Below are 144,179 nucleotides of genomic sequence, written 5' to 3' on the forward strand. Positions count from 1 at the left end.
TGCCCGCTCTGTAAGTCCTACACTACTTGAAGATTTTCTTTAAAACTTGGCTCAAATTTCCTCAACCAGGGGATGTGCAGAACCCGTGTTGCCCATGCCAGTCAAGGTCAAAGGGTCAATTGAAGGTCAAATATCAAATATTAACAGTATGTTGTGTCCGCTCTGTGTCCTACACTAATTGAATGATTTTCTTCAACTTGCTCAAATATTCAACTCAACAAGGGGATTGCAGAACCCCATGTTCCCATGTGTAGCTAAAGGTCAAGGTCAAATTGTAAGGTCAATCATTTTCGTGTCCTCTCTAACTCCTATACCATTGAAGGATTTTCTTAAATTGGTCAAAATGTTTACCCAAAAGGGGATGTGCAGAACCCATTTGCCAATGTTCGCTCAAAGGTCAGGTACAATTGAAGGGTCAAATATCAAAAATATCAATATTACACAGTATGTAGTGTCCGCTCTGTAAGTCCTACACTTCTTGAAAAGATTTTCTTAAATCTTGGCTCAAATGGTTCACCCTCAACCAGGGGATGTGCAGAACCCATGTCGCCCATGTGTCAGCTCAAGGTCAAGTCACAATTGAAGGTCAAATATCAAAAATTAAATAATTTTTACAGTATGTCGTGTCCGCTCTGTAAGTCCTACACTTCTTGAAAGATTTTCTTCAAACTTGGCTCAAGTATTCACCTCAACAAGGGGATGTGCAGAACCCATGTTGCGCCATGTGTCAGCTCAAGGTCAAGGTCACAATTGAAGGTCCAAATATCAAAACACTATCAATATTACACAGTATGTCGTGTCCGCTCTGTAAGTCCTACACTACTTGAAAAGATTTTCTTCAAACTTGGCTCAAATTGTTCACCTCAACCAGGGGATGTGCAGAAACCCATGTTGCCCCATGTGCCAGCTCAAGTGTCAAGGTCACAATTGAAGGTCAAATATCAAATATTACAGCATTGTTTGTCCGCTCTGTAAGTCTACACTAATTGAAGAGATTTTCTTCAAACTTTGGCTCAATATTCAACTCAACAAGGGATGTGCGGAACCCATGTTGCCCATGTGTCAGCTCAAGGTCAATGGTCACAATTGAAGGTCAAATATCTAAACACTATCAAATATTACACAGTATGTCGTGTCCGCTTGTAAGTCCTACACTACTTGAAAGATTTTCTTCAAACTTGGCTCAAATGTTTAACTCAACAAGGGGATGTGCAGAACCCATGTGCCCATGTGCCAGGTCAAGGGCACAATTGAAGGTCAAATATCAAACAATCAAATATTACACAGGTATGTCGTGTCCACTCTGTAAGTCCTACACTAATTGAAAGATTTTCTTCAAACTTGACATAAATATTCACCTCAACCAGGGGGATATGCATGAACCTATGTTGCCCATATGTCAGCTCAAGGTCAAGGTCACAATTGAAGATCAAAATATCAAACAATCTAATATTCACAGTATGTCATGTCCGCTCAGTATGCCCTACACTATATTGAAGATTTTCTTCAATCTTGGCTCAAATGTTCATCTCAACCAGGGGATGTGCAGAACTTATGTCACTTTTGCTGGCTTATAGGTCAAGGTCACACTTGAAGGGTTTTTATTTCAAAAATTGAAAATATTCTTTAAATTTAACATTTATTTGAATATTTCTAAATCTAGAAAAGGTATTTGCTTTGAAAACTTAAAATATTTTTGAAGGGTCACAATTCCGATATGCTGTTCGTTCAAGTTTCATAACTCTGTATTGCATTTTTTAACAAAGTTATGCCCCTTTTTAAGTCTTCAAAATTTACATTACAATCGAATATTAGACAATATGTTGTTCCGCTCTATAAATCCTATACTAATGGAAGAATTTTCTTTCAAACTTTACTCATATTTTCACCTCAACAAGGTTTATGTGCAGAATCCTTGTCACCTTTTGTGCCGGCTAAAGGTCAGGTCACACTTGAAAGTCAAAATTGACTTTAGACAAAAATGTTCTTAAAATTTTAACATGTACTTGAATAATTCTGAAAACTAGCGCAAGGCTTTGCTTGAATTTTTAAAAGATATATGAAGGTGTGGCAAATAAGATTATGCAGGTAAAGTTTCATTACTCTGTATTGCATTTTGTCAAAGTTATGCCCCTTGTTTTAGTCTTCAAATTTACATACAACCAATACTAGACAGTATATTGGGTCTACTCTATAAATTCTTACTAATGGAAGGATTTTCTTCAAACTTTACTCAAATGTTCAAACCAAACTGGGTGATGTGCAAAACCCCATTTCCATTGTGCCAGTTAGGTGCAATGGGGCCCCCCCCCCACTTGAGGTCAAAAATTGATTTTAAAAATAAAGTTTTTAATACTTGGGAAAATGAAAGGTTTTTAATTTTTGTACTTTTTCAAACATATTTGTAATATATTTTTATATTTACCTGTTACAATTAAATCCTTTTTTTCACCAGAGATAATTTCTTTTTATGTATTTGTGCCACATAAGTTATTCCCTTTACCACCTTTCAAAGTGGTCTTCTGTCAAGGACATTGGTGGGGGTATGAATCGCATTCAGCGATAGTTCTAGTTTTTTTTGGATTTCTTCACGTGAGAACAGGATGCTATGAAGATGTAGTTACATTATGTATTTACTATCTGTTACATAAACTGTCTGAGTAAACTACTTAAGTTTGTTTCAAAACCGTCCCCATTAATTCTTGTTTTCAAACAGTTTAATTCTATTGACTAGCTATATACATATTTGGTGCGTGGTAAATGTAAGAAATCAACATGGTTTAGTATGCATATGTCACCGGGACCACTCATTCGGGGAAATAATTAACAACAATGGGTCGACAGATTTTCAATGGGTTTATATTGTCACATGGAAACATGGAAAGATACGCTCCTGTAACAAAGGACAATAAAATACAATTGTCAAAATAGGGGATTAGCAATACATATTCATAATATCAAAGCAATGCACGACAAACATTACATATTATAGTTTCAAATACACATGATACTTGTATCAACATTATATATTTCAAAATTAAAGCTTGAAGCATATGAATAAAACATTTTAGTATACAATAAAATTGTTCAAGATTGATAAAAAACAATAAAAAAATAAATTAAATATTTTATTAAAGGATGACAATCATTGTTATAATGTCTAAAACAGTAATGATTAATAATGTGAGAATGTTTAAAATTTTAATCATTTTTTTTAACAAATCTAAATAAAAATTCATCAGATGAAATTAACGGTTGCTGTTTTGAAATTACATTAAATTAATCAATGATAAATGAAATGAAAAGAAGAATTTTGAACAATAACTTAGGCTGACCAGCAGCTTATAGAGACATTAAGGACCAGTATTGAAGAAGACGAACGATTGAAGAAGAAACTTCCAGAATTAGTGAATGAATGTTGCGAACTTCTTGGAAAACTAGATATATTCTACATCAATAACATAATGAAGTTTGACTACGAACTGTCCGAGTTAGAATGGAAAGATAAAAAGGAGCTTGGTAGCGGAGCATATGCCGAAGTTTACAAATCCAAACTGAAGAAAAAAGACAGACCAGTTGCACTGAAGGTAATTGTTATCAATTTAGACAATAACGAAGTAAAGTTTTTGATGTTTCTGCAAATGTATAAAGCAAATTACAGCTGTATGATTGTTTTGTATGATAAAGTCATACCGACACTTGAAAGATCATATAACGACTTGACAGTATTACTGGTGGAGAAAGGCATCAGTTACCACTACGTGCATAATATCTAAAACTAGGCGGCACCTTTGTTAGATATCTGGAAAAACTGATCTCTCGGAAGCATTAAAAACAGCAAAATTACATGAAAATTGCAGACTCGGTTTGATATAGTATGTACAGACCTTCCCTTCGCTAACTGGATAGCCTCATCACAAGAAAATATCCAAAGTCATGACGGGATTGAAAAACGCCCAAAGGGCAAAATGCTTTTTAAAACGGGGGCCACATGGTTTGCAGCTCAACTCTGGTACCTTAACTGCCTTTGGGAAAATATTTTTTTCTTAATGATCTCCTTTGGTTTTAACAATAAGTATTGAAAAATAATATTGAATATCACCTTTATAATATATTTGGATATCACATTGATATTTGTGATAATGAAAAGGATAAGCTTCTTAGCCTATATATTGAATAAATTAAGAATTTCAATTGTGTTAACATATATTATTTTTAGGGAATGTAATGTAATATATTAGATTTAAACAATCATGATCTTGTATAACTTAGTTAATATGCGAAATTAACATCGGAGATATGTTTTGTTCCCTTGACCAGTATTGATTAAAGTGATCAGTTTTTTTTTTCAGGTGACCAGTGATGAAGTCAACGAATCAAATGTTACAGAAATTCTGAGTGAAGACAGGACATTGAGGTGCTCTTTTCTATGTACTTTCACGATTACCTTTCTTTGTTCATATCGCATGATATGAGTGACATAAATATATAAATGTTTTCAGAATATAACGAGGACATAATTCGGCATAATTTCCCAGATTTTTTATACTCACAACACTAGGCTTGGAAATCTATGTGGCAGTTGTTAAAAGTTTGCCAGTTACTTCAAGACAGTGTTGATCTTTTGTGATATTTCTGGGTGCTTGATTTTAATACGATTATTGTGGGAGAATGCATACTCCTTTCGCTGTAGACCTCTCCATTTGTAGAGTTTTATATAAAAACATGACTATTATTATATATCAAACATGTGCCTGAAACATTTAACACATTCCTATGCCAACTACATTTATTACAATACCTTTATCCAAAGGCAAACTAAGAAACTGGCGTATTATCAATGATATTAAAATTAAATGAACATTGACTTTTTGCCGACGGTCCTGTGTTGATGGGTTTCATCGGGGAATGCCACCCTTCCTTGTTGATCTTTGTTTACATAAATAAACACTATACAGGTTAAATGTTAACATTCAAATGACAGAATTTCTATCTGACAAAATATCTCCTGTATATAAACATCCATGTATATTTGTAATATCTACAAACATACATGTAATAGATATACCATTGCTGCGTTGACGATTTCTGGGTTTGCGTAAATTATACCATAATCACGTGACCTTTCTTATGCCTTAACCTCACGAGACGAAGTCGAGTGAGGTTGCATAAGAAAGGTCACGTGATTTTGGTATAATTTACGCAAACCCAGAAATCGTCAACGCACCAATGGTGTATCTGTTTTAACCTATAGCTCCGCCCAGAAACACTTACTCCTTCGATCTTCAAAACTGAAAATTATACCATAGTCTGGGTATGGTATTATTTACGGTTATTGGAAATTATACTTGGAAGAATTTTACATAAGAAGCGCTGAAAAGCTATAGGTTAATTCATAATAAACAATAGTGAACAAATACAATATCGGAACAAAGATTAGCATGGAAGTGTGGCATTCAATGAACGCTGCCCTGACTAACTCCAGTAAACCAAACCCACCGACACAAAACAGATCATCGGACCGAACAAGGAGGAAACAGGCATACATAATACTGTATTTGGAAAATATTTATTTCAGGGATCTTAGACATGATAATGTTGTCAGATATTACGGTGCCTCGTATGAGAAAACATCAAAAGGTCTACACTGGATAATGGTCCTAGAGTTATGTCGGACAACCCTCAAACAGATCTATACTGGTATTGTTTTTAGAATTTATTTTCTTTCCCCGTGTAATTAAGGTTGACAAATACATCTGTATTATTGTAATTATTAGGCTCAGAATACCTTTCTGTCTCAACATTAGGCTTAAGTTAGTAGATTTTGAAATGTTTCTGGAGGTAAGATAAATCGAATTATGTTTACTGGAAGGAGTCCTAAACTCTCAGCCAAACGAGTTTTCTCAAATCATTTGATATCATTACACATCACGTATTATAAAGCCTTATGTGACATCACATGGTGCTATTTCGGTCTATCATATCTATCAAATGAATATCACCATGGCAATATTCCCCAGGGGCGAGTAATCTATATATACCTCAGAAAACGTAATGATCCTGTTAACTCCCCTGATAAAAATCAATGATGTAAAAAAATAACACATCTCTCTCTGAATAACCCTCGGCTACCATCCAGTTTAACTGTACTAGATATATATCATTTAAGTTCAGATAAGAAAGCTGTTGCAGTAGTTTACGAAAGGTCGGTGGTTCGATTATGGTGCCAGCTCATGCCTGAAACAATGCACTTAGAGGTGCATGCGGCCTCTCGCCATCAGTAAAGCTGGAAAGTCGCCATGTGACAGTCACAGTGTCATTGTGACTTTAAATCTCATATTTAGCATTACCATATCTCTTTTTCTATAAGGGAGTGAAAGAAATGAACGGAAGATACCTGGTTGTCTTGGGAACGATCATCCTCGTTATGCTGATGCAGCGAAGTTTGTGCTCGACCATGCCCACCAAATATGTCTTGGCCTAGAATACATTCATGAAAAAGGATACACACATAGGGACATGAAACTAGAAAATGTGCTGGTAAATATCTGTGCTTTTTATTTTACCTTTTGAGATATGAGTTTTGTGTTGATGGACATCAAGTGATTGGTTATTAATTATATAATGGGGTATGGCTTCTGTGAATTATTATTTCTACATAAGTATTTTTTAAATATCTTTTATATCGTTAAGGCATATCGATAACTGATATATGTATTAAAATGTCGCGGTTAAAATTGAATTAAAAATTGTATTTTGTGCTGTTCTAAAAAATCATAGCAACCCTTTTCAGTTTTTGGTCGTTTTATTCACAACGAGAATAACTATTCTGGAAAAACGGAGTGAGCAAATGAATTAAAATTTTGCACACAAGTGTGTAGTCTAGATATGCACAAATGGAACATAAATTTCGAAAAGTTATTTCCAGACCTGTCATTACTGTCATAAAACCTCAGTGAAGTCCCATATAGACATGACAATTTTCAGTCTATAAACATGTGTAATAAATTAATTGCAGGTAACAGACGATAATGTCATCAAGATTACAGATGTTGGCGTGACCAAAGTTACAAAAATGCTTTCGCAGACTGAAAGGGGGTCTCCAGCGTATATGGCACCGGAAGTCCTCCTCTCAGATAGGGCCCAAACAAACAAGCTGGACATCTACAGTTTCTCAATCATGTTCTGGGAAATGTGGTTTGGAAAAGACATAGCAGACGAGATAGCGACTAAATGTTTCGCCTACGGTATCAACGGCAATGCAATGGACGAGCTAAAATATCATATTGCCAAACCTGACGGCTGGAGGCCCTCACTCAGTTCACCTAAATGTCCACCAGATTTGATACTAGATGTTTTGAAAAGGGGATGGTCCTTTAATCCCGAGATGAGACCAAGTGCGAAAGACTTTGGAAACACAATTAATCATGTACTTAAAAACGTTCTATAGACAAAATGTTTAATTACCATAGTGATCAGTGGGTGAGAGTTTAGTATGAATATTTTATCACAAAAGTAACAAAATTGTATTGCCTGTTGTATTATTATTCAGTAATTCGAAAATATCTTTATAACTGTTAAAACATAACACTATTTCTAGTGTTTAGAATTATTCAGAATTATTTCTTATAAACAATATTGTAAATGATATTAGCTTTAACATAACGATAGACAATCTATGTTTAAACAATTAAACAATTTATTTACTTGGTGTCGTATAAAACATTATCAGTTACTATACACAAAGTTATGATAGACTTAGTGTATTTAGTAACAAGTAGAAATCGCTGAAAAATAACCACGAGTAGGAAGGGAATAAAACAGATATGTTTGACTGTTTGAAATTCAAAAGGCACGAGATGTAGTTAAAAATGTGTAAAAAGAAGAAGAAGAAGAAGAAGAAGAAGAAGAAGAAAGAAAGAAAGAAAGAAAGAAAGAAAGAAAGAAAGAAAGAAAGAAAGAAAGGAAAGAAAGAAAGAAAATGATTGTAATGATGAAAAATGTCCAAATCAGACTCTGAAATTTAGAATACAAACACTCGTTGTTAATCATTATATATGTAGTGCCCGGAAAAGGAAATATTCTGTATATCTACAGAAGTATTGGTAATATTGCCGCCAGCAGAGACCAATGAAAATTTACGTAAAAAACTTTCAGTGTTATAACACGTTAAAGACATTTGTAATTATCCTGTATTTGATAATTCATTTTGGCAAAACCACCTTTACATATAATAATCTCATTGGTCCTATGCATACATAAAAAGTCGACTTAAGTACATTTAAGTGTCATTCAGTGAATTAATTCAAAATTTATAGGTCACCTTTTGGCAAATTATATCCTTAATGGGCACGGATAGTGGCAATGATGACCGGTGTCCGTATGCTATAGCTAAATGCCTCAAAGGGCGTGTTGACCCTTATTAATTTAACCTATAATACATCTATAGATCACGCTTTTTAATAAATAAGAAACAAAGGCATGTTTTTTATCCATGTATAGCAATCTATTTTATATATCATTGATTTCGATCTTGTACATGATAATTTCAGTGCAATTTGATTGGCTGAATAAAAATTATTCATACATTCATTTGAAATACTCAGATATCAAAAATACAAGCAAAAGTCTAACCGTGTAGTCCTTTTATTATTGCATGGAAAACTGTTTGCATAGTTTTTTTTAGTATTGTGTTCGTCGGACATTTCTTTACAATAAATTATATACGGTTCTAAACATTGGTTTGATAGACGTTATCTTTTAAGCCTGCTTTGTTCGCTACTAATGCTTTAAACATGGTGCCAAAGATACTTTCAAAGAGAAGATGAACAATAAATAGCAATTAACCTGTACTGTATAGATTAAGAAATAAAGCAAAAATGACCTCGAAATCACGCTGACCAACTTTAATCTATGGAAATGAACTCTTGCATGTTATGAAATATCAAAACGGGGTTGAATGATACAAAAACTAATTTTTGTAAAATAATTAAAAAAATACTTTCCAGATTTTCAGGATTTGTCTAAATTTCATTTAAAGGCAAATTTTGATTTATCTACCACAATGTAAGTCTCTGTTGTTTATTTTTCGTTTATTTTTCGAAGTCAAGCCGAAATGAAGGTTTGTTACGAATATCTCTTTTGTTTTCCAACTAACTTAGAAAAAAAAAGATTGATAAAAATAGACCATATTTTTTTTGGTAACAAAATATTTTATCTTACGAAGCCCATGTATAACGTTATCAAATTTATTTGATTATTTTTTCGGATTCAAAGACAAGGGTATCGTGGTGGCTGCGTTCAGCGAACATTGCTCTTTCCTTTGTTAAAGTAACATTATGCTCATTATTTCGCTGTCAAGTTGAGTTGAATTTCGGTATTACAATTCAAAAGATTGAATATTATAACGATGAGTGATCAATAATTGATAATGAAAAAACGACCTTAATTATAAAAAGACTGCCCCACTCTTTAATGTTACCGATACAATCTGGACAATATTAATACAAATTTCTGTTGCTCACGTCGTTTATTAACTCATTTTTTCATATGAAAATATTAAATTGTGTTATTATATGTTATTTTAGCAAAACTTCAAGTTATTATGTTCGTGAAGTTGGCTGCCTTACAGTCTGAAGTTGACAGCCTAGCAGCCTAAAAACTAAGAATAGTACAAACATTAAAACCGTCGGAAATGCATTCGTAGCACTTCCTTATATCAAACCACGCGTTTTTTTTTAAACAAAACATTGTGATCTTTATTTTCAAGATGTTTAACTTTATTTTTTTTTGTATTCAGACGTTTTGAAGTAGAGCACAAACATGAAAACCGTTGGAAATGAATCGGTACCACTTACTTGTAAACGGTGCGTCAGTAACAATCAAAGCACAGAAGGCACTGAATTTGTTTGTGTCTCAGAATGTCAGAAAGGTGAAGGTTGTGAGATTATAAAACAAGTTGTTTTTGTATAGTGCCGCAAATGCTTTCCAGGGTTTTAATTGTAGTAGATTGCCTATAAGACAAATTGCAACACTGATATAAGATCCAATGTTTATTTGACTTAAACAATTTGAAAGAAAAAATGAGTTGCCTTTACTGGGATTTGAACTCCAGACCCCTCGCTTCCTAAGCGAGCGCAAACCCCTCAGCCATGGTGGATTGACATGTTAATGGCCTGAAGAAAACTGTATTATTCTAGTTCGGGTTTGTAACGACGCTAACTGTTGTTTAACACTTGTGTAAATAATCATGGCGCTTACTATAAGCATGTATATCTATAAAGAATAAAACAATATTAGAAATCTTCGACCATCGGGAATTATTTTGCTTGAAAATTAATCCGCCTGTCATGTGACCATATTTACGCAGTGATCTCCCCTAAATTTTTCGGCCTAAGTGTTACATATAAAGAGAAGTAACCGCTTCAAAAAAGCTGACTACTTTCGGCACTTACAATTAACAGCATTAGGGTCTGAAAATTCGCTACCATTATTTGTTTGGTCTGACGACCCAAACAAATAACGGCACTTGCAATTAACAGCATTAGAGTCTGAAAATTCGCTACCATTATTTGCTTGGTCTGACGACCCAAACCAATAAAAATGATTATTTTCACTGTACAATAAAGACACTGTACAATAGAGAGTAATTTGAAGCATAGTTTGGGAACCTTTCTGTTGAAAATGTGTCCGAGTTAAATCGTATACATATACATGCTCCGTGCGTTAACTGAAGTGCAGGTATTAGTTACCCGCACTCCAAATTAAGTTGGCTCATTTTTGCTGGGTTTTACTTATTGTGACGGAAGAGAAAGGGAAAGCGACAGAAATGTCATATTTAGATGCTCGTTCATTTGTTACTTTTCTCCGGGGTTTCATACTGTGACAACAAGGAATGTGTTTTTATGTTTGACTATGATACAAAAGAGAAAGAACATCAAAAAACTCGGCAATCTGTGATTAATACTCGGGGCTACGCCCCTCGTATAAATCAGATAGCCTCGTGTCTATTACTTTTTAGGTATGTGATAAACAGAATATTATATTCGAGGAGATTCACATCTTAAGCCTCGGTCTCACTTACTCCCGGCAGAGCCCAGGACCATCCCGGTAAGTTACCGGGATGATCCGGGACGATCCGGGATGAAATTATTGTTGCGGTCACACTTACCCCGGCAGCACTACGGTAGTTCCCTACTAACCACCCAGGATGCGCTCCGGATCGTCCAGGCAGAGCCCAGGTGAAGCTACGGTTCATGCCGGTGCTTCCCCGGTCGTTCCCGGATGACGCCGGAAGAGCCACGGTTGACCCAGGCAGAGCCCTGGTCGATCCAGGCAGAGTCCCGGCAGAGCCCAGGACGATACAGGCAGAGCCCCGGTAGAACCCCGGTGGATTGAAAACGCCCGAAAATGATAACATTGATACATAATTTTTATTTAATATAAAATCTGTTAGTAATTCGTGATGATTTTCTGAAAAATCCTTATGCCATACTGGATAGAAGGGAAATGGGAAGGGTTTTAATACAAACAAGTAAAATCATCGCAAATTGTCGGGATTCTTTTGAAATGATCCGGGCTTTGCCGGGGCTCTACCGGGATCAACCGTAGCTCTACCTTTATCCTCCGGGGCTCTGCCTGTATTTACCGGGGCTCTGCCGGCATATACCGGGGCTCTACCGTAGCTCTACCGTAGCTCTACCGGCTATATCATACCCCGGATCATCCCCGGTTTGTGCCGGCAGAGCTACGGTGCTTTCCCGGTATAACCCCGGTCGTTCCCGGCAGAGCTAAGGATGAAGCCGGCAAAGCTATACCTTCCCGGATCATCCCGGACCACCCCGGTGATATTAAATATTTTATTCCATCCGGGGTCGAATGCCGGATGTTCCCGGATCATCCCGGATCATCCAGGACGTTGCCGGCAGAGTTACGGATGTACCCCGGATGTTCCCGGTCGTACCCCGGTCGTTCCCGGATCACCCCGGACGTCTACCGGGGCTCTGCCGGGATGTAAGTGAGACTGTAGCTTTATTTTTATTTAAATTCATGAGTCTTATACCATCAAAGTATATTATATACAACTCGTTCAATAAAATTAGTAGTGAATCTATTTACACTCATTTATTATCCTGTGGCATGCGAGTATATAGTTCCCGTTCAAAACCAGTCCTTGTATTTGTCACACTAAATTTATACTTGCATTCTTTAAAAACGGATATCAAATTACGCAGATGTAATTTAAGTGTTAATATTAGTTTTGCAGCAGGTACAAAAAGTTTTCATTTGAAAACATTTTCACCTGTGTATTGTCGAAACATGTACGTCCTTGAGCGCACGCGCAAAAATTCTGCCATATATCGTCCTGTCAGTATTATCTATTGTACAGATAAGTTTGCAATACGATAAAAAAACTTACTTAAATACGAAAATTTGTCCTTCGATATCACCATAGTAATTAAATGTATGACTTTAATGAGCAAATGCATAATTAGCGCAGTTCAATACGTTTGGAAATCCAAGCTGTAAATTTCTTGAATTTACTTTTTTCTTGTCTATTTTTGATACTTGTAGTAAAAAGGCCTCTTCTACGATTATAATGAAAAATATGACCGATGCTACAAGACTTTATAATTATTATGGGTTATATTTTATGTACGGGAACTAATTCTCTTCATATAAAATACTGGGTTATTTCCGCCTCGTAACTAAAAGATGCTCTACATTACAAGACCATTATGTGTGTGACGAGCCGACAATAAATTATTTGGTGAATGAGCTTTTTAAAATATATTTTTTAAGCGGGAACTGCACGCATATTTGTGCGTGTGCGACAATAACGGATTGTTAATAATTAGTACTTGTGCTGATACAATGTATCACTGAATCACTACGTGTACACCATAGTTACACGCTCTTATCTATTGTTCTAAAAATAGAACAGATTGAATTCGCTGCAGTACAAAACATTGACACTCGTTTGAACTGTAACGATAAATCGGTTTATTGTTTGATGATATCTACGGATAAATACAGTAGTGGACATTACACATCAACATCTCACGAAGGTAAGTTACTTTTCGTTCTTTAGTTTACTGATATAACGAAAGTAGAAATGCTACTCAATTAAATCACTCGTTAATTTGTCAGAAGTTATGTCTTATGAACAATCTTTCATTTTCCATCGTTTAATGATGTCAGATCAGACTTTGTATTACATTTGAAATCGCGTGACATTATCTGTTTTATGAGTGCTTTTAGATAAATGGTTAAACAAAGCCCTGCTATGTTATAAATCGATTTATGCTTCAGCACGTTGCTTGCATGTATACATGTTACGTTTGTATGGTGTTTTGTAAGCGCCACCGTAAGTTACAGTGGGCAAAAATGCAAACATTAGATAGACACATTCAACTATAAAGTTATATTGTTTCCTTTTTTGCATATATATCATTTGGATTTATTGTAAGTTTTCTTGCGTATATTTTTGTTATATATCGTGATTTATGCTTGATATTTAAAAAAAATGAAATGAAATGGTATGCCATCGATCAAGATGGGAAGACAAGACAAAATTGTTTTTTATGACGTCAGGCACATGACATCTTTGAAATACTTATTACGTTTAAACGCGGGGGAAAAACACCAGGCATATGCATGGTTGGCATGCGTAATCAAACCTTACGCATCATAACTTCAATTTAAATTGCAATAGACACTGCGTAGACCGATATCATACCCTATAATTGCGTGATTCCTGTACTATTTTCACATTCCTAAGGTGATGAAATATAAAATTGAAACATTTTTGATAATTACATCAGTCAAAAAAAAAATGATAATGAATACACAAAAACTTGGTTAAATGCGTAGGCCTAATGAAGACTATGTCCTTGTTTAATTAAATGTTACTTTAACACCTTAACAGTATGTTGTTGGAAAAGGTCGCTTTTTTACCTATATGTATATATTATCTACATACATGTACTACACCTTGATTTTCGATTTTTGTCTTTGCGTTGTTTTCCACATAATTTACAGCCCATCCTTTTCTTTATTTGAAAAAAGAAAGATTTACTTGAGTTATTTATAATGAAATGTTTACAAAGATCTTATTCATCAGGCTGTATATAACTTGGATTTGTATTTTAGGGTCTTTAAAGGTGACACTTCTAAATGTACTTAGACATTTTGTTATAAGTAGCGCAAGTGGCATTTCTTTCAGTTGTTGAGCTCATACATTGGAGCGCAGACTGTTATGGGGCCCATATAAGGCCTTTGCTATATAGTGAGAGAGAAAAAAACCCTGGCATATTACCGACACCAGTGATTTATTTCAAATTTGAGATATTCTAAATAAAAACAACCATTTTTACGGATATTTACGAAGCTATCGCTCAAGATATTTCATGAAATGGGGAAACTAGCTCTAGTCCAAAATTAAATTAATGGACAGCATGTGTACAGCCATGCAATAGTCTTTATTTGCATTATATAAGTAAATTTATAACTTACATGTAGTTATCGGGTAATTTAAGATTTCCGTTGTCACTCCATCATACGGTGACCGTGTGTGGAAAGGTTAGAATGTCCTCTTTAACCTCCTTATACACAGTCTGCGTTAAAGTTCATTGTCTGCTCCACTACTATATCAAATGCAGATTAATTGTTTGAAAAAAAGATAAAAAAAAAGATATAAATAAGATAAAATAAAACAAATGAATCAATGAATAAGTAAAATCATGAAATATCTAGATCTACTGAAGCTTTTCTGATGATAAATTAAAATTATATCATCAATATATAACGATGCAGAAAGATATCATATTTAGTTTTAAAGCAGCATACATTCAAAATAAGGCAAAATATGTCAAGAAAATCAAACTTGAGAGAAAAGTTGTACTAAGATTTTAAGAAAAATAAGTGATTTAAAACCCAAGTACTAATTTATATGTTATATGTAGTACATTTATGTACGATTAATGACTGATATTGCAGTATTTATCACCATATTTCTATACTACGTGACTAACGCAATGATAGCTTTTTTTGCATTTGTAATCTCTTTTTGGTAATTTCCGCGGATTGTAAGTGTCGTATGCTATGTGCATATTACTTTACATTTTTTTAACTTTAAAATACATTTTCAATTTTTAATGAAAATTGGCATAATCTGGAGAGAGGCATGCATTAATAACCAATCATTCAAAAGCCTTAAAGTCACATGTTCTTAATCAACATAAAATTAAAATATACGCTTGAAAGGCAAGTTGACTTTTTTTTAGCGTGAAACCGACAGTAAAATCAGTGAATGCGTGAACTCCTGAATAAATATCTGTGAACAGTTCATTATACAGCTTCTGTGATATAAATGAATAAATACCATTCATACATCTCATACATGTATACGATATTACTCAGACACATTTTCAACAGAAAGGTCCCTTAACTATGATACAACTAATAATACATTCTGGTTCGCTAGACCAATAAACCTTAAAACATAATGTTTATCTTACTTTTCTTATCTGGATTGACCATGCGACCCCCGTCCCAAACTCTCAGAAATAATATAATTTTGTGTTATCAGGGTTAAGCATTGGCAGGTCCGAATAGCAGTTATTCTAGAAGATGTCAAGGGTTGTGTCAGTGGAGGAGGACTATGGAAAGCCGTTATCACCAGAAAGACTAGATGAAATGGTTCAACGTGTTGGTGGATGGGCTTTGTTAAACGGTATGCTATGATGGCAACACGACTAAAGTAAGATCAACTATTTAAGTAAGGTAAACTAAATAGTTGATGGCATCACTTTTCCATGAAAGAAAGATCGTGTCAGACAGGAACATTTTGCAAAGAAAGCCTGCTCGTTTAAGGCTTTCTTCATAAAAAAATCACTTATTTTTCAGTCATTTCTAAAGTTTGTTATAAATAAGACATGATGATGAAGATGTTTAAAAAAATGATGATAATAATGGTGGTGGTGATGATGATCTTTGAAAAGCTTTCATATTATATGTAAGCCAAGTAAAAGACTCCCTGGAGTGATTGGTGTATTGATACAATAAAGAAGTCCGTTGCCAAGTATGTCGTTGAAAATGCCGACAACGTGAAACATATTCCCGTCTCATATATATATGAGCCGCGTCACGACAAAATTAACATAATGGGTTTGCGACCAGCATGGATCCAGACCAGCCTGCGCATCCGCACAGTCTGATCAGGATCCATGCTGTTCGCTATCAGTTTCTCCATTTGTTATAGGGTTTGTAAGCGAACAGCATGGATTCTGATCAGACTGCGCGGGTGCGCAGGCTGGTCTGGATCCATGCTGGTCGCAAACTTATTATGTTGGTTTTGTCGTGACGCGACTCATATGTATACAAATGCATTTACGTAAACAATGTTCAGGAACGATAACTTTAATTCAGGTGTTCAGAAAAAGATAACAGCGACCGAGTTTCCGGAAAGACTTGAACCTATGCCGTTTACATTATTTCCCAGTATACTGCCAGGCGATGTATTGAGGAAAACACGGGGTTTACAAACAGCCTTCCAGACTGTGATTTACAAAGTTGCTAATGACCATGAGTTCATGAAGAAATGTTTAAAAGGGTAGGAACGCCATTTTTTATATTTATACATGCTAGCTGGATGTACCCTTTTCGTGATTTTATTTTTATTTTCAAAAGGTTTTAACCTTGTTTTTTATTTGTTAAATGTCGGAAAGCAAGTTTTCAATTTTGACCTTGTAATAAACCGGTTGGATGTCGAAGGGCGGGATTACCAACTTATGACCTTTTTATTAACTTGTTGAATGTCAAAGGGCGTATTTTTCCAACTTTTGACGTTAAAATTTGACCTTTTTTGACTTGTTCAATGGCGCGGAGGGCGGGGTTTTCCACCTTTGAAATGTTTATAAGCTTGATTAATGTCAGAGGGCGGGTTTTCCAACCTTCGACCGTTTTATTAAGTTGTTAAATGTCTGAGGGCAAGTTTTCTGACCTTTGACCTTGTTATTAATATATTGAATGTCTGAGAGTGAGTTTTCAAATTGTTAACACTACTATTAATTTGTTAAATGTCTGAGGGTGGGTTTTCTAACCTTTGACTTTGTTATTAACTTATTTAATGTCAGCAGGTCGGCATTGTGTAAGCAATTTCTGCCATGCAGTTTTCTTTTGTTTGTCTTCAAGTTGTGCAGCTTTAACATGTTGAGTTATGAAACATTGCCGGAAACCCTTGTTTTAACAACTTTTCTCTTTTATTCTTTTCTTCATTTTTTAGAAATATGACTTTCAATGAATATGCGTCCAGCCCGTTAACATAAGGGTAACACTGGAACGATTTGCTTACCAACACTTCTACATCGTATAATTGTTTTGTATTACTTACTTTTCATGGAGTTGATTTCATCACAAGCATCCAGTGTGCAAAATATATGAACTTTTATCTTTTAACTTTAGGAGAAAAAGTGTTTTAATTTGCCAACTACATATATGTATGGTACGATAGTGAGTAAGAGTGCACTTTTCATTTCTTGTTATGGATTGTCGGTAGGATGGCGATAGGATGACCGCCTTAAGTGTAAGATATGTAAGGTGTCTGAAATTTTATTTCCGGTCATAATCGCAATGGCTTTCAGTCTTTTACTTTGTTTATCTTTAATTCACAGATTGCTCAATGTTGACGACTTCACAAAACAACTTTGGACAATTTATGAAACTGTGCGAGGTGAAGGGATAACTCAGGTAAAATCACTATATAATTGAGAGTAGTCAATGTTTTACCTTAAAACTACAGTAACTATAAATGGGTTTACAGAAAAGAGGTTTTACTGTAATAGTGATCCTATAAATAAACCTAAAAATTTAGGTTATTTTAGGTTCATAACGAAATCCGTCGTTGGGTGGTTAAGGTCATTGCCTTAGAACCACTTGCCCCCTCAACGCTGTTGGGTCGAATCTCGACTGTGACTTTGGATTCTGGGGAAGCTATCCAGCTAGATAACGGAACGTCGATGGCTCTTGATATCAACTGATCATGCCTTAAAAACAAAAAAGGATCATCCCCGGCGGGATTCGAACCCGCGACCTCTGGAATAGAAGTCCAGCGCGCTATCCACTGCGCTACGGGGACTTGATGAGAATTAATCATACAAGCGTAAAGAATAATACAGTGTATATTGAATTACAATAAATATTGTTAAGTACGTTACTAACTAGATACTTATTTTGCAAGTTAAGGACAAACTCTTAATAGCTGTTACATAGATTCAGAAAACTTCTGACGATTGTAAGTTGAAGCACAGCACTTTAATTCTGCTGTCTCCAATTCTGTCAAAGAGATTATTTACATGTTATTTTATCTTTCATTTAACGGCACAATCAAATTTTTGACATTCTTTAGAAATGCAAAGATGTGTTAGAAAATGTTTTATTAATGGATAAAGAGTATGTTAGATATTCAACAACAAAAAACAGTAGCACTGAATATACAGTGATGTGTCTTAAAGGTAGCGAAATGTTAACAATGTAGTATTTTGACTTCCATACAAGATACTATTTCACTATAAATATATACCATTTGAAAACACAGCAATATATTAAGCAAAAGACAGTTTATGTATGAGACAAATGATTATGAGTTAGTTTATTTAAACTGTAACAAGATACCAAAAATATATTTTTTTAGCAATAAAAATTATAGAATTTTAAGGTATAATTGGCCTTTAATGTGTGTTATGTTGCATTTTACAGGAAATATCTCTTGTATTAACACGCAACGACTTTATGATGGAATATAGAAATGATAATGACGTCACACAAGACTGTAAACAGGTGGAATTTAACACTTTTGCTTCCGGTGCTGGCGGAGTAATAAGCAGTATGACCGACGTACACAGGTCAGTTTTTTTATGGTGGCTTATTTCTGCTATTTCGTGTCTTCGTGTCTTTGCATTCGACATTTAATGCCAGTTCGTGCCTGAAATAATGCACGGAAGGGCACCTGATGTCTTCCTCCACCAGTAAAGCTGGCAACGTCGCCATATGACCTATACTATGTCGGTGTTACGTAAAACCAAATCAAACAAACAAAATTCGACATTTGAGGGGTGAAGACACCAGGACACGAAATGGTAGAAATCAGCCACCATAGTTTTTATTATTAAGATCTAGTAAAGCGTTTCTATGTTGACATATTACTTTTCATTCATTTACATAAATCAGGTTTTATTATGATAATTTATGGAGCGTTTTACGTTCGTTTAAACCTTACAATGTTGCATATATATTAAATGGACTTGTCCATTTTTCTATCTGAACATAACCATTCATTATCAGGGAAAAATCATAATATGGAAGGACTATGTAGCAAACAGTACAGACCATGGTCAGATGATGCGGATATTGTTGGTCGTTCTCGGTTTCCACGGCACTAACCTAAATATACGTGCCGTCCGATCATGGTCTGCACTGTACGCTTTTCTGGTACTTATTTTAATTTTTTCACTTAAAACGGGTAATTGTTTTTGCCCAGATTGGAAAATTAAGATAATTAGCGTATTAAAGGTAAATACACATTTGATTTTTTTTTAATGTTCGATGCATGATGTTGTGTGTTTCATTACAGGTACAGTCTAACGTTAGAAGATATTCCATTCAACAGTGAACAGGTATTTCAATGAAAGAATGAATGTCAAAACCCCCAAACTTTTAAAGTAAATTCATTCATGAAATTAAATATTGCGTAGTCACACTATAAGAAATGTTTGATTATAACAACATAAATAAAAAAAAATCATCCCCGGCGGGATTCGAACCCGCGACCTCTGGATTAGAAGTCCAGCGCGCTATCCACTGCGCTACGGGGACCTGATGAAATCTGTAATGCATGAGTTAGCATTAACAGATTTATCATTGCTCTTTTTTTCATTTCTATTTAATTCAACAATCTGTTCTTGTATATCAAATAATTTTATATCTGGTATGTAGTATATAACTACTCGAATCTTGCAGTCCCTAAGCAAGATGCATTTTTCCACTTCTCACTTTCTACTCCCCGGTCCATCGCACTGTTAAACTAACTTACTGTTAAAGTTTTCGCGTGTCCAGTTGATTATGCACCTGTGATACTCTGTCATTTAAGTGGCTTGACTTGAACCCAAATAGATCTAGGTAAATGTGTGATACAACATTTAAAGACAAAATTTAATATAAAAGTTTGAACGAGCTTTAACAGAGAAAGTAGGCCTACGTGTTTCGTTACTTTGATCAGGGTCTTTTGTTACTTTTAGTCGGGTCACTTTGAGCAGGCGTTAGTTTGAGTAGAAATTTCGTTACTTTGATCTTTGATCAATGTCTGTCGTTACTTTTGCGAGGCCTTTCAAAAAGACAGATCCTGCTATGAGTAATTATTTATTTATTTGAATATTACAGTATAGTTGTGTTATCTATGATTTTAACATCTTCATTTGTTATCTACAGTTACCAGACAACCACCCTACAGCTGGATTAGCGGATGGTATGGTAAAGGCTTGGAGACTTTACAAAAATAAAAAGTAAATGAACGAATTTTTCATTTCATTGTACCTTTGATAATAGCATTTACACCCATGTACATACGCAACGTATCGTCCCTTTCAGTCAGACTTTGGATAAGGATTATGGGTACTTGTCAAAGTGTTCCGAATACAAAAATGTACTTAAATGATTCAATCTACTTGTATAGTTTTATACTGTAAGTTTGTATCATCTGGATATTTAAAACATTTACTACATAACAAACAGGTTTTTACTTGATGAAAATACTTTAGTTGTTTAATGTACCTCTAGTGAAGTAAGAATTCCGAAAAGTTTGTTACAACATTTAAAACAGCAACGGAAAATCGGCATTTTTATCATATCAAATGATAAAATCTTCTAAAAATTCTTAAAAAATACATCAACTTACTGCTGATATATAAAAAATAGTGATCATAAGTTAAACAATATGCCCATTTATATGTTTTATACTATAGAATTAATTATTTAACTCGAATACATTTTGACTTTACATGTATTTATATAGGTATATATGGTATATAAATTATGTTGTAATCAAAGAACAAAGTAACGATTGTAAGACAATTTATGCAAAAAAAGACCAATTAATGTCATTCTTGTTTGAGATATGAATGCATATATAGTAAAGATAGGAATAGGTCGGCCTATTTTTGTTTTCAGATCTGTGATACTGTATATAGTGGGTATACCTGAACCTAATACCCCGGATCAACGCTGGCTGGAGAGAGATATATTCCAAATAGACCGATCTGTAAAAGTTATTTATAGAACATTCCCACAACTCATCCGCCAGATGACGCTCGGAGAAAATAAAGAACTGCTTGTGTAAATATGGTTTCTTTTATCAGGTTATATATTTACCATTTAATAGATATAATTAAAGATAAATAAATTATGAAATATATAAGAGTTAAAAAGATAAAGATATGCTGAAATTGTGGTTATAAGTTGTTTAAATGTCTCCTCTTGGATTGTGGGTCTGAGTTGTAACATGGTCACGACCATATGTTTCTTCATAAGACACTAGCACTTGTTAGTCTTGTGAGGATGCAGACTCGAAATTGATTCGGAGAAAAAAAACTACTCATTCCCATACAAGCTTAAATAAGTAAAATAGAGTAGGACCGTTTGCGGTTCTGAAGAAAATGCTTTTAATAGTGGGGTAGTCTTAATTTAGAATCGTGGAATGTTGGCGTCAATGGCACCTTGGGGTATACTGGCATAGTGTAAGCATATTAGAAAGTAATAAAGCGTTTATTCTGAATTTAAATGTATGTAGTATACAAGATAGTTTGAAACATTTAAGGAAATAAATTCTTATATTAAAGCTCAAATAAGGTACACACGTGGTCTGACCGTTCTTAATAAAACACGAGGTAGTGATTGACTCTGCTTCACAGGATTTATTTTCATCAGTTGGTATGAAAATAAAAAAACACGAGTGAAATATGATAATTTTCATATCCCAAGATTTTCATATCCCAAGATAAAAATAATTCCTGCATTTATAGAATAAACTTGATGGTTTGGTTTATTTTTTATTAATACTTTTTCTCTTGTTTTAAAGACTTCTCATTTAATTTTGAGTAATGGCTGAATTACTACTTCAATTTTGTGCATTGGCTGAAAAATACGGAAGATATGTTTCACCGCAGTGAAAAATAAATTGAACAGTGAAATTAGGAAAATTAAAAAACACATTTTTATTTCATCATTATTTCATCTATAAGTATATAATAAATGATAATATTATAAAAATGTTGAAGCAAGTTAATGTGATATTATATTTGACAGGGACGGTATGGAGGTGGCTGTTGTCTACTATAGATACGGATATTCTCCTAAACATTATCCTACAGAAGCTGTAAGTCCCTTTTCTTTGTTTTAAACTAAAACAGTTTTTTTTTTACTTACTGCTAAATAATTTCCAGACAAAGTCTGAATATTGAATGTTAAGAATACATTATCTGAAAATGAGTGGTTGTAAGAGAAGATATCTATCAGCAGAATATGCGGCTTGCCGCTTACATCAGGTCATCTCAATAACATATGGAAATTGTTGCCATGGAAACCAGTCGGATAAAGACATAAAACGACGATATCTGGGTATGACCAGTCCGCATAGCTCAATCAGTTAGAGTGCAAGACTTGTAATCTTGACATTGTGGGTTCGATTCCAAGGCTGGCCATTTGAAATTACTATTCAGTCTTTCGGATGAGACTTTAAATCGAGATTCCGTGTAAGAATGCTTAAAACTTGGCAGGCTAAAGCGCCTTTCTGTATCATGCCATATCAGATGAATAAATAATACTCTTCTGGAGGTCTTCTCCATATGGGAAACCCGTGGCGAGTATACATAACCTCAAATATATACATATAAAATAATCGTTTATTGTAGCGGTGGCGCTGACAAGTCTTTCGGTTGACAACCAGTGCAATGCAGCTTTACACATGTTACCGTTCAGAAACCAGTACTTCTTTTACTCCTTTCTGTGTTATTTTCTTTGTATTTCCACTTTATAGTGATTAAACTAAATAAATGTCTACTGGATTTGGTCGCCTGTATGTGTATCCTGTGGGCACTAAAAAAACGTTCTTCTAACTTATCGAGCATCCATTAATTAGTTACTTGACATTTATGTTGTGTTACAGGAATTCAAGCTACGATTAGACATAGAGAGATCGCGTGCAATCAAATGTCCAACAGTGGCTTTTCATCTGGCCGGATGTAAGAAAATACAACAAGTTTTAGCGGAACCAGGAGTGCTTGAGAAATTTATAAAAGGAGCCGACGTTATAAACGATTTACGATCTACATTTGTTGGACTATATAAACTAGACACAGTGAGTAAACTAGGCTTAGTTTATTAACTTATTACATGTAGTTAGTTAAAAAATTAATTTATTAAACATCATAAAAAAAAACTAGACACTACGGGAAAACTTCACACAATGAGTAAACTAGACACAGTGCACAAGACACGGTAATCTAGAAACAATGAACTAGACACTGTAAACTAGACATAATAAAAAATACACAGTAAACTAGACATAATAAAACTAGATAAATGGAGAATATAAGACAGAATCCGTGAACTTGACTTATAGAGTAAACTAGACACATTGAGAAAACAAGATACAATGTGTGAACTAGACACTGAGTAATCTTGATAATGTGTGTAAACTAGAGATATTCAGTAAACTAGCACAGTGGGAACTGCCCACGGGTAAAACTAGGCACCGTGGATGAATAAAACATATCGAGAAAACTTCATTGAAGTCTCAGTTTATTAACTAGACACCGTGGGTAAACTAGACACAATGAGTTATTTATCTAAACACAGTGAGTCAACTAGACATATTGAGTAAACAAGACACTGCAGGTTAACTAAACTCAGTAAATAAACTAGACACTGCGGATAAACCTGACTCAGTAAACTTAATAAACTAGATTTTAAGTTAAAGTAAACCTAGACATAAATCCCCAGCATATTCGTGTAAAAAGATTAAAGTTAAATTTCTATTTGTCAGTCATTTAATACTAAAATCAAACGATGAAAACAGTGAAGTTATTTTTATGTATGTGTAGATATAGTTATCTTATTTCCTGAGGTGAAATATAAGTACAAGAGTTTATCTGGGACAATACATGTATAAGCAAGGCAACTCCCAGTACTGAACGCAAGTCAAGATGTTAGGCACGACCGTAGTGTCTAGAATTGAAGTCAGATGGATAAAGTCTAAATTTTATCTGTTTATCACAGTCTCGACAAATACTTGACTATGAAGTTTATTTGTTCACACAGTTTGTATGGGATAGCTAGAGACAGAGAGTTTTATCTAAATTTATTCTTGTATACGTGCCTGTAGGCATGTTTTATACAAATATACATACATTACAATTTAAATATTGAACAACATCCGTGAGCAAAAATACAGAAAGTAAAAAATAAGTTAAAACAAGTAGCCAAAATCTATAACATAGTCACAAGTTAAAACAAGTCCATATTAAATTTACCTTAAAATCTGAACTTAAAGTTAATTCATGTAATTTGTCAAACTTATATACAACCAAATACATTCTATGTTTACAGGTTACAATAGAAAAGAATATGTTGGGTTATTTTTGTTGACATCTATGTTTGGGGAATGTTATTGTTTAACTTTAAAGAGTACAGTTTTCTTTGCAAACAATTTTTTTTCTTCGTTCGTAAGTGCAAGAATGGGTTAAATTTATCACATAAAGAAAATAGCGTTAGATATGAAATAATTTAGTATATAAATTCAACATACATTGTATATTACATTTACATGTATCGTGAATTTTAAAATGATGTACATGAGATTTCATGTAATTAGAAACTGTATTTATTGTACATATTGTAGACAGCTTGTAGGTGAATAATTTACAGCATTGCTACAATACTTCTATAGCAAAAACAATTTAAACAATATGACATTTTAAAACGTTTTAACGTTATTCAGGTAGATTCTGATGAAATAATTAGTCAAGCTTTACAGATGCCAGAGAAATATGTCCTTAAACCACAGAGGGAAGGCGGAGGTAAATTGAGATTGGATTTTTATTTAATTATCTATTAATATATTATAGCGTGTCAACGGTGGTAGACATACACAAAAAACTTATTAATAAACACAAGGTGCTTCGAAATGTGCAGTTAATACATGTTATGTACTCGAATATGTTTATGTAAATTTTTTGCCCGCTTTGTCATCCAGGCTTGAAATGTACTATTTCCTATACATGTGCATAAATTGTTGTGACAAGGTCAAACTCTCTCACTAGAATGCCAAATCGGTCATCATAACATTGAATACATGTAAAGTATTATCGGCCAAGTATAAGTTATATGTCGACAAAACAATTGTCATCTATGTTATTAGTCAGATACATGCAAGTTTGTATTGTTTACAGCTAAACACATGTCTTTTTGTTTTGTTTTGTTTCATTTTTTGCAACGAAATCCATATGTTGTCCATAAATTTTATGTACAATTCCTGAAGTACATGTAAAAACCACTATTCTTTATTTTGCTACAGGAAATAATTTGTTTGGAACAGAGCTAAAGGAATATTTAGAGAAAATAAAAGATTCACCGGAAAGATCGTCGTGGATCCTGATGGACCGGATACGAGCTGCTAGACATAGAAACCGGCTGGTACGAGTCGGTCTCGGACCGGAATGCCGAGATGTCGTCAGCGAAATAGGAATATTTGGTGTGCATATTAGGTACAGGGGTTGTTTGTGCACGTGAGCGTGTGCGTTTGTTAAAGCTTTTATCTTTCTTCTCATAATTAATATCTCAATTTTTACATCTATTCATGCTGATCTTGTGAAGTGTCAAACAACACCAAATTGCATGTATATGTATTAGGTAAATAGTTCTTAATAATTTTCCTCTTTTATGCACGTGAAAATAGCGCAGGTCATGTGATACTTGTGGCGTTTTTTGACAATTTAAAGGGACGAAACGTTTGGCGTCATGTCCAAATATACTAGTGTATGATTTGAAATTTGGACTTATTATGATGCAAGCAAAGCATTTTGTAGCCAACATTTTATTAACCAATACTGTATTTGTTTTATTTTTCAGTACATCAACAAATAACAAGCTAAATTGTTCCCGATTTGTTTCCGTACTTATTTTCTGCGCGTGGCATTTCTAATGATTACGTCACTTGTCTAAATAAAGATCGTTACTACTATCTTTGTTTATTTTTTTAGTACATCAACAACAGAACTTGAGAACTTTGAATGTGGATATTTGCTGCGCACTAAACCCGAGATAGCTAACGAGGGCGGCCTGTTTAGCGGACATTCGTGCCTGGATTCACCATTCCTCGTATAGAGATGCAACCCGTTCACCGAATCTCAACTTCAACTTATTATACTTTACAGAAATACAATCATACAATGTCTATAGTTTTTAATTTGCTATCTTATCATACATTGAAATCAAATGATTTTAGTCAATCATGCGATAAATCAAGCAAAAGCAACTATTATTATGTTACTATTATACGATGTAAAAGTATAAACAGTGCAATTAAACTGCAGTTTTCCCAGGATATACAAGAAACTTGCAGCTTTTGACACAAAGGAATTACAACATTTAGAACCCAGCCTTCGATATTATTATGTCCCAAAGAGTCGATATTTGTTTGCTTATGCCTCAGATGCTACCGGTATTTTAAGTATGGAAGACCGTGAAATTCATCTTTAAACTCCACTGAATATCGTTTATTACAGAAACAGTTGATCAGCTGTTTTAAAGGAGGGACCGCTGGATGATGCCAATACAATCATGTGTTCACCGAATTACTCTCAGCATTCATTTAATTTTATTATTTTCACTGCTTGCATAATCAAAGTATTTTAGTCAAAATTTTACATGTAAGATTACAAAATACATGCTGCTTAGTATTAATATAGAAACCGTTTTACGTAATTGACTTAGTCTTAGTGGTGTTTTACCTAGTCTTAGTGGTGTTTTAGCTCAACGTCCACAACACCTTTAAGCAACACGGTTGATTTTGTGTGAAACATGGTATGGTAGATGTTTTACAATTTTGTTCGACTCATAAGCCTGGCTTCATATTTTTACCAGAAGAAACTACATGAAATAAACCCTTTAATATCTATTTTTCAAGAACACTTTCACCAAAAAAGTTATATGGGAAAATAAAGGATATTTCTCAAATTCTATCAAGTGATTTTATATATGGAAATGTTATACTTTTACTTTGTTCTCTTATTGTATATATTATGTACATGCAATGTTTACAATAAAAAGTGTTCTACAGATATATTTCACTTTCTCAGACAGTCCAATTTTTCCTTAAGGTTTTGTTAAAAGACTTGCCAACAATTAAATAGAAATCGAGGTATTCCTGAGTCAAGCAAATGTCATATATGGGTTTTTCCCAAAGTAATCCCGGGGTACAATGTTTTACAGTAGCATCTATAATAACCACACCGCGTTGGTAACTCTTAATGTGTACAGTTTGCACCGTAATTATATAACGGCAAGTTTGTTTGTACAATGTACTCGTACATCGGGATAAGACGGAAACATCAACATTTGCCAAGTGCAAAGATAACATTCATTCGTAAAGTGAAAATATCAGTTAAACTGGTGTATTGTTTGGTTTTATTAACCTGATTATATTACACGGTCGATGCACACAGTATATTAATCTTCGGTAGATTTTCGTAAGTTCCGTGAGATGTACGCTGTACGATGGAATGTATTTCTAAACCAAGTGTACTCTGCGTTATAGCGCAATAGAGTGAAGCAAGAGTTTATAATCCAAGTGCCACACGTTCGAGACCTCGTTTCTTATTAATACTTTCAACATTATTTAAGCTATATATGATTATTTTATGTTGTTCGTTTTGTTTTACTTAATTTTGTTATGTCTATACTCTTTTTAAATAACATGTTTTAAGAATTCATGTTTAAGACAAAACGGATGAAAATCAATAAATGTATTTTCAATGCCGTAAACACGCTACAAATCTGTTCCATTAAAATATACTGCAAAAATAAAGAAAGAGTACTAAAACAATTGCAACAGTAAGGATCGAACAACAGACCTCTCAATTATCAGGCATTCTCTTAACCGACTGTGCTATTGTGAATTAATGAAAACCTTCACATTAAGCTGGCGTGGCTTTCAATCCATGGCTAATATACTCCACATTAATTCTCGTAAACTACACGGACCAAACCGAAGTGGGATCGAATATTTAAATGAGTCCTATAATGTATTCATAATTGACAGGTCAATAAAATCAGGCTATAAAAAGAAAATACTGTTGAATGCCATGATCAATATAATCACTTCAATCAGCAGTAACTCGGGAAAACTAGTCCACGACCCTTTATAATAACCCCCCGACTTAGGCCGCTATTCCATTTATACGTGATCAGTGGTCCGCGTCAGTGATCCGTGTCCGGGCATGTCCGTGGGTATTATTCCATAGGTACGTTATTTTCTATATACTTTTAATTGAAGTATAGCGAACAGAGGATAATTATTTGTAGAATATGATATAATTTCATTCAAATACCAAAAACAGTTGTAACATCAAAGAATTAGGTAACAAACATTGAATATCAGTTAGGTTTTCAAATATCATCTCTTTAGCAACCGATGACCAGATGTTGTTTTTTTTAATCTGTCATTGCTGCATCATAAACTTATATGTTCTCCTACACTATTTTGGTGACTTCTTTAGTATTTTCTTTCGAAATCGATAAAGTATTTAATTCGTTCGAGGCATTTTGTAGGGATGAGACATGTCAGTGACTGTCCGCGTCCGTAAAAAATCGCTCATCCTGCGAAACGTCGCGGATGCCGTCGCGGAAGCGGATGGTAAACGGACAAAAGGAATAGATTCAACGTATTCTTTGATTAGCGAATCGGTAACGGATGCGGATGACGGACGCGGACCACTGATAAATGGAATAGCGGCCTTAGTTGGTATCCGGGCTGGGCAAGTGTAGGTTTTCCGTGCTAATGCCCCGGTGCCAACTTTTATCGGTGAACTACCGTTCACAATAGATCATGTCAATATGTTCCGCTTATTTTCGAAGCTGCTACTGTAAAAGGTCGTCACCCCGGATTAGCTGGAAATACCCAAAATATTCTTAATACCATCATGACCATAGAAAGTCTATTGACCTAAACGGCTACTTCATGAAAGCTTACTAATTGTATTATTTATGCCGTCATTTTTAAGACATCTGAATAGTCGATTTATAAACTGAATCAAAGTCCCTTTGGATTCAATCGTGAGAGGGAGTTACACGGCTAGCTTACGAAAAGTCTGTGCTTATGCTTGAAATAATGCAAGGAGGGGCACCCAGAGCTCTTCCGTCGCCATATGATCTTTTACAATATTGATGTGACTTCATTCATTAGCTGCGTCTAATTAAGGACAAAATGCACAAGTTTTATTTAACCAATATTTCAAAACAATCCATACATTTTTGTTCTTTTTATTCAATTTTATATGACAAACAACTGAAATGCCAGTCTTTATTATTTAACAGTAAGTAATATATACGATAATTTACCACGTACATTTCTCTACCGTCAAAAACAGTAAATATTAAAATTAATATATTTTCGAACCTTGCAGTTGCTATAAATGTATGATGAATATAGGCAAAAATGGCAGATAAGGTTGGCAAAATTGAAACACAACAACCCAAATACTAATACCCTACTGTTAGCACCAAAGCATCGCAAAGACAAGCAAAATAAAACATGGTCTTTCTTATCTAAATGGCAGTGTATACAAACATTTCCTGATATTATTATGCTATTGAACTTTGTATATGAATACGACATATACATGTAGATCTAATCTTTCTTCACTTATAACAAAGCTAAAACTTTTAAAAATGACATAAAATTAACAATAATCGAACAATGTTTAAATGAGCCTGTCATGACAAAACCAACGTAATGCGTTTGCGACCAGCTTGGATCCAGGCCAGCCTGCACATCCGCACAGTCTGATCAGGATCCATGTTGTTCGCATACAAACCCTTTAATAAGTAGGGAAACTGAAAGCGAACAGCATGGATCCTGATCAGACTGCGTGGATGCGCAGGCTGGTCTGGATCCATGCTGGTCTCAAATGCATTATGTTGGTTGTGTCACGGCGCGGCTCAAATGAGTAACAATAGTTGAGCATTATATTTAATAATGATAATCAAGTAATGTATCTAAATTTAGAGAATAAAATAATTTAATGAAGTAACCATGTATCTTTTCATTTCAATAAAAGAACAATATTTGTCATAGCCCACATTCTGCTGAAACCGTAAAAATTATCAGCCCAAGGTCTACTAGGGTAAAGCCATAATTGCCTGTCCATTGGTGCAGTCAGGCCAGGCTCTATACTGCTTCCTACCTTAAATAATTTATATTGATATCAAAGGGCAGTGCTAAAGTTACAAGCTAGACAAGTTTAGCGTTAAATCACAACATTTACAAAGCAAAATGCTGTAGCAAGATTCTGTGCCATGCATAGATCCCTGACCTATCTTGTTTGAATTATTAGATAAGTGTTTCAATAAGAATTTCACCACAACGTATTTGTTAACAAAAGAGCATGTCATTCAAATAAAAGGTCAGAGTAGGGATTGATCCATTATTTAATGTCTTGGACCATTCCTCCCCTCCACCCAATTACCATTTATTATACATCACAAAATCTAGCACTAAAAACAGCAAAAATGAGCATAGCATTGTATATGTAACAAAATAGTTAAATAAACATTACTTCATTCTAAAGGTAAAACTATGAACACTGTGAGTGGAAATTGATTAAATGCAACAGGCTATACTACAAAATGTATAAATCTGTAAAGTATCATTAATTTCAACAGATATAAAGATTTAAACAATTGTTTTTTTAAACAAGAGGGCCATGATGGCCCTGAGGTCGCTCACCTGTATGTAGCCCCCCCCCCCACCCCGCGGCCCAATTTTTACCCAAGGGCTTTTATTTGTTTATTTGAACAGACTTGGTAGACACCCATAAGAAGATGTTTCATGCAAAACATCTAAGTTCTAGCTCATTGGGTTTTTTTAAAAGAAGATTTTTTAAGTTTTTACTATACACATATAGTTAAAAACAATGACACCCCTCGGGCAGGGCCAGTTTTGACCCCTGGGCTTTTATTTGAACAAACTTTGTAGATATTTACTTAAAGATGTTTCATGCTTAATATCTAAACTCTAGTTATTTGGGTTTTTTCAAAGAAGATTTTTAAGTTTTTGCGATGTATATAAGGAAAATCAATGACCCCCGGGGCGGGGCCAGTTTTGACCCCAGGGCTTTTATTTGAACATACTTGGTAGACACCCATTAGAACATGTCTCATGCTAAATATCTTAGCTCTAGCTCTTTGGGTTCTTTAAAAGAAGATTTTATAAGTTTTTCCTATATGCATATAAGGAAAATCAATGACCCCCTGGGGCGGGGCCAATTTTGACCCCAGGGCTTTTATTTGAACAAACTTGGTAGACATTCACTAGAAGATGTTCCATGCCAAATATCTAAGCTCTAGCTCTTATGATTCTTTAAAAGAAGATTTTTTAAGTTTTTACTATATGCATATAGGAAAAATCAATGACCCCCGGGCGGGGCCAATTTTGACCCAGGGCTTTTATTTGAACAAACTTGGTAGACATTCACTAGAAGATGTTTCATGCCAAATATCTTAGCTCTAGCTCTTTGGGTTCTTTAAAAGAAGATTTTTAAGTTTTTACTTTATGCATATAGGGAAAATCAATGACCCCCTGGGGCGGGGCCAATTTGGACCCCAGGGCTTTTATTTGAACAAACTTGGTAGACATTCACTAGAAGATGTTTCATGCCAAATATCTAAGCTCTAGCTCTTACAGTTCTTTAAAAGAAGATTTTTTAAGTTTTTACTATATGCATATAGGGAAAATCAATGACCCCCTGGGGCGGGGCCAATTTTGACCCCAGGGCTTTTATTTGAACAAACTTGGTAGACACTCATTAGAAGATGTTTCATGCCAAATATCTAAGCTCTAGCTCTTAGGGTTGTTTAAAAGAAGATATTTAAAGATTTTTCTTTCGGTTGCCATGGCAACCAGAGTTCTGCATGGAATTAAATTCTTTGAACAATTTTTAAAGGTGACCACCAAAGGAACATTCCTGTGAAGTTTGGATGAAATTGGCTCAGTGGTTTATGAGGAGATGTCATTTAAAGCAAAAGTTTACGGACGGACGACGGACGGACGACGGACGGACGGACGCCGGACGAAAAGCGATCACAAAAGCTCACCCTGTCACTTTGTGACAGGTGAGCTAAAAAAACATACATGCAACACTACTGAATAAATAGCTTTAAAATGTGAATCTGTTAATTAAATAAACATCACTTCAAAACTGAAATCATATTCTGAATCAAAACCTGTCTAAAATATTTCTAATTATCAATGACCTATATATCCTGGTCAGAGCTGCATCAGTACTCAGGGTGTAGTACTTAAGTACCAGTACCAGTACTTGGCAAATTATGCAGTACCATTACCAGTACCAGTACAAGATTTTAGCTCGGTACTGCAGTACCAGTACTTTTTTTGGTGAAGTAATTAAGTATCCGTACCATTACTTTTATATATTCTTCAAAGTTTGAATAAATACAGTGTCAAACAAATAATTGCAAGTATTATTCAGCAAAGAAATAAAATCATAATTTACTTTAAAGTTAACATAACATATTTACAACTTTATAGTTTTAACATACTTTTTACAAACAATATTTACAACATATATTCATGTCATATCTAATTGTTTAGTAACCAGTCAACTGTATAAATACAATGCAAACATCTTTCATTTAAAACACAGCAGTCTTTTGTTGCCTTTCACACCTTCACACCTCTGTTCAATTTATACCAAAGTAAATAACAACTTTTTATGGTGCTAACAATATCACTTTTTTTCACTTGAAATGGGATTATTTAGAATAGAAGAAATTAATTAGTGTTTATTTTGCTCTTTTAATAGTAAATACAAAGTAATAACAGATTTTAAAAAGGATATTTTAGGGTAAAGAGTTATTGAGTCTGTTTATCTCAATTTAATTTTTACTTAAAGTCTTTGGTGCTTTTTATGATGAATACTATGTTAACATTTGAAGGAATATTGCAGCAAATTATCTTTAGATTTGATAACTTACTTTTTCACAAAAATAAAATATAGTTAATGTAATTTACAGCTTTATTTTATGAGAAAAATTGATGCTATTTTTAATTTTTATCAAAACCAAAAGTACTGGGTAATGCAGTAGCAGTACCACTTTTTAAGACAGTAATGCAGTACCAGTACCAGTAGTAGCAAAATTTTGTAAGAGTAATTCAGTATCAGTACCAGTATTTGCAAAATCGCTGCAGTACATACTGCAGTACCAGTACCAGTACCAGTAATGCAGCTCTGATCCTGGTATGGGTTTGACATTTTATTAAGTTTATTTTTTGGTCCTACAGTAGGTCATCAATCACAGGTTTGACTGTATTCATACTCATCAATTATCAGGATTTTGTTTTCGGAGAGAAGAAACTCATCATGCTCTTCATCCCGGACTTGTCAACTTTCTCCAACTTCTTCTGTGCTGTGCTGGCTTTACCCTGTAAATATTAGGTATTGTCATGTAAAATTGCTAGTCTAGTTATTTTAGTAGCGTGCAGTCTTTTTCTGACCTTTATGCAAAAAGTAGAAGCCAAATATAAAGTCCTTTCTCAATTGACAAAAATGTTGAAAATCCAAAATTCAAAATTGAAACTCCTCATCATTGTCTATATTTCTCCAAAACCATCAAAAGGTCAAGGCATAAATCATGATAAACAACACCATTTCTAAATGTGTATAATCATCATTTGAAGAAAACTGTGACAATTTTCATAAAATCAGTGTCAATTTTTCAAAAACTTTCAAATGGTTACCAGTATAACACAAAAAATCCAAATTTAGTAAGAATGGGCTGTTGCAAAGACAAGTAAAATTTGTCACTTGTGCTTTAATCTCTTTTGAGTTTTAATTTTTATGTTTGAGTGTTGCATAATAGATGATATAGATACCAAAGTCAATATCTATGCTGTATTTAAGTCAAATTATAAATGTTTATTGTTCATTTTCAAACCAGTATTTCAGATGAATTAATAAAAGCTACTGGCAACTTGCAGGAAATACAGGTTTGATCTGGATCAGTAGAACTATTGACCCTTTTTTTACCCAAATGATTTTATGTAAGCAAACTAGAACTATTTCATCAAGAAGCTACAGAACTTGGGACTAATAATGTAAAGTGTGTATCTTTCTGTCCCAGACAGAACACTAAATCCGACAAATCAAACCAGGTATTTACACTGCAGGTACATAATGAAGATTTTGAAAACATCACAGTCACATCATAGTTAATGTAAAAGTTTTTTTGAGACTATAGTACAAAAATAAATTTATATTCTGGTCAGACTATATTAATGTCTGGTCAGACTATATTAATGTATACACTCAAGATAATATGAGCTTCATTTTACTATCCAGCAATAACAGGATGGTCATCATGGGATAACTAAAGAAGTTTTCATTTTTAATTTAAACATACATGTATTCATTTTAATTTTAACTTGAATAAGAATTACTGATACTTGATAAACTCTCCAATCTGCTTCCAAGGACTTACCAGAACTAGTGTCATATGATAGTGAGGTGAAAAGGATGTGACCCCAGAAGAACTTTAACCCATGACCCCCGAGTTGGGAACAAGACACTTTAACAACTATGCTTGCCTTACCTTTTTAGACTTGTCCTCATGTTTCACATTCTGACTATAATCTTCATTAGGTGTTATATCTTCTAGTTTTGCTCTCTGTAATATCATTATCAATGTTAAAATAGTTTGCTGATAAAACTAATCTAGAATCCACACTTTTTAAGTAGAAACACTACAATATCAACTTGATGTCTTTAATGGTCCATTTATCTTAAGAAAATTCAGCACTACTATACTTCTTTATTTTATTGTTTGTTTTGCTAATTGCCACATCCAACTTTTCAGCAAAGAGCAGCAATATTCAAAATAATTCTGTTAAACAAATGCAGCCTACATTTCAATGAGCTTATAAAAAAACATGGAAAAATGAAGATAAAACAACCTTTGATGGTGGATTCTTAGCATCTGATGGTCTCTTCTCTGCAACAACTGGTATACTGTAAACATAAATCATGAGGAAGTAACATATTAAGCCACTGGTATACCTGGTATAACTTCAAGACCATAAACATGTTTTATAGACAAAATCCAATCATACAATACTTATTGGAGCTACTGACCCACACACCAATGTTCACAAAACAAAATATTGCCAAAACTAAGACTAATATCAAATAGAAGCAAGACATGTAGATCTACTTATCATTTTTTTACATCATGTAAATATATCAACCTATGGTGTGATTTTTATCTAATGATAATTATGATATCAATATGGCGACTTTCCTGCTTAACTGGTGAAGGAAGACCTAAAGTGCCCTTCCATGCATTATTTCAGGCATGAACCTGAGTAGAATCACAACATTTTGTAAGCTGAAGGTTAAACATAATCATAATTTTATTCAAAAAAGTTAAAAATCCAGCACTTTATGTGTAACTTTCATAAATATCCATCTCAATCAATCTTCTAGTTAAATCACTTCTCTTTAAAATCTTACCAATGAAATTGTAATATGCGTTACAGTAATACGAAAATTATTAGATTATTGCATGAAGTTCTGAAGCAGAAGTTGTACATAGAAAACAAAATGTATACCGTCCCATTCTTAAAATAGTGAATGTTAAATTTCAACTGGAGAGTCTTAAAGTCATATTCTTTAAATTTAGACTGGAGAGTCTTAGTCATATTCTTTATAAGTTTAAGCCAATTATATTCTTCTCCTGCCAGCGCGAGAGCCCTGTGAGAATAAGAGGTTTTAATTTTCAACTTTTCCTGTATAATAAAACGTCACTAAAAGTATATGATTAAGCATACACAGCAAAGCAAATCACAAAACATAAAACCTCACCCTAAATGTTCTCTCAGTAAGTTGGTTAATTCTGTAGGAAGATAGTCGGACACCACACCAAAAGCATATCTCATATACTCCTCTGAAATATCAATAATAATTCTAATCTGAAATACTAAAGCAAATAAAGAATTTTATAATAATTTTGATTTACTGTCTGATATCTCTAACTTTGTCAGCCATATTGTAAAGTAAATCAGAATTATTTTACCAAAGTCAGAAATCCAATAAAATCAGTGTAATATTGTTTTATTAGGATCTACCTGTCAGTTAAGACAATGATGTTTATCAAATAGTTTATTTCTATTTATAACTCTGGTAACTACCTTGTTCAGCTGACCATAACGGTAGTTGTTTTGTTTTTTTAACAGTACCATAAAAAGGTTTACTACTTTCATCATTCCATAAAAATCTTACCAAAAATTAATGGACAAGCTAATGACTATCAATGGAAGAAAACACTTATTACAATACCTGTAAAAATAGAACATTTTACAAACCTTCAGTAGCTTTACTCTGTACAAGTTCTGATGTTTTAGCACCAGACACACAAACATTCTTCTTCTCCAATACTTTACATACATTTTCTGTCTGAAAAATAATTCATTAAATATTTATACATTGAACTTGCTCAAACAAATTAACTTTAAAACGATTCTCTGCAAATAGACATTAGGAAGAATGGAGCCATATGAAACAAATATAATATCAATATTCAAAAGAAAGCTGAATTCACTTTTTCCAACATATTATGCTATCCAACCTGCACGGCATGCCTGATTTTTAAGAATAATGAATGTATGTGGACATGAGTTAGTTAAAGCTTAATTAACATAAACAAAGGGAAACCAAAAACAAAGCAAATGTTTTGGCGTATGTATAAAACAGGCACTAAATAAACCATTGTGCTCCCTATATATTCATTCCTCAAGATATCAGTTTATTTTGTGAAATGTGAAAGTTCTTTCCAGCAGTCAACTGTTTCCCTGAATTTCCTCTCATCTTGTTGGATAACCAAATAAAAGGGAAACTTTTGATCTCTATAGAAAAGTGGACAAAACACTTTCAAACATCTTAAAATTATGAAATGTTTTCACAGTTACTGATTTTTCAGTTCCTGTTTCTACAAACTTGCCTTTAACTTCAACCAAGATAATGCCTTGTCTTTGTTATATCTGTATGCTTTAAAATCATCATCACCTAAAATAGAAAAGAAATATGCAATCTTAAAGCATCTTCAATATAAGAAATTCTCTAAGGCAGTGCAATGTGCAATTTTATTGTAATGCCTTTATCATAGATATGAAATCACAGTTTTGATAAGATTTACATAATAAACCTAATATTATGATAAAGACTGATAAAGGTCCTTTAGTATCTTTCTCTGGCAAATGAAGACCCAATAGTAAATCTGTTTGCATTACAAAAGGTACAACCTTAACAATATTCTGATTTGAGGATGCAATAACATTCTTTTGAAGGCAATGTTTCAGATATTTTTTGTGTTTTTAGATGCATGCCTGTATAAGAGTGTCCCTACACTCACAAAGCAATTTACGTGTTACTCTCTACTGAGCTATGTGTGTGGAACCAGACATGTTAGTTAATAATTTTAATTAGAGTGGTGCAGATTCAAACTTATGACCCAAGGATTTTTGCCAACGTGAGAAGTACCAGTATTGTAAATCAATGTTTATTTTACCTTTGACATCTGATACATTCTCGAGATGATCTGACTGACAAGAAGACTGTAACCTGCGGCATTCTGGGAAATCTTCATCTATCACTATCTGATCTAATGTCATAAACTTTTCTGACTGCAAAAATCAAAACATTCTACTTTGTTAACTTTGGGAATAAGTAGCAATGAATGAAAAGAGTAATTGTAATTCATGATTTGAATGATTTCCCATTAAATAACAGGACATTATTACAACATGTATTTCATTATAGAAAGACTTGATTGCATTGAAAGTGATTCATTAGCAAAGTGTTAACATATATTATTTTGTAACATATAACTTATTATGTTTAGAAGAAACAGAAAACTATAAATCACAAATGTAAAACACAGTTAGCCATTAAAGTTGTAAAAGCTTCTAGCTTTAGTTAGTGTTTGGTAGTTAATCAAACACCATTTATCTATTGTCTCAAGAACTTTTTCGCCATTTGATATTAAGTGGATATTTTTAAATAGATTTTGGGCTTGTGGAGTTTATACATCAATTCATCTATGTGTCACAGCTATGAATCTGACATTGTAATACCAATTTGATACTCCATTGATCGACAGGTTAAATGAACAAAATAGAGGTTTACAGCTAACCCATGCATGCATTTCCCACTTTCTGCGCTCAGTGTCCTAATTATATTTAATGTACTTGACTACTACATTGGATAAGAGTTATCGCTAATAACATAGCAAATATACATGAAAAGAAATTTACGATTAGCGAAAAATATAATTTTTCTTCTGACCTCGGTGAAATTTTTTGGCAATGTGTGGCAGCTTTCAAGAAGTCTTGATCAAGTATAAATTAGAGTATACCTGTAATCTTTATTATATATTTGTGTGATGCATTATAATTCATTTTAGCAGTAGTAATGTCCTAATTACAATTGTTTATTGTACTTGACAGTTACACTGAACAAGAGTTATTGTGAATATCATATATATAGCAAAATATACATGAAAAGAAATTTATGATTGGTGAAAAATATAACATTTTTTGGGTTAGCCAAGGCCTATGAGTGTTATACTAAGGTTAGCATTAAAATGTGGTGGCAGTATACTATTTTAAAGTGAAACTGAAATTGTGAAAACCATATGCCATCTTTTGAACTTTACAGAGAAGTAGTCCCTCCCCCCCAGCATCCCAATGCTTGACAATCAAACCTACTTTAAGAGTCAAAATCTTCTGACCTCGGTAAAATTTGTTGCCAATGTCTGAAGGCTTTCAGGAAGTCTTGATTAACTATAAATTAGAGTATATTATATCTTAATTGTATAATTGTTTATTGCATTATTATTAATATTTTTTACAGTAGCAGTGTTCGCGTTTACTGAGTAAACATATCAATTTACTCGCTAAAATTGCCAGGGAGGAAAGAAAAAAAGGGCTGTTGAGTCCCTGGGACGAAACACTTTTTCCCCGATAATTGGTCAATTCTCTCTTAAGTTTTTTTGCTCTGCTTGAAAATGATTTTCTATTCACTTTAAATAAATTGTATTATAAGAACTTGACTTTCACCTCATTTTCATTTGTTCCTTTCTCATTAGCAATGCAGATTTATATCCCAAACATAGACTAGGAGCAAGTGCTCGGCCTCGTTTTGGGCCAACCTATCAATTATGAAGTTATGCAAACATTGACATTTTTGTAATTGAGGACTCGTTCCATTTGAATTGGGACGTAACAGATCTATTAGCACTGAGTCCCAGGTACTCAGTAAAGTTAGGGAAAATCGCTAACACTGAGTAGTAATAAGTCATGATCTTACCTTAGCAGCTTGTATAAGGTATGGTAAAATAAGGAACACTGGATCTACAGGCGTAGTTATATATAAACTGCCATCTGAAAAATGACACAATGAAATTAAATGATTGTTTTTTCAACCAATTGTAAGAAACATCAAACATTATCCAGATCATACGTTTATGCCGACTTTCCAGCATTCAGAGGGGGAAGACCTCTTGAACGTCTATGCATAATTTTGAATTTTTTAGACAGGAGTGGGCACCAAAGTTGAACCACTGACTTTCCATAAGCCTGCGGACATAATTAAATGTCAATAAATGAACAATTATGAACTCAACTTTACAAATTGTTCTCATGGGCTTTCTTAGTTTAGTTTATACAAAATTTATTACAGGAAGCTTTATGCTTATAAACACACTTTCAAATCCATTCCTTAAATTATCAAGTTCTCAGCAATATGTAAAAAGTTTCTTGCTTGCAGAAACAACAGCTGGCCCCTGACATGGTTTAAACCCATTTAACAAGAGATCCTTAAATAACTAGTACATTAATCACTCAGCCATGTCACACAATGAGCTGTCATCAACTTGAACATTATGAGCATTTTGGCCAAAATGCACCAAAATTTGATGTAAACTCTCATGTATTTTTTATGCAGTGTTCAATCTAGAGCGCGCCATTGCGCAATTGACCCCCTGAAAAGGCCGCCGGCGCAAAACAAAATCAACTGTGGGCCCGACGGGCGCACTCATAGAAAATGCCCTAAATGACATTAGAATGCTTTCTTAAACCTGGTTAAGTACATAAAAGAAGTTTCTTGTGAATAATATTAATAAATACTGAATTCAAAACTGAAGTTTGTATTGAAAAACAAGAGCATGTTGGTAAGATAGTTTACCGCACTCGGTAACCCATTTAAAACCTTTATCGCTACGCTCTCTCGGTCCGCGTCTGTTAATATTATGTAGACTTGTCCTTCGTACCCTAACTATTACTTACTTTTGAGTCACAGTTTTTATAAGCAAAACAAATCGCAGGGTTCCCACTCTTAGATATTTTGAAAATTTAAGGACTTTTCCAGGACTTATCAAGGACCTTTTTTGATTTTTTAAGGACTTTATAGAAGATTAAATTTCAAGCTATTCGATTTTTTTTGTCCTATGAATATTTACATGGTAATGTTTAAAACAACATTTGATAACACCAATATAATACATGTAGTTCATGACATAAATCTAACTCTATCTAAAAAATACACTCAGTGTCTATAAATAATTATTGAAATGTACTTTGTGACAGCTACTGTTTTTGCAGGTTGTCTGCAATTTTCATGTAATTTTGCTGTTTTTAATGCTTCCAATGGATCACTTTTTTTTTACAAGATATTCATAGTACTTTAATATTTTAACCTCACATTTGACCTCAGTCCACTAAGGTGCATAGAATGGCAAAAGCATGTCACACTAAAGGGTATTACTATATGAAAACTGCCTGCAGGTGTTTCTACAGGTATTCAAAATTTCACAACTTTCATGTTTAAATGTTGTATTCTGCTTAAGCCAGTGCTACGGGTTCTACAAAATATGACGGCAGCACGAAATACCCAAACACAATCAATTATAGCAATATTCATTTTGGTTTGTATACAATATAGATTTAAACAAGCAATTATCATAGTATTGCAAGCAATCTATAAGTCCCCTACCGGTAAGAGCCCAAGCAACATTCTGAAGGGCCATTGGCCATTCACTTAGGTTCCTACTTTAAGAAAATTTGTTGAAAAAGTTCTTTAAAAGTGATCACAGGAAACAGTTTTTATGTACAGACAGACGGACTGAAGGACACTCTATAAAGTTATTTTTTAAACATCACTGTTATCAAAATATAACATTTTTAAAATCCTATCATGATTGAAGAAGTTGGAGTAAAAATGAACAATTTCTCAAAAAAAAAAGTCTAAGTTCAAAAGGGGCTTAATTCTGGAAATAGCCTTGCTAGAGTATTGAACACTCACAAATGTTGAGTGACTATAAGAAACATTTATATGAAGTTTGAAGTAGATACATTCAGAAAAAGAAGTTATTAAAAAAAACAATGTTTTTTTCATGAAAATTTTAAGTTCAAGGGAGGTAATTCTGATAAACTTTGTGCTAGAGTTGTAAACCTTGTCACATATGATGTGGTTGATGACAAGCAACTTATATTTAAAGTTTGAAGAAAATACCTTAAGAAATAAAGAACTTATAGTGAAAAAACTTAAAAACTAGAATCAGAAATCTTGAAATTCAGTCTATTTGTTGCCATAGCAACCAGAATTTTCAACATAGGAAGATAAAAAAGGATGTGCATAATTTCCATACTGCCATCTACCCATATGTCAAGTTTCATAAACATATTTTCAGTACTTTTTGTGTTATCACTGGATCCAGGTTATGTGTAAAATTTGCCATATTTTCAGTCTATTTGTTGCCATAGCAACCAGAATTTTCAACATACGAAGAAAAGAAAAGGACGTGCATAATCTCCATACTGCCATCTATCCATATATCAAGTTTCATTAAAATATTTTCAGTACTTTTTGCGTTATCGCGGGATCCAGTTTTGTGGACGGACGGACTGACGGACGGACAGACGAACGGACTGACGGACAGACGGACGGTAAACCTAAAGTCCCCTCCGTTAAACCGGTAGGGGACTAATAAGAAAATTAATTGATACTATTTACAAAATAATATGACTTAGCCAACTATTACTTTCATTCATTCAATTGAAATTGGCAGTTCAGATGTTGTAAGAAAAGAAAATGTGACATTTGCTTTTCTAACTGTTAGGTTCATTAATGAATAGACAAATGTACTTGCAAGATATGATATTTATTGTCTACTTTTAATTTGTAGGGTATAATTTTGTTGAAATTTCATGAATACAAGTTCATTCGCATTATTTTTTTTATTTAATAGCTTAAATGGAGTATACTGTATTTGGGTATATTTTGGTTCAAAAATGTATATTTGGGTATGGTTGATTACATCTTAGTGAAAGTGTATATTGTATTCAGGATTAAAACAACACTTTTTTAGTATAACACATTTATTTTTAGTATATTTTGGCTATATTTGGGTATTTCTTGTTACCCAAATATGGTGTGGCCCATTGGCTGTGCTCTGTCTTGACAATAGTTCATGTATGTAATACTATAATAAATTAAATTAATAATTGTTTATTTTATATTGATTTACCTTTGGCTTTCAGCATGGTTGTGAGGAATTAGGATAAAAAAAAATTGCCCAAAGGCAAAGAAACAACCAGACCTGTGAGCTTTCGTGTTTCGTAGCACAGGCCAATCAAGCAAACTTGCAGTGTTTCTGCCAGAGCGCGTTTTTGCGTTTTTGACGCACTATTTTCAGCCATGACACAATGAAATTTAGTTAGTGCGTATTTTGTGACGCAAGAATTTCACCGTCGCTGATTTCAACACAAGTCAGATATACAGACTATAAACCGTCAATTCAGTATAAAAATGTACGGAATGTTTACCGTGGGCTCCACTATAACTTTAATGAGAAATGAAATTTACCGGGTCCGTGGTCCGGCATCTAGCCAATTTCAACTAGTTAATAAACGCTTGCATTTATACGTTACTGCATATATTGAAAGCGCCCAGACAAAATTATTTATTTTGTTGTTGTCATATTCTGCGAACGAATAACTGTCTGCTGGAAAATGCAGTCTGGGTATATGTTAGTGTTCATCTGTGCTGTTCTACAGATATTAGAAATTTCAAAGGGAGCGATAGCAACAGGAGAATGTTTCTAATTTCTGTAAAACAGCTAAGGATGAACACTAACATATTTAGTGTCAAGCTTTATTTGGCCCTTGATTACGTCACTAGGCGGTACTATGAAACACTATGAAAAATAGAAGGCGACTACGAACGAATTTCAATATAGTATCGACTTTCTTTCTTCTATGAAAATTAACACACATAATTTTTAAGAAATACAGCGTTATTATTGGATGACAAATAATCCAAAATAGCAGAGACTGACCAATTTCTTCACGAAAATTATACAAAATATTGTAAATAAAACTTATAAAGTGTTACCTGTTTTTTTTTTTTTACACTTTTTTTAAATTTATTGGCATGACCCTTATGAATTTGAAATGACCCCTAAAATATCATACAGGGGGTCATAAAAGACCCTCAGAAAATCAGAGCTGGCAGAAACACTGAACTTGTGGTCGATTTGTGACTGTAATATTAGATTTTCCAAACAAAACTGCCATAGTAACCAATAAATAAATGTTAAATCTCAAAAATGTCAAACTTGGCCTCCAAAAACACTTGTAAATCGAAAAATCATCAACATTCAAGATACGGAAGTCAATATACTGTGCTGAGGTGCTAAGACCGCCATTTTGGTTTGTTTGATTTACTTCCCCTTTTCCAGACTAATTCCCGTACCTTCCCGGACTTTTTTATGTATCAACACTAATTCCCGGACTTTTCAAGGCCGGGAGCTCCTGTTTTCAAATTCACGGACATTTCCCGTTTTCCCGGACAGCGTGGGAACCCTGAAATCGTCACAGATAATCCAATACGTGCATGTAGTTATAGTTTTTTCACGGTCAAAACAAATAAATATGTAATAACTATCCAAAGGAAAAAAAATATATATATATTTGTGGAAAGTGCGAGTTAATTATAGAGAAGTGTGCATAAATTATTACGAACACGCCTTCATCCAATTAAAAAAGTCTTAAAGATGGAGCAATCAAACACGATTGGCTAGGGAGTGTTTGACAATTAAGTAAATTAACTTTGATTGGTCTTTGGCTGGTCGGCACTAAAACACTGTGCATATCATTAATCAATACAGACAGCTTAAGCGTGACGGAAGAACTGCTGCCCTGACAAAAGATCAAAGGTACCGGTATGTCAATATACATTGTCTTAGCACCTGTTGACACTTTGTTTTTCGCTTGGATATATTGAGAAGGGTAAATGTTTTTAGCGACTATTGTAAGTTTATATTCTTCATAAACAAAGCTAATTTCAAAATATGATTTTCCGTTATATATCGGGCGCTGATTAAAAAACTGAACATTATTATCAAATATCCCTGGTAACATTAAAATTAAATAAGATTCATATTTTTCTTTGAACATTATGTCATCGCGTTTCTTTACCAATCAGTTCTTAAAATTGAGCCTGTATCAACGCTAATGTCATTTTTTTAGTTGAGTTGTTTTGGAATTTTGCAACCGTTCTTGGTCTAAATATGGTACGTGAACAAGTAACTTAAAAGATACAATACCTTATTTGAATTTGATGTTCATTTAAGTGTGGGCCCCATTTTTTCTCAAATGACCCCCTTTTGAAAAGTTTATGGGCCCGAAGGGCCCCCTGGGAATTTGTTCTAGATTGAACACTGTTTATGAATTCATTATATTTGAAGTAATTATAATTATTATTAATTTGTGGTGGGAGATATTGTATATTATTTCATTCACCTTCAATTTACTCAAAATATCTAATGTTTTGTTTGTTTGTACACCGACACAGTATAGGTCATTTGGCGACGTTCCAACTTTACTGGTAAATGAAGACCTCAGGTACCCTTCCGTGAATTATTTCAGACACGAACGGGCACCCGAGTTGAACCATTGACGTTCCGTAAGCTAGCTGGATAGCTTCCTCACATGAAAGAATTCAAAGTCCCTGTAGGGATTCGAACCCACAGCGGTGAAGGGCAAGTGGTTTGAAGTCAACGACCTTAACCACTCGGCCACGGACGCCCCAAAATATCTGATGAACCAATCAAAATTGACATAGCATACATGTGCAACACTCACCATGTTGAACTGTTTCCCCAATAAACCAGGACCTAAATTCTTCTTTAAACTGTACTATCTCATAAATATCTTTGTCTTCATTGCTAAATAAAAACAAACATCTCTGCCCTGAAACAAACATAATTTCAAGTACTATTAAAGTATTACTACCTTATTACTGTACAGCTTCTAACCATTTACCTTAGAGCTGTCATCGATATCGACAATATCGATGTATCGTTGATATATTTTTGTTGATCAATAATCGATACACATTTTAAAAAATCGATACTTTTGACTTATAAATTAAATGTCTAGAAATTATACAATTCACCCAAAATATATGCAGAAACAATTATTTATATCAAATGTGATGCTTTTGTTATATAGTGGAATCATTTCATAGCAATGGTCACAAAAATATTGTCTAGAAAAAATCATGCAGTGGACAAAACACTGTACAGAACATGTTTTTGACTGAAATCATTGAAACAGGTATGAAAATGAATGACAGACAAGTGAGTATAGGATATTATCGATATATCAGTGTATCGTTGATTTTAGTTACTTGATATCGATATATCGTTGATATGCTTTGCACTGAATCAATGACAGCTCTAATTTACCTACTCTGGAACGGAAAGTGATTAGCCTTTGCCAATAATGGCCAATATAAAGCCAATCGAGCCTGCATAACCATGCAATCTGACCGGGCTCTCAAATGTTGCTAGAAGTAGATGGCTCATTTTTTTCTACTACACCAAAAACCCTTAAATATTGAATAGACTGTTCCAAATTCAAAGAGTTAAAAGTTTGACTTACGGGCATATTACACAATGATTTTGTGATCATGAATGTGTAACTCCCAAAATTTAAACTTAAAAATTCTTAAATATTTCAATATTACTTTTCTTTTTGAGCAACTTACATCTGTAATAATTATTAATGACTTAATCCGAGTTTTGAGGTTAATTCTGCAAAACATTTTTTTCATATGTATGTTATTTCATTTTCATTTAGAGTCATAATAAGTTTTTTTAGAACTGAAAATTACAGCATATTTTGCATTTAAGTGGGGCTTAAAACATGAAAAGACCTCATTAAATTTTGAACCTTAACTAGACTATACCTTAACTAGACTAGAATGATGTCTTATCACAGAATCCTGAAATTCTATCCAAAACAAAAAAATAACGATTTAAAAAAAATCCCATATATATATATACTATAAAAAAACACAAGGAAGGCAACAACATTTCCCCACCCACCGCTACATTTACAAGGAATATTTGTAAAAACGCCTGGAATTTACGTCCGAGCACACTAAATCAAATCATGGGTGGGGAAATGTTGTTGCATTTCTTGTGTTTTTTTATAGTATATATGGATTTTTTTAAAATCGTTATTTTTTTGTTTTGGATAGAATTTCGGGTTCCTGTGGTCTTACTTTCTGTTAGTCAATACATGCACATCATGATGGAACAAGGTAAAATATTAATGACAAATAATAAATTAAAGATATAAATATTCTATAGTATAGCTATACCTTAATAAATGCATCTTTTTACATTCTTAATCATAAGGATAATTTTATTAACTAACATGATGATCGTGTTAATAGTACTTTATACACACCTGTTCTAGGATGTTTAAGTCCACATACAATAGATTCAGGATTGGTGTTTGGATCTAGCTTAATAACCTCATCTGTCAAATAAACAACCACAAAAATAAATAAGAATGAATGAATGAACAAGAAGCATCAAAATGGATAAAAATAATATATAATCTATATTGTCTGCAAAGTCTAAAACCCTTCTTTCTTTAACTTGTCTGCAAAATCACTCTTTGTTTAAGTTTAACTTGCCTGCAAAGTCCGTCTGCAAAGTTAGTCCAACTAATTGTACTGCGCGACGAGATATTGTGCTATTTTCGTGTCTGGGCAATATCTCGCCTCTACGTACAACATAAAAAGTACCTTTTCTGTGGTGAAATTAGCGCCGGGATTTTGAGCGCAAGCTTTGGACCATCTAAAATCGTATTAGAATTCATATTTTAATAAATTTGTTACGATACCTTTAAAGATTATTCATTTCTACATCTATTTCATGTTTTATTTGTGAAAATATTCCTAACATAAAGATTTTGATAGAAAAGTAAACACATGAACCATCAAAATACAGACATCGCCGCTAACGTCACGTGACAAAAACACTGTTGATTACTACACTGGTGTGTATGCGGTACTGCATTACTGAGAAACGCCGAAACACTCTTAGTAAAATATTAAGTTTAATGTTATATTTAAGACATTTATTTATGCAAAAAAATACTATGAAAGGATGAAAATATTATTTTATTTGGGTAGATGCAAAACTTATTCGTTATTGTCAGAGCGTTCTTAGAAATATCAGAATCATCATTATCTTTTTAGAAAAGCTACTCAGTAAATGGACTCCTCACAAAATATTTTCTTGTTTATAAAAAAAATTATTTCGTTCAGCTTTCCCAGTAAATATAGGACATTGGACCTATTGGTAACTTTAGATTTTTTCCCCACGATTATGATGAAAATAGGAATATGTTAATAGCAGAAACACAAGGCTTATATGTTTAAAGAGCAACGAACAGATTCCTTGTGCCTTAGCGACTACCAGAGGACGCCATTCTAAGGAATTTGACAGTCTGTTATTTATATTAATGTTGATTAACTATTAAACAATATTTTCAATGTTCAAAATATTTTTTATCTATAATAAAACGAATAAATGTCAAACACGGTATAAAACGAATAAATGTCAAACGCGGTGCCTCGACATTATACATGTATGTGCAGAAACAACATTCCATGTGATTTTTTTATTATTATTTTCTTATCCACGCAGGTCCATAATTCTTGCTAGTTTATTCCAAAAAGCTTTCTGAAGATGATTATAGAAAGAAAAACACACACACACGCACACACACGTAGGTATGAAATTGTTTTAAAATGACCGTGGTACAGGGAAAAATACTCGGAAATTTATTTCATGAAACAGGTGCCCGCTTCATTTTTTTTGTTGTTTTTTGTTTTGCAAAAGACTTTCATAATGTTGGTATGCAGTAAAGATTTATTCCATACATTTCACTTTTATGGCGTCTTAGAAATTATTTTCTTTTATAAAATACACGCATGGCGAAGTGCGATTTGAAGAATCAAGGCGGTTATTTTACAATGTTACATAAACAAAACGCTGCGCCACAGAGGTGTAGGGTGTGGAGCTCAAAACGATTTAAAATAAAGAAATGCATATTTGTCAATCCCAGCACATGTATATATATATAAGAATACTTAATATAAGCCGTTTTGAAAAAAAATCATATTTCAGCGTCTATAATAATACACAAGATAAATACACAAGATAAAAATGTTCGCCGGAAAAAATCCGCACATTTCCCATCAAAACACCATGTATTTTATTCCGTTTCCAAATTTTCACATAATCCTTTGGCCCACAGACACAGAAGATATAATTCTTCATGATGATGGTCAATTTTAAACTTCCACATGAATATAAACAACGCAACAGCTGAAATAAACATCGAGATTATCGCCGTTTTACTCCATTTACAAAATCTTTTGACAAATTCAAACGTGGCACCCCAACGTTGACAAATATACATTTCATTTGGATTTTAAAGGCGTTTTGAGCTACACACCCAAAGTGTCTGTGATTTCTTTGATTCTTGTCCAATCATATAAGATTTAAGGGTTATGCAACACGTTTACTCATTTTAAACAATAATATGATACAGATTGCTACTGCCCCAAGTATTAAAGTTGTTGCTTTGGAAAACGAACTTTTAAAATCGGTAAGAAAACACGGCGCCTCTTCAGTTCTTTTTTTTTTCAATAATTTTTAACATTCTAGTGAATTTAGATAGAAAACCAGAAAATAGTTCCTAAATATTAAATGTCACAACACAAAACTTAAAAAGTTGGTATATCTTGCGTTAATTCAGAGCCGGGAAAATATACCGAGGAAACTCGTGGCTGTAACACATTTAAATTCTTACCACCGTTTAAACAATTTTCATAAATGAATTATAGAAAGAAATTTAAGCATAAGATAATCGTCTTTAAAATGAATCATCAAGTATATTAATAATTATAAATTGAAAAATAAATACATGTAATTACAATCTAAAAATAACTTTTCTTTACAATTTGGACCATGTCAGCATGGAAAATTGTTCAACTGATTCCGGATAGAAATCACGGCTCCAATTTAAATACTTTTCTTTAAATCAAATTTATCTAAAACTTAATCTTATAAATTTTAAGTTGACACAAAGAATTTAAGTAAGGAAGAAACAGAACTGCGCAGTGTCAACATTTCCGAAGTGTATATTGGTCAGCGTACCGGTGTCGGCGTTGTGGAATAGTTGACACGTAACGTTTCAAAAATAAATACATGGTTGAATATATTTTCTATTCCGGAACAAAAACTTTTCTGGAACATCGCTTAAACAACACCCAAATATCCAGGCCATTACGGCATGCTATGATTATAGTCTTTTATTACAAGGATAAATGGTACATGTACACGCAGACAAACGAAAAATGGGCGCTCGGCGTAACGAGTTTTACTTTTCTGAAAACTGTTGAGGAATGAAAAATTAACGCAAGAATTTACCATTTGAATTCAAAAAATCTTTCATAGCGTAATGCACGTTTGGAAAACAAATCTTTCTAGGCAAGGAGTTGCTGATTTTAATACGCAGCAAGTTGTAACTAACATAATTATTCTAACATAGATAGTACTACAGAGTGTAGACAATATATATTTTAATGAAATACAGTATTTGTTTATCCTTTAGTAAACATGTTTATAAAAAAGAGGTCTACATTAAAAGTTTCTCCGCATCATTTTAAAGATTTCAATCAATTAGAAAAAATAGTTAAAGATTATTTCCTGGCGATTTATTTTAATGTAGCAATAAATATGATTAATAATAACAACATTAAAGAATAATACTAGCACTGTTTAACAGTTTTTCATATTTTTTTTGTCACGCAAAAAAAAAAATTGACAACATTCACGCACGGTACCGAACAATATCGATTTTTAGCGTACATGTTACACTACTGTAGCAACATCACAATATGGCGGCGTTGGTACACAAACGAGACGGTGAAATGAAACTAACGTAGTTTACTTACTTCTAAGTTGATAGTCAAGCACATTTTGTGCTGTTGATTCCTTCAAATTGTATTGTTGAATAGATTCTTAGTTTAAATTGTCTGCATTTTTACATTAACATTGAAATCCACGTTTCACCACAGAAAGGTCTCCTTTTGGTTTTTGACGTTAAAGGGACTCCACTGAGGTTTTTTGACATTATGGGACTGAAAATATTTTTTCAAGATAAATGTGCCATTTGATGTAGGTTTAGACCACTAATCTTTGTGCAAAATTTCAGATCATTCAAGCACTTTGTTTCTCCAGAATGATTATTCAAATTGCAAAAAAATGACCCAAAATGAAAAGCGTTTAAACGCTTTTCACTCAAATCAGGCTAAGAAAAGCATAAAAATACGATTTTCAATTTATTTCAAATTTAATTTCTTAACTATCTTTGCATATATTTCTGAATAAAGTGCCCCAGAAATTTAAATGTTATGTTTTTATGCTTTTAAACCTCAGTGGAGTCCCTTTAAAGCGAGATTCTGCCCCAGAAAGAAAATATCTCAGAATCAAGCTTTGGCACGTCAATATATTTTGACTATAGATCTGCAAAGTATACCAACCCACCAAAAATTATGCAACAAAAACCAGTCAATGAATAATTAATTTGTATAATAAGAGCTCATCAACTTTATTACAAACTTCGTTTACGATTTAGTCATATGAAGTTATTCCCGTTAAAGTTATCTGGTTACAATGAGTTATGACTTATGGTAAGAATGAATTGTAGGACGAATCTTTCCATACCTTTCGCTATGAAAAGCCACTGCGTCGGATCTTTTACAACAAACGGTTGCTTCTTCGTTTCTTTGTCACCGTCATCAATTGTGCCATCAACGTCGACAGGTTCTTCCTTTTTTTTCCTTGTTGACGGCATTTTTGCATTGATTCTCCGACCTTATTTTTTATGCAATTATGGCGCGAAATTGAGCATGTTAAATTCACGTCGTAATAATAACTTTGTACCAAGGTCCCAATAATTTTCGTACAAATCGCGATTCGCCCCATAAAATGACCTGATAATTTGGAAATTATCTATGGACAAAAACAGGAAAGGAAAATGTGTTGAAAATATCCAGCTGGGATTATATATTTATCCCCATAATTAAGTTTGCTGATGAATAATCACACCGTGTCAACTTCATCATGAAATTACACCAGCTCGAGTTATCCATGAATACTTCATAACAGTTTCATTGTATTGTAGCACAAGTCTTCAAAACATGGTCCATGAGAAAAGAAATTTCAGACTTATTGTTTATCAACAGATTTAGCATGATGATCTGTTGTTATATTTTTCTGGTCCTTCGGGATCATTGATTTCAGCTCTTTTAAGTGTTGAAATTGAGTACCACTCAAGCTGGTGCTAGAGGGCGTGATGGATGTTGCACCTTTTCATTATCCCTCCTGTGCAGACTCAATAAAACTGAGTCTTCAGTTTTCATTTAATTTTGTAGTTATGTATGCTTAAATCCGATGGATCACACTTTATCAAGATTTTTATAATGTATCTCAGCTGTTAGAACACATATATAATTGTGCTAATCTCATGTCCTCCTGATAAAACAACATCCATAGTCAGTACCAGCATTCTCTCTGTTTTATTCAGGTTGATAACTGCGAATCCATACAAGTTAATTTCACGCAAGGACGTCTTAACAACCCAGAATCATATATAAAGCCAGGCTAATGTCATTGTCTGGGATTATTCCAAGGCATTCAAAACTTGTAAATGCTTATTTTCAGCTGAATTTCAGAAAGTCTAAATATTAGACCCTTACATGTATATTAATTGAATTTTAAATTCTTCTCGTAAAACCGGTCAAAAAGGAAGATGTACAAGGTACGTAATAACCTGTCCAATGACACCAAGGCCCTTTCTGGGATCCGTCCTTAGGAATGGTCTCTTCCTAGACGTCTACTAGAAGTTGTCAAATGTTTGCTGATCAATAATACTATGACGTAAGATGACCAGCCACTTAATGTATGTAAACAATAGTATACATGTATCCCTACAGAAAGATCTTCAAGATTTAGAAATATGAGAAATAGTCATAAACCAGGGGCGGACACAGAACAGGGTTAAGGCCTAAATATCGGTGAAAGATTTTGATAAACACAATGGAAAACAATGCAACAGGTGAAAAGTGTCTGGGTCAGCATTTTGCACATGTGGCAAAAATGTAATAGATATATCTTAATATATATTATCTCATCTTATGAGTGGCAATGTACTTCTTGTATATTGTTTATACTGCTATTCAAACGTGTGTTTGATTGGTGAAATTGAAATAAAGAATGTACGTGAGCGATATGGATGTGGGAGGGATGTCCCCTCCCGTAGACCGAGAAAACCTTTGAAATGTGAGGTTGTAAATGATGTTATTTCCTTTACTTTCTAACTAGTGCTTTTTATGGGACCTTTTGGACGATGCAAAATCCCGTTATATTATGTTTAGGCGATTGATTTACACTCAACAATGAGTGTTTTAATCTTTTGTTTATAAAAAGTCAATTAACTTGACTGATTAGAAATAAGCCGATTTACCAGAGTAAATGTATTATTTGAAATAATGCTTTTTTATAATAATAATAATAATAATAATAATAATAATAATAATAATAATAATAATAATATAATAATTTTTCCATCAATGAATCTATTTCAGATATTCAAGAGTTAATTAACAAAGCAGTCTCAAATATAAAATACAATTAAAAGAAAGTGACCAAGAACGAATTCCTTCATATTTGCCATCATTCAAGCATGTTGATAGATCAAGATCTCCTCCAGCTCACAGGCAGGTGATTAACCACCGGATGACAGTAATAATGTTTTGATAAGGGTGAACGCTGCAGTCAATACACATAAGATATTTGTTTGTTTGTGTTTAATATGAAATTTTATTTCGTCGAGTGAGCTTTAAAACAGTATATATACTAGTGGCGTTTTTTTACTATCAAATCCAGCTTCTTAGCGGCCCGAATAAAAATAATAATAAAAAAGATTTGAAAAAGGTGATATCCCAAGAGAAAACAAAAAGCTATAAATTGAACATTGCAGGTTCGGTTCGATCTCTTCCGTTCATGAGAGATAAACAAAATACAATATACCTGTCATGTACCCTGCATCAGTTTAAACAGTATTCAGAAGAACGTACTGAGCGTACAGAAAGATGTAACTGAAATAGAGAAAAAAAGAATCCCTAAAAGAATGTCCAAAACGGCAGAATTGAAAATGTTGCAGGCTCTGTTTGATTGAGCCTGTTTATGGTCGGTACTGTCATGTGAAATCTACCGTCCACGCCCCCTTGCACCGCCGGCTTAAGCAGAATTCAACATTTAAAGATCTCACAGTAACTGTCACGCTAAGCTGGTGTATCAGGGCAAATATCTGCTGCGAACAGTTTATGGCTGAATAGACATAAATAATTAAATGTGTGTGCGTTTAATATAAATACATGTATAAGTATATAATATTAAAGTACTTTTAGTATATTTTATGAAACGCGCACGATTGATATTTTTAGATATTTATGTATGAAACGCCAAAATGATGTATTGCAATGTATATTCTTGGAATAAATTTGTTCTGATTTACTTAATATATGTCTTTGATCTATATTAACACGCATATACATTTTTTGCATTTTGTATGTTTCTAATATATGTAATTCATTGAAATTTTATTGTTGACCGAACCCCTCACACCAGGAATAAACCATTCGTAATAGGTCAATGATACAGTAGACATGTTTATTTATAGTTATAAAGAAAAAATATATATTAATTTCTGAATGAAGGAAATCCTTCTTTTATACGAGATATTCAGTTTTTTATAAGGAGTTGTTGATAAAAAGTAGAAACTGTTTTATAAAATCTTCAAATCATCTTAAAATTCAATAACTGTCACATAGTAACAAAAAAGCAGTTAAAGTTGTTCACAAAGATCTGAACTCTTCACGTATGTACAAAGTGGTTATTACTTAATATATATATTAATAAGGATGTTATGTAGCGCGAATAATATCAGCAGCTTTCTCTGCGATCATGATTACTGGCGCGTTTGTATTTCCAGAGACAATATTTGGCATAATCGAGGCATCTACAACGCGAAGTCCTTTTATTCCTTTAACTTTTAATGTCGGGTCAACGACAGCTTCAGGATCAGTATCAGGTCCCATTTTACATGTTGATGTTGGGTGATAAACAGTATGAGCTAAAGCCCTGATTAAACACTCATAAAAACTTTCTGACCTGTATTCATGCATTGAACAGAAGTCGGCATTCTTAAATATGTTCGAATTCGTTCCAATTTGTTTAAAACTTTCTGTGTCGAGTAAGTTTTCAGATATCTTTAGAGCTTTCCTTAGCACCTCTATGTCCTGAGGATGGTCTAAGTAATTGGGATTAATTTCCGGATAATCAAATGGATCGGAGCTCTTCAGTGTAATTTCACCTCGGCTTTTGGGATGTAGCAACATTGGAAACAAGACTAAGCCTTCTGTAAACCCTTTATTATACACATTACCAAGAAATGTCTGGTTCAATTTTAAAGTATCTAAATTAGGTTGCGTGACCCCAGCATGAAATTGAATATCAGGATATAGTTCCATCTGTCCGTCCGTCTTTACAAACGCAGTTCCAACAGCTCCTGTAGACGATAAAACACCAGAATTAAACAATGAATATTCTACGTTTGATAGCCATCCTTCTGCTTGGGACTTACTTAATATTTCTTCTGGTTTAGTGACATCCGACGGATATAACACGACGAGATGGTCTTGCAGGTTTTTACCAACAGGAAGATCTTTGACTATGCTTATGTTCATTTCTTCAAGATGAGCTCTAGGTCCTATTCCTGACAGCATAAGAATTTGAGGTGAACCAATTGCCCCAGCCGATAGAATTACTTCCTTTCTTGCCCGTACGATTATCTTTTTCCCTTGTTTTATGAATGTGACACCTGTAGCGGATTTTCGTTCGGTGTTTATTTTAGTAACATGGGCGTTTACGACAACATGTAAGTTATTTCGTCTCATAGCTGGGCGCAAGAATTCCCTCGCCGTACTTGCTCTTATTCCATTTCTAACGGTTACCTGACTTATTCCAAAACCAAGTTGATTCTCACCATTAAAATCCTTTGTTTCATTATAACCCAATTCTATACCTGCATTTACAAACCTTTGGCTAAAAACTGCAAACACGGTGTCAAAAGTCACACCCATAGGTCCGCCTACATTATGGTATTTCGAGGTCTTCAGTTCTTGCCCTAAAAAGTCTTCAGATTTCAAAAAGTACGGTAGGACCTCGTCATAACTCCATCCTTCGCAGCCATTTTCTGCCCATTCATCATAGTCATATTTGCTTCCTCTAACATACTGCATATGGTTGTACATGCTTGTTCCTCCTAGAACTTTTCCACGCGGCCAATAATGTATGTTGTTGCCACGAAAGCTAGACATTCCAGAGTTGGTTTGTGGTGTTGTATAATAAGCCCAGTCAGACTTGGAATTCTGTAAAAATTGTGCGAAAAGTGGAGTATTATAGTATGTTAAATTTTCTGTTTCTTCGCCCCCGGCTTCAATTAGAAGTACACTGACATTTGGATCTTCGGACATTCTTGCTGCAATCACGGATCCAGCTGTACCAGCCCCAACAATAATGTAGTCGTATGAACTGTTCACTGTATTCACTACAAGCAATTCTGACGTAGAGTGCATATAAAAGATTATGTAAACTGACATCGCTGCAATAAATATGTGTGTTATACCGAAATCAGCCATCTTAATTCTTTTCATTCGAAAATTTTATTTGTAGATGTTTATATTAATATCCGTTATGTGATCCTAGTTTCTCTACCTCATGTCACGTTCGTTTGATGTAATTGTACAAGGTACATTCTGACCCACCGCATCAGTATATACACAATGCCGATAAGATTGTACTTGACCAAATACTTACGAATGATCATAATATATATAGACATGGAAATTAAGATATAGTTTGAATGAGCAACATTTTGAATGTACCAAAACAGATGTGTGCTGAATTTTCTATTTTTATAAGTCAAGTATGGGTACAAACACATTACGTTTAAAATGTTAGGGTAAGTAACAACCTATGAAATACATGTACCTAAAATCCTATAATACTTAAAACTTAAAAAATCTTACCATATAAATGTACAAATTTTTCATATGGAACATTATTTCAAGAGATGCAATATACAGTAGTTCAACAGTATTAGCTTATACGCAAAACACATACTATAATCACATATTTTGATAAAGTTTAGATTTCAGCAATTTTGAAAATAGAATGGTGGACTCGTATATACATATATAACAATTATAGATGGGTACATTACATGCCGCATCATAGTATATTCAAATTGCCCTGGCAAATAAAACATACAAAAACAAGTACATGTTGTAATAGATTAACATAGGAAACGTACATATTATTAAAAGTTTTGTATTCATTCGCACGGATCCTGGCTTAAACATCTTCAATTTGCTTTGCAATAAGGACGGTGAATAATCTTTCTTAATTATGAAATTTATAAACTCTACCGATATATACTTTATATATTGATTGTAATTTGAGTTGGTTTTATATCGATTATGATCTCTATATTACAAATAAATTAATTAACCTTTTCTAACTTACTTAAAGCATGTATAATGTATATTTACTTTTTTGGTCCTTAAGGATCCCATTTAAAGCCCGCTATAGGGGATGGGGGCGTAAGAGAGGTTGCACTATCTTTTACCTCTCATGACCAGACTCAATTTATCCGAGTTTGGCTAAAATTGATTAAGATGTGAAAATGCAACAAAAATATGTAATTTTATTTCATCTATTTAACATCGGCCATTTGCGTTATTTTGTAATGTCTGAGTCTCTAGCCTAGAAGAAGTGAAGTTGAGGACTTTAAACTGCTCTAAAGTTATTGATTGCCTTAAACTTAAATCGGAAATACAATAAGCATATTTGCATAGAAATGCTTTAGGACAAAACAAATCTGGAAACAAAGTGGAGACTCGGAAGCATTAATCACATCAAAATTACAAGAAAATCGCAGACTCAGTTTGATTGAGTATGTACATGAGGGATAATGAATAAGTGCAACATCCCTCACGCCCCCTAGCACCGGCTTGAGCGGTAGTCAATTCTCAACACTCAATAGTGCTGGCATCAAGGATCCCGAACGACCAGAAAAATAAAACAACACTGAAGTGAAGTACGGGGCAACATTTTACAGCTGGGTGACCTGAAGTCCTCTACATTTCACAGGTGTAGCTATATATAAAATAAGCCCAACATTGACAAGACAAGAAATGAAACAGTGCAAAATAATTATTTCTTTGCCGAAAAAAGATAATCAAAAGTATTACATCAGCAAGAATAGAAGTAAGCACATTCAAGTGAGTAAAGAAAATTTATACTTTTGATATAAAACAAATCATATTAAAAATTTTGTAATTGTATAATATTTTGGCAGATAAAAATTCAAAGCATTTGCAACAGCACAGGAAAATGTCACTTGCAACTCTATCATACTATCATTCATCGTTATTCTACAACGTTACTCAATCTTGTCATATACCTCTCCTTTTCCAATTTTCAAACCTGAAGAATAAACTTTCCACCTATACAGATTATTACATCAATGATTACTTTCAAAAACTTCAAAGCTAGACATGTTGTTTACATTTATCGACGTGGGACGTCGACATGCTGCCAGTTATCGGTTTACAACCGTTTGAATTATAATTGAAATTTAAAAATCTGGTGAAAGTGTGATGCCTCAGAAGCATGAATCACAACAAAATTACATGAAAACTGCAGACTTTGTTTGATTGAGTGTGTACATGAGGGTAAATGAAAAACTGCAAAATTTCTCATGCCCCTTTGTACCGGCTATATCGGTACTCAATTTCCAACACTTAAAAGTGAAGTCCTAAGCTATCAATTTTAATAAGAAAATATTCGGTTTCTTCCAACATCAACTTCAAATGACGGTAAAAGTCTTCTATAATGCATAACATCGAGATTTCGGAAAAAACTTACAATGAAACGCTTGGGCAAGAGCAAAATTTAAAAACCATTTCTATTCATAATCTTGTTGAAGTGCGTTTTCTGGATATGTGGTTTTACATAAATACCTTTTTGCAATATAATTTCATGCAGGTGTTTTAATCTAAAAATTTGGAAACAAAGTGATACCTCGGAAGCATTAATCACAACAAAATTACATGAAAATTGCAGACTCAGTTTCATTGAGTCTGTACATGAGAGATAATGGATAAGAAGTGCAACATCCTCACAAAACCTTGTTTATATTATATTCCGTAATGTTAAATAATGTCTCAATAATGATAATTGATCAAAGTGTGTATTTGCTTCAGTTTCAACTTTCTTCACCTCATTTGTATGCTTTTTTAAACGAGTTATACAATGGCCATTGTTATTATTTTACAGTTATGTGTAGACTATCAAAGAAAGCTATTAAACAAGTTTAACTGTAGGTTTAGCATCCATAAATAAAATTTTGTACTAAAATAGTGAAAAACAGAATCCCTAAAGAAAGCCCAACACGGCAAAATTGAAAATGTTGCAGGCTCGGTTTGATTGAGCCTGTTCATGGACGGTACTGGAGTCTAGAAAAACTGAAAAATTAGTATTGCATTCTTTTATCAATCATCGTTGATATTTAAGAACAAAGATGAACGTGGAACGGCGACATTCAATGAAGGCATGCATTTAATATTTCATAACCTCGAATACATTAATCAGTTGTCACTGAAAGGATTGCCCAAAATCTCTGTAGTCTCTAAACGTCCAAGCGAAATATTAGGTCCGACATTTGTTTCAAAGTAATTGAATTAAAATTTTCTTGGTAATTTTTATTACTTTATAATATTAAACAAATATAAAATGCATATATAACTCTGTGACTATATAGACTTGTAAAATAGACTATTTCCCTATGCTGTTGTATTAATATTGTAAGGGTATCATTATGTAGACCACATATACTATATTGTTAATATATTTTGAACCGGTACCCTTACATTTAAATAACCTTTGTGAAGGCAGATAAACGGTCAAGGTCATATTATTACCATACAGTGTAGTCTATTTACACCTATAAAACAAAGTACAATTTAATCTAATTGACTTGAAGGAAATCATTCTTTTGCATTATATAGATATCATGATAGTTTATAACGAGTTATAGACACAAACACAGGAAAACGGCATAGGAATAGTTTTTCACATACGAGTGTATCAGATGAAGTTATATCGAGCACAATTTAAAGTTGTTTATATACACAAGTCTGTTAGCTCCATCAAATCTTGATAGTGTTTACTACTGCAATAGAATCAATATTATATTAATATAAATGCTATGTATTGCGAATCATATCAGCTGCCTTTTCTGCTATCATGATTACCGGTGCGTTTGTATTTCCAGAAACAATATTTGGCATAATAGAGGCATCTACAACTCGGAGTCCCTTTATTCCTCTAACTTTTAAAGTCGGGTCAACGACAGCTTCAGGGTCAGTATCAGGTCCCATTTTACATGTTGATGTTGGGTGATAAACAGTGTGAGCTAAAGCCTTGATTAAACACTCATAAAAACTTGCTGACCCGTATTCATGCATTGAACAAAAGTCTGCATTTTTAAATGTGTTCGAATTAGTCCCTATTTGTTTAAAACTTTCTGTGTCGAGTAAGTTTTCAGATATCTTTAGAGCTTTCCTTAGTACCTCTATGTCCTTAGGGTGGTCTAAGTAATTAGGATCAATGTCCGGATAATCAAATGGATCGGAGCTCTTCAATGTAATTTCACCTCGGCTTTTAGGATGTAACAAGATTGGTATTAAAGCTAAACCTTCTTTAAACCTTTTGTTGTACACATTTCTAAGAAATGTTGCATTCAATGTACTAAACAATTCTAAATTTGGCTTAGTGATACCCATGTGAATTTGAATATCAGGATACTCTTCTACTTGTTCGTTCGACTTGATAAACGCAGTTCCAACCGTACCTGTCGACGATAGCACGCCGGAATTAAACATTGAGTATTGTACATTTGGGAACCACCCTTCAGCTTGGGATCTAGTTAAAACCTCCTCCGTTCTAGTAACATCTGACGGAAATATTATTAATAGATGATCTTGCAGGTTTTTACCAACGGGAAGATCATTTATTAACTCTATGTTCATTTCTTCCAAATGAGCTTTAGGTCCAATTCCTGACAACATAAGAATTTGAGGTGAACCAATGGCCCCAGCCGATAGAATTACTTCCTTTCTTGCCCGTACGATTATCTTTTTTCCTTGTTTTATGAATGTGACACCTGTAGCGGATTTTCGTTCGATATTTATTTTAGTAACATGGGCGTTTACGACAACATGTAAGTTATTACGTCTCATAGCAGGACGCAAAAATTCTCTCGCCGTACTTGCTCGTTTTCCGTCCCTCACTGACACCTGACTTATACCAAATCCAATTTGATTCTCACCATTAAAGTCATTGTTTTCATTATAACCTAGTTCCACGCCCGCTTTTACAAATCTATTTCCCAATGCTCCATATACAGTATCAAGAGTCACACCCATAGGTCCTCCGACATTATGGTATTTTGATGTTTTTAAGTCATGTCCTATAAAGTCCTCTGATTTAAGAAAATATGGTAGCACTTCGTCATAACTCCATCCTTCACAGCCATTATTTGACCATTCGTCATAATCATATTTGCTTCCTCTAACATACTGCATATTATTGTACATACTCGACCCTCCTAGAACTTTTCCACGTGGCCAATAATGCCTGTTATTGCCACGAAAACTAGACATTCCAGAGTTGGTTTGCGGTGTTGTATAATAAGCCCAGTCAGATTTAGAATTCTGTAAAAGTTGTGCGAAAAGTGGAGTATTATAGTCTGTTAAATTGTCTGTTTCTTCGCCCCCGGCTTCAATAAGAAGTACACTGACATTTGTATCTTCGGAGAGTCTCGCTGCAAGCACAGATCCGGCCGAACCGGCCCCGACTACGATGTAGTCGTACGTGCTGTTTACCTTGTTTACCACCAAAATTTGCGATTGAGAGTTCATGTAATATATCATATAAGCTAACAATGCTACCACAAATGTGTATTTCAAACTAAAACCTGCCATCTTAATTATTTATTCACGGATAGTTCATTTGAAATAATGAATCCAATATGTGATCTTTATTTCACTAAATTCAACGTACATTTGATATAAACTTTGTGTAGGTTATTTACATTAATAACTAGGTCCTGACCCCCACATCAGTACAAACAGAGCCGATAACATTTCGTATGTTTCCATATATCACGAGAGGTAAACTACACATGACGTTTAATAATTTACATAAAATATGATAATAATTGACGTATAGTGTTGAGTTCCTAATAGAGTTATCTTTAAGTTACTGCAATTTTATCCCGTATATACAGTAAGTTATACGTAGACACTTTCCTTAACTTCGTCCGTTCAAACGTTCAAAACTTTTTTTTTATCAGAATGATCGGCTTGTGATAATATGATTCATTGCAAAAACAATTGCAATTCTGATCTATGTGTACTTATAGTGTTATTTCTGCATGGCATAGGAATACGTTTTTTTACTGAAGTCCAGATTTATTTTAACCTAATCACTTTTTATGCATTGAACTGAGGTACATAAATAATAAAATATCTTTAGTTACAATTAATGACGTATTTTAGGCAAGGTTATTAACAACCGTATTTTGCCGTAATTTCTATCATGTATTATGCATCGCAGATATCCTTAAACCTTTATTGATTGGTCATAGACACTGGGCGTTTCAAATGCTATCATTTTTATCCGTAGCCGCTTTTTATTTTTATTTTGGTGTAATGTTAAAGGTCCTAAAATGTAATTAATGGCATTTTAGCTAACCGATATTTTGCTACTTTTGCGTTTTGAAATTAGTATACTTAGAGTGATTAAGCATTTTGTATGGAAGTCTATATATCACTTTGTTTACATTTTGCTACCGTAAATCACGGAAGGATGATTTCATTTTAAGCACTTTTGATTCCTGTAAAAAGCATCTCACATCTTCAAATCCGTTATTACAACATCATAAAACAAATTTTTGCCCTTTTAAGAGAATGGATACATACAAGTAAAAAATAACTTTAAATGCCTTTAAAGATCCTGTATGTTGTAATTAGGGTTGTTCCCATAATTTAGTTTAATATATGTATATAATTGTGCTTCTAAAACAATTTTCAAAAATCGAAGAATATGTAAAATATGTACTGCATTTTTTGTTCACATTATATGCAATCATTAAAATACATGTATATGCATTCATTTCTTATTGAAAAAATTGTCTCAGACAAAATATTTAATTTCTAATTACATGTACCTCCTTTATAAAGTCGGTAATATCTTTTTAAATAGTGCTTTTTGGAACTTACAATATTGATAAATCTTCATTTGAGCATTATATTTATGATATAAAACGACAATATATTGAGTTCAGGATCTTTAAGGGAATGCTCTTGATAAAGTAGAAATTTGAATATCACGAACACCTACCGCTGGTTGCGATATTATATCTACATCTTTTCACTAAACAATAATGTTGTTATATATATCAAGTTTAGTAACCCTGTGTTTTGATTTATACACAAAAGGACACAAGGCATGTGATAGTATTTAAATTCAGAAGTTAAGCATGACTTTGTTGCTTGGTCGTGTGGGGGTTGCATTCATTGAACGTCGCCTTTTCTTGTCGATCTTGTTTAACATATTTTGCACCCCTACCTACATTAATAATGAGATAAAAAGAGAGACATTACAATCGGAAATTTTGTTAATCTTGGTTATCAGATATGCGATATCAGTATGTCAAATGTGTATATGTGTCAAAAAGCAAATGTACGACGATCGAAACATATATACTTGTTCTATATTATAAATTGCACATTTTAATGTTGACATTATTTGTAATGCTGTACTAATGCGATTATTATCTGTCATTTTAGATATATTTGCCGTCTGAAGTTCTTAACAATCAAAAATGAAGAAATTACATTTGAGTGTGTGTTTCCTATTAATCAATCGATTGTCTTTGATTTCCTTTTTGGTTACTATTATTTCCTAAAATATATTATTAAAGTGATTACCCTATCCGTGCTCTGCCTTGTGCAATGTCCTGTTTTTGTTTGGGGTCCTCCTGGGCTCCTTGTCGCTGGTCGTTTTTGCTAGGTCATGTCAGGGTTGCGTTCATGGAACGCCGCCTGTCCTTGTTGATCTAATTTATCATATATATTAAATATCAAAGTACACATTAAAGTTGTTTTTGTTTCAGTTTGGAAAACATATTTTGTTGAACTCCTCTAAGTCGAACGTGTCTATAAGTAAAGGGGTATTGTTGACGCTTTTGTTAGAGACGCCTTGTATTGCATGATACATTAAAACTGGTATAGGCAGTTAGGTACTATATTCAATATTATTTACAATAACGCTGTTTTAAGTGACATTATACTAATTTTCTCGTTGTGCAGATGAGCCGAATTATATACATGTATTGGCTATATGGTTAGAAAGATCGACTATTGTGATGGTCATTTACAAATAATTTAGAAAGAAATATATAAAGATTAAATATAAAAACTCCTTTAAATGTAAAAAAACTGCCTCGCTCTTTTTATAAATTGAACATTAAGGATACATTCCGAATAATATTTATAGAAAATTTCTGTGAGGCACGTTGGCTAGTAATAATACACATAAACTAGACTATAAATTGAAAACAATTATGGCAAAATATGAGTAATTTTAACTTTGACCTGTACAACAACCGTTTACACTTTAGTAGAGAAAAACGGAATCCCCAAAGAACGTCCAAAACGACAAAATTGAAAATAATGCAGGCTCGGTTTGATTGAGTCTGTTCATTGACGGTAGTGGAAAGTTACCGCCCACGCCCCTAGCACCGGCTTAAGCAGGATTCAACATGAGACGAGCATCATGTTACTTTCAGCACACCTTTTTTTCAAAATGTTACTCTTAGAAGACAGCAAATGCATTATATCACTCCGTTCTCTGATAAGTACTTAAATACTTAATATGTGAATGAGCACAAGGTCTAGTTAAATTCTTACTTGTTAAAAAAGTAAAATGCTTAATCGATGTAATGTATAACTTACATGGTTATGTTCTTAAATCAAATAAATTTGTTTAATCAGTTGAGCTTTCACTGCACTAATAATACTAGTTCACCCGGGATGTTTTTTTTTTTAATTCTTGCATCCTTAAAAAAACTTACTTACTCACTGCATACCTCATAACAACATGTTCAAAATAAGAAAGAAATGAAACATACGTAAATGTGCACATTCCATTGAATACATATTTGAATATCTGCAAAAGGGTGATCTTTTGGACCATTTAACACCAAAATTACATGAATTTGCTGACTCGGGCTGATTGAGTTTGTACACTGGCCTCACGCCCCATATCACCGGCTTGAGCGGTACTCAATTTTTTTAACATTTACACTAATTTATTGTGCAGGAATCAATAATCCCGAAGAACCAGAAAAAATGTTACAAGTACGGGGCAACGTTTTACATCTGCCACACGCCACTTGACATCCTTTGTTGTGAAGTGTATAAATCTAGAGAAAGAGTGTTTTTCTGGAAACCATTAAAACAACAAAAGCAGACTCTGTTTGATTGAGTCTGTACACGAGAGAGAACGAATAAACGCAACATCCTAGATTTAATGATAATTATGTGATAAATTAGTGATCAATTCACCCGCAAGGCTTTAAAATCTTTCATTTATAATAGCCACAAAGGAAAAAAATCGATAAAAGAATGTATCTTATTTGACTTAGGAATATGTTTATGTATAAAAAATGCACGTTCTACCTATTCAGTCAAAATAGTAAATTTTACAAACAAATGAATGCTAATACTATTCAAGTTTGAGGAAGCGTTCGTTAATTTTATCGTGAATATACGGCTTGATTGATATCAAGTAAATTTTCGTTTTATTATCAGTATTATTATTCATTTTGGAAAAGGGTATAATTACTATTATGTTTTTACATTTACAAGTATTAATAAAAGTAAAAAAAAAATAAAACCCGCATTAAAAATACTGTGACAAAATAGTATGAAGTAGAATACGTATAGAAAGGAAACGGGAACAACAGCTTGTAATAATAAATGATTCTGTTTTTCTTTACCTAACAAATGTTGTATTTTTAACTATTCTTAGATATACATGCTATGAAATAGATCAAGGTCCCTCAAGAATACACAAGTAGAATATCATTTAAAGTGTCATTAGGTATTTTCTTAAGTTTACGTAAGTTTTTCGTTGTCAATTAGAACTTAATTTATTTAATATTTGGAAAGATCAACTATAATTATAATTTTCATTGACATACGAATAATAATAACTAGAACTGTGTCCAAAGGACACGGATGCCCCCACCGACAACATATATATGGTATATAGTGAAAAAATAAACAAAGGGCCATAATTCTGTTAAATTTGGTCGCAGCAAAAATTCCTTCCGTTTACTACAATCTACACACTAAGGTTGTTCATCCCTGGAAGTTTCAGCAAAATCTGCCATCCGGTTTGAGAGGAGCTGCGTTCACAAAATTTCTATATGGTATAAAGTGAAAAAATCAACAAAGGGCCATAATTCTGTTAAATTTGGTCGCAGCAAAAAATCCTTCATTTACTACCATCTACACATTAAGGTTGTTCATCCCTGGAAGTTTAAGCAAAATCTGCCATCCGGTTTAAGAGGAGTTGCGTTCACAAGATTTCGGGACGTACGGACAGACGTACGGACGGACGTACCAATTTTTGATATTTAATAGGCAAATCAGCTCATAAACTACACCTGGACCAAAGTCCATAAGCAAAATTAGCTCATAAAAACAAAAAAATAGCTCTTAATTTGAATTTTATGAGTTTTTGTTCTTTATTTAACTACGGAATGAAGCTCATAAATATCAAATGTTTGCCCGGACGGACAGACGTACGGACGGACGGACGAACAAGTGGTACGCTATATGCATAAAAATGATTTTGGAAAAAAAATGCCTATAATGTAAAAAGAATGCCACATTACTTTTAAGAATTGAACGTAACACTGTAAAGGATAGAATTTTCCATGAGCCATAAGGATTATTGATTGTTTGTGAGATGTAGAATACAAAATACAAACAATTATGGCAAACTGTAAAGTTCTGAGACTTTACCTGTGCATTCACTATTTACACTTTGATGACGATATTGTTACTTTTATTTTATTTCAATGAATGTTCATATTCTTGTCGTATAGCTTTAACAGTATTAATACCCCGAATCATGTCCGCGGCCTTCTCTGCTATCATAATTGTCGGTGCATTTGTGTTACCTGACACAATATTTGGCATTATTGAAGCGTCTACCACTCTAAGTTGTCTAATTCCCTTAACCGTAAGTGTTAGGTCGACTACAGCTTCGGGATCTGAGTCAGGACCCATTTTACACGTTGATGTTGGATGATATTCAGTTTGAGCTAAATATTTTATCAGACATTCGTAAAAGTCATCTGATTTATATTCAAACATTGAACAGAAAGTCGCACTCTTGTATATGTCCGAATGAGTTCCTATTTGTTTGAAACTATCCGTTTCAAGAAGTTTTTCAGATATCTTAATTGCTCTTTTTAAAACTTCAATATCTTCCCTGTCATCTAGATAATTAGGATCAATATTTGGATGTTCAAAAGGGTCAGTGCTTTTAAGTGTTATCGTACCACGACTTTTAGGATGCAACAACGTTGGTATCAATGTTATACCCTCTTTAAACCCTTTATTATACACGTTAGCAAGCAATGTTGCATTTAATTTTATGTTGTCTGTTCTAGGCTGGGCAACAGCAATATGTAACTGTATATCCGGATATTTTTGCACATGTGAAGTTCTTATAAACGCTGTTCCAACAAGACCCGTAGAAGACAATGGTCCTGTTTGGAATAGTAAGTATTCGATTTGTTGTAACAGTCCATTACTTATAACTTTGGTAGTTGTGTTAACATTTGATGGGTAAGATATATGCATGTGATCTTGTAAATTTTTGCCAACAGGAAGATCTTTAATCACTGTTATATTGAAACGTTCTAATTGTTCCTTTGGTCCTATCCCTGATAAAAGAAGAATGTGTGGTGAACCAATGGAGCCTGCGGATAATATCACTTCTTTTTTAGATAGAATAGTTTTTCTTGCTCCTTTCCGAATGCACAAAACACCTGTAGCAGCGCCCTGTTTTATGTTTACTTTTGCCACGTATGCATTTACAAGAACTTGTAGGTTCTTGCGATTCATTACAGGACGCAAAAACTCATTCGCTACACTTGCTCGTATTCCGTTCCGTACAGAAACTTGACTTACTCCAAATCCTAGTTGCTTCTTACCGTTATAGTCCGTTGTTTCTTCATATCCTAGCTCTATTCCTGCTTTAATAAAACGTTTTGTTACATCAGAAAACTCTGTCTCAAGACTAACTGCCATTGGCCCACCTGCATGGTGATAGTTGGATTTTATAAGAGTTCCTCCTATAAAGTCTTCAGACTTTAAGAAATAAGGTAGAACGTCTTTATAACTCCAACCATCACATCCATTTTCTGCCCATTCGTCATAGTCGTGCTGACTTCCTCTAACATACTGCATAGCATTCAGCATACTTGTTCCTCCAAGAACTTTTCCAGAAGGCCAATAGTGCCTGTTATCCCCAGTATTACTTGCCAGACCAGATTTTGATTGAGGTGTTGTTAAATAATTCCAATCGTTTTGAGACTGTTGTAAGATTGGTCCAAATAAAGGTATATTAAATAATGTTAAATTCTCTGTTTCCTCGCCTCCAGCTTCAATAAGTAGCACGGTAACATTTGGATCCTCGGATAGTCTCGTAGCAAGTACGGCACCAGCCGACCCGGCTCCCACAATTATATAGTCATATGTTTTATTAACATCTGTTACTGTGAGAGACTTACGTGAAATGTCCACATTATAAACTATGACAGTTAATAATCCAAATATAGCTGCTAATCTTAACATTGCCATGTTCTGATTATATATGAATGTTATGATGCTATTATATACACGAATTACATCTAAAACAAAAGAAAACTAAACTGTCACATTTACGCCCCCAAATAGTTATATAGAAATGGTCATGTTTTTACTTTACATATCATCTGGTTTAGTACAGTATTGTAATTTGTATACATTTGATAGTTTCTTCATTTAACATTGTCCTCAAGCTATGAATACAAAATTTGTATATAATCAATGTTTATAACAATTGAAAGAAATAGAAATCAATGTTGTATTGAAAGTTTAATATAACATTATATTACACGGTTTGAGATAATGTGTTCAGTGATAAAATCAAGATTAACATGATTGAATTATTACAATGAAAACCGTTTAATAACACACGACAAAATATCATATTACAATATTAGTGTTGTATTATCTGGAGCAACTTGTGTAGTGTTTGTTATGATTTATTATCTGGAGCAACCTCGACGAGAAAGGGAAGCATATGCCTAAAATTCGATGTTGACTGTTATAATAACTCATTACTAGTCTGTGTCAACACTACTATACTGTTATTTGATGAGTATTTTATTTTGATTCGCACAACACACAAATAAACAAAACACAAATATTGTGCATAAATGAACGTTTCATCATTGAATAACATTAGATATAAGGATCAAATTGGGGTCATGACAAAAACATTTTCATTTAAGGTAGTGAAACAGTTTTCATTAATAATTCTGCTATGAACATATTAGAAATTTAAGCCATATTTAGGTTTCATCTATCATCAGTTTTCTCTCTTATTACGATTATAGTTTACCTCAAATTAATGTATCTTAATTATTTCAACACGCCACTGTAATAACAGAAGTAGCATGTATAGTATATATAACGTCATTTATGCGGTATGTAACATACGCCTTATTCGCGGCTAAATTGGTACGATTTATTGGAATATACGGCTCTCTTACCTCGGGTAGGTGAGGTTGAAAACATTGTGTTCGCTTTCATTGTGAAATAATGATCCAATAAATGGCATTAAAAGATCAAGATAGACTCTTTTTGAAAAACAAATTTAAACAAACTAAAAACAAAACAAACAAGTTGTTGCAATAGGCATATTAAAATATATTATAGTAAGCTATAAACAATATACCCGTGTTACATCAATCATGTTGGAAATAAAAGAATATAATGAACAAGTTTTGATAGACATGAAGTGGCTCAACATTTTAACAAAACAAAAGTCTTCACAATATTGCTTGCAACTACTTCAACTATCACATAATATTTTAAATAAAACCTGAGATATTTCCCATAATCTTTAGCGTTTATATCCCTTTATTAACTACATTTCGTTTTAATAGTCTTCTTTCCACTAACTACTATTTTGCTCGTCCTTTATACAGTGTTAAGATATGATAAATACATAAATTTAGAAATGAATGATGTTAACCATCAATAAAGAACCATGCAATAATATTATGTTAATGTTATTCATCCGTGTGCACATATAAACTATTCTTGACGGAGTATGGCGTTAAATATATAGCTAGGCGTAACAATAAAACAAGCAGCAGCTATTTAATTCAATCATACCCTTAATATAAATTATCAAAAGGAAAAGGATGTATTACTTAACATAATGTGATCAGGGATGTTTGATCATTTATTTTCGGCAGATTTTCATAATTTTAAAGAATAGTAACATTGCTACCACAAATTTATATCGAACAGTGAAATAGTGGTTAAAGTGTATGCATGCCCGTTTAACCTAGAGATCGAACTTAAAAACCTTACTCATGTCTCTGGGATATGTTGTTAATTACAACGGTAGTGATTGTATCCAGGAAGTACATACGAGTGTTGTTTTAATTAATCTTATTAGACTGTCTTAAAAACGACATAAAATATTATAAAATATTTGTAAACAATATATCAAATATTTGAAAACAATATATCAAATATTTGAAAACAATTTATCAAATATTTGAAAACAATATATTAGATATTTAGAAACAATATATCAGATATTTGAAAACAATATATCAATGATATTGAATGTGTCGAATGTGTCGACAATTCAGATTTAAAGCGGAATGTCGACAGTATTAATCACAGCAAACTAACTGTGCAATTTTTGTTCCATACGAGATGTCCCTCTTTATGTACGTTTACGTAAATGTTTTACAGTGTCGACACCTAGAATCATATCAGCGGCTTTCTCTGCGATCATAATTGTTGGCGCGTTTGTATTCCCAGAAACGATATTTGGCATTATAGATGCATCGACGACTCGAAGACCTTTTATTCCTCTAACTTTCAATGTAGAATCAACGACAGCGTCAGTGTCAGTATCAGGTCCCATTTTACATGTTGACGTTGGGTGATAAACTGTGTGAGCTAAATTCCTAACAAGACATTCATAAAATCCTTCAGACTTATATTCATGTGCTTTACAGAATTCTGCATTTTTGAAATTATCTGAATGTGCCCCTATTTTCTTAAAGCTTTCAGTTTCGAGTAACCTCTCTGATATCTTCAGAGCTTCTTTTAGAGTATTGATGTCGTCGTCATGTGCGAGATAATTTGGATCAATAATTGGATAATCAAACGGATCCGAACTTGCCAATGTAATTGAACCACGACTCTTTGGATGCAACAAAATTGGAATTAAAGTTAAGCCATCTTTAATACCAGTAGGATATACGCTTCGAAGAAATGTACCATTTAACTTAAAAATCTCTAAATTTGGCTGGACGGGAGCAATATGAAATTGAATGTCTGGATAATTCTCAACCTGTTGCTTTGATTTGATGAACGATGTTCCAACTAGCATCGTTGTCGACCATGGACCACCGTTAAATAATTGATATCGCAAAAATGAAAATAAACTCTCGACATCTGTCCCTTTCAGCAGCTCTGTAGAATCAACTACATCAGATGGATAAAGAACAAAAAGATGGTCTTGCAAATTTTTGCCAACAGGTAAATCCTGATGAACATTAATTTTCAGGTCATCCAAATGCTTCTTCGGACCTATTCCTGACAACATTAGAATGTGAGGCGATCCGATCGCACCTGCAGATAAAATCACTTCTTTTTTCGCATTTACAGTGTTCTTAATGCCGTCTTGAATAAAGGTTATACCAGTTGCGGTACAGTCCTTAATGTTAACTTTAGTAACATGTGAATTAACAACAACATGTAAGTTATTTCGTTTCATAGCTGGACGCAAAAACTCTTTCACAGTACTAGCTCGTACACCATCTCTCACTGACACTTGACTTACACCAAAGCCAAGCTGATTCTCTCCATTCAAATCGTTGTTTTCTTTGTATCCCAATTCCTTTCCAGCTTTTACAAATCTCTTTACAAGATTGTCAAATAATGTTTCAAGACTCACGCCCATTGGTCCACCTACATTATGGTATTTTGAATCTTTCAAATCTTTCCCTAAAAAGTCCTCCGATTTCAAAAAGTACGGTAATACTTCGTCATAACTCCATCCTTCGCAACCATTTTCTGCCCATTCATCATAGTCATATTTGCTTCCTCTAACATACTGCATATTATTGTACATGCTCGTTCCTCCTAGAACTTTTCCACGAGGCCAATAATGCCTGTTTCCACCAATTATGCTAGCCATTCCTGAATTCTTCTGAGGTGATGTGTAGTAAATCCAGTCAGATTCAGACTGTTGTAATAACTGAGGTAATAGTGGAGCATTGTAGAAGGTTATGTTGTTTGTTTCCTCACCTCCAGCTTCAATTAGAAGAACACTGACTTTTGGATCTTCGGAAAGTCTCGCTGCAACCACGGAACCAGCCGAACCAGCCCCGACCACAATGTAGTCGTATGTTTTGTTGACATGTTGAACCGTAAGCTTCTCCGTTGATGAGCTCATAAAATAAACAATTACGCCTAGAATTCCAATAATAACAGCAATGTTTAAACCTCCCATAGTAAGTGAAAATTTCGCAAACTCAAATTTTAAATCCTTACTTAACAGATTAAACCAAGTTCATTCACACATGTTCAGGTCCAAATATTCAACTTTGATAAAACTTGAGGACGATGGTATACTTTGTAGTTAATGCGTTTTACGTGGCCTAGTTATATAGGTGGAGTTCAGTCAAAATCATTGAACAATCTACTGTCCGTTGAAAGATGATTTTTAAAAAGTGATTTTAAGTATATCAGTTAAATACAACAACTTTATGTAAATAAATTCAAAACGCACTGTTGAGTACAAAATCAATTCCTAGCATGTTGAGAACATAAATTAATTTTAACACAAATATATATATGTATCGCTGGGCGTTTGTTGAAAACATTGAGGAATTTAAACTTATTCATTGTAGCTAGTTTAATGTAAAACATATACATTTAGGAGAGGCACAAGAATACCGCAACACCTCCCTGTTCAGCAATAAATAAGTATATCATACCTGTTACATACGCATTTATGCATGTCAATAAATTCAAATGAAAACTGAATTTATTTTCGATATTTGCACAAAATACATATATTACTGTTACAAAGATATGTTATGAGCTCTTGTTTAATTTGAAGACTGTTTCAAAGTGCAAATGTAGAAAAATCCCTCTTAGAAGGATTACTTTTTAATCGGAACGATTTTCATATCCGACTGAGTTTACTTATTTCGATTTCATCATCATCATGATCATCGTCATCATCATGATCATCATCATCATCATCATCATCATCAACAACAACAACAACAACAACAACAAATTCAACAACAACAATAATAATAGAAACAACAATACAACAGCAACAGCAAGATCAACCATAACAATAGTTTACAAAAATCCAGAAAACAGTATTATGTATCAGATTGAGCTAGTGAATTATTGACGTCACTAAACGTGCACATTTTACGTAGTATATTTCTTATAATCGCCGTCGGTAACACACTTGACGGTATATATTCCGTAAAGATTACATAATGTAGTATGCACTGAATACATACCGTTTGTATATCAATCAAACGATATAAAGACTAAGGTAAGGTACCACTCCCTCCGACTAAGCAAGCGTTTACTGATGTAACTTTTATTTGGTTCATTAAAGGCAATATTATTTCATAATTTTAATCGAAAAATGATTTATTCGTATTTTTCGTGTTCTGTGTTTTTTTTAACACCGTCATTTAGATTTCAGAAAGTTATATTTAAAGCTCGTCCACATAAATGTAGAAATATAACGCAATAAATTGTCTTATTTAAAAGCACGTTATTAGTACATGAAGCGAACGGTAAATATTTGCTTATGTATTCAATAGATAAAAACTTTAAGTTATAATGTAGAACGAACTCGGTTAAATGACAATCGCCTACACTAAGAAGGACATGGTTGTGCTCTTTTATGTTAAATATAATTGATATTTATTAATTCATTACGAGAAACTACCCAGCTGGCTTGCGGAATGACGGTTGAATGCATCATCATGTCTGAAATAATTAAATACATGTATATGGCCTTCCTCCACCACCTTAAATGTTGGAAAGATTATCTAAGACTTAAAGGAACTCCACTGAGGTCCAACAGCTAAATTTCTGGGACACTTTATGTTATAGATAATTTAGAAATATACTCTGGAATAATTTTGCTATTCATAGCTCGATTCTAGTGAAAAGCGTTGTAATGCTTTTCAATTTTGTATCACTTTTCACAACTTGAATATTTAGTTTGGAAAAGACGGAGTGAGCGAATGATTTGAAATTTGGCACACAAGTTATTGATGTAGACTTACATCAAACGGAACATAAATCTCAAATAAGTATTTCCAGTCCCGTCATAAATATAAAAATCCTTGGTGGAGACTCTTTAAAGGAACTCCACTGAGGTTTATAAGTCTAATAACATAAAAATATAATTTTTCACATAGATAAGCATGAGCACTTAAAACAGAAATATAAATAAATTATAATTAAGAAATACATTGAAAATCATATGTTTGTGCTATTCTCAGTTCGATTTGACTGAAAAGCTTTTAAAAGCTTTTCAATTTGGGTCATTTTTCACTATTTTAATAATTATTCTTGAAAAACAGAGCGAGCTAATGATCTGAGATTTTATACATTGGTTAATAGTATAAGTCTATATCAGATTGAGTAATAATCTCAAAAAATTATTTCCAGTCCCGTCATGTCAAAAAACCGCAGTGGAGACCCTTTAATGCAGGCATTTTATGAAGTAGAATACATTAAAGTTATATTAAATAAATTTCATAAAAAAAGAAATAGCGACATTTCATTAATAAATTGGGTTTCATATCGACTCCAAATCTTATTTTGGTGTCCAGACAACCAAAATGAGTTTAATGAGCATACAAATGTGCAACCTCATTGTGGCGAATTCGGAAGTACAATTTCTATTTGCATGAGAAACTCCGCCTTCAGATCATCCATACATCAATGTTAAATCAACAAACATGACTATAAGTAGCAGTCCTTATTTAACGGTATATTTCCGCATTGTAACGGATATTTTCATACAAATTTAATCTTTTTTATGAGATGATTATTTTTTTCTGAACCACAGGCCTAGTGCACCGTGAAGCTTAAACGGTAAAAGTGTGTTTGCACAAGAAAATCATATATTTGCTGTGTTCCGGATAGCAACTATAACACCGTGAGGTAGCGCATACACGAGCTGATTATTGTCTTCATTTGCATGTTAAAATTCGTATACGAACTTTAGTGTTACCGTGGGGTTTTCCATTTAAAATCCTAATTTATCAACAATATTTGATGAGATTTACAACGACACTGTTAAAAACGTTAATGAAACTGTAGTATGCTTGGTTTTTAGGCCGACGACAAAAATATTTTAACATATTAATTTAATGTAGCTTTAAAGGAAATGTTATTTGTAACAGCTTTTAATGCACATAACATATTATTTTTCGAGTTCGAGAGACTTTCATTTATTTACATGAGTAGAATTTCGCGGGATGTAAACGGAGCCCAGTTTTAAACATGTTTATCTCTGGACTCGCTTAGTAGGTCAAGATTGTTACATGTTGGTTTTACTGTACTCTATAAATCACTTTCAGGACTAATCCTTTTAACGAAGCAGATATACCGTGGTTTAAACTTTAAACGGTGTAAAATGTACGACTTATTACATCAGTAAAGATAAATTAATGATACATAATGTGGATGAAAGAATTTAATAGTTTCTTGTCATTTATTGGTCAGCAGGAGGTGACATAGAACTTAAATTACAGAAAACACACGGGGATCAAATTTAGTTTATATATTGCCTTTGGTGAATATAAATAAACTTTAAATAAATGAAATAATGTTAGATTTCAATATACTCGGTGTTTATATATAATCATCCATATAAAAATATTTTACAATTTATATGCCACAATAAGGTCAAATATTATAAATTTTACGTACAGAAAGAAATTGAAACATTACGTGTCATATACAACAGAGTCCGTAATGCAGAATTGCTCAGATAACAGCCCAGATCCAAAGATAAACATGCTCAGATCATAACCTATATACCTGCTCAGATCCAAACCTTTACATACTTTATCATAACCTGGATAGGCTCATATCACTTTATCATAACCTATATTTTTGTTTGCCTATCATTTATTGCAGAACGATAACTAATACACACTTTTCTCATATGCACCTTTAAGAATTAATTCCCTTTCAGCATGTGTAATGATGCTTAAAACATAACATTTAGGTCAGACACTCACATTGTTATTTCCATAGATTTACATTATAAGAAATGGTCCCTAATCCTACCTTAAAATTGAGTTTTCATGCCAAAGAGGTGATTTTTCTAGCAGAATAAAATGCCTGACACATAAAAATGTTCCTGTTATATACAGGTAGCCAACAATGACTTCAAAGAGGATTACCCCCCCCCCCCCATTTCATTGAAATGTTCTGCTGATCACAGGACTGACATACACTTTTTATAAATGCAAATATCCAAGTCAAAATTATCATAGAGACTCATGAAATATTTCATTCTTTTCAGAAAACGATGTAGTGTTACTTTCTAAATTAGTTTTTATACTTAAAAATACCCCATTTTCATCCAATCACCTCATGTATAAATTGAATCATACGTTTTTTGTTTTCATGCACTTTTTTCAGCCAATCGATGGCCATGTTACAATGCGATACCCTGACCTATAAGTCGAACACGCTAACGTTTTCGGTCCTACCATTATTTCGAAAGGCTGTTATCTAATTATTATATTTACTGACATATAATACATATGTACTATAAAAGTAAGTACGGACACGTAGTTGATGCAGCACAGTGTTAATGGAAATGATGTTTCGAGTTCAACTATCCAAAGGTGCACATTTTTTTAAGTATGATCTTAACTTCCAAAATATTTTTATAGTTTGTCACGTGATTCTTCATTTTCTCATTTAGAAACGTATTGTCATGATACTACGGAATATCGTTAGGGCCACAGTAGTTAAACTAGGGCGACACTGCGACAGTGCGATAGCGCGATGACGACAATAAAACAGTGCGATGACAACAATGCGATAGTGCGATGGCGACAGTGCAATCGTTAGTGCGATGGCGACAGTGCAATAACGGGATGACGACAGTACAATAATGCGACAATAAAGTATAACCACGATGAACCTAACGGTATTCTGTATGATACTGCTTCATTTTGGTTGAGCAAACTATAACGTATTTGATTTTTAAACAGACATTTAAACAATTTGAATATTTCATATCCATTTGAAACTGATGTGCCCCATTTTAATAATATTGGCAAATTTGTATACATCTATATATATTTTCTTTCATTGCGTATTATTCAATAAATTAGCGCCTAACATATCGAATACGTTGACTTAAAAACTCTGTTGAATGCAAATATTAAAAAAAACCCCAAAAAACTTAATGTTTTCAAATAGTCTTGTGTGACTGTATGAATTTCAAGAGACATCAAAGTCCAGTCCGTTGAAAAATATCTATAAATGGCCATTTCAAGGATTCTACCAAGATCTTTACACTTTCGAACAGAACACTCTACCTTAGCGCTTAATTACGCTTTGGAACAAGTTGTGTAGTGTTATATTATCTTGAGCAACTTGTGTAGCGTTGTATTACTTGAAGCAACCTGTGTAGTGTTGTGTTATCTGGAGCAACTTGTAAAGTGTTATGTTATCGACATAATTCATATTATATGGATCAACTTGTATAGTGTTATACTACCAAGAACATCTCATCTTGTGTAACTTGTGTAGTGTTGTATTATCTGGCGCAACTTGTATGGTGTTATATTACCAACAGAAACGTGTGTAGTGTTGTATTATCTGGATCAACATGTGTAGTGTTGTTTTATCTGGAGAAGTTTGGGTAGTGTTGTATTATTTGGAGCAACTTATGTTGTTTCGTTGAATATTCGATGTTGCAACTCATCACTTATTACTAGTCTGTCCCAGCACTACCATGGGAGTTTTATTTTGATTCGCATATCATACAAATAAACAAAACACAAATACTGTGCAAAAATGAACGTTGTATCATTTTGAATAACATTAGATGTAATGATCAAATTGGGGTTATGACAAAAACAGTTTCATTGAAAGTAGTTCAACAGTTTTCATTAATAATTCTGCTATGAACATATTAGAAATTTAAGCCATATTTAAGTTTCATTAATCATCTGTTTCCCCCTAATTACGATTATAGTTTACCTCAAATTCATGTATCTGAAATGTATGAACACGCCACTATAACAACAGAAGTAACATAGAATATATATAACGACATTTATGTGGTATGTAACATACGCCTTATTCCTATCATATAATGAAACCATTCTCTCTTCACGCTGAGTGTTGCCTTTACGGGTTAAGGCATCAGAACTGCAACCACCGTTTAACCTTGCATGATCATAAGAAGCGGCTAAATTGGTTCGATTTATTGGAATGTATAGCTCTCTTACCCACGACAGGTGAGGTGGAAAACATTGAGTTCGCTTTCATCGTGAAATAATGATCCAATAAATGTCATTAAAAGATCAAAATAGACTCTTTTTGAAAAAAAGAAAGAAAAAAAGAAACAGAAACAAACATGTTGTTGCTATAGGTATATTAAAATATTTATATTAAGATATCAATAATACACAATATACTCGTTTTACATCCATTATGTCGGAAATAAAATAAAATAATGCACAAGTACTGATAGACATAAAGTGGCTCAACATTTTAACAATACAATATTGCTTGCAACTAATTGAACTATCACGTAATATTTTAAATCAAAACGAATTTGAGATATTTCCCATAATCTTGAGCGTTTATATCCCTGGATTAATTACATTTCGATTTAATAGTTTTTTTCCACTAACTACTATTGTGCTCGTACATTATACATTGTTAAAATATGAAACATAAATTTAGAAATGAATGATGGTTACCGTCAATAAAGAAACATGCAATTATATCCTGATAAGAAGTTTTGTTACTCTTATTCGTCCGTGCTAGTTAATTTACTTGCACATATAATCTATTATTGGCGGGGTGTTTTAAATCTTCAAGCGCCATATATAGGAATAACATTAAAAAAGGAACAGCTATTTCGTTTAATTAGGCTGTCAAAAGGAAAAGGATGTATGGTAGAATATAATAAGAGCTGGAATTTTTGATCATTATATTTCAGCAGATTTGCGAATTTGAAAAGCATATAATTTGAAATAATTACATTGCTCCGATAAATGTATATCGAAAATTGACAAAGTCGTTAAAGTGTATGCCCATTGAACCTAGAGAACTTTAAAACCCTACTCAAGACCCCGTCATATGTTATAAATTACCAACGGTAGTGATTGTAACTATCCAGGTAGAAGTGTGTTTTAATTAATTTTATTAAAATGTCTTAAAAAATTGACCTTAAATATTATAAAATATTTGAAAAGAATATATAAATATTTGAAATGAATAAATCAAATGTTTGAAAAGAATATATCAAATATTGGAAACAATATATTAAAATTTGAAAAGAATTAATCAAATGTTTGAAAAGAATATATCAAATATTTGAAAAAAATATATCAAAATTTGAAAAGAATAAATCAAATGTTTGAAAAGAATATATCAAATATTTGGAAACAATATATTAAAATTTGAAAAGAATTAATCAAATGTTTGAAAAAGAATATATCAATTATTTGAAAAGAATATATCAAATATTTAAAAACAATCAATCAAATATTTGAAAACAATATATCACATATTTGAAAACAATACATGAAACATTTGAAAACAGTTTATCAAATATTTGACAACAGTATATCAAATATATGGAAACAATATATCAATGATTTGAATTTGTCGGCAATTCAGATTTAAAGCAGAATTTTGACAGTATTTTTCACAACAAACTTATTGAGCAGTCATAATATATAATTTTGTTCTATAAGAGATGTCCCTCTTTAGGTTCGTTTCCGTAAATGTCTTACAGTGTCAACACCACGAATCATATCAGCGGCTTTCTCTGCGATCATAATTGTTGGCGCGTTTGTATTTCCTGAAACGACATTTGGCATTATAGATGCATCAACAACTCGAAGACCGTTTATTCCTCTAACTTTCAATGTAGAATCAACGACAGCGTCAGTGTCAGTATCAGGTCCCATTTTACATGTTGACGTTGGGTGATAAACTGTGTGAGCTAAATTCCTAACGAGACATTCATAAAATCCTTCAGACTTATATTCATGCATTTTACAAAATTCTGCATTTTTAAAGTTATCTGAATGTGCCCCTATTTTCTTAAAGCTTTCTGTTTCGAGTAATCTCTCTGATATCTTTAGAGCTTCTTTAAGAGTATTGATGTCGTCGTCATGTGCGAGATAATTTGGATCAATAATTGGATAATCAAACGGATCCGAACTTGCCAGTGTAATTGAGCCATGGCTCTTTGGATGCAACAGAATTGGAATTAAAGTTAAGCCATCTTTAATACCAGTAGGATATACGCTTCTAAGAAATGTACCATTTAACTTAAAAAACTCTAAGTTTGGCTGGATAGGAGCAATATGAAATTGAATGTCTGGATAATTCTCAACCTGTTGCTTTGATTTGATGAACGCTGTTCCAACTAGCATCGTTGTCGACAATGGACCATCGTTAAATAACTGATATCGCAAAAATGAAAATAAACTCGCGACATCTGTTCCTTTCAGCACTTCTGTAGAATCAACTACGTCAGATGGATAAAGAACAAAAAGATGGTCTTGCAAATTTTTGCCAACAGGTAAATCCTGATGAACCTTAATTTTCAGGTCCTCCAAATGCTTCTTCGGACCTATTCCTGACAACATAAGAATGTGAGGTGATCCGATCGCACCTGCAGATAAAATCACTTCTTTTTTTGCATTTACAGTGTTCTTAATGCCGTCTTTAATAAAGGTTATACCAGTAGCGGTATTGTCCTTAATGTTTACTTTAGTAACATGTGAATTTACAACAACGTGTAAATTATTTCGTTTCATAGCTGGACGCAAAAACTCTTTCACTGTACTAGCTCGTACACCATCTCTCACTGACACTTGACTTACACCAAAGCCAAGCTGATTCTCTCCATTCAAATCGTTATTTTCTTCGTATCCCAATTCCTTTCCAGCTTCTACAAATCTCTTTACAAAATTGTCAAATAATGTTTCAAGACTCACGCCCATTGGTCCATCTACATTATGGTATTTTGAGTCTTTCAAGCCTTTCCCTAAAAAGTCTTCCGATTTTAAAAAGTACGGTAGGACTTCGTCATAACTCCATCCTTCACATCCATTCTTTGACCATTCATTATAATCATATTTACTTCCTCTGACATACTGCATATTGTTGTACATGCTCGTTCCTCCTAGAACTTTTCCACGAGGCCAATAGTGCCTGTTTCCACCAATTATGCTAGCCATTCCTGAATTCTTCTGAGGTGATGTGTAGTAAATCCAATCAGATTCAGAGAGTTGTAATACCTGCGGAAACAGTGGGGCATTGTAAAATGTTATGTTGTTTGTTTCCTCGCCTCCAGCTTCAATGAGAAGTACACTGACTTTTGGATCTTCGGAAAGTCTCGCTGCAACAACGGAACCAGCAGAACCGGCTCCTACTATAATGTAGTCGTACGTTTTGTTTACATGTTGAACCGTAAGTCTCTCTGTTGGTGAGCTCAGAAGATAAACAATTACACCTAGAATTCCAATAATAACAGCAATGTTTAAACCTCCCATAGTCAGTGAAAATTTCGCAAACTAAAATTTTAAGTCCTTACTCGACAATTTAAACCAAGTTCATTCACACATGTTCCGGCCCAAATATTAAACTTTGATAAAACTTGAGGGCGATGGGATACTTTATAGTTAATGCGTTATAAATAGGTACAACAAGATCTAGCATATTCAGAACATAAACTGATTTTAAGCAAATATATATATCGCTTGACGGGAGTTGAAAGCATTGAGGCACTGTAGCGAGTGATGTCTTAAACATATAAATTTAGGAGAGCCACAAGAATACTGCTTCCCCTCCCTGCATTATATATACATACTTTATACTTGAAATATATACGCCAATAAATTCAGGTGAAATTTGAATTTATATTCGATGAATTTATTGCAAATTACTGTTACAAAGATATGGTATGTGGTTTTGTTTGAAAACTGTTTCAAAGAGCAAATTTGCAAAAAAGCCTCCTAGAAGGAATATCTTTTTAATCAGAACGAATTTCTTACACGACTGAGTTCACTGTTACAGTATTTCGAATTTATCAACAACCACAAAAACAACAACAACATCATCGCAACAGCAGCAAGATCTATCACATCAATAGTTATTTATGTATCAGATTAAGCTAGTGTATTATTGACGTCACTAAACGTGCACTTTTTACGTAGTATATTTCTTATATTCGTCGTCGGTAACGCACGGTATATATTCCATAAAGATTAAATAATGTAGTATGCACGGAATATATACCGTTTGTAACTTATCAATCAAACGATTTTAAGACTAAGGTAAGGTACCACTTCCTCCTACTAAGCACGTGTTTACTGATGTAACTTTTATTCGGTTCATTAATGGCAATATGGTTTCATAATTATAATCGAAAAATAATTTATTCGTATTTTTCATGTTCTGTTTTTTTCAGGTTTTTTTCAGCACCGTCATTTAGATTTCAGATTTAAAACAAGACTGTATATGTTCGCCTACAATAAATGTAGAAATATAACGCAATAAATTCTCTTATTTAAAAACACGTTATTAGTACATTGATCGAACGGTAAATATTTGCTTATGTATTCAATAGATAAAAACTTTAAGTTATAATGTAGAACGAATTCGGTTAAATGAAAATCGTCTACACTAAAATGAACGAGGGCGTGCTCATTTTATGTTAAATAATAAAAAAATATTAATAAAGTAATTATTACTAGGGGTGTCAAGAGTGCCTTATATGGTAACCGTTTAAATATAATTATAGCATTTATTTCATATGTTGTTATACTCATCAGATTTCAAAAGTTATCACATTAGTTTCCGCTACGGCCGTAACGTACACAATAAGATAACATGCAAATGAGAAAAAAAACACAGGTCTGTATGACCAATTAAAACAAAATGTCATATCTGGTTATAGTAAAACAAAGATTATAAATAAAATCATTCTTAAACGTTTTGACTATTGGTCTAATACTAACCTCGGTTACCGATTATCGTTTTTTAACCGGTTATTGGCTAATAACCGATCGAACAAGTTTAAACGGATAAGCATGACACCTGCTAATACGTACCTTTACCTTAAATTGCATAATGAGTAATACATGAAATTAAAGTTTGCTTTGAGCACTCAAGTACTTAGATAGGACAATGCAATCTATATTTACAGCACATTGCCATGGAAATGTTAAGTGCCTTTTGCAAAAAATTGGTAAGAATTAAATAATCATAATTATAACACAATTGAAAAGTTGTCGTTAGTGCCCCCTCATTGTTCATTATCCGTTGTTTCGTAAACACTTAAATTCATAACAATTATTGATATACGCTCTTCTTCTGCAATTTATTATAGTTATTGATATACGGACACTGCTGCTACAATTTAAAACAGTTACTGATATACGGACCCTGCTTCTACGATTTATACCAGTTACTGATATACGGACCCTGCTACTTTAATTTATACCAGTTACTGATATACGGACACTGCTACTACAATTTATAACAGTTAATGATATACGGACCATGCTACTACAATTTATAACTGAAACGGATATACGGACACTGCTACTTCAGTTTATAACAGTTACTGATATACGGACCTTGCTTCTACGATTTATACCAGTTACTGATATACGGACCCTGCTACTTTAATTTATACCAGTTACTGATATACGGATCCTGCTACTACAATTTATAACTGTAACGGATATACGGAGCCTGCTACTACAATTTATAATAGTTACTGATATACGGATCCTGCTACTACAATTTATAATAGTTACTGATATACGGACCCTGCTACTTTAATTTATAACAGTTACTGATTTTCATACCCTGCCGCTATCTTAATAGTGGTCTTGCGTGACCGGGTTTCGTCGCCCGGGTGGGTGATGGGGGTGCCGTCGAATTGCCTTATTGATCTTTGTTCTCATAGGTAACATAATTGGACCTCCGTGGTTAAGGTTATAGACTTTGATTCGCTTGCCGTTACCGACCGTGTATCGAGACCACCCATTACGGGAAACTTGCGGAGAGACGGCGGTTATACACATGAACGAAACAATAACTCCACCACCTAAAAAGCTGGGACTTATACGAACTATTGATATTAGCTGGGACGATTAAACAGAGAGAAATACCAATGATAATTTAGAAATAAATTGAAAAAAACAACGTATTTTTGTGCTAGTCTTAGCCCGATTCCAGTAATTTTGGATCATTTTATAACTAAAATGATTATTCTGTAAAAACGGAATGAGCGAATGTTTTGAAATTTTGCACACACGTTATTGTTGTAGACTTACATCAAATGGAACATTAATCTCAAATAAGTATGTCCAGTCTCGTCATATATATATAAAAAACCTTGCTGGAGACTCTTTAATATAGGCATTTTATGAAGTAGAATAAATTAAAGGGAATGTAATGTATAACAGCTTTTCATGCACATAACATATTATAGTTTCGACTTGAGAGACACATTTATTTACAGGAGTAGAATTTCAAGAGACGTTTACGAAGCCCAGTTTTAAACCTGTTTATCTCTGGACTCGCTTAGTAGGTCAAAATTGTACTGTTTTCTATAAATCACTTTCAGGACTAATCTATTTGCGAAACATATATATCGTAATTTAAACTTAAAACGGTGTAAAATGTTAGACGTATTACATCAATAAAGATAAATTAATGATACATAACTGTGGAGGAAAAAATTTGATACTTTCTTGTCATTATCGGTCAGCATGAGGTGACATAGAACTTAAATTACAAAAAACACGGTTTATATATTTAGTCTATATAATTATTGGTATATATAAATAAACTTGATGCCAGCACTATTAAGTGTTGAGAATTAAGTACCGCTCTCAAGGCGGTGCTAGGGGACGTGAGGAATGTTGCACTTTACATTATCCCTCATGTACAGACTCAATCAAACAGAGTCTGCAATTCTTTTGTAATTTTGTTGTGAATAATGCTTCCGAGGGATCATTTTGTTTCCAGATTTAAATAAATTAAAAAAAGTTAGATTTCAATATACTCGGTGTTTATATGTAATCATCCATATAAAAATATTTTACAATTTATATGCCACAATAAGGTGGAATATTATAAAGTTTACAACCCGAGCATAACATGTCATATACGACAGAGTCCGTAATGCAGAATTGCCCAGAAAACAGCCCAGATCCAAAAATAAACATGCTCAGATCATAACCCATATACCTGCTCAGATAAAAAACCTTTACCTACTTAATCATAACCATGACATGCTCATTTTATCATAACCTTTATCATTTATTGAGGAAGGACGATAACCAATACACGTTTTCCCATATGTATCTATAAGAATTATTTCCCTTTGAGCATGTGTAAAGAAAAAAACATAATGAATACTGTACAAAACATATTAGTTGAACATGTCTTCTTGCTATCCAGCTAGGTTACGGAACGTCGGTGGTTCTACTCAGGTGCCCGTTTGTGCCTGAAATAATGCACGGAAGGGCACCTCAGGTCTTCCTCCACCAGTAAAGCTGGAACGTCGCGATATGACCTATACTATGTCGATGTGACGTAAAACCCAAAACAAACAAACATGTCTTCTTACCATTATTGCGAAAGGTTGTGAAAGTTATTAAATTATTACATTTTTCATTTTCATTGACATATAATCAGAGGTACGATAGTCGATGCAGCACAGTGGTTAGACCGTTCTGCTAATGGAAATGATGTTTTGAGTTCAACTTTCCAAAGGTTCACATTTTTTTTAGTATGATCTTTAATTCCCAAATATTTCTGTAGTTTGTCACGTGATTTTTCATTTTCTCTTTTATAAATGTATCATCACGACATTACGGAACACTTAATTTCATTATCTTTTTCCTCATTTTGTTGTATAAAAAGAAATGATTAATTAACTTTACGATAGAGAATTTTATTAGCCTATATTTATAATGTTTCGCTATCGAAAAATTTATGTATTTTCAGCCATATCTAGCAAGTAGGTGCGATCATAAAGTAACTAAATGAAATGCATATATGTACACACATTGCAGTAATTTTAGATCAGTTGGCATGGAATACTTGTGCACTGCACTAAGCAGGACAGTATTTCCCTATTACCAGTTTGTTTTTATATTGTTTAATAGATTGACACTATAACAAACTTACGGCACTATTAACGACTTATGTATTTATTTTCCAAAATATTTGAACGCATTAAACATTTAGGTTCCAAACTTACTGTTATATTTGATTATTATATAAGACCTGTTTTACCTTGTAGACTTTTGTGTACGCATAAAATAAAGCAACACTCTCACTCAGTATATACATGTCAATATTGTTGTATGGAAAAATGAATTCGGGCAATACGCATTTTGGCGAAAGTGTAAACAAACACAAAGATATTCAACTGATGCTTTATTTGTTGTTGTCATTTTCTTTATTGTTTAAACCCTGGTCTTACCGTTGCATTACGTTGTTAAATAAACTCATGGGTACAGTGTAACTTTCTGCTGAGTAACACCTTATAAGGTGGCTTCATTGAAGGTTTGTTGACATTACGGAAGTGGGAATAGTTCGAAATAAATGTTCAGATAACATGTTTACAAATTCCATGTCATTCGCTTAATCGCTTTTTCCAAAATGATTTTTCTAATTGTGGCATAATTCCCCGAAACTGAAAACTAAAATATGGCTGGAAATATCACCCAAATCAAATTTTTAATTTATTTCTGAGTATATTTGTAAATTATATTTCTGTTTTAAATGCTTCTGTTGTTCTATGTAAGGAATTAAAAGTTTACGTCTTTTTAGGATTTTGTCTTAAGTGGAGTTACTTTAAGTTACAAATATTTTTGTTATCGCCAAGCAAGATTACTCTGGAGAGACAAAATTTTGATGTGAAATATTTCTTTGGTAAGAAATATTACCGTTGCTGTCATTGGTCTATAGAGGGTCGTTCTGTTGACGGTGTACTGTATCTTTTTAATGAATAATGATCTCACATGTTTCGTTGTGATAATGTCGAATTTTAATTCTGAAACATCTTTTAAACTGGAATCTAAAATGAATTTTCACATAAATATTTTCAGTTTAATTAAATTTCACAGAACTTACATAAATCACACCGCTTAATCTTTAACAAAGTTCGTTTCAATGCAATTAAATTATCTAAAATTGCGTTGAGAAACAAGTTTAAGGAATTAAGTTTTATCTTATGATTAAATCTTAATTAAATTGCATGTGCACGTGTCAATTTGGAAGAAAAAGTTAGCAGTATTAAAGGTTTATATATTAGATGTCACAGTGAAGTTTTCAATATTAATTCAGTGTATAAAAAAGCTTAACAAATGTTTGAATTAAACTGAGGACTTAAAATTGCCTTCTTGATAGAATTCAATAAAGTTTGATTTTTGTCTCCTCAATCTATTCACAACAAACAAATGTTTAAATTTTCAGACTTTTGATTCAACCCTTGAACGCTTTTTGTATTCTTTTCAGTGTTTACTATGAAAACAACGGACAATTGCAAAAACCGAGGTGTTGCGATTGACAATTATTGGCATGAAATGCATCTTTTACATCACAACAACAAAACGAATTCAAACGGAGCAAGGTTATGAGAATACGGAGGCTGAGGGAACGCGACAACGTTTTCTTGATTAAGAAATGCATGTACATAAGGTGGCTAATGCAATATTTGTGAAAGACATGAATTGTTTAAGACCGGGAAACTGTTTAAGCTAATTAGCCAATTTGCTGTGAAATCTTGAGCACCATTTTCTATTCATCTGTCTGCAGTTGGAAAATGCATCTAGTAGAAAAAGAAATTAAAAATAATATATAAATAAATAAATAAATAAATAAAATTTATAAATAAATAAATAAATAAATAAATAAAAAAATAAATAAATGAAAGAAAGACCGTAGCTGTTTAAATGGCTAAAGTAGTTACTGTATCAAGCAGTTATCGACGCCCGTTCGTGCCTGGAAGAATGCACGGAGTTAAGCTTGTCATACACAGTAATACATTAACAGTGTCGGCGTGTATTAAATTCAAAGAAAACAAACTAACTTTAATTCATTTAAGTGTTAATACATTTAATGAACTTTTAGGAATAAGGAAGCAGTCACCATAAAATAACAGATATTATACAAAATCGATCATTATTTATTATAAGCATATCATGCTTCAGAAAAAAAAGGAAAAAATCTTTACACATGATAACCGTAACTGAACAAATTGCCGGAAAGCAACAGAAGCAAAAGATGGCCCAGTTAATTGACCGATAAGTAAAGTTTCGGGAACAAAAATAAAAAAAAAGCTTTGAGTAATGATAATATTTTAAACCATTTTGTAGGCATAGTGGGCATTTGAAAAGTTTTTAATCAGCACACAAGCGTGCATAGAATAAAATTCTTATACAGACGATCCATCAATACCATTATGCCTCTATGATTAATGCCAATTTAAATGCAATTAATCATAGAGTATTTAATGAAGTCTATGAATCCATTCAAACTTAATAAATAACATAATATATATACAATTTAATGCTTTAAGAGTTATCTTCATGTGCACTGTATAAAATGTTGTCCTCATGGGCTTTTGGCCTTCAGGATACTACTGAAATAAAACTCTAAACTCTATCAATAATCTAAATAACTTTCAATCAAACATAGACCACGTGCACACAGAATAGAATACAAATTATTCTTACAGGCATTACCTTCTTTGAAATGCCTTCATGTTTTAATTTTTTCAGACAGATGGGTTTTCTAATGTTCATTACTCTAGGAAGAAATTGTGTAATTAAGTTAGAAATACCGAAAATATATCTTGACTGGATTCGAATCAAACTTCTGTAGCCAAAATAAAATTAGTAAACGTATTTTATATTTCCACAACTTGTAAATATCTTTGAAGATCCTTAAAGGATGCTCTACACACAGCCACCAGGTTTAGGCTATCGGACAGATGTGCAACATTTTATTGTATTTTACGTACATGCTTTAATTTCAGATAAAAAGAAATCATGTTAAAAGAAATGATCATTGGTTGCTTCAAGTTACTTTTTAATTTTAAAGGCAAAAATGAAAACAAATAGGTTAACAAATAAACACAAACTGAAGTTATATGGGAAGCTATTTCCTGTCAATATACCATGGTTAAGATGAGGGTGCGACACTTGCTCGGTTCCCTGACTATAAAGTTATATAAGTATTATACTGATTAAACTGATTCCCGTAGGTGTCCATTGGAGTCTTGTTATTCTTAATAAAATATTTTTAAAAAATGTGTACTAAGTCCACTTTGCTTTTGTTTTATAAGTAATTGAATCTAGATCTACGATAAGTTCGTGATAAAAAATATATTTGCAGTAAAGTTAGGTGTGTGCGCTAGTTTGTGATCGCACATAAAATGAGATGGTGTGGTATTAATAGACGAAATACACTACTTTTTACACCAAATGATGTGGCAGAAAGAAAGTGGTGTGATGTGCTGCGCGTCAGATCTAACGGTATGGCATTGCACATACTTGTGAATTAATTAAGCAGCTCTTTTTATCGGCGTTTTCTTTCCTCACCTTTCTTTTGTGATAATACATGGATTTGTATATTTTCAAATATCTGATACAAAAACTTATGACAATACAACTGTAAAAATAACATTCAAACGCAATAACAGTGATGATAATAATAATGATAAAAATAATTAAACATTGACAAGATAAGGTAACAATTGTTTTGGTATAATGTATATATGTGGAAATATAAAACATTGAGTGAGACATAACATTAATATAACACATACATTAGTGAAAAAAAAACACCACAAGGAATAATAATAGTATATTAAAGAAAAGGAGCGAAAATGACAAATCTATAGTACTGACATATCTTAAAATATCTTTATTTTACACAAATCTTGTTTAAACAAAGATTATCTAGCCTTTTTTGCCAAATATCTTTTGGTAAACATCATAAACAATCGCGAATCAGACGACACAAAGTTTATTTGAGGTTATTGCACTGATAAAGTACACCAGTTCTGTTTGTTGTTTTAACCAGAGCAACATATTGTTTTTTATGTTTCACAGTAAACAATTCTTTGGGAAACTTATCTACATCTAATTCTCTCTGTTCCAAACGTAATAGTCAAAAGATCTATCTTAGCTTTATTTTCAAGCTAGACAAGATACAACTGAATGCGATATCTATGATAATTCAATACTTTTTGTATAAAACATGCATATGTTGAAACAATAAGATACACATTCTATGTATAAATTTGAATAAATAAAATAATGTCTTTTGTTATGGGGTCTTTTGTTATGCACATTACTTTTAAACTTTTGTTTGTTTTTCAACAAATGTAACATGTTGTTTACAAAATCTTAAAAGTTTTGATATTTTTATCATACAATTGTTTTGATATAAATGAAAATAGGTATTGAAATGAGAAATGGTAATAAATCATTAACACAAAATGATCGCAATAGATCGCCGTAAAATGTAAACTATTTACATGCACTTTTATGCGTGGTGATGAGTTTCTTTTTAGAAATGATAATTGATTAAGCTATTATCTGAAAGTTAAAATGTTCACTCTTTGTATCACTTATAACTATAACTTCTTAAAACATGCAATAAATCCAAGTGTCCGAAGGCAAATGTTATAGAATAATTCATTTCTTTTCTGTTATAAACGCTTATTTTAAGTCGATACCGAAACTCCATTTATATTTTCTGTTGAGAGTTAATATTTTAAATTAAAATATTTCCTTTTTTATTTAAGATATACTATGCTCAAATTTCATATTTGAAATTTATAATTGCCACACAGTCTCTTTGTAAATATAAGATAGCTGTGTTTTAACTTCACCAAAGTAAATATGTTGTGTGTAAAATTCTACGTTAAAATATGAATATATAGTATCATTAAAACATGGGAGTTTTTTTTAAGAAAAGACCAATTTTTCTTGACCTATTATAGGGAACGCAGCTTACAATACATAATTTATACATTCTTTTATTCAAATTGGACATATTTGGTAAGAATTACATAGATTTCAATAAATTTCTTTGATTAAAATATTTTATGCAAGGATGAGCATAGTATGTCTTTAAAGATTGTGGTCTTGTTTAATATATGTGCAAGAGTCAAAACACATGTAAACTATATCAAATATATACATGTTCATACGTTTTACCCCATCTGATGTATTTAGAAGATTGGTAGACTGTTTTCCTGAACAGATTTTTTCAAGTCTGACAAAATACATCTGAATTACATATTTATGTTAATGTAACAGTAAAATTGAACAGGGAAGATATATATTCCATGTATAAATTTGAATAAAAACTAACCTAGAACAAGCTTTATTGCAAAGAAATTACCTAAATATATTAGTTTTTTATCCTCCACTTCACAACATGTAAATACAACTCGAAACAACCAATTTCTGATGTATAAATTATAAGACTCTAATGACACTTAGCTTTAGGTTCTTGACATAAATAAGAAAGTACTCCGTATATATGTTGAATATATATCATTATACAATTCTACCAAATCTTTTCAATATTTTCCTGTAGCGGAATGTTACTTTCTGGCCATTAACTTCAAATTTTGTCACTTCCCCACATCCATATGATAAAATTTTAACCAATGAAATTGTCCGATAAAGGCCGAGGTGTCATAGTTAAATTCGAAGCACTGGACACTTATCAATCTGGGTTCGAATAGCGATGTGAGTTGTCACTTTTTATTATACTTGTTTCATCTTGTCTCTGAAATAATGTTATGAACGACCTCTTTTTCTCTCGAATATAAAACAACGAACAAGGAATGTTACACGAGAGGAGAAAAAGACGGCACTACGTGTGGAGCAGGGAGGCTGTAATAGAGACAAACAGTTGCAAGCCTTTCCAATTGTTATTGTTATGAACGATTCTTAGATGGGATACAGGATATAAAATAGTATTGTAACAGAACAAAACACGCCTGTCAAGAGTCTAAAAATGTTTCTAGTTGTTGCCAATCAGTCAACATGATTTTTGACCTCACACCACGACTTGAATATCTACACGCGATTGCCGCCTTTTTTGTACCTTTCGTTGGTTAAATATCATATTTAAAAAAAACAACGTGTATCTAGTTGTTGCCAATAAGTCGACATGATTTTTGACCTGACACCATGACTTGAATTAATATCTAGACGCGATTGCCGCCTTTTTGAGCCTTGTATTATGATGTTACATACCAGATTACAAAAAAAACTTGTATCTAGTTGGTGCCAATCAGTCGACATGATTTTCGATCACACCTTGCTAGACGCCTTTACCGCCACTTTTGTGCCTGTGGTTAAGATTTCTGATACCAGATTGTTTAGAATAAATTAGGCTCACACCGAATCACAAAAAAAAAGAAAACAAGAAAAGAAAATTGTTGAATAAATGAATAAGATTTTCTCCTTGATTAGGTTTTAATCGTCCTGTTTCTGGTTTGTTTGTCTTTCTTTTGTCAACAAAAATTTGTCTTGATTTCTTAGGACATTGATTCTTACAGAATACGTTTTGTACGTTTAGATAGACAACAACAAACAAAACTAAATTTAGCATCTGATTGCATAAAATCTATATATTCTTTATGACACATTGCTTTTGACACAACACGATATTGGTACTTGAGTATAAACATTGAATGCTTCCTTATATAAAATAGTCGAATTGTCATCGCAGTAGTCGATACAATATCGGTTTAGGGTAAATTATTGAATCACCTGGTCAAAGATGACAGATTGGTAAATTAGGTCGCTATCATGAAAGTCACCAAAGCGTTAGTTTGTAATACTTAATATGTTTTTGTTTTCATAAAATATATATAGACGAATCGTTTGTATTCCCTATCTTTAAAATTATATTTGGAAAACTTGCCAGTGCAATGAGTGTATTTGACTATAACTAGGAAGATACGATGTTTGTTCTTAACTAGATCATATGGAGGAATGTAATTTTGTATAGAGTACAAAATGTAATTTTTTATTTGCACTGCTTGAATGTATGTCACATAAAATATCAGAAGTGGCCCAGAATAAAATGGTCTTTGGGTGGGAAACCAATTAGTTTTTACATCATTTTTGTCCTGTTCAATTAATTCGTGCTGTTATTTACATATTACTGTGACAATAAATTGATAATAAAGAAGGAAAATGTAATGCATACTGAGTAAGAATAAAAGTCGTGCTTAAATAGCTTGCAATTTATGTTGGCAATAAATCGGCAAACGTCTTTTATACCATGTCATCAAATGTCTTGTAAATATATACTCCAAACGGTAAATTAGGCACATATATGAGCATGCTTTTAAAAACAAATACAATAATAGCTTTGTATCAGCAATTTTGTATTTCATTATGAAGTACGTTTTATTCCTCAATTCTTTCTCGCACTTGCTATTGTAGCGTGTACCGAGCTGTTGGTTATTTAATCTATAGCTACAAAATAAAATCACAAGATTCTCAAATGCAAATATATAATTTTTCTTGGGATACTTATCCGAAATGATTTGAAATATTTGAAATATTCAAATATAAATTTTCCTTGTGGTTTCTTAACCTATTGATTAGATATCAACTTAATAAAAACTCTAGAAATAATAAAATGCAAAGTAACAGTCTTCAACTAATTCTTAAATTATCCAAGAAACAATTAAACTCTATTTACACTTACTTTCAAACAAACAAAAATTTATATTCCTAAATCTAACACAAATTTGTTTCTCATTTAAATATTTCAATATAAACACTGTTATCTCAAATTAACCAACGTTCAAAAAACAATTCTCAAAATAAACTATACTCTATCAAACATTTGTCCAAGAGGTTTGACTTAGGCAATAAGGTATTTTAAGCACCAGTATCTAAGATGCCTGTGTACTAGTAAATACAATATCACCTATATCCAACTCTTACAAGGACAACAAGCAGACTAACTATTTAAATAATAAAATATTTCCTGAAGAAGTAAAGATATTTTTAGTATCCAAGATGCCTGGCTACTAGTAAATATAATTACAACTTCGATCTTAACGGTCCGGAGCCAAAACCAAAACTAACCAAAAATATATTTCTTAAAACTATTTATGCCCAACGAATTTTACAGAAATCATAAAACGTCCTTAGTACCAGAAATCTGAGATTTTTGCGTATCAGTAAGTATTTATGACTTCGTTTCCACTCTCCAACGGACAGGACCAGACTGAATACACGCTCTTTTTATATGCTTGTGAAGCATCATCTCCGCAGTGAATAAAAACAATGATTTTGATTGGCTAAAATAAAAAAACGTTTCTTGAAACTGATTTTAATTAAACATTATAAGCGTCTGTCATTTGAAGTAAATTTCCATAAAAGTTATTGTGAGTAAACACGTTATTCAAAATATAAACACTTTGATCGATACCCTAAAATTATACACATTTGATAGTAAAAAATACCTAAAATACATACTGTTTAAATCATGTCAAAATTAATAGATTACTTTGTTTATTTTTTAATACAAATGGCGAACTTATAAAAAGGGGATGCAATCAAATTTACTATAACGTACATTTCCGTCACACTATTGGTTTCGAAATTAAAAGCAAACAATAGAAGCGGGTATTCACTTCCCGGCGACAACCATCCAGCCCGATTGTTTTGTTTGTTTTATTTGGTTTTAAGGCGCATTAACACAATTTACGTCAAATGGCGATGAAACAGGGCAAATGTTTTTGGCTACCCTCGGGTGTTTATATTAAAGCAACACCAGGAGTAGGATAAAAAACAATCTCGTCTGCATGCTGGAGGTAAGAGGTTAGACGAGTCTTACGATCTGCAGGAGCTAGCTTACCTACACAACAAACTAAATGTTATTAAAATCATGAACATGGCCGCAAACTTGAATAGTATTTTAATTTATTTATATTATATCAACATTATGTTTTACACATGAACATTTTTAGACACATTATTCAACCGTTCTTATTATCAGTTAAATACCGCAATTCATGAGGATGAATTATGATTTTATAATAATATTATTAAGTTTTCATTTTCAATGCAATGTTCTGATTTATGTACAATCAATCTACACATGAAATATGGTTGCATGTGAAATTCAGTCAGTAAATAAGGTTTTCAAATGTTTTTTTTAAATAGGGTCCAGTAATTCAAAACCATTAAGTCGCTTCTTACGATCAAACAGGGATAATTCTGATGCCTCAAAAGAAAGAAAAACAGCTCAAAAGAAAGAAAAACAGAAACCCGAAAGAAAGCCCAACACGGCAAAATTGAAAATGTTGCTAGCCAGGCAATCCCTCAGTCACAAGTAGGTGGGTAAATACATGTATGTTTTAATATCTAAACAAATATATTGGTCTCCTTGTTATTAACTTATACAAATACTACCGTTTGAACTTGGACAACATGCCTGATAAGATGGCGCGGATATGCAGGCATGATTATCTATTGTATTGCTCTTTGGCTAAACACATGATTCATCAGTAACAATGTGAGCAATTTATCAAACAAGCTAATGGAATGTTAGTGTATTCATGCTAGAAATGGTAAAAAGTACACCCCACCCCACCCCTAAACATCTAATAATCATTACATTGCATATAAAAGAAACGCTAATTGTCATAATATACGTCATGATATATTTTAGCGAATTGATGGTTATCAAGTCAAGGCAATCATTTTCCATTTTTCCCTCTTTTATTGGACAACGCTAAAAAAATGGAATTTTGAAATGATTAAATTGCATTTTAATAGGATATAGTAGTCAATGTGATTTTTGGGGAGTAATTGTTTACGTCGATTTAAATGGAAATATGGTTTAAATGGATTGTGAATGGAAATATTTCATCGCTATAAGATGAATATTGTAACTATAGTAATCAACTGTCAACAACGACAGTTATATATCAACAAGCATATAACTGACGAAAGTATTTCACATACATCATAGGTTCATATGTGTTATGACTTAAGACATTATCAATTTGTAACTGAGACTGAAACAATCACTAATGCTAACATCAATGTTGAAATACGAGAATATACAGCTTGTGTTGTTTTCTTATATGAAACTGTTTTTGAATCACAAACTTAAGGACCATTTGCAGGCATTAGAAAAGAATGTGCTTTGTCTAAATTCACACTGGTTAATGGAATGTTTTAAAGATATACAATGCTCAAATTTGATAGTTGAAAATATTGATAATTGCTACACAGTCTTTTTGTAAGTATTAAGTAATCATATTTTGACTTCCCACAAAGTAGAAATGCTTTGCTTTCTATAGATTCTAAAACGACCAGCTATACTTAACCTGTAATAAGGAAAGCAGATTCCCGTACAAAGATAGAAAGAGTGTACATTCTCTTATATAGATGAGAAATATTCAGTTACAATTTTATAGATTTCAAAAAATTTCTGCAAACAAAAATGTTTTACTCATTTTTTCCCTTCAAGTTCACTGCAGTAAGCCACAATTGAATTTACCAGAGCACAGTTCAGACAAAGTACTTACAGTTCCAGGGCTAGCAGTTAAGCAGTTTACAACTATTGAGGGAGTCGGGCAGGTTAAAATTCACTTCGCGTTGCCTTATTGATCCTTGTTCTCCTTTTCACGATCTTATTTATCTGTAGTGCAATATAAAGATGATGATTGGGTATATTGATAATTAGGAACTGCTACCTAATGTTCCGTTTGACGCAAATAACAAAACTCACAGCATTTGAACTTTGATTGTCCCAGTATACATACACTTTAATTTGGTTTACAAATTCCCAAAAACCATCAAAGTCATCAATGATATACAAAATGTGCCGCAATATGTCACAGCCAGAGCTGAATTAATTCGTTTAACAGAAAAGTAAACATCGACGCAAACTTTTTGAAATTGTGTGTGACCAAGTACATTGTTGATACCCAACTTGTATACTTCAGTACTAGACACCATTATTGCTGGGCAAAATAAAAATATTGTCTCATTTGTTTTTAGTTCATGATTGCAAAACGCAAACGTCTTTTGGGCGAATAAATTGAAACCAGAAGTAGCATCTAAATCCTCAGAAAGAAAAGTCAGTTTAGCGTGAAAATCCTCGTTTCTGTATGTAAATTCAAGATTTATTTTCTCCTTGATAGCTAAGATCCGTACTCTCTTTGACAATATATCATACGGACACCCTTCCTGTGCAAACAACTCAAATTGAAAAAAGAACTGCGATGTTGCATTGTTTTCATACAAACTTGACGTACATTTTCCACAGGAAATGTCGTTTCCTATTTCTTGAGTTAAACGATTTTCGAAGAAGCGTAAGATAACTGGGTCATCGGATACGTTTCCATACATAATCAGTACTTTGAAATTAACCGACAGTGTGTAACCTTCTATGTTTCTCAAGAGTCTTTTGCAACTTCCGTTTTGTGGTATGTGTCCAACAGGACAAAAAAGTTGTCTGCAGGTCATCTGAAAATATATCAGTTTTGTTACAATTAGAAAAAAAATCTATATTGATGACCTCTTGATGACAAGCAAGATGCATGTATCAATGTTACAAAAACACAAACAACCAACAATCTAGAAATGTGTCCACGAATGCCTCCTTTTCATTTGCTGTCACAGTGGCGGCATACCGGGTATATACAAATATATGTATTTAACAAAAGTAAAGTGTTATGATTAAAGCATAATATATCCATCAATATTGTGAGAACTAACTTGTTTACGAGCCTGTCACTAATGGAACTCTTTCTCAATAAGACAAAAACTTTTGTTACCGAATGGCCGCAAAGTTTTTACCCTAAAAACAATAAAGATTATCTTCTAGTTATGACCGACCACCCTACTTAATCGCAGAACTATACACCAAAGTCTTTTCGAGCTTTTGGTCGAACAAGCTGTAAGTGAACAGGGCTTCGATGACTAGGACTATAGCTCCAAATTACATATAAACCAAGGCTAATATCTCTCGGACAAGAACGAGGTTGCATATGTTCATGCACAATTATGGATAATAAGACGGACCGACCCCGTCACGACATGCTAACATTTGTTTAAGTCTGGGCATTAAATGAAAAAGTACTTTGTAAATGATTACATCATTTGATACCTAATACATTTCTCCCGCTATGAAGAATAAAATCATTAAATTTTCGGTAATATTGTTCAAATGTAGTATAGAGGTATTCTTAAAGGCATTAACATATTGTCAATTTTTCAGCTTCTTATAGCGCCTGTCAGGATAGTCTTACCTTAACTGCGTAATTAATCAACTTTATAAATAAATAAATAAATAAATAAATAAATACATAAATAAATAAATACAAGTTATTAGTATACTTAAATGACAAAAAATTGTATATTCTTAATACTGCCTTTGTTTTGATTGTAAAATAACTCAATTTCTTACTTTCGACAAAAATACAACAACGGAATGGATTGAACAGTACATTTTTTGTAAGAATATATGTACATGTACCAAACACGGTCAGATATTCTTTTAGCACACCCACAGTAACCGTAAACAAATATCACTTAGTATACAGCTTATTTCATTGAACATTATACAAAGTTTCTAGCATAATACATTGGCAGGTACCATAGTTTAAAGCAACCGTTTAAATGCACGAGGTAAGTTTTAACACGTGACTACTTACTGTAAATGGATCCCATATCTGAGTAGAGTGACACGTTGTTTCTCTTGATGTTGAAGTATCTTCATCCAAAATTGTTGTATCAAGAATGATGTGCAAAGGAATAAGACCAGATTTTTGACCATTCTTTTCATCAGTTTGTTTGCAGGTTTCAACGCTTTTGACATGAAAATTTCCATTACAAAGGAAACAATAAACATTGGCATAATGTGCTAATTGTTCAAAGTAATCATCTCCAACATGCCTAAAAATTGTACTCTGGTCGGAACCTTTCGCAAGACAACCTTCCAAGATTTCTTTATCATAGAAATTCCAAGATCCTGTTGTGTTACACGATGATATTAAATGTGTTTGTGGTATACAGTGTGAAGGACCTTTAATCTTAGCTGATAGATGTGCCCCAAAGGAACAATTTTCCATTAAATATTTTTCTCTTTGATGATTTGTCACGAGTTTCATCAAAGAATCGGTGTCCTCACATTCTATACGTAGATTCAACTTTTCATAGTTTTGAATACCGTTACAGTCAGCACAATGTTTATTTCTATATACCCTGCCTGTATTTATATCTGTAACCATCACATAATCTTGCATCTGGGTAGGTTTGTAGCATCTTAGGTAGGATATAGCTTTCTCCAAGTTAGGACAACCATCTATGACATGATACCAGTAAAAATCATGGTTTTTGTTGAGAGCAACAATATTTTTCCCAAAGTCCCATAAATGTCTGCAAGGATACTTCGGATCAACACTTCCAGATAGCGGCATGTCGGGACAGCAACTCCCTGTTTCAAAGCAGTCGTTATCACAAGAGCATTCTTCACAGCAAGGCTCGAAAGTTTCATCTTGAATTTCCTAATAAATTGTATAAAATTCAAAAACAAAATATCTTCAATATTTCAAACAATCAGCTTCTCGGATTTATTATCAAAAATGGTATCATTTACTAATCAAATAACAAGGACATTGTCTTATTTTGACGTTGACACGTTGTTTTTTCCGCCCTTTAACGTTGAATCGCCTTTCGTCTGTTTGATATTGAACAATCTTAAAATCATTCTAGTGTCGCGTTATCGTCTTTTTACTAGTAATATGAGAGAATTATTACATATGTCAAGTGTTAGGGTTCGGATTCGAAGGTATGTGCCCATTAGATGATAACGAGGCAATCTGTTTCTTTGCAAGCCTCGATAACGCCTAAAATACCAAACTGACGGATATAGAATAGAGAGAAATAAAGAAACCCTATAGAACGCATAAAACGACAAAATGGAAAATGTTGCAGGCTCGGTTTGTTTGAACCTGTTCATGGACGGTATTGAAAAGTGCAAATATCCGTCCACGCCCCGCTAGCACCGGCTTAAAAGCAGAATTCAACATTTAATAATGTGAAACTATGAATTTTGAAATATCCGCAGACCAATTAAGCCATTAACCCGATGGAATCAAATGAAAATCGCCTTTGCCACCGGTAAAAAGTCATGCAAGACTAACAAGGCTCTTTACTGTGAATAGCTCAAAATGCTCAACTTTGTATTTTGATATTAAAATCCCTCAAACATTGACTGTATAACACAAATTCATCGCAGGAAAAATCCAAAATATTTTACCGTCGGTTAAGGTTATGACAGATTTAGAAATACTGCATGTTGAAATTAAGGATGTACAGTTAATTGAAGTTTATATTATGCATATAATTATTCTTCTAAAACAATTTCCGAACATCTAAAAATATGTTAGATGTGTACAGCGAATGCTTATATACACTTGAATTAAACTTGCAATCAATGCATTCATTTTTATTATAAAAAATAGCTTAAGTTTTACTAATAACCTCCTTCTATTTACATGAAAAGTAAAATTTTGTTATATCTTCACAAATATTGCTTTTTAAAACATTGATAAAATTTCATTTGAGCATTGGATTTATTATATAAGACTATAAAAAACTTACGTTACAGTCTTTAACTTCAAACAACATACATTATGGTTACGAGACCGTTTTATTAATGAAACACTACAGTTAGATTGGTTTAAAATAGCATACATGTATGTTAGTTGAAAATCTAAATTGAGAATTAAAATGTAAAAAAACGGCATATAACTCACCTTAAGAGGATCAGAGTGACAAAATTTGTTGTATGGACAAAGATTCCTCAGACTAAGTGGCTGCTCAGAAGATGACGTCATCGTTTCATTTACATTGGCTTTTGCGATGCAGTATAAATTCAAAATTAAGTACCATAGACTTAAAATATTCATTTTTAAACTTTTTTAAGAAAATAAGAAGAAGAACTTAATTAGCTTCAAATATATGGCCCTCTTTTAAACAGATCGACATTAACCTTTAATTCAAAACAAGCTTCATCAATGTAATAACTGGTAAATGCATGCAAGTTTCACTTAATATATAGACATGTGCTGCGAAAAGGTGCATATGAAACAAGAGGGCCATGATGGCCCTGGGGTCGCTCACCTGAACAAAGGCCCTCAGGGCCGGGCCAGTTTAAACCAAAGGGCTTTTATTTGAGCAAACTTGGAAGACACCCATTAGAAGATATTTCATGATGTTAAAATTTTACTATACACAAATTATGAATAACAATGACTTTTGAACCCCCCCTCCCCCTGGCAGGGCCAATTTTAACCCAAGGGCTTTTATTTGAACAAACTTGGTAGACATCCATTAGAACATGTTTCATGCTAAATATCTCAGCTCTAGCCCTTTGGGTTCTTTAATAGAAGATTTTTAACTTTTTTACTCTATGTATATAGGGAAAATCAATGACCCCTGGGACGGGGCCAATTTTGACCCCAGGGCTTTTATTTGAACAAATTTTGTAGACACCCATTAGAACATGTTTTATGATAAATATCTTAGCTCTAGCTCTTTGGTTTCTTTAAAAGAATTTTTTTTAAGTTTTTACTATATGCATATAAGGAAAATCAATGACCCCCTGGGACTGGGCCAATTTTGACCCCAGGGCTTTTATTTGAACAAACTTGGTAGACACTGATAAGAAGATGTTTCATGCTTAATATCTTAGCTCTAGCTCTTTGGGTTCTTTAAAAAGAGAAGATTTTTTTAAGTTTTTACTTTATGCATATAGGGAAAATCAATCAACCCTGGGGCGGGACCAATTTTGACCCCAGGGCTTTTATTTGAACAAACTTGGTAGACATCCATTAGAACATGTTTTACACCAAATATCTAAGCTCTAGCTCTTTGGGTTTTTTAGAAGAAGATTTTTAAAGTTTTTACTATATGCATATAGGGAAAATCAATGACCCCCTGGGGCGGGGCCAATTTTGACCCCAGGGCTTTTATTTGAACAATCTTGGTAGACACTTATTAGAAGATGTTTCATGCTTAATATCTTAGGTATAGCTCTTTGGGTTCTTTAATAGAAGATTTTTTAAAGTTTTTACTATATGCATATAGGGAAAATCAATGACCCCCTGGGGCGGGGCCAATTTTGACCCCAGGGCTTTTATTTGAACAAACTTGGTAGACATCCATTAGAACATGTTTAATGCCAAATATCTAAGCTCTAGCTCTTTGGGTTTTGTAGAAGAAGATTTTTTTAAGTTTTTACTATATGCATATAAGGAAAATCAATGACCCCCTGGGGCGGGGCCAATTTTGACCCCAGGGCTTTTATTTGAACAATCTTGGTAGACACTTATTAGAATATGTTTCATGCTTAATATCTTAGGTCTAGCTCTTTGGGTTCTTTAAAAGAAGATTTTTTAAAGTTTTTACTATATGCATATAGGGAAAATCAATGACCCCCTGGGGCAGGGCCAATTTTGACCCCAAGGCTTTAATTTGAACAAACTTGGTAGACATCCATTAGAAAATGTTTTATGCCAAATATCTAAGCTCTAGCTCTTTGGGTTTTTTAGAAGAAGATTTTTTTAAGTTTTTACTATATGCATATAAGGAAAATCAATGACACCCTGGGGCGGGGCCAATTTTGACCCCAGGGCTTTTATTTGAACAATCTTGGTAGACACTCATTAGAAGATGTTTCATGCTTAATATCTTAGGTCTAGCTCTTTGGGTTTTGTAGAAGAAGATTTTTTTAAGTTTTTACTATATGCATATCGGGAAAATCAATGACACCCCTGGGGCGGGGCCAATTTTGACCCCATGGCTTTTATTTGAACAATCTTGGTAGACACTCACTAGAAGATGTTTCATGCCAAATATCTAAGCTCTAGCTCTTTGGGTTATCTAGAAGAAGATGTTTAAAGTTTTTTCTTTTGGTTGCCATGGCAACTAGAGTTCTGCATGGAATGGAATTCTTTGAACAACTTTGTTAAGGCTTTACACAAGGAACATCCCTGTGAAGTTTCATTATGATCTGCCTTATGGTTTCAGAGGAGATGTCGTTTGAAAAGTGTGAACGGACAACGGACGACGTACGACGGACGACGGACGACAGACGACGGACGAAGAGTGATCCTAATAGCTCACCCTGAGCATATGCTCAGGTGAGCTAAAAATGGCTTATTGATTGCAGATGTGATAATTATTTTGAAATTGGTGAACCTTCCTTTAGTTCTAACACCATTCTATCACGAATAGATTAAAAGTAACACTTGGAGTGTTAATGTGTTGACATTTGTTTTGTAACCGGTGTGGTTGTTATAATGAAACTGATAATTAGTAATTAAAAGTGTTAAACAAATGTGAGGAAAATGACTGGTAGGTGAAACTGATAATTAGTAACTAAAAGTGTTAAACAAATGTGAGAAAAATGACTGGTATGTGAAGCGTCTGATTGCAGACGGTCTTATTAGTATCTAAGTAAGCTTAAAAGAGAAAGATATGAAATCCTTTTAATATTGATACTAAGATTGAATTCAAAATCTAATAGAATGAAAAAATATAATGTATAGTAAAAAGAAAGTCTACATTATATAAAGATTGAGTTGTGTCTTAGCATAAAATGCACATTTGTATCTTTTAGAGCATGTAGAGTAACAAATACTGTCCCTCTAAAACTTTATTATAACAACGAACTGAGCATATATGAAGTGTTTTAGATTGATATCTTAAGTATCTTATCCTTTCTCTATTTCGATATTACATGGATATTATATGATATTTTGGTTTTGGATTGATATATGTGGATAAATTTCCTGGCAAGATTTAAAATCACCCCAGTGATATTTTATCTTGGCAGTTAATTTAAACCACATATATTACTCCAAAACCAAAATAATAATTTAATTACCCTTCCTAAGCCGAGTAAGACGATTTTGAGACAAATCATTGCTGTTTCAATTGAAACGTCGAAATAAGATTCCCTTTAGGGTACGCTTCACCACAACATGACGTCACGCAAATACATGAAGTATTTGCTTTCGTGCTTATTGAATGTACACAAGAGAACATGAATAGTCTGTTGAAGACACATTTTTGCAATTAATATCAAGCTTTTGTTGAATCTACACCGCGTAAAATCGAACAGTGCGCGCATCGCCACAACGCATGTTTTTTACAACGTGGGGTAGCCAACGGGTATATTTAGTGTGTATATTAACCATCTGGCTCGATAATATCAATTTCTTTCGGCGGATCAATATCCAATTAAAAAGGTGGAAAAAAATCTGGAAGGGTAATAAAATCTTATATATGCGTATCCTAATTTTCTTTCTTTCATTTTAACAGCAGGTTATTTTATTAACAATAAAAATACCATTAAAATAATGATAACAATCGATTTCATATAGTAATTAGAAGATTCCGTTCGCAGAGAAACTTTAAGTATGTACTAACTAAACAAACTAAAAGATTCCAATCTAAGGTATATCAAGCCAGAAGATAATATCAGGGCCTCCGTGCGTTTGATGAACTTACAACTGGTATTCTATAATTACATAGAAAACCTAGCCTCTCTTGGACCTCAGAGACCACAATAAACTGCTGATTTGATATATATTGACAGTATCAATAACAAAAAAAATAAACATTTCATATTTTATTAAAAACAAAACAGCGAAGACCTTAAAACACTAAATCTAAGATAAATAACAAAAATCAAAATATTAATAAATAAAATAAATGAAGATAATAAAAAAATGTATATATCAGCGTTTTCCAAACTTGCAACAATGCAGACCGTAACGATATTCCAATAAAGCTAATGAACAATTTATTTCTTTGTATGGTATTTAATTACCTTCTTAAACTTGTATTGTAACCTTGTAACTTTGTTACCTTCTAAAACTTGTATTGTAACTTCCCAGCTTGTATTGTAAATTCCCAAATTGATCCATATAGAAAATAAAATGTAATGTTTGTATACGTTTGGACCTCGTGGAGTTGGCTAAAGGGTTGTTTTCATTCTTTTATCAGTTATTAAATATAATTTTGTAATACAGGTACAATGACTTAAACGTGAACAAATGCTTTTTAAACACAGTGTTTTTCTCTCGATATATTGATCTCTTGTCACCTTTAAAAATTCCACTTGATTTACAGCCGTCATGTTTTTGTCGTGTTAAGCACACGCATTCATTTACGTAAGGGCCATAGTTAACTTATTTATGGAATGACACTAATGTATCACATTTGAGGTTCGACCATCGTATGGAAATTTCTGCAGATGTTTGAACTATGTAAAATTTAATGATGAGGTTCGCATGAGCTAGAGCAGATAGTGTGGACAGTAGCTTTCTTTTTCCTATACCGTTCATGAACAGGCTAAAGTTGAGCCTGCAACATTATTATGTTAGCTTGTTATCAAACGTTTTAAAGAATAGTTTCTCTTTCTTTGGCAAGCTGGAGTTTACTTGAAGTTCCTTATGCTTTCAAGAACAAGATAAAAGCCATTTAAATGCTTACAACACAATGAAACATGTATTAAGCAAAATTGTAACACTTACGCTTTGAATCTCTAAATAAAGTAAGCATTTGTAACTGAGACAGAAAGAAATCATATTTAAATTCGCGCCAATACTGCAACACAAACATTAAGCGTGTTTTCGCAGTAATGTAAAAAGCATATGAAGTTATGTCAACATATATGCAAGATAATACTATTACGTGTCGAAAAGGCGCATATAATTACTATATATACATGTATAGTACAAAAACGGATGAATAACAAAAGTCAAAGTCTTGTTTGTCATATTTTATCCAAAAATCTGAACAGTGAGTAGAAAACAATGACTGTAACTGCTCTGACACAGACCGCTTAGTCAGCATGGTAGTATAATATGTCACGTTGATAGATCATTCTGTTTTTGTTTTCGAAAAGAGTTGTTAAATTTTTTTCACAAATACACTTCTCTGCGTTTTATACTCAGGACCAGAAGGACCATTTCAACTTCATGAAATCATGAACTTTTCAGCTTCATGAATTTCCAATTTCAAGTTCATTGACTCACGATTTTAACTTTACTAATTCACGATTTCAACTTCATGAATTCATGATTTCAATTTCACGAATTCAACTTCCTGAATTCACGATCTCAACTTCACAAAGTCACGATTTCAACATCATGAATTCACGATTTCAACTTCATGAATTCATGACTTCAACCTCTTGAATTCAAATTGTCAATTTCTTGAATACAACTTCGTGAAATCACGATTTCAACTTCACGAATTCACGACTTCAACTTCACGAATTCACGATTTTAACTTCATGAATTTAGCAGTGCTGTTTCCATTAATGATATGCAACACACTTTTTGACTCTGGACAATAATGATGTACAAAATACAAAGGGAAGTGAAAAAAAATGCGGAAACAATTATATATTTCGGAGAATACGAACCTTAAAATTATATAAAAATATAATTAATATGCACTGCACTTGTCTCTAAAAGAGATCTATCTACTTTTGAAATTTCAAGTTACACCTCCAATACTTTTTGAGATATGCCCTGGAAAAGTAATACATTAAAGTCGGACAAGCCTAACCTTTAATGTTGTTGTGTGAAGAAAACGTCAATAAAAATTACCACCCGAAACTATTAAACCACAATTCTATCCATGCGGGTTTGAACGCTTCAAACTGAATTCCATGTTAATTTTAACACTAAAAATCTAAATATGTAAACTATATAGCTTTCATAAAATTTACATTTCTTTAAACATAATAATATAAACAGTCACTGACCATGCCTAAAGCACACCCAGTCCAAGCAGGTCCGAGACAGGTTTCCATCTAAATTACCTTATCCCGTTAGTCATGTTATGTCTGTAAAATAAAACTTTGCTGTGGTTGTAAACGATATGTAACTCACATTTTCCCGTCTAGCCAACGCATATAACATACATACGTACAATGAACTTTCTGACGTAATTATAAGACAACGCCCGTGGGTCGAAAATCACCCTAGGGAAAAAACAACAAAACAAGCATGTCAAAGTATTAGATTTTCTTTGTAGCCATTCGACTCCAAATTCAAACTATCTAATGTGAACAAGTCTGTAGTTAGTAAGTGTAAGTTTATAAGAGAAATATAGGTTTAACCAGACCTATTGCAGAAATAAGGTTTAACAGGACCTATCTATATTTGCGTATTACCACGCCTTGAATTGCCGTTTGTAGCCAACTCCACGGCTGCCTAAATCCGGTGCTGAGTTTTTCTTAAGTCATTATACAAATTTAGGGCGGTTAATCAGATCTGGTTGAAAAAAGTATTACTATGTCTACATTTCAATATTTACACGAGGCACCCCCGTCATTACATTGCACGCCTATATGAGTCATTACGTTCAAAAAGGAACGTTCATTGTAGAAATCTAAACTTATCGCCTTATTACCCGCCCATCGAAGCTCACATTTATCATTTTACTTGTCAGGACTCATTATTCAGTTATTGAATAAACACAATATACCGTTTAACAAATTGACGAAAATTACCAAAGGCATCGACAATATGCACAATGTATCGCAATAACACACAGCCATTCCTGAATGTACTTGTTTAAACGAAAAGTAAACATCTACACACACTTTTTGTTTTGTTGCATTCGAGTCCTTAAAATTAGCCAGAGTATTGTTAAGTCCTATCTCATAAACTACAGCGCTAGGTAACGTGATTGCTGGGCAAAATAACAATATGCTCTCGTCTACATGTTGTGGTAAGCTGCAGAATGCATACACTTTTTCGACGAGAGCTTTGAAACCAGTTAGTCTATCTATATTCTCATATACAAGAGTCAGTTTAGCGTGAACAGCCTGGCTTTTATATTTAAATTTAAGATTTATTTTCTTCTTGATAGCAATTTTTCGTATTCTCTCTGACAGAGTATCATACGGACAACTTTTTGTCGCAAAAATTTCATACCGAAAAAAGAATTTTGACGTATCGCTTTTTCCATACAATAAAGTTACTCTACAAACTCCACAAGAAATGTCGTTTCCCATTTCGCGCATTAAACGATTTTCAAAGAAACGTAAGATAACTGGGTCATCAAAAATGTTTCCATTTGTAATCAGTACTTCAAAATTAATCGACAACGGGTAGCCTTCTATGTTTCTAAAGAGTCCTTTGCAACTTCCGTGGTAGGGTATGTGTCCAACAGGACAAACAAGTTGTCTGCAAGTCATCTGAAATAATTTCAATTATGTTTCAATTACAGAAAAAAGTGCTTTATTATTTATGTTGATCAGCATAATGCATGAAGATAACAAATCTGCCAGAAAACAGATGATGTAATATTCTCCTGTTTAAATACCAAAATAAATAATAAATTAACAATTATAAATATATTATACTTCTAAAAATTAATTCTTTATTCCTCAAGCAAACAATATATAACTGTCAAGGGTTATTTGATTTACTTACTGTAAACGGATCCCATATCTCAGTTGGTTGACATATCATTTCTCCAGACAATAAAGTATCTTCTTCAAATAACCCTGTATCAAGAATGACATGAAAGGGGATCGCACCAGTTTTTGTACCTGTGGTTTCTCCAGAACGTTTGCAAGTGTCAACTTTGTGGACTTGAGAATTTATGTTACAAAGGAAGCAATACACATTGGCATAATAGTCATACTTCGATAAAATACCTCCTCTCCAATGCTTAAAGATTGTTTTCCGGTCTGAACTGTTGGAAAGACAACCATTCTCGATTACTTTGTTGTAGTTATCCCATGATCCTGTTCCGTTACATGTTGATATCACACGTGAGTTTGGTAAACAATGTGAAAGACCATTAATGTTTTCTGACAGATGTGTCCTCAATGAACAGTTTTCCATTAAGTATTTTTCCCTTGCCTCATTAGTTGAAAGATTTGTCATAGAAAATGCGTCAGTGCACTCAATTCGTAGATTCAACTTTTCATAGTTCCGGATACCATTACATTCAGCACAATGTTTATTTCTGTATACCCTGCCTGTCCGTGTGTCAGTTACCATCACATAGTCCTGAATATGTGTTGGTAGGTAACATCTTTTGTAGGAGAGATTTTCAACAACGTTAGGACAGCCATCTATGACATGATACCAGCCATCATTGTGATATCCTGCCTTTGAATCAATAACATTTTTTCCGAACTCCCATAAATGCCTGCAAGGATATTTCGATCCAACTTTTCCAGATAGCGGCATGTCGGGACAGCAACTTCCGGTTTCAAAGCAATCGCTGTCACAAGAGCAATCCTCACAACAAGGCTGTAAACTTTCATCTTGAATTTCCTATTTTTTTTTTGAAAGATTATAGAAAGAAGTAAAAAATGATAAAAATATTTTTGCCTCAGATATATGGTGACACAGGTTAATCATCTCGAGTAATGCATGTGATTGGAACGAGTTCAATTTATCAATCAGTTAAGCTAAGAAAGATGATCATGATTTCCTTGCTTTGGTAATTTTAAAGCGAGAAAAGTGTTGTTTGTAACATTGCCGTCCTGTCAGTTACTGTTTTTGTCCCGTTGTCATTACCCGTTGCCGCCTTGGTGTTAACTAAAAGTGTCTTCATAATGTCGTACATGATTACCAAGGCAATTATCTACGTAAAACATTGCCGTCTGTTACATATTACAACACAAAAGAAACTATCATCTAAATAACGCGTTGTTTTTTATTTGGTCAATAACAACCAAGAACTATCTAACTTCACATTGTTGTTAATGTTGCAAAAATCACAAAGAAATTAAATCCTTGTCGCAATGTCGTCATTTTGGTAAAGAACAACAATGTCGCATAATTGTCATTTTGGAAGTAAGAACAATGTCGCATTGTTGTCGTTTAGGTAATAAACCACAAAAATAAACAGTCACATTGTCGTCATTTTCTAAACCAGAAAAATTAGTCTTCATGTCATATTTTCATCATATGGGTAGTTAACAATAATCTCGGATAGTAAAATCTTTGATAGGTGTTTACAACAAGATATTATCTACTTGTCTTATCCTTGCAATTTGGTAAGAATTACTGTCGACTCCACTTATAACGAACTCGCTTATAACAAATTATTGTTAATAGCGAACTAAATCTGATATCCCTGGCCGATCTCTTCTTTATTTTATATCAAAACTCATTGCTTGATACCTACTCACTTATAACGAATTTTCGGCTATAGTGAACCATTTCTGTCAAGTCTCAAACGGCAAAAAACATGTAAATTTCCTCGGTTAAAACAAACTGTTATAGTTGAAATATCGGGATGCTCTTGATTAAGATCAGTACATAAATACAGCAGTCCGATAATTATTCAATTGAGTGCTGCACAGGTTACAATAAAGATTTGATAAAATGTTCTCACAACATAATTTCCTACTTGTTACGGAAAATTTGTATTTCGCACCCTTAATTGATAAATTGCTGTAAATACCCGACAATTACCAAATAACCGGTTTTCTGTTTGCAATATTAACCAAACAACAACACACAAATTGTAAAAGAATACAAATGATAAGCACTTTATAGACAAGTACTTCATGTCTAAATAATGTACCATATAAATAATATATTGTTCAATTAATTGGCCCGCATTAAACTACCGCTGCCGTAAAATACAGATTATACCGGTACGCAGTGACAGGTATGCCTTTTTCATGGCACATTTATCCACCCAAACAAGTCAGAAAGTTGTCGCTACTTCGCTTTTAGCGAACTTTGGATATAACGAACGATATTTAGATGTCCCATTAAGTCATTTTGGTAGTAAACAAAACGATAATTCTCGTCATTTTGTGGTAGTAAATAACAAGAAAGTTTCTTCATGTCGTATTCTCGTCATTTTGTGGTAGTAACAACAAGTCGTATTCTCGTCATTTTGTGGTAGTAACAACAAGTCGTATTCTCGTCATTTTGTGGTAGTTATAAACATGAAAGTTTCTTCATGCCATATTCTCGCCCCATTGTGGTGGTTCACATCAAGTAAAGTGTCTTCGTGCAATATTCTCGCATTTGGAAGTAAATAATGATATCGCATTGTCGACGTTTGGAAGTTAACATCAAGGTAGGGAAGAAAATAACAAAATAAGTAGTGTTGCCGTTTTGATAAATCGTGTTCATGTCGTATTTCGTCATATAACAAGCAACGTCAGTAAAACCCGTCCGTGTCATTAAATACCATTTATCACCTCTACCACCGAACAGCCTTTATTATAGTTTTGAAAAACAAAGTAAATCTCCAATCAAAGGAGTTCTATACATTCAATATATTCAATCCATAACCTGCAGGTTCTGAGTATTAAGCCCTTAGCTTGCCATTAGTATTGAACCAGACCAACTTGACCATAACTTGTAGTCTGACCAGACTATCTTGGTCAATGTTTGTATATTGTTATTAAAATAAAAAAGAACAAAACTTTTAATAGATTGCTAAAAAGTCAAAGCACCATTGCGCAAATTAAGCAGGTTCAGTTTAAAGCAGGACTAACAAGTAACTGGAAGGAGTGTATATTTCTTAAATTTTGTTAATGACATTTTGAAAATATGTGTTGCAGTTACGCTATTAATATTATACTTATCTTACATTTGTTTGAAATTTATATATATTTATATATTTAAGAATGTTAACTTAACAGCAAAATATTAAGACTTGTAAAAAATTGAAACAAAAACATATAATTTACCTTTAGAGGGTCCGAGAGACAAAATTTGTTGTATGGACAAAGATTCCTCAGACTAAGTGGCTGCTCAGATGATGACGTCATCGTTTCATTTACATTGCCCTCAGTAAAACAAACTAAATTCACAACTAAGCATAGTAACATAAACATATTTGTTGGTTTAAATTATGTCATATTCTTTTTATCGATACTGATCTTCTTAAAAACATTGTTTGATATGGCATTTGTTAAATATAGAAATAGCTTATTTCATTATGTAAATCAAACAAACATTTGATGAAAAGGAAATGTAATTGCTTATATACACAATCTGTAACTGCGTGTTTTGCAATATTTGCGAGAAAAGATATTAACAGCTACAAATTGAGATAAATGTGGCGTTATCTTTTTTATTATTCTTTTGACAGATCGCACATCAATTACAGATTGCGACGGACTTACTTTTTTAATTGAAACGTTATCTAGTTGTGAAAAGATGTTGAAAAGAATGATGTTATACAATAAAACCAATTATTAAAACTTTTTTTTAAACACAATTTATAGTAACTATATCGATACTAGCAATACTTTGGCCCTCAACAGTAGTATTAACGATAACGCTTGCCTCTTCTATTATTAACCAGTTAAAATAAAACACTTAGTGCATATACAATAAACAGATTGTAAAGAAGCTATGTAACCCAATACTAAATAAATAAAAGTGCTATCATTGTTTTTGAACAATATGGAAGATATAAGGCAATACAGCTGAAAGTTTCTGATTAAAAGTAATTTGATGTGGTTATCACGAACGTGAATGGAGTGATCAAAAGCGTCAGAAAAGAAAATGCTAATCAAAATGATTTAATCTGTGTGAATGAAAGGCGATGAAATTAGCATCTAGTTTAAAATGTCAAATTGAAAATACGTTCTCCGATTTCAGAGACATTCACTTAATCAGTGTACCGTAAGCTGATACAGTGCTAACCAATAATAACAATAAGGTGTGCTTATTGCCAGATTTTAATCGCAAAAAGTTTTTTTACGATAATTTATTTATATAACATTTTAATTATGTGTACATATTTTGTCAACCTATTCATAATCTTGAAATGTATAGTTCCTCAAAGTGTCTGTGCAGGTAAGGTCATATAAAAAATGAGGTGATAATCACTTTTGAAATAACTTATTAAATACAATATCCATAAACATATTGAACAACTGTTGAAGTCTTAAATAATTATGACACGATTGCAATAATTGATATTGTGTTACGACACTTGTACATAACTGTCAAAATAAGTAAAATAGTACTTATAGAGAAACACAATTAAGGAAAATAATTGAGACTTATATGTTTATTTAACACCTTAAATTATAAGTTTTCATTTATAAAAGACAAAAGCAAAGTTCAGGTTAAAGAATGTATTTAGGTATACGTGTACCATGGATCACTTGAATCATATATCAAATTCACAAAGCACATAAAATCAAATTATCAATGTGTGACTTTCATAAGTCATCAAATCAAAGTGCTCTGTTATTCAACTTGCAAATACAATTATAACCATTCAAATATAATATTCTCCATAAAGACCTACTAAGAGATTGACATAACATCTCCTTAGTAGTATAATCTTCAAGACTGGCCGTTACCAGCTTGCAAGATTTAGCATTTCCTGAGATTCAATGAGTCTCAGGCAAAGACATCAACAACATAATAGAGCTCTACCATAACAACATAAATGTCACTCAACTTACAGTATATACAACACATGTTGCAGTTTATACACTGAAATACATCAATGAATGAGCCAATATCCAAATATTTTTATATATTCATATAAAAAGTACCTAAATGTTTTATAGGGTGGGTACTGTATGGTGGGAAATTTCAATTTTAAAAAACATGTGATCCTAATAGTCAACTTATACAGAATGACAAATATTGTCAAGTAGAAAAGAAAGAAAATATTTTACCGCCAATGATATAAACGACCAATAACAAATTGTTATGCCAATATGATGCATAAATAAATTTAGACCAATGAAAAGATGTTTTGTAAAGGTCAAATCATTCAACCTGATAATAAAGTTATTTTTAGATCAAAATAAACAAAATTATAAGTTTTCATTTGTAAAAGACAAAAGCAAAGTTCATGTTAAAGAATGTATTTAGGTATACGTGTACCATGGATCACTTGAATCATATATCAAATTAACAAACCACATATAATCATATTATCAATGTGTGACTTTCATAAGTCATCAAATCAAAATGCTCTGTTACTCAACTTGCAAATACAATTATAATCATTCAAATATAATATTCTCCATAAAGCCAAACCCAAGGCCATACAAAGAAACAAAGCATATGTAACACAAAATAGAACAAAATACATTTCACTAAGAGACTAACTTTATCATCTCCTTAGTAGAACTATCTTCAAAGTGGCCATAGCCATTTTGTAAGAAGAAGCCTATCCTGGAAAATAATATGTCCCAGGCAGAGACAAGAACAATAACATTATAAAGCTATTATTTATGAAAACCCAAGACAATAGACTTTTAAAATACTGTCTTTGAAGAGATAAATATACTATTATTATATTTAAAATACTAACAAAAATCTCTTGTTGCAAGTTATTCTTTAACTTACATAAACAGGTATTCAACACAATGTAAAGCACTACCACAATCTTTTATTTTAAATGTGAAATTGTATTAATAAATCTCTGAAGCGCCCAGTACCCTCCAAATTCAAGTGCAAACCCCCATCCTTAACAGCAAAATATTCCCGACGAGGAATCCCACACTTAAGAAAGGGCTTGAATGTTCGAATAAACAAAACATGCCTATCCTTACATAGCAGAGCCAGTTTGTTATTTAGAATTTTGACCCTGCTGCATGTAACCTCAAAATCAATAGGCCTAGGATTAATAGCTGAAACTATAATTATATTTCCAGAAGAATGTTGACGTACATTAGAAATTAGATCATTGAAAGAAGATAAAATTTCATCTATAGTATGTGAACCAGTCACGTCATTAGTACCAACATGTAATAAAATGTAATCGGACCTCAAGTCAACATGACCCTGTGATATTCTATAACTTAATCTAGAAATGTTAATTCCCGGAAAGGCTGTAACATGCGTGTCCCAAATACCGGAGACATTTTTGGCAATAGAATCCGACACGATAGTGCATTTACGAAGTGGTGGATCTTTACATTTTCTGAAACACATAAAAAAAATCTATAAAGTCTATATATCGCAGATCTAAATCATATATAAAAGGCATGAGAAACATCTTCAATAATCTTCACTTTATCATGAATTGAAAGAGAAATATAACGTTTATAAACATCAGAACGCCAATCGCCAAGAATTTGAATCTCATCTGATGAGACATTATTTTTAAAGGCTAAAGTAGCAAAACCACGTCTTACTAAATGAATGAGAAGAATATGAAGATGAATCCATTCCAAGATAGTTCAAAATTAAACGTAGGTTATTATGGTACATATAATAAGTAATAGGTTTACCATTTGGTAAAATAAATAAAGTATCTGATGATGTTCCAGGTACAACTTTTAACATATTATTATAAGCGGAAACTGGACATAAACAAGAGCCAGGCAATCTTAATAAAGGAGTTTGTAACACACGTTCTCCAAACTGAATAGTTTTTGTTCAATTCAAAGTAACAATCAGATTATCAGTAAAGCGGGAAACATCAGATCGTAACAAACATTTATGATTACTTAAATCCTTAAGACTTGTGGGAACTAAGTTTGATTCACGTGCTAAAAGAAAAAGGGCACAAAGAAATAAGCACCAATAAACAAAATTTTCTGGATCATTGAAATCTAAAGAATCATGCATTATATACAGTATCAAAGGAGTTATTGGTACAGCTTGCCTAACAGAATGACATTTCAGTCGTGAAATCTCACGAAGAGTGAAATTAATCAAAACATTATTCATTTCCGTTAAATCATATCCCAATAACTGATGAATAGTTCTAACACCACTAAGGTAATTACAAATACTAGCTACAGATTTGAATGAACGACTAAGAAATTGTGAATACAACTGAATTGTGTTTGTAGACTCAGGTAAATACCACAAATCAAAGTACAAGCAAAATAACATGAAAGATTCCCACTGAATCTTAAAGTTTTTTCTACTGCCTTCAGCATATGCTGAAATATTTGATAATCTCAAATCAGACTTGAGAGACTTCAATTGAAGGTCTGCAAATAAAACAAAATAACAATGAATTCACCAGGTATTTACAAAATTAAAGTCTTGATTTTTTACTTCATAATGTACTAAGTGAAATTCCTTTGTCAAATCAAAAAATTCTTCTCGAGATTTATCATTTTAATACCAACGTGACGAACAATCTGATATACGATTCTCTTTGCTAGATAAATGAACAGCTCTTATTTCACATTGAGCATTAGCAGTTAGAAAACAAATTTCTCTTAACCTTTCTTGTAACAAAGAACATTTAGCTCTACCAGAATTAAGTATTGTACAGACTGCTACATTGTCACAATTAAAAACAATTATTTTACCTTTAAATTCTGACGACCAAAGTTTTAATGCAATCATAACACCAAATAGTTCTAAAACAGACATAGAAAGGTTTCTATTCAATTTTTTTTCAGGTAAAACAGAATGGAAATATTTTCCTTTAAAAAATCCACCTAAACCGACAAGACACGAGTCGATAGAAAAAATGGCGTCGGGATTCGACCAGTCTTCATATAACATAATGGAAACTCTATTATATAATTGTAAAAAATTATTCCACCAGAGAATATCTTTTTTAACTTCAGACGGAATAGTAACATAAACATGTGGTTGAAAATAATATAATTCTTTAAGCCAGTTTAATAGTCTGCTAACAAAAATCCTGCTAGATCTTATACAATATAACCAAACTTATAAGTTGACCATTAGGATCACAATTTTTAAAAATTTAAATTTTAAAAAACATGTGATCCTAATGGTCAACTTATACAGAATGACAAATATTGTCAAGGAGAAAAGAAAGAAAATATTTTACCGCCAATGATATAAACGACCAATAACAAATTGTTATGCCAATATGATGCATAAATAAATTTAGACCAATGAAATATGTTTTGTAAAGGTCAAATCATTCAACCTGATAATTAAGTTATTTTTAGATGAAATTAACAATATAATGTAACCAATAAACTGCCAGCGATTGTACCATGTGCTTCCAAATATAAGTAATTATTGGATCCAAACTTATCTATATAGCATGGTTGTCATTTTCCTAGTCCTTAGTATTCATATCAAAACAGTGTAAAATATCGTGTTAATTATACTTATTCAATTGAAATCATACACGGCTGCAAAACCAATATTGGACGTAACCAGTGGTCAATCTTGTAATCACGTATTCAAACATTTTGGAGAGATGGCGGCCAAGTATTGAATGTTTTTATGTTTTTACCTATCGAAAATGTAGGTATTAAATGTTCGTATTAAGAATTTATTTATGTCGATTCTTGATTTTCATAGCATAGCATAGCATAGCATAGCATAGCATAACACAGCACAGCACAGCACAGAACAGCACATCATAGCACATCACAGCATAGCACAGAACAGCACAGCATAGTATAGATCCATATTTAGAAAGAAGTGGCAGTATTAGACACATTGGTTTTGCCACGGATATATTAAAAAACAACAACAAAAAACAACAAAAAAACAAAACAAAAAAAACAAAAAACAAACAAAAAACAACAAAAAAAACAACAAAAAAACAAAACAAAAAAAACAAAAAACAAACAAAAAACAACAAAAAAAAACAACAACAACAAAATAAAACAACAAAAACCCGCTGTGCGACGAACTATTTATCAGTTCTTGCCACTCTCATATTAAAACCTGATCAAGTCGTGGATTTTAGGAGGGGCAAGTGACAGTACTCACACAATATTTTGATAATTACAATCCTTTCACAGCTCATATCATACGACAAAATACACGAAAATGAAAAACATATATCTCACATTTGCAAGGCTACATAATCTACAAAGGAAGACAATTTCAGCTTGACTGAAAATTTGAATACTATATTCATAATTCAATCATTAAAAAGCATTTTTTGATCTATTAAAATATTTTCGGCTTTTGTTTGATGACTAAATTAAATACTCCAGGTCATAGTAGTTGGATGGTAAAAATATTCTGATAAGTGTTTCGTTCAGCTATTCTTGTTTTCCTTTGCTTTTGTTTATTACATTCCAGATTTTAACATTTTGTATGTATTGCTTATTAAAATATGTGTTTTTCAAAACTGTCCTATTTCCTCAACTCATAAATCATTAATACTGTGCCTTTGGTATGACAAAACACATTCAATATCATACTGATCAAGTTATGACAGGTTATGTCTGTCATGGTGTTTATAATAATTATCAGATATTCTAAACCAAGCCGCTTAGTATGCTCATAATGGATTTTAGGAGGACCAAGTGTGAAGTATTCACAAAATATGTTAAACAAGATCAACAAGAAAAGGCGGAGACGTTTATTGAACGCCGCGTTCGATGGTTGTCCTCTAAATATCCAGCTGCATTTGGTTAAATTCCTTTGCTTTTGGATGTTAGCCTCATATTTATTCTAAGGCATTGTCTTATGCCAACTTGATGACCTTCTGATGTCAAATTTGTTTCAAGGCTACAAATAAAGGTATCCTGAAAACTCGACTCGTACTGTTTGCCGTTTTCATTTTTTTGCTGATAATATGATTATTTGAATATTTTTGTTCAGTTGGTCTTGGATAAATTGAGCAAGGCGTGTTTCGTTTTCTGTTGTGATTTAATAGAGGTAAAAGCAGGAAATAGATTTGATAGCAATTATTTTGGAAAGATTAAATTGTATGAAATATCAGTCTTACAAAAATGAAAAGATCGCCTGACTTATTAAAGCTGGTATCAAAGATTATTAAGATATAGGTTAAACTTTTATGCTTCTATACTTAAAGATGTTTTGTAAATTACATTCATACAAATTTGATCTTAAATTTAAATTTCCAATTTATTTTATCTGTAAGCAATAATTGAAACGCCACTAAACAAACGTTTAATCATACACGCTGATCAAATGGTAGTAACTTAAGATCCATAGTCTTCTCATGAAAAAGCTATACTTATAGCTGGCATTTAAATCTTAATGAACGTTTATAAGCGACTTATATCTTTAATTCGGTATTTACAGGTCGCATGCAATGACTTAAATGAGATTTAGATAAAATCTTTTAAATTTTATCCCTGGAAAGTTTTGTCACAATTGCATAGAAATGACTACAATACAGTTCGGTGCTATCCATTTTATCTGTTTAACTTCATGTGTTTAAAAGCAGATTGTTATTCTTAAAGCAGCAAGTCTCCAGAAGATACCATAAAAACTTCAGTCTACTAATATTTCAATATTCTTCATCAATCAAATTATATAGTTGAAAGAAATCGAAATTAATCTTTAAAAAAAAATCATATTTCTACATTTTGGCGTTGAAAACAATCAATCTGCTATATCGCTAACGGGAAATACCTTGTTTTATTATAAAACGAAATTTTTTCATCCGTTTTTTTTGTGGTACCACGTGTTTGTAAGGTATAATATCCCAGCCTGTAATCCGGACTGCACGGAATCCGGGATCGTATCATACATAGAGAGAAACGAATAAACTGCATTGGTTTTGATGTTTGTAGGAATTTGTGGCACTACAAATTATAATTGATTATAATATATATGATGACCAATATATCGATTTAATCTTTAGCTGGAAATATGATTAGGACCTACTCATTGACAAAAACTGATATACGACCTCAGGTCTACCGGATACCAGGATTTTTCCGAAGGAGTGTTGTGACACGTGACCCTGTTGAGTTAATTAACTTTTCCTATTATATTAACTCCTGCGTTATGCAAGGAAGAAGCACGATATATTTACGTTTTTATCAACAGTCATTATTGTATATTTGTAAAAACAAATCTGGTTGCCTTGGAAAATTTTTTATGGGGTTTTAAGACAGACCGACACTAAGTTTAAGGTTATGCGACGTCTTTCCAGACTTTGATTTGGTTAACTTATATACTTATCATTTGTGTATGATTTTTACATATATAATGTTATCAATGAGTTTTTAAGTAAAACTGTATTAATGCAAAACATTCATGTATAACCCTACAAACTTATTTTCATAATATAAATATTTCGGATGTAAATCAGATATAAAGCGTAAACATGATGTATATTTTATTTGTAATTATTATATATTTCGTATAATATACCAAACCTACAGACAACAATAATGATATAATAGTTCCATGATAATTGCTGTATGACGTTTGTTGAATCAAAACTTCATCACTTTCATATTTAAATGTCGAGTTTTGCTAAAGCCGGTGCTACTGGGCGTGGTCGGTTAATTTTCAGTACTGCCAGTACTGTACATTAACAGCTCAATCAAACTGAACCGGCAAACTGTTACATTTTGTTTTTTGTGCGTCTTTTTTAGGGAATATGTTTTTTTATTCTCTATATTTTTGCCACATTGGTGATATTTGTGCTGTGTGGAGGTCGTAAAAAAGTCGCCTCATACATACCTTCAAAGATGTTATGGTTTCGATCCTTAAAGATCATTCAGCAAGACATTATTGTTTTGAGTAGGAGCGTCAGTGGTATTTTAGTTCATTATATTTGACCTGTAGTAGTGTCATTAAAATATAAAACGTAATGAAGCAATTGATAACTAAAGATATCACAATTATCAAATATGAATAATTTGATTTATTCCAACACAAAACAAGAAGACAAATCTAGTTTACATGATTTATTTAAGGTTTTACAAAATGTTGACAATGGCTTTAATTAAGTAAAGATAGATTACAATTATTATGACAAGTTGAAATCATTTGAAGTTTACATGCTACCTTCTTCGAAGTTTTTATCCGAAAGAGACCACTGCAACGCCGCTCAGCTTCTTATATAGGTTATGAAATTGAAACCAACCAATGGGTCGTTATAAAATTGTTTTTCGATAAAATAAGGAGTTAAATCTTAAACGATTGAACTATATAAAAACAGAAACTATTGAAGACGAAATTATTAGCTTTTACTGATAGAAAAATATTTTCAGCTTTTTATAAACTAAGTGTCACCCTATCATTGTAGGTTAATGATCGAATGCAAACATCTAAGTTTGTAATTCATTTTTTAACATTTATCAAGATTTTCTTTAATAGAAAATGGGGCTATATATCTAGACAATCTAGATATGACTGTATATAAATCTTATGTATGACAAGGACTATTTGCGTTTAATTTAGCATCATATTTATCTAATTCGACATTTATCAGATAAAGATAAATACGTTTTTTTGCCTGATAAATACAGCTGTTAATTTAGGGTTTCTTTCGCCTACGCAAGAGCATTTATTCTTACTGAAATAATAATACATCTTACGAAGTTGTTGTAAATGACAATTCTTGCTTATATGAAGCTAGAAAAAAGACAATCTAATTAAATTCAAAACCGGAAAAGGAACTAAATCACAAAAAATTAATGAAAATTGCAGCTTTTTTCGATAAAATTCTTTTGGGCAAAATATCCAATTTCATTTTTCAAACTTTAAATAGACTAAAAAACATCTTAGATAAATATGAAAAAAAAAATCTAGTTCTGAAAGAGCTTGAAACATTACTTTAGTTACACTGGATCCATTTCATCTTAAAACATTACACCTCAGTGCCAGCTAATATGTTTCCGTAAACCCTCTCGCACGCTGGAAAAGTGTATATCCTTGTTAAAATGTGTATAGGAAACAACTCCAATATAAAGATTTCTTATACTTGTATGTCGATTGATATTTTTAAATCATTATAATTGCAATACAGAATCCCTAAAGAAAGCCCAACTCGACAAAATTGAAAATGTTGCAGGCTCGGTTTGATTGAGCCTGTTCATGGACGGTACTGGAAAGTGCAATTTACCGTCCACGCCCCCTAGCACCGGCTTAAGCAGAATTCAACATTTAAACATGAAATGGTAAAATTTTGAATTTAGAAACATCCGCAGATGTGTTCATACGGCGGTTATCATGGAACCTTCAATGTGACACTACCGTGCCATTCCATGAAAAGCGGCGTATGGTCCCCAAGTAATAAAAAGCGTGTGCCCTAAACGAGAAAACAATGGGCGGAACTAAATAAAATGGAATTTTGAAAGGGGATCAGAGGTTATGAAGCCTGCATATCACAGATAAGACGTCAAAAGACAAATTTAAAAAGCAGGCAACATATCCTAAGGGTGATTCAACATTATTCAAGTAGGAATATTGGAACCACCCAACTAGAAAATGCCGAAAAGTTGAAACTAAAAATACCACAAGCACAACAATAATGTCGTGCTGAACAATCCTTAAGGATCGAAAATATAACATCATTGATTAAATGTACGGGGAGACTTTTTTACAGCCGCCACACGGCACAAATAACACGGATGTGACCATAAAATAGATAAATACAGAATCCCTAAAGAAAGCCCAACTCGACAAAATTGAAAATGTTGCAGGCTCGGTTTGATTGAGCCTGTTCATGGACGGTACTGGAAAGTGCAATTTACCGTCCACGCCCCCTAGCACCGGCTTAAGCAGAATTCAACATTTAAACATGAAAATGGTAAAATTTTGAATTTAGAAAACATCCGCAATGTGTTCATACGGCGGTTATCATGGAACCTTCAATGTGACACTACCGTGCCATTCCATGAAAAGCGGCGTATGGTCCCAAGTAATAAAAAGCGTGTGCCCTAAACGAGAAAACAATGGGCGGAACTAAATAAAATGGAATTTTGAAAGGGGATCAGAGGTTATGAAGCCTGCATATCACAGATAAGACGTCAAAAGACAAATTTAAAAAGCAGGCAACATATCCTAAGGGTGATTCAACATTATTCAAGTAGGAATATTGGAACCACCCAACTAGAAAATGCCGAAAAGTTGAAACTAAAAATACCACAAGCACAACAATAATGTCGTGCTGAACAATCCTTAAGGATCGAAAATATAACATCATTGATTAAATGTACGGGGAGACTTTTTACAGCCGCCACACGGCACAAATAACACGGATGTGACCATAAAATAGATAAATACAGAATCCCTAAAGAAAGCCCAACTCGACAAAATTGAAAATGTTGCAGGCTCGGTTTGATTGAGCCTGTTCATGGACGGTACTGGAAAGTGCAATTTACCGTCCACGCCCCCTAGCACCGGCTTAAGCAGAATTCAACATTTAAACATGAAATGGTAAAATTTTGAATTTAGAAACATCCGCAGATGTGTTCATACGGCGGTTATCATGGAACCTTCAATGTAAGTACATTAATACTTCATTAGTACTTAAGTACATTGTACTTCATAAGTACATTCAATACTAATCATAGAATTATAACACCGCTTTCTTTGTTTTCGTCGTGATAGAAATATTTTCAATTCATGATATTCCTGTCTGATTATGAATAATTGGCCCGATGTTTTGAAGCACATTCAACAGTAAAGGGAAAATACTTTCCTAATTATACTGACAATGAATTATAATATTTAAATAGATATTAAATATATACCACTAAGCGCGTCGGACCTTTCAATGTCATACACGTTTCATTGTTGCTTTTTTCTCCCGTATATATGACAAGCAATCCTACATTATTTTAAACTAATGATGAACATTATCTATATAATTACAAACTGTTTTCTAAAAAGAAATTTAAAGGTAGAATACATCAAAATACTCGTGCTGTTCAAGCCTACATTTCATGTAAGATCGTGCAGTTTAACTAGATTAAGCATTTCTTTTTAAATAAATACCATGGCAGGAATATAAATCATACAAATTAATCACACAACGTCATTTGATGATAAAATGTACTACATTCGGCTGTAACTGAGTATAGTTGGTAAGATACCGTTGGATTTAGAAATACCAGTATCTGCCGTATTTGTATATAAGCAGATTTGAAAGTTAATGAGTCAGAATAAACCTAATAAAGAACTTATGTTTGTTAAAATCTTAGCCATAAAATATGCTTATTATAGCACTTTCATGATCAAAAGAGTCGCGGCGAACGGTTGCAATTCTTACTAATTCAGCATTATTTTTAGTTTTAGCTCAATGTTTATTAGTCGCTACAATTACACATATAAAGTTATGTGGAATATGTAGAAGCCGTTTCACAAATGCCGAGGAAAGCAGACTGGACGAAACTAGAATTTGTCATAATTTTGTTAAACAAACTGCTGTTATTAACTAAGACATCAAGGCAATTCATGCAAAACTATACTTTTGATAAAAAGTAGCTCATACGAATTAATTTAATTAAAAACAATTTTTTGAAGAATGTGTTTTGAGAAAATACACAAATATTACAGAATAATATACATTCCCTGCTTTAAATGAAACTGTTGTTTGGGCACTGCAGTCATTGTTTGACCATTACTAGGCCGGTAATTGCCAGGATTTTGTGTGACATTTAAAATGGAAAATCATAGAGAAACACTGCTGAAATGCACTTATTCTCGGAGTCGTTATATATGTCAAAAATTGGTCGTTCCAATCATTCTCAAAAAATGACATCTGACTGTTAGAGGGAATGCTCACTCTGTCACGATAAACACTGTGTTTGTACCTATTGCAGGATCATTCAAAGGCAAACTTTATCTGTTTATAAATCTAAGAGGGTTGATTTATATCTAAAAATAGAAACAAGCTGTCAACCATTAAAACATTATGATAGAGAAAAACATAATTCTTAAGCTACATAAAAACAGAAATAGCGACATTTCATTTAATAAAATTGCGTTTCATTTTGACTTCAGATATTATCATGGTTTCAAGACAAAAAATGAGTTTATAATCATAAATAATATCTGCGGACCTCATTGTGGCGAAATCGGAAGTACAAATTTCTGTTTGCATAAGAAACTCCGCCTTCGATCATCCGTACATCAATATTAAACCAACCAACATGGCTATAAGTAGCAGTCCTAATAAAACGTTATATTTCCGCATTGTATCGGATGTTTTCATTCAAATTTAATACTTTTATGAGATGATTACTGTTTCCTAAACGCCCATGTCAAGTGCACCGTGAAGCTAAAACGGTTAAAGTGTGCTTACACATGAAAATCTCATGTTTGCTGTGTTCTTTATATAGCAACTTATAACACTGTGATGTAGCACATACACAAACTGATTATAGTTCTTCGTTTGCATGTTAAAATTCCGTATACGAACTTTAATGATACCGTGGGGGTTTCCGTTTAAAATCGTAATTTATAAACAATGTTTGATGAGAATTACAACAATACTTTTTTAAAAAAAGGTTTAATGAAACTGTAGAATAAATTGGGTTTTTTAAGGCGACAACAAAATTTTTTTTTAAAAAATTTTTTTAATGAAAGTTTGAAAGATTCCAAAAAAATTGGCATTAAAATTTTTTGGAAAGGGGTTGATCGGTTATGGACGGTTGGAAAAGTGCAAGCAAACCGGGCCCGAGCCCTTCAAAATTTAAAGGCACGTAAAAAAGAGAAATTTAAAAAGAGAATGCAATAAATGTTTAAAAATTGTTTGCAACATCATTCAAGTAGTAATATTGGAATCAAGCAAATAGAAAAAAGTAAAACACTAAAAGTAATTGAAGCATAACAACATGTCGTACTGAAATATCTTTTAGGATCAGAAACATAACATGTCTGATTGAATGACGGGCGACAATTTACGGACTCCACACGACACAAACAACGCTGATGTGATGATGAAAGAGAGACAGTAGGAATTCCTAAAAAACAGTTCAAAACGGCAAAACTGAAAATGTTGCAGGCTCAGTTTGATCGTGCATGTTTATGGACGAAATTGTTAAGTCCGGGGGAGAAAATCATAGTGCACAAAATTGGATAAGAGGTGGGAAAGAAAAAACATACTTACAGTTAACGAAAATATAACAATTTAAAACATGTTACAATACATACATGTGAGACATGTGAAAGAACACAAAGAAGTAAACGGCTTGGAACACTCAGGAGTGATAACTTTACTGGGGAGTTTAAAACGGTATTAGGCGCCAATATTTTTATATAACTATACAGTGTAAATAGAATGAATCTCCGCAAAAAGAAATTATAGTTATTGTCATTGGTACATTAGACGAAATAAATGAAACACATAAATTATCATTGAAGTATATACATAAAGGTTCAGCCTAATGACCATAATAAAAATACTTGATGCCTTAAAGGAGAACAGAGCAACAAGAAAATCACCTACAATGGTACGACGAACTTACAGTCAGTTCATACTTCTCCATAGAAAATGATTTCTTTCAAATCAGTTATCGTGTATTTTTTTTTTGAAACAGATTACATGTATCTTTAAAGTCCATGTTCCCTCTGACAATCAGTATGTAAAAATGTAACAGCTTGTATAGCAAAATAATGCACCACGTAGTCTGTTTTAAAGTGGTGTATGCTATTGATATAATGTGTTCTGCTTCAGCCCATACAACAGCATAATTACCATCTAAGTCATGTAATTAAGTTCCTGGGAGTGTGATTAATGCATATTCTGTTCAATAAATACGTTCTTAATGAGAAGATTTATGTTGCCTATATTAGACAGATCGCTTTCTTTTCAGTGGAGGCTTTGATTACGACTGTATCAAAGATATAAGGAAATATCTAGATATAAATATTATTGAGTAAAGACACAGAGGATAAATGATACACATTGACAAGGAAATATTGAGTTAAAAACACTATAACGTCTGGTAATATGTCTGCAAGCTGATAATATAAATAAAAATAAATAAAATGTAATTAAGTGGGAACGTATTTAATGCATTCATTACCATAAGTGTTAATAAATAAATATGTACTCTTTAGGCATGGTTTTTGGTTTTGTCTGGATATCTCAAGAAATTGGCGACATTTTAAACAAAGACTAATCGAATGTTGTACAATGGTATAAACATATAACGATTTCTAGTCGATGTTTTCAATGTTATAAATTTAAATCACCTTTAAATATCGAATGATACCTATAAATAGAAATACCATTTAAACATAAAAAGGCGTTTTGTAAGTTTCGTTGCTCCAACCACAAATTAGGTGTAGATATAGGCAGACATTGTAATATCCCAAAATAAGAACCTCTGTGTATAACTTGTAATGATAATATAGATTGTGAGTTCCATGCTTTTTTATATGAAAAAATACAAGCACATCCGTGATTATTATCTATTTAATTATTGGTATTTTGGCAGAAAAGATTTACATGATTTTCTGTATAAATCAGTACACGTTATACAACACATGAAGGAAGCTTATGTTTTATGTATATGTTTTATTAGATAATATAAACAAATAGTGTTTGTTTACTCTTATAGATATTGTTAAGGTGATGCAACCGTATTACAAAATTGTTGTATGTATACTGTGTACGTATTTTGGATGCCTTAGAACACAAATAAAGATATTTGTAACTTTTGAATCTTTTGTAAAAAATTCGTTATGTTGTTTTTCGTATTTGAAAATGCCTTGATATATTATAACTATGTTTAGCTGTCAAATACAATGCGTTATAGCCCGTATCCAGTTTAACTTTAGCTCTTAGTTTCCAAGAACCTCCGGATATATTATGCTACTCTTCGATACCATGCCCTATCTGATTCAGGACTATCTGACTTAATGTATTTGATGTGAAAGGCTGTTTAAAATACAGGTTCATGCGCTACTTCAAAATCTTTTTTATTTGTTGACTTCAAATATATCTGTACGTGGTGCTTTTAACATATATGAACGTGATTAACCGAATTTTTATTTTGATCTAAAATATATTAAATAACATTGAGGACGAGTAAAAACTGTTTAGGTTATCATTCCCGATAGCATATTAACAAAAAACCGCTTTATTTGAAGGTCTCTTAGAGCGAACGTATCTTTATGTTTTGACATATACCCAGAAAGTTTATTAATGTTTGTTCTCTTATTTCTACTTTTAATTATAAAGGTGGTTCTCCTCTGACAATTGCCCTTTTCTGTCATTTCTTTTGATTTGTTTTATTTAAAACAATGGTGGTAACTCGACAAATCTTTTTAATATGTAGATCCGTTTCAAAATGAAGTATCACACACAGTTGTAATATGATAATCAATTTTACACACAAATCTGATATCATTTTTAACATTAAGATTAAGCAAAATATTTCCATCATTATACTTTTCTCTTTAAGATCAAGCACTTATGTTTATGCAAATATTCTAAAAAAATTATAATGTATGTTAAATGTTTATTCAGGAATCATTTACTGTTTGATAAAGAACTATCTAATAAAAGGTTTAGCTATTGAATAGGACCAAAAAAGGATGCGTGCATAAATTATTGTTATTTAAATCGTAACTATTTACTTTAACAAAATAACAAAACGAAAATAAATATTATCACCAAGAATCAAAATCAAACCTTTGTGATTTTAGTGACTTACTTATGTTTTAACTATGGGTATGGCTTAAAGAGATGATAAATGGTTTAGCACTGTCGCGTCATTGTCAATTTTTAGCGCAAGAAACTAAACGCGACGAAACTATAGGCGACAAAAAATGTGTTGTTATCGCCAACCTGGCTAGGAAATATGTCTATGAATATAATCTGTCGTGATGTTGACAGACTTAAAATAACGGATGATACTATATAAAGGCTTCTTTTTATCACAACACTATCGATGCGCAGATTTACATAACATTTAGTTGAATAGTTTTGCTTTATTTAATGTTTAAGAAAAATGGATTAAATATATACAATATGTATATATTACTATACTTCATTTTCTACACATTTTACTTTGCAAAATGCGATGTCAACGAGTCGAGGACGTCATCATTTTCGGGACATGCACTTAGTATAAGGAATCTTTGTCCGTACAACAAGTTCTGCCACTCCGATCCATTAAAGGTAAATTACATATTTTGTCTTTTATATTGACACGTTTTAACAACCTTGCTTTCCGCTTGCATAGGTTGTTAAATCAGTCTCCACTAAAATGTCAAAGATATAGCCTTGGTTTCTTTTACAAACCAATGAATGTGTAATGTAGTGTTTTCAAGATATAAGTACGAACCTAAATTTACAAAATATACAGCATGTGTGATGTTGCTTTTTCTTGGATGAATATTAGATTTAGTTTGATTTTGTATATAACTGTTTTGGAAAATTGAATACCTATCTCATGCAGCCTTGTTCGTTTGGAAAAAAATAAACAACTTGAGTCATTTGTGTGTATGGCCTGGTGGAGCAATGCCGCTAGTGAAAGAATTTTTGAATTGCTGTTTTTAGATAACAAGAATATAAATATATTTGGTTAAATTATCATTGCTTATACAGGTAAATGTGATCTTTTTGTACAATATATCAGGAAATTCAATATGAAAAATTCGGACCTTGCTGTGAGGAATGCTCCTGTGAAAGCGATTGCGTGGAAACCGGAAGTTGCTGTCCCGACATGCCGCTATCTGGGGAGTTTGGACCGAAGTATCCTTGTAGGCATTTGTGGGACTTTGGAAAAGATGTTGCAGTTCCTCGAACAGAATTCGACGATAATTGGTATCATGTCATAGATTCCTGTCCTAACTTTGCGGAAGATCCATCCTACCAGAAGTGTAACCAGCCAACCGAGATTCAAGACTATGTGATGGTCACTGAAACAAGGACAGGCAGGGTATACAGAAATAAACATTGTGCTGAATGTAACGGTATCCGTAACTACGAAAGGTTGAACCTACGAGTTGTGTGTAAGGACATGTTGTCTATGGCGAAGCTTTCAACTCAAAGGCAACGGGAAAAATATGCCATGGAAAACTGTTCATTGATGGTTCACCTGAAAACAAAGATAAAGGGAATGTCACATTGTGTTCCAAAATCAGAAACAATTACAACGTGTAATATTACAGGCAAGTGGGATTTCTATAACAAAGAACTCGATGAAGGATGTAAGGCAAATAATATCGACCGGAATACAATCTTTATGAATTTTCCAGGTGGTAATTATTACGCTAATGTTTATTGCTATCTCTGTAATGTGAATTCGCTTTTTCACAAAGAAGTTGATACTTGTGAGATATCTAATGAAAGAAAAGACGATAAATCTGGTATCATTTCACTTTTTGTTATACTTGATGCCAACTTATGGACAGAAGAAACAGTTGCAAATGAAGGAGGAAGGTGTCAATTAACTCAGATATGGGATCCATATATGGTAAGTTAATCAACGTATTTTTGAAGAAGAGAACGAATAGGATCTATTTCCTTTCTGTCCACAAAATTTGGCGAGAAAAGTTGCATTTGATTGAGCAGAACAGGTTTGATACGCTCAGTGTTACGTTCTTTGCCTTTGTATGTGTACGCAAGTAATTCTACCTGTACAAAAACAAGCTGAAGTCATAGAAAATAAATCATAATCTTTTAAAATTCATGAATTAACACAAAGACTTGTCAGTTCTTTTAAAAATATTTTTTTATAAATATCGTTACTATTATGGTTCAATATTTCATTGGTTCCATTGATATAAGTTTGCATATTTTTTTGTATTTTCTCCATGATCAAATCTATGGAAAATCAACGTTAGTCTTCATTGAACATTCATGGAGCCTGCAAAACTTATGTTCTCCATTTCATGGAATGTTGCACTTTTTCATTATCCTTCATGTACAGACCTGTTGTGATATATGCTTCCAAAGGACCACGCTTTTTCCAAAATTTTAATATCAGCTACTGTCTACGCCCTTTAACACCGACGTAAACTGAATTTAACATTTAAACATAAAACGGTGATATTTCAATAAAACTATTGTAAAAAGAAGTAAACAAAATGGAATTTTGAACGGAGATCAGAGGTTATGAAGCATGCATATAAACAAACACATATTATTAGTATTGAACAGTTATAGTTTCCTAGATACAACTAAGGTCTGAGTTACAAATCTAGCCTTCAAATATTCATTTCTCAGTATTATTTTCTTTACGTTAGGTAACATAGCCTAAGGTGAACAATGTTATTTACATTTTTATCGAAATCAATATTATATACTTAAGATACATATGGTGTTTTTATGATCTTTCAGAACATCTGCAGACAACTTCTTTGTCCGGATGGACATATACCATACTACGGAACTTGCAAGGGACTCTTTAGTAACGTGGAAGGTTACACACTCGCTATTAACTTCGAAGTATTTATTCAAAATAGAAATATGAGTGAAGATCCAATCGCCTTACAATTCATTGCATATCATTTAATTCTCAAACTGAGAATCGGCAATGATTGTGGAGTTTGTACGACATCTGTTTTTCAGGGCAATAACTCAATATCACATCTTTTCTTTAGATATGAGCTATTTGCGACAGAAGGATGTCCTCACGATACAATGCTAAAGAAGATTAGGAAAATAGCGATACAAAAGAAAAAAAATCTACAATTTAAATACAGAAACCAGAAGTTTAACGCTTTAGTATCGCTGGTGTTTGAGAATTATCGCACTTCTGCATTAGAGATTCGTGTCGAGATGGTTTCTGCATTTTGCAAGTATGCAGCAGATATAAACGAGTCAATATTGTTATATTGCCCAGCAATTATGTTGTCAAATGCAAAAGTAAATGAGTTGGGACTTCATAAATCACCAGCTCATCCTCAAGTACAAAACGCAAATGCTACAACTCAACAAGTGTGTGTTGATGTTTACTTTTCAGCTCAAAAGAATAACTCAGCAGTACTTGTTGCATGTAGTGGACCAAGTTTTATATTAACGATGATTTTGTCAATTCGTGCGGTCTTGTATTGTTACGTACTAAGTACTGACGGTTAATTGATAACTTTCTTCATGTTGAAGTACAGTGTAGTATTATTTACTTACATAAATTGACTAAATGGCATGTGCCATTTCATGTTATCAAGTCAAGTGTTTTTTACACTAACATAGAAAGGGTAAAAGGGCCCCCACGGGGCTTATCGATTTTTTTAAAAATTATCTTGTCAAAAACTACAAGACCTACAGCTTTGATAAAGTACACTTATCATTCAAGTGAAACATATCTATCACTTCCTGAAGTTGCAGTTGTAACCATACGTAATGTATTTCATACATATTGCTTCTAAACTGCATGTACGTAACTATTATTAATGTTAAGCATACGAACTTTAGTAGATGTTCATTACCAAGAATATTGTTTACAAGGATCATCTAGGTTCTATTAGAACGGTTTTTAATTCTAATCACAAACTACATAATATTTGTTAGTTCTCAGAAAAAAGTAATAATGTCAGATAAAATGTTATCTCACTGTGGCATTATGTGTAATAGGTGTACTCGTGTTGTGCATATGTGATTATTGTACTAGTCCTGAATAAAGTTTTTATTTATACTTCTTTATCAAATATATAGTTTTTCATAATAGATATGTAATGGTATTGTGAATAAACATCTGTTAGATTACAAATTGATGTGATATTTACTTCAGAAGCAAGTAATATGTTATTAAAGGGATTTTTGACGGTGTGACGTGACAGTTAAGGTGGGAAAAGGTTTTTGATTTACGGCAGATTCTTAATAACAGTCAGTAAGTAATTATAGGGCAACTGCTCCCTGACTTGAAAATTTGTCTTAACCCATTGCTTCATGAGCATTTTGTGAAAAATGGCTGTTTTCATTGAAAAGTCTCCCGTTACAAGTTCAAATTGCTATAATACTATAAAAACTGCTTCAACACTAATCAAACTTGGCACAAATGTTGACTGGACCATTGCCCTTGAAACAACATGCTCAGGCTTAAATTTTCTGTTACCATGGCAACGAGGGGACATCTCAAAATTGCCAAAAATCACTATTTTGCGTTGATTTTTTCCATCAAAATTGATTTCAAAGTGCTGCAACTTTTCAATGGATTGAGATAGAGTCAAATGCTTTTCAGCGTTGGTTACACGTTACCTTATGATCAATCTGGGGTCATTTACAGCCTCTCACATGTCCAAAATTTTCTTGGCGATGAGGGGGACTCCGCCCCCCTTCAAACCCCCCAAACAGAAGGGGGCACATCCCCCTTCTGGCAACCCCCTGATGTATCTTTTAGTTGGGGGGCCGCGCCGAAAAAGAGGTCACTTTTTTAACAACATTTCTCAAACAAAAACAAGTGTTTGGGGCCTAAATAAGGCGTTTTTTCATCATTTGAGACAACAAAAAGGGGGGGGGGTGAAAAAGGCGTTAAAAGGCGTGTATATGAAGTAATGGGTTAACAGAAAATGATGAAAATGCTTGAAATTACCCTAAATCGCGTTTTTTCATGTTTGAACATGGCCTGTCATATAAATTTGAAGAAAAAATTGTTGTTTTGTAGATTTTTTTATTTTTTTCATTAACCCATTACTTCATGAGCATTTTGTGAAAAATGGCTGTTTTCATTGAAAAGTCTCCCGTTACAAGTTCAAATTGCTATAATACTATAAAAACTGCTTCAACACTTATCAAACTTGGCACAAATGTTGACTGGACGATTGCCCTTGCAACAACATGCTCAGGCTTAAATTTTCTGTTACCATGGCAACGAGGGGACATCTCAAAATTGCCAAAAAATCACTATTCTGCGTTGATTTTTGCCATCAAAATTGATTTCAAAGTGCTGCAACTTTTCAATGGATTGAGATAGAGTCAAATGCTTTTCAGCGTTGGTTACACGTTACCTTATGATCAATCTGGGGTCATTTACAGCCTCTCACAAGTCCAAAATTTTCTTGGCGATGAGGGGGACTCCGCCCCCCTTCAAACCCCCCAAACAGAAGGGGGCACATCCCCCTTCTGGCAACCCCCTGATGTATCTTTTGGTTGGGGGGCCGCGCCGAAAAAGAGGTCACTTTTTTTAACAACATTTCTCAAACAAAAACAAGTGTTTGGGGCCTAAATAAGGCGTTTTTTCATCATTTGAGACAACAAAAAGGGGGGGGGGTGAAAAAGGCGTTAAAAGGCGTGTATATGAAGTAATGGGTTAAAGGTTAACTTTCTTCTATATAGCTTTCATTAAACGTTTTTTTTCTTCTAACATGTGACAGTGATGTTAAAGATCTGTGTTTTATGTTGACCTTATATAATGTAATAACTGATGAACATTGAGGAAAATTAACAGTTTATAGTGTACCATATCATATATATCAAGGAAATATCAAAATGGGCTACAAATTGAACTGTGACTAAAGTGTTCCTTATAAATATCCTAATGATCGACGTGTAATAGTCAATAACCTTTGTGTAAATCAATGTATGTGTATTTTTACTTTTCCTTTTAAATTTTAATTTCAGACATGAGTATACAAAATAATACGTACAGTTAAAAATATTATAACAAAATGATGGAAATTATCCGTACATTTTGTTTAATTTCTCTGTCTTTTTTACGATACACGTTTAGCCTACTTCTTAACTCAAAAATTCGTGTTGAAATTTGTTTGTTATAAGGTATTAAACTATGTTGAGCAAAATAAATACGCCATGTAAACACTTGTCATTGCCTAACAATACAATTTTACATGGAGGATAACTCTAGCATCAATTTGTAAGTAATGAGTATAATGGGGCACAGCATGCTGTAATTCGACTGTGATGCATATTGTATCAAATCAGTTGATCGTGTGTTAATATTTAAAATGTCTAGAAGTATTGTTATTCCAGAGGCTCATAGCATTAGTGTCGGTTATAATAATGTTTAAACTTTCATTATTTTCGTTCATATTTTTAACACTCGAATCTACATTGTCTTTGTAAAAGTTAATGTTTAAATCATAGCTTAAAGTTTCAAGATTTATTTGAGCGATTTGAATGATGATGCAATATAAGTAACCATATATATTTTTCCATATACATATATTCTGCCAATCAGTTGCATCTTTCATTTACATAAGAGATATGGCAACTTCCTTAAGGAAAAAGGATATTTACCAATCGTCAAACCCATCTTGTAGTGCATCCAAGTAGATTTAGTTCTGTCTCGAGTTAGAGATGTTTGTATCAGTGTATCAAAAGACATCTATGGCGAGACTTATTTTTCTAATTGATAAGTATTCCATATCATGCATAATGATATTCTTTGCTGTATATAAATTGCTTCATGCAATAATGTTAATAAAAAGGCTATAGTTTATACCCGATTAAGAGATAACTTGTATGAAGACGATGTTTCTAATTCCTGTACCGTATTGTTATTCTGGTGATGAGGTTTGTTAATGTTAAGGCAGTGAATTTCTAAGAATACTGAGTGAAAAAGTATTGTATATTAGATTTATATTCAGTTGACAATTTATGGGTAAAACGCTACCGTTTATACGTTGAATAACGGTGTATTTCTCTTGTAATTAAACGGTCCGTAATTAAAAGGAATCATCTTCTTTATGTTTCTTTTTATACATGTTTTTCTCTTAATTCGTTATATTTGTGAAAATTGTCCTTCCTTCTTAACAACATACGTGTACAATTGATAAATCATAAGGTAAAAAATGTTTTATTTTTAATTGGTTTATAGTAAAAAAGACAACAATTATTTCAAAGATGATAAATAAGAATCAATCTGAAATTTATGTAGATTTTAATTTATAATCGTTATGTTCCAATTTAAATCAATAACGAGTTCCTAAAGTTACATTACAGTAACGAAGTATTATCCCACCAACTGTTATATTGAATAATGAATCATTGCTATGTACATATCACTCTACTAAGGTACTTAATCACTTTACAGTTTAGCAAAATATCGGAAGAATTTGTATATAATCATGTTTATACGAGACCTCTGCACTACAGAAAGGAATAAACGAAAAAAATAACGATATCCATTTTGACAATTTATGGGTAAAACGCTACCGTTTATACGTTGAATACCGGTTAGAGTTCTTAAGGCGCCTAATGTAGGTATATCGTCGTATTCCATGTTTTGAGTGCGTCGCAATTCTTATATTTGCCATGGTATTAATGTCACAATATCGGGACAGACCTCGTACCGTACAAACGAACTAATTGGAAATGGAAAGGACCTTAAAACTGCACACACATACGCATCAGTGGAATTGAAAATGGTTTTGATTGTAATCAAGAACAGAACGATTGAAGCATCACTTTTTATTTCATAGCAGCATAGCATGATAACGTTTCTATTTTCTTCCGTTCATCACTCTTGTAAAGGGGGTGGTGCGCGTTTTCATTTACGCATTTTCTTAAATTAATATTATTGAAATTTAATTAATTCCTGTTTTTGCCCTTTGAAAAATGCAATATCAAATGCAAGATTTACAAAAGTGTCGTCAATCACTTTTTCAAAACAATCCCACAGCTATCAAATACTATTAAGGAAACTCTTACTTACATCCTACTACAAGAACATATAAACAATGTGCTGGTCTGCTTTACGATCAGTTTATTATACAGTCTCTGATCACGGCTCATTCAATTAATAAATAGAAGTAATAACTACTTATTAACAAATACTATCATGTTTTCGTCCCCTAATTGTATTATGTTAAGTAAATCAATATGTGTGACGTAAATAATATAATTACGTTGGGCCTCATGTAAAAAGTTTTTTTCACAATAAGTATCTCAAAGGCTTACTTTTACTCTTTGAAAGCAAGCAGTTTTCATAAACAGCAACCATAATTAAAATATGAGAGAAAGGTGAAAATATTTTGCATTTATTGTAAAATGATCATGAATCACCATGCAATGAACTGATCTAATTTGATATGAGTTTTGTTTTTCAGGGGAAACATGGCAAATGCATTTGATGTCAAGGGGGAAGTATCATTTATTAGGTCCGTAAATGTTTTAACATCATAAATAATTATGTTTGCAAAGAAATCGAAGACAATTCTAATAAGTAATTAACGTTGGTTATCAATAGAAATCCTGTATTCAGAAAGGAAATACACATACTTTTAGGACCAATGTAAAACTTTAAGAACCAATGTAAAAAACATTAAAACACTCTTTACAAATCGGAAAAACTTCTCAGTATTTTATTTAATGCATAAAAAGTAAAATCTTAATGGGAAACTGGTCATAACGCTGGAAATAACGCACATTGTACTTTTGCAAATGTAATTTTTGCGATCATTTGATATTTTTTTTTCCATATGCCACCAAACATGAAATGTGCTTAAAATATAATTTTCAAAAAGATCAAACATATTACGGATAAAGTGTCGCTTGAATTAACATAAAAAAATCAAAATAGTGCATAATATTTGATATAAAGCACATTTGCTGACTCGATGTTCTAGAGAATATTCAAACAAACGGCGAATATATATGATACAGTGCGCTAGTCGAAGGATATATAAATCTCAATTTATGTAAATAAATCTTTGCATATATAATAATATGTCACTATGATAATAAAACTTACACAACAATCTTTTCATAAATATAGTTGTTACGATAATTTCCGGATCTGGTATAGTGTTCTGTAATCGGATATTAAATATGAATGAAAAGAACTGCCAACTTTTTGTAAAAAAAGCCGTTAATATAATTACAATAATACAACAGCAGATAAGCAAAAAAAAACAAACAAAAAAAACAACAACAACAGAAAACAAACAAACAAGCTCACCATGAAAATGCGGCGTTCAATGAACGCAACCCCCACACGACCCAGCAATACAGGATCACCGGCAAGGAGCCCAGCAGGACCCAATTTGATACATATGAAGTTAATCGTTTCATTCATGATTATTATGTCTTTTTATATGTTTTAATAACGGATTACTATAATTCGTAGCTCGTATGTACATTTACATTTTATCTAACTTTTGCTTTGGGACTATCAGAACATATCTGTTCAAGAATTGCTGTTAATTTTGCCATATACACATGCATATTAAAATCGCAGACGGATACTGTATTTAAATAAAGACAAACTATATTTAATATTTATAGAATACCAAGTTCAAAGTTCAAAGAAATGTGAAGAAGGTCAAAACACAACAAGCAAATGTTTATGGGAATAGTATGACACACCCCTTATTCTTTTATAAGGCTACACAAGACATGACGGTATTAACTTACATCAAATGTATTAACAAATTGCCGACACAATCTGGATAATGGTTTTGTATCTGTAAGTTAGGTAAGTATGAAGCTATAGACTTCCCGACGTTAAATTTACGAATATAACATTACATTAGACGTGAATGGTGCAAAATCGTACACTTATAGTAGATAGACTGTTTAGAATATCGGGGAGCAAAAATGAGAAATGTATTATTTAAAATGTCAGAAATTATGTTTGGTATAAATAAACTAATACATGTACATTTTGTATCTAGTATCCACTAGTATCCAAGTGAATGGATCATAAATTTAGATTAAGTTCAGGTTGGTGATGTGTTTTTAAATCCGATCTCATTTCACCAATTACTACACAAGATGGATCTAAAACATATTCCCTAGTTATATGTAATTGGATTTTACCTCGTTACATATTCTTAAATAAGAGAAAATGTAAAACAAGAATTTGATATCAGTATCACACCGCTGAACTTTTTATATTTAGTAATATTTATTAAATTTGGTAAGTCATATGGGAAATCCTTGTTTAACAACAATACACAGTAACAATGTTTCTTTTCATTCAATTTGAACTTGAACAGTACAATGCGGTTTGATGTGAGTTTTCACAAGCACGATGTTGGACGACAAGAACTTTCATTTTCAATAATACCAGAAACATGATTTTCTATTTTAAGTACTTTTTGTAGTGTGTATTCTTATTTGAGTTGAACTGCGTGTAGTTCATTTTACATTTGTTGTATTTTCAGATAATGCGTAATATAGGAGGCTAAATTCTGAAAAATTACTATGCCAGCAAATTAAACAAATTTCTGTTATACGTTACATAAAAATGTTTATAATTATCCGGAGAACATTAAATATGAAATATGTCGAACTTTCAAGTTTGTTACGTTTTTGTTTAGGAAACAGAGCGTTCTTGTAGAATACTGCACGGTTCGATTTCAAATGAGTAGGAATATAATCACGGAGGCCGATAGGACTGAAAGATTAATATCAAAGCATTTGAACAACAAACCGTGTGTTTTTATACTACAACGCAAGAAAAATGAATATATTCTTCCATTCTAGCATACTTATAAAAGAGAATTAATAAAATTACTGAAATATTGCAAAACATATCGCTCCTGATTTATAAGAAGTCGAAAGCGAATAAAACGAATTACTTTTTAAAGTAACATTACATTAAGTCATCTTTACATTCATGTATAAATATCCGGTGAACATTAAATATAACATATTTAGTCAGTTTGAACGTAAAAGTTTATAATAACATTGCTTAATTGTCGTTATAACATTTAATCTAGCTTACCAAAATACTTATAATAATGTAGTACCATATTAACCCTTATTAGAAGGATTAAAAGTATCAACATATGGACATATATTCATTTCTTTATACATATACATTATTTCTATAACATCCTCACGGCTAGATAATACTGAGGAATATATGTGTTATGTGATGTGTGGAAGCTGTAAAGGTTGCCCCGTTCTTCAATTTAGTGCCTTCTGTGTGCCCTACTTGTGTGTGTGTGTGGGGGGGGGCTGCGTCCTATGAATGATGCCTTTGCCATGTTGATATTAGTTCTTGTTTGTTTTTTGTCATATGACTCTGGTTCTTCGGGATCATTTAAGCAATATTAAGTGTTGAACATTGAGTACCGCTCGTACCGCTAAAACCAGTGCAATGGGGCGTGAGAGATGTTGCACGTTTTCAATATTCTTCATGTACAAATCCAAATTAAACTGAGTCTGCAATTTTAATGTTATTTTGTTGTCGTTAATGTTTTCGAGGGATCACTCTTTCTCCAGATCTTTACTCAAATGACGTTACAGATAGTAAATTCATATTACGTAAAAATATGTTTAAACATTAAAAGGTGGGGCATACATTAACACTATATGATGATGAAATTGCATGTAAGCAATCATAATATTGGTCTAGCATTTTGCTTTTAATTTAACTTTCAGCTTTAATAGGTAATTATCAATACCTAACTTGCAGATATGTTGGATTGCCAATTTAAACTTTATTCTTTGCTTGTTTGCATGTTAAACGTATAAATAAATTATTACCGGAAAAATTAGTAGTATAAGATTTGGAATTAAGAAGTGATACAAAAATAAAAAAAGTGATAAGAAATCATTTACGGGTTTAAATATTTAAATATATTAACACCAAGTTCAACAAGGGAAAGCAACGGTGGCGTAACACAGCTTCGGCCAGCATCTAGAAAGACAGGGCCAAGAGACACCCATTTAGATAACAAACATACAGCTTTAATTCATGGTTATCATGGACATTGCAATATAATGGAAAATGCTTTTTTTACCTTTTTCATTATATTCATTTGCGAGGTGAAATATTATATGCTTAAAAAATAAATTCAGTTAAATGCATCACTATACAATCTCACACTATCAGATATTTTTTCTATACAAAAAAGAAAGCTTCGAAGCATGCATTATTCTATTACAATGCACTCGCCGTTCTTATTATCTCCCTGTGTATTTTCACATTGAGGGCGCCATTTTGTTTGAAAAATCTGATAAATGAAAAACAATTCTTTGTCGAATTTTGTTGTGAAAACTATCTAGAATGAAATAAAATAGTTACTAAAATGAGTCCGAACACCATTATCCTTAATTCAGTCGTTAATCGACGTTCAACCCACTGGAACAGCCTTTAAAGAGCGTATCTATTTGAAACTGTGAGGCGAAAACAAATTTGACCACCAAATATAAAGTCCAACTTTATAATAATAATTATATTTTTTTCTTGACGTGTTAGAATGGAAATAGATATTTATTCGTCGTGCATTATTGTATAATAATGCACGATTTTCGTTCAAATGCTTTGTTATTAATCACTCAGGCCTATTGACCTTCGTGATTATATTACTGCGCATTTGAACTCAAACCTTACATTATTCTAAAACAATGCACTCAGAATTGATATCTATTTCGTAGATATATCTCATATCTAATAAAAAACTAATGATTCAACTTGTTGTAGTCCTCGAAAGGATGAACTATTTTATGTTTAAATTATAGTTATTGATAATGTAAGCTTATCCCATTAAGCATTCGTATCGACTTAAGGTAAGAAAATGTGTTAAAATATGCAACACATACTCATTACAACATTTGACAAAAATATCCTAACGCTTATGTTGCTGAACCACGGCTACATTATATATAAACATGTCATTTATCGCAAAATAAGTAACTAAATTTCATTAATCATTTTCGTCTACCGTCGTCGTGAGCTATTCATTATTTATAATTATTTTAAACAACGTCTCCTCTGTAACCAATGATTGCAAGTTAACCACAAACCACTTGGGTAGCCAACTTTTTGTGTTCAAATTGTCCCGGTCTGATGCATAAGCAGAGCACAGGGCAAAAGAAAAAAAAGTAAAAAAAAAAAAATTAAAAAAAAAAATTTTCTTGTTTTAAAGTACAAGACCAAGATATTATATCATCTATAGATCCTTTTCCAGAGTTGTTCAAAATTTGCCTCTTGCATAAAAATTGGCCACAAACCTGGTGATCATAGGTTTTCACTAAATGTATAAAATTTAGTATAAATACATACAATCTTCTAATCTGAAAATACAAAAACAAGCACCCGATTCTGTTTTGTTAGCTGCTACTAGCACATTTTTATTAGACTTATTAGGCTGCTACTAGCACTAACAAAAGACGCCTTTTCATACTACAGTATGTTTCTGTTAGTGCTACTAGCGCTAACAAAAGAAGCGGTAGGCAATAACCAATGAAATTAGAGTCGCGCACCTTGACTCATTGTACATAATCCGCCATTTTTTAAAGCTCAAATGCGTTGGGGACAACAAAGATAGAAAGTTTCGAGTTTGAGTCAAATGGTAAGTAGCTCACGAAAATTTTACATTGTTCACATTTATTAGTTATGACAATAGCTTTTATTTCATTTTTTATTTGATCAACTATACTAGACTCTACTGTATTAGTCTGTATTAATAAAAGCACTGACATGACTGATTTAGTATGCAACTAAGAAACGAAACGAAGAAACGAAACAAATGATATAACCAAATCCAAGTTGAATTCCTGAGCATTACCACAGATAAAAAATGTAGTAATACAGGATCATTTCATTAACAATGGAGCCTGATATGTAACAAGAAATACAGTATATTTCGGATAATGCTTTTCGGATACCGCTTATCATAAAAACTTGACTGTTGTAACTGAGACATTTATCAATCATTGCAAACAAACACACAGAACATTGAATATGATATAATAAATCAAAACAGTTAAAAGCACAAGCATTTTAAATTTTGATTGTGACATCTCAGTATGTTATGAATAACAAGACTTTATCGGATACTCAAGAAGAATGTGATCTAGGAGTTATTTTTGAGAAAGATCTTAAATTTAGCAAACATTTCTACTAAGATTAATAAGGCAAATAGTATTTTAGGCCTTATTAACTGGTCTTTTGGATTTTTAGATGAATACACCTTTGTGAAATTGTATACAGCTTTGATTCGTCCTCATGTTGAATTTGCAAATGTTGTGTGGAATCCATATTTAATAAAAGATATATCAAGTCTAGAAAAACTTAAACAAAGAGCAACAAAACTAGTTTCATCATTAAAAGATCTGACATATATTGACCGTCTTAAAAAGCTTAAACTGCCAAGTCTAATACATCGCAGATTTAATATGAGGGGACATGATTCAGACTTTCAAAATAGTAAAAGGCTTAGATGACTGTGTTTTTGGTATTTTTTTTAGTTATTCGGCATCAACAAGGGGACATAATTTAAAACTAGAAATGCCTCGTAGTAGAACAACTCATTGCCTAAATCGGTTTTCAAGACGTGTGATTAAAACATGGAATAATTTGCCAAAAAATGTAGTAGACTCAAAAAGTGTTAATGAATTTAAAATAAAACTAGACCAACACTGGACCGGAGACACTCCATATAAAGTTTAAAATGTTTATTGAAAAATTATGCTGTTAAAATTATACAGCAGAGTGACCAGAAATAGATATAAGTATATATAATTAAACATAGAAGTGGTGAGAGCAATAAGAAGAAGTAGTGAAAGATTGTCAAAAGAAGAGGGGCTTAAAAAGGGCTTGGCCCTTCCATCAGAGCCCAGAATCATCCTACAGGTATCCTACAGGTATCTTGTGAATACAGGTTCCACACGTCCTTTTTCTCATTTTATTATTTACCATTTGATAAAATTTACATGTATAAGATTATGTTGCACACAAAAATATGAACTTTTACAAGTGATATCTGGAAGGGATTTAAAACAAAATTTCGACCCTGAAGTCCTGATTTAAAAAATGTTGATATAAAAACTAAACACAGCACCTGTATCATGCCTCCAGCATTGATTGTTTACTGTCCATATTTTGGATGATTGCGGATTTATAAATATTGTATTGCTAATAAGGTGACATAATATGCATGTGTCACCTGTCACATTTTATATTGTTTACAATTCAGTCTTGGCAGTTATAGCCAGCCTGCATAGCTCATTTGGTTAGAGCACTTAACATTGT

At 32.7% G+C, this 144,179-nt stretch overlaps 8 protein-coding genes, 1 long non-coding RNA gene and 2 other non-coding genes across 13 annotated transcripts in view; 3 read left to right on the plus strand and 8 right to left on the minus strand.

The window, feature by feature from the left end:
- The first annotated feature begins 3,313 nt into the window (after positions 1-3,313).
- On the plus strand, positions 3,314-8,479 carry LOC132747852 (uncharacterized). The gene is made up of 5 exons (XM_060737382.1): positions 3,314-3,587; positions 4,353-4,417; positions 5,579-5,700; positions 6,371-6,540; positions 7,019-8,479. Exons 1-5 carry the CDS (start codon positions 3,465-3,467, stop codon positions 7,448-7,450), a joined length of 912 nt encoding a protein of 303 aa, XP_060593365.1. The 5' UTR covers positions 3,314-3,464; the 3' UTR covers positions 7,451-8,479.
- Positions 8,480-12,908: 4,429 nt separating this feature from the next.
- Positions 12,909-27,233, plus strand: LOC132747858 (glutathione synthetase-like). The gene is made up of 13 exons (XM_060737385.1): positions 12,909-13,067; positions 15,590-15,733; positions 16,429-16,612; positions 17,673-17,748; positions 18,757-18,902; positions 19,631-19,673; positions 20,485-20,558; positions 21,223-21,387; positions 22,357-22,426; positions 23,216-23,407; positions 25,049-25,127; positions 25,625-25,814; positions 26,310-27,233. Exons 2-13 carry the CDS (start codon positions 15,631-15,633, stop codon positions 26,431-26,433), a joined length of 1,446 nt encoding a protein of 481 aa, XP_060593368.1. The 5' UTR covers positions 12,909-13,067; positions 15,590-15,630; the 3' UTR covers positions 26,434-27,233.
- Trnar-ucu (transfer RNA arginine (anticodon UCU)) lies at positions 18,064-18,136 on the minus strand. Its single transcript has one exon. It is a non-coding gene; the product is annotated as a tRNA-Arg (tRNA).
- On the minus strand, positions 19,800-19,872 carry Trnar-ucu (transfer RNA arginine (anticodon UCU)). The gene has a single exon. It is a non-coding gene; the product is annotated as a tRNA-Arg (tRNA).
- A 6,351-nt stretch (positions 27,234-33,584) lies between the features above and the next one.
- Positions 33,585-51,684, minus strand: LOC132747853 (ribonuclease H2 subunit B-like). The gene is made up of 11 exons (XM_060737383.1): positions 51,493-51,684; positions 47,153-47,224; positions 45,539-45,646; positions 39,705-39,778; positions 37,906-38,020; positions 37,339-37,403; positions 36,704-36,794; positions 36,204-36,285; positions 35,297-35,351; positions 34,936-35,010; positions 33,585-33,769 (listed from the first exon to the last, which is right to left on the minus strand). Exons 1-11 carry the CDS (start codon positions 51,620-51,622, stop codon positions 33,674-33,676), a joined length of 963 nt encoding a protein of 320 aa, XP_060593366.1. The 5' UTR covers positions 51,623-51,684; the 3' UTR covers positions 33,585-33,673.
- Positions 51,685-54,567: 2,883 nt separating this feature from the next.
- LOC132747848 (glucose dehydrogenase [FAD, quinone]-like) lies at positions 54,568-56,659 on the minus strand. The gene has a single exon (XM_060737378.1). It carries the CDS (start codon positions 56,544-56,546, stop codon positions 54,756-54,758), a length of 1,791 nt encoding a protein of 596 aa, XP_060593361.1. The 5' UTR covers positions 56,547-56,659; the 3' UTR covers positions 54,568-54,755.
- A 2,992-nt stretch (positions 56,660-59,651) lies between these two features.
- Positions 59,652-62,144, minus strand: LOC132747854 (glucose dehydrogenase [FAD, quinone]-like). The gene has a single exon (XM_060737384.1). The coding sequence runs from the start codon at positions 61,938-61,940 to the stop codon at positions 60,162-60,164; it is 1,779 nt and encodes a 592-aa protein (XP_060593367.1). The 5' UTR covers positions 61,941-62,144; the 3' UTR covers positions 59,652-60,161.
- Positions 62,145-66,951: 4,807 nt separating this feature from the next.
- Positions 66,952-68,903, minus strand: LOC132747859 (glucose dehydrogenase [FAD, quinone]-like). Its single transcript, XM_060737387.1, has one exon. The coding sequence runs from the start codon at positions 68,901-68,903 to the stop codon at positions 67,104-67,106; it is 1,800 nt and encodes a 599-aa protein (XP_060593370.1). The 3' UTR covers positions 66,952-67,103.
- Positions 68,904-69,821: 918 nt separating this feature from the next.
- LOC132747849 (glucose dehydrogenase [FAD, quinone]-like) lies at positions 69,822-73,055 on the minus strand. The gene has a single exon (XM_060737379.1). It carries the CDS (start codon positions 72,850-72,852, stop codon positions 71,053-71,055), a length of 1,800 nt encoding a protein of 599 aa, XP_060593362.1. The 5' UTR covers positions 72,853-73,055; the 3' UTR covers positions 69,822-71,052.
- Positions 73,056-80,142: 7,087 nt separating this feature from the next.
- LOC132747850 (glucose dehydrogenase [FAD, quinone]-like) lies at positions 80,143-82,239 on the minus strand. The gene has a single exon (XM_060737380.1). The coding sequence runs from the start codon at positions 82,163-82,165 to the stop codon at positions 80,366-80,368; it is 1,800 nt and encodes a 599-aa protein (XP_060593363.1). The 5' UTR covers positions 82,166-82,239; the 3' UTR covers positions 80,143-80,365.
- A 60,058-nt stretch (positions 82,240-142,297) lies between these two features.
- LOC132747856 (uncharacterized) overlaps positions 142,298-144,179 on the plus strand; it is a 10,221-nt gene continuing 8,339 nt past the window's right edge. The window contains exon 1 of one of the 3 annotated variants that reach the window (XR_009628169.1): positions 142,298-142,497. This is a non-coding gene — a long non-coding RNA (uncharacterized LOC132747856). Of the gene's footprint in view, positions 142,498-142,844; positions 143,792-144,179 lie in introns of those variants that run through there. The other 2 variants (XR_009628170.1, XR_009628171.1) reach the window with 2 other exon arrangements.

This window comes from Ruditapes philippinarum, unplaced genomic scaffold, assembly GCF_026571515.1.
Source record: "Ruditapes philippinarum isolate M1 unplaced genomic scaffold, ASM2657151v2 ctg2846_1_1_1_1, whole genome shotgun sequence".
Lineage (NCBI taxonomy): Eukaryota > Metazoa > Mollusca > Bivalvia > Venerida > Veneridae > Ruditapes > Ruditapes philippinarum.

Excerpts from the sequence above, each read along its gene's own strand:
- LOC132747852 (XM_060737382.1), top strand. The coding sequence starts at position 3,465 with ATGAAGTTTGACTACGAACTGTCCGAGTTAGAATGGAAAGATAAAAAG. Across the intron at positions 4,418-5,578 it reads AGTGAAGACAGGACATTGAG|GGATCTTAGACATGATAATG; the intron begins GTGCTCTTTTCT and ends TATTTATTTCAG. Across the intron at positions 6,541-7,018 it reads TGAAACTAGAAAATGTGCTG|GTAACAGACGATAATGTCAT; the intron begins GTAAATATCTGT and ends AATTAATTGCAG.
- LOC132747849 (XM_060737379.1), bottom strand. The coding sequence starts at position 72,852 with ATGGGAGGTTTAAACATTGCTGTTATTATTGGAATTCTAGGCGTAATT.
- LOC132747859 (XM_060737387.1), bottom strand. The coding sequence starts at position 68,903 with ATGGCAATGTTAAGATTAGCAGCTATATTTGGATTATTAACTGTCATA.
- LOC132747850 (XM_060737380.1), bottom strand. The coding sequence starts at position 82,165 with ATGGGAGGTTTAAACATTGCTGTTATTATTGGAATTCTAGGTGTAATT.
- LOC132747848 (XM_060737378.1), bottom strand. The coding sequence starts at position 56,546 with ATGAAAAGAATTAAGATGGCTGATTTCGGTATAACACACATATTTATT.
- LOC132747858 (XM_060737385.1), top strand. The coding sequence starts at position 15,631 with ATGTCAAGGGTTGTGTCAGTGGAGGAGGACTATGGAAAGCCGTTATCA. Across the intron at positions 16,613-17,672 it reads ATGAAGAAATGTTTAAAAGG|ATTGCTCAATGTTGACGACT; the intron begins GTAGGAACGCCA and ends TTTAATTCACAG. Across the intron at positions 25,128-25,624 it reads ACCACAGAGGGAAGGCGGAG|GAAATAATTTGTTTGGAACA; the intron begins GTAAATTGAGAT and ends ATTTTGCTACAG.
- LOC132747853 (XM_060737383.1), bottom strand. The coding sequence starts at position 51,622 with ATGCCGTCAACAAGGAAAAAAAAGGAAGAACCTGTCGACGTTGATGGC. Across the intron at positions 47,225-51,492 it reads GTGGCTTTTCATAGCGAAAG|ATGAGGTTATTAAGCTAGAT; the intron begins GTATGGAAAGAT and ends TTTATTTGACAG. Across the intron at positions 45,647-47,152 it reads ACTTAAACATCCTAGAACAG|GGCAGAGATGTTTGTTTTTA; the intron begins GTGTGTATAAAG and ends TGTTTGTTTCAG.
- LOC132747854 (XM_060737384.1), bottom strand. The coding sequence starts at position 61,940 with ATGGCAGGTTTTAGTTTGAAATACACATTTGTGGTAGCATTGTTAGCT.